This window comes from Sorex araneus, chromosome 4, assembly GCF_027595985.1.
Source record: "Sorex araneus isolate mSorAra2 chromosome 4, mSorAra2.pri, whole genome shotgun sequence".
Taxonomy (NCBI): domain Eukaryota; kingdom Metazoa; phylum Chordata; class Mammalia; order Eulipotyphla; family Soricidae; genus Sorex; species Sorex araneus.
The window spans coordinates 176,659,035-176,803,213 of record NC_073305.1 but is presented as its reverse complement, the minus strand read 5'-3'; the positions used below and the strand labels follow the sequence as shown (position 1 = coordinate 176,803,213).

The following is a 144,179-nucleotide window of genomic DNA, read 5'->3' as shown; positions in this document are numbered from 1 at the left end:
GGTTCATCCTGGAGGCAAATCGCTTAAAGAGAAGTGGGAGAAAGATCGTGAGATGAGCCAGTTCTTAAAGAGGATGTCCATGGGAGACTGTAAGAAGTGGCTCAAGGATTTTGGGGAGCACCTGGACAGAAACGGTAACTATGGGAGAAGGAGGAAGCAGTAGTTCTCTTGGGATGAGATTGACCTTCACCCTCAGGGTGTGTGTGTGTGTGTTGTGTGTGTGTGTGTGTGTTCTTTTTAGAGAATTATGTCCAGAGTTGTGCTCTACCACATTCCTTTCCCAAATTCCAACATCTCTTCCAATCTCTTATATTTTTGTCACTCACTATAGATGTCATACTGAAACAACTTAAAGCTTCATTCTATTTCCTAACATTTCTTCTTACTGTTCCTGCTTCTTAGTCACATTTTTATCTATCATGGTCTATTTCTGGGAATCTTTCTATTCCACCTCAACTGTCAACTCTTTTTTTCTTCTTTTTGGGTCACACCTGGCAATGCACAGGGTTACTCCTAGCTCTGCACTCAGGAATTAACTCCTGGCTGTGTTCAGGGGACCATATGGGATACTGGGAATTGAACCCGGGTCGGCTGCGTGCAAAGCAAAAGCCCTACTTCCTGTGGTATCCCTCCAGCCCCCTCAACTGTCAACTCTTTGTTGTTGTTTGTTTGTTTTTGTTTGTTTGTTTGTTTGTTTTGGTCACACCCAGCGATGCTCAGGGGTTACTCCTGGCTCTGCACTCAGCAATTACTCTTGGCGGTGCTCAAGGGGACTATATGGGATGCTGGGAATCGAACCCGGTTCGACTGCGTGCAAGGCAAACACCCTACCTGCTGTACTATTGCTCCAGCCCCCCTCAACTAGTCAAATCTTGAGGGAACTTCTTTACTCACCTTCATATGTGGTCTCCTCTTCTGTTCACTGAAGAGTGACAGCTAAACATAGCCCCTTGGAGGTGGGACACATTCCATCTTCCCCTTCCTCTCTTAGCACATAAAGGAGATGAACAGAGCAGGTTAGAATATGTCTTCATTGTGACCCTGCCAGTTATTGGGTGCATAAGTGTGAATAAAATGGCATGAGCCTTGACTGGGAGTCTTAGCAAGGACTTTCACTGTTGTCTTCATTTCAGCACCATCAGCTCCACCCTCAAGTCCATCTCATGAGCCTGGACTGGGAGTCTTAGCAAGGAATTCCACTGATGTCTCCATTTCAGCACCATCAAACACAACTTCAAGTCCATCTCTCCTTACTCGGCACTCTTCTAGAACCGGGATCTTCATTTCTGTCGCCTTTGTCATTGTCATCCTTTCAATTTTGTTTTACTATTTTTGGAAGAAAGATATCACTGTTTGGTGGGGTTCACGTTCAAATAGAATATGCCAAAAACTCAACCATCAATAATTGTATAGATCACAGTTTCTTTTTTTTTTCGCTTTTTTTTTTCTTTTTGGGTCACACCCAGTGATGCTCAGGGGTTACTCCTGGCTTTGCACTCAGGGATTACTCCTGGAAGTGCTTGGGGGACCATATGGGATGCCGGGGATCGAACCCGGGTCGGCCGCATGCAAGGCTGACACCCTACCCGCTGTGCTATAGCTCCGGCCCCCTTTTTTAGCTTTTTTCAATTTTTATTTATTTATTTTTTTTCTTTAAGTTTTTACTTTATTGAATCACCGTGAAAAAAATTGCAAAGCTTTTAGTGCCCATTCTCCACCACCAGTAAACCCAGCGTCCCTCCCACCCTCCCCAGTCCTGTCTCCCCCCACCCCAAACTGCCACTATGGCAGGGTATTCCCTTTCGTTCTCTCTCTCTGATTAGGTGTTGTGGTTTGCAATAAAGGTGTTGAACGGCCATTGTGTTCAGTCTCTAGTCTACATTCGGCACGCGTCACCCCTCCCCTGCATGACCTCCCACCACTTTTTACTTGGTGTTCCCTTCTCTGAGTTGCCCAGAATGAGAGACCAGCCTCCAAGCCATGAAGTCAACCTCCTAGTACTTATTTCTACTATTCTTGGGTGTTAGACTCCTAGTCTATTATTCTATATTCCACAGATGAGTGCAATCTTTCTATGTCTGTCTCTCTCTTTCTGACTCATTTCACTTAGCATGATACTTCCCATGCTGATCCACTTATATGCAAACTTCATGACCTCATTTTTTCTAACAGCTGCATAGTATTCCATTGTATAGATGTACCAAAGTTTCTTCAACCAGTCATCTGTTCTAGGACACTCGGGTTTTTTCCAGATTCTGGCTATTGTAAACAGTGCTGCAATGAACATATAAGTGCAGATGTCATTTCGACCATACTTTTTTACTCCTCTGGGATATATTCCCAGAAGTGGTATTGCTGGTTCAAATGGGAGCTCAACCTCTAGTTTTTTGAGAATCGTCCATATTGTTTTCCAAAAGGGCTGAACTAGTCGGCATTCCCACCAGCAGTGTACAAGGGTCCCTTAGAGAACTCACTATTATTGTTTGGAATTTTTCCCCAACAATCAGGCCTGCTGAGAAAGCATCATTTAATAATTTCTTTTCATTGATGAGAGTGAAGACTCTGAGTTGCGGCTGCGCGGTTTTGGGTTTCTGATATTTTAGTTCAGTTCACAGTCTAGATGCATAGCTGCAAGAAGCTGCTCTGGGTGCCAAAATGGGTTAGAAGACCTCTCGATCAAAGTCTTTAGGAGAAGAGGATCCGTTTCTCATGCCGCAGCTCCGTAGATCACAGTTTCTTAATAAAATAAACAAATGAAAAGTTTTAAATGATAATTTTGTTTTCTTAATTGATCTCTCTGTGTGCCTTGTGGGTGACGGTGATGTCAGACTTCTGCACTTTTTACTCCAGAGAGCGAATGAGAGGACAGGTGAAGCCCAGTCTTTCCCTGACCACTTCGACACTTTTCTGGTAGAAATAGACATCATATCACATGAGGAAAAGAACTTGGACACACTCTATCCTGTGGGCTGAGGTCTCACCATTAAACCAATGGGAGGGAAGGGACTCACGCCAATCCTTTGGATTGTTGAACAAATAGGCATTGGCAAAATAAAGCCTGATTCAAAGCACAGTCTCTCTCTGAAGGTCAGTTGGCCTCCCTTGTTGGTGGCTGAGGATGGGAGGAGCATGTCCTAAAGCACTTACCCCTGAGAAGAGCATCTTGGTGACTCACACAAACTGTCAGGGCAGGGGACACACTACAGAGGAGAGGGAGCAGGGTGAGAGAGGGGAGGGGCTGCATTGTAGATCGACTTACAGGCTAAATTCAGGGTTGAGTCCATACAGAAAGGGCCTTGGGTCACAGCAGGGGTGGCAGATGGTGAACAGAGCGACTGACCAGAAAAACCTTAGAGAGAGAGAAGTGGCGGTTCTGACTGAGCCCGTGCATGCACCCAGGAGACTGCCTCCTCCAACCTCTGATCCTGAGCCACTGAGCAGCCCCTCACTGAGCAGATGTGACCTAGAGATGACGCATGCTGCCCGGCTGTTGGTGCTCACAGCTGAGCTGGTTCAGGACTGATAAGAAGGGAGCAGGGACCACCATCCTTAGGGCTGTGTCCTGTTGACCTAGGGATTCAGGGAGAAAGGCAAAGAAAGCTGTTTTAACCCACAAACCTCCTCCAAGCCAGAGCATCAGGATATAAACTTGGCCATCAGAGCTCCCATCAGTTCTTTTCAGCCTTGTCGTTAAAGAGACAGTTAGGACATGAGGAAAAACAGCATCATCCTTAATAACCATCTTCTATGAATTCATCTCTCCCAATGCCTAGAATTGATCACTCTGGCAAAGGACAGAGGGAGTTTGTATAGTTCAGGGCCCCCGATGGGGTGCAGAGGATGGTAGACTGTATGACCCCAAAATGGACTCTGACAATAAAAAAGAGGACAGGAGGTCTCGTCCAAGATAGAACACTTGCCACAAAGGCAAGAGGCTGGAAAATCAAACATCACCTCCCATATACTGACCTCCTCAGCCTAAATTCATTTTTTCTTCCATTTCATCAACGCTATAGTCCACAATAATGCTACTATACATAGAGAGGAGTCTCTATGTGCTAATGAAACATTAGACATGCTATGTTCCTGCATCATTTAAACAACAAAAGGACTCTTTTATGCAGCTACTCAAACAGTTCTCACTAGTTTAATTACTTTAAGGAATAGAGCTGAGAGAGGACTTCCTGCCTCACTTCATGGAAAAGCAAGTCTGCCCACAGCATCCCTCACTGCATAGGTTCAGTCTCACTTCTCTGTAGCTCATCAATATGATTATCCCCAGTGAGGAAAATCAAACCACATTCTTGTCTTCATGCGGGAGAGATGAGAGCTCAGTCTCCCCTGGTTGCACTGGGCAACTGACTCTGATGTGAGCAACAGACGAGTTCATGGATGCTACCCTACTCCCATTTACTGGTCCCTAACCATCTCAATGAGGAAGATACGCAAAGACCTTCTACTCCACACATTCATCAACTGACAGGAACAGTATCTACTGCCAATGGATCCACTCAAGATAAGGCTATGAGAATGTGCAGGGGGCCTTACCAGGTCACAGGGATTGTCTCTGCTTCAGCTAAGGTGAAAGGGATAATGTCATTTTGTAAATCCACAGAAACAGGGTAGCGCAGAATATTCCTTTTTTTTTTTTTTTTTTGCTTTTTGGGTCACACCCAGCGATGCTCAGGGGTTACTTCTGGCTTTGCACTCAGGAATTACTCCTGACAGTGCTTGGGGGACCATATGGGATGCCAGGGATCGAACCCGGGTCAGCTGCATGCAAGGCAAACGCCCTACCCACTGTGCTATCGCTCCGGCCCCGCACAGAATATTCTTGATTGATTGCTATAATGTCCAGACAGGGAAAACCTGTGTTGTTGGTTTGAAAGACAGAAGATCAAAATGTTGGGTTGAAGAGACAACAGGGGTTAAGGCCCTGGCCTTGCATTTGGCTGATCCCACTTTGATGTCAAAGTACCACCGAGTGTGACCCCTAAGCACAGAGCCAGGAGTAAGTTCTGAGCACTGATTAGTATGGCCCAAAAAACCAAAAGAGTAACACCAAGGAGAGTGTCACTTACATTATACTCCCTTCTACTTTATATTCTTCTTTCATTCTTAAAAAAAAAATAAGCAACAAACTCTTGCCTCATTGATCTGAGCTGCTTTCAGACTTGATTACACACAGGCAATCTCTTTCCAAACTTGTATAATGATGTTTGTAGTTACAAAGCTAGAAAACAAATCAGAATAAATTACCAGGACTTGCCCCGTTTTGTGGAACTGTTACTATACCAGGATACTTAAGGCCTAAAGTAAGGTGCTCTCCTCTTCAGTGAAGGGGGAACTGTATACTTGAACTAAATAGACAATGTAAGTGAAATACTTATTTTATGCACATGCCAAAACATAAAAGTTCCAATATCACCTAGCATTTATAAATACCTTATAACAGCAACTTGCTTAAGTGAGCATGAAAAAACTTAAATGGTGGCCTGAGATTCCCACTGCTTTAGTTTGCCTCTACATTGCACCATGGGTCTCTCTATTCCTACCTGCCTTCGATCACATGTTTTTCCCATTTTATTTAAACACCATAGTTTACAATGTTGTTCATGATGCATTTGTTACTGGCATTCAATATTCCAACCCTGGGGGGGCGGAGCTATAGCACACTGGGTAGGATGTTTGTCTTTCATGCAGCTGACCCAGGTTCGATCCCCAGCATCCTTTATGGTCCCCTAAGCACCTCAGGAGTATCATATATCTATTCTCACCCCAATCCTACCACAACTGTTATCTTCAATCCACCATTGTCCCATTTTCCTAACCACCTCTCAAGCCTGACCCTGTAGAGGCCCAGAATAATTTATTTTATGCTTTTTATTACCATGGAATTATAAAAAAAATAAAATATTGCAGCAAAAGAAAATTTGTAAAAAGTGTTATATTTCACCATGGGCATATTAAGTCCTTGTCTGAAGGTTTAGTTAACTGGTGTTGCTGGTTGAGCATTCTGTGTTAAAGTTTTTGTTAACTGAGCTTAGTTGGCTTCTAAGTTACATTTCCATCCAATATGCTCTCCTCCTACTAATAAGTTAGTTTTGTATAGTTTGGATAAATTGCTCCATAAAATCCAGAATATTTAACTAGGCAGTGAGCTAACACAGCAGTGGTGATAAAATGAGGGTGTGTCTGACAAGGCTTCCGGAAGTACATGGCTTTACCTTGAAAATCTTCTGGCAATTGCTCCTGACAGAGTCTTGACACCTGAGATGGGTCTTGTTTTTTAAAACCCTCCAGAAAGTACAGAGAAGGAAAGAAATCTATGGGGTAGGAAGAAGATGAGAAAGGGAAGTAACGTGGGGAGGTGAGGAGGTTGGGTCAGGGTTTGAGTTATACTAGTGATGTGTATATGTCATCTATACTACAGACTCAACAACACTGAAAACATGAGTTCTAAGCTACAATCACCAAACATTATGATATGCTTGTGAAGGTGGCAGAGGGGGGAGGGGGGATGGAGCATGGAAACAATGCTTGAAGGAAGCTGGCACTAGTAATGGGATTGGTGTTGAAATAGCATATGCCTAAAATTCAACTATCAATAACTTTGTAAATCACAGTTCTTTAAATAAAAAAATATACAAAATTTAAAAGGGTAGGGCTGGAGTGATAGTACAGCGAGTAGGGCATTGTTTGTCTTCTCTGCGGCCGACCTGGGTTTGATCCTCGGCATCCCATATGGTCCCCCAAGGACAGCCAGGAGTAATTCCTAAGTGCATGAGCCAGGAGTAATCCCTGAGTATCGCTGGGTGTGACCCAAAAAGCCAAAAAAAAAATGTTAAAAATAAGAAAAAAAGTGTAAGGGGAAGAAAAACCTATAAAAATCGTGAAACTTCTATACCCCATTGGAAAGAGCATGATCCCGTTATTCTCACTACTCCAGAACTGCCACCAAACTTGTAGGAATAGAATCTTGGAAACATCTCAAGCTTCTAAAGCCCACCCTGTGCCAGCAATTGCTCCTACACCTTTAGAGAGCAACCCAGGGCAGCAGCCCTCCCTCACCTCTGAAACTCCCGCTGACCAAACACTGCTCTTCCAGCGGGTGATGGCTGACTGTTGGGGACTGTTCAGGACCCTGAACAAAAGAGGACCCCGAAACCTTTACCCTGGACAAACCGGAAAATTCCATTACCAGCTTTGCATGACCTGAGGCACAGGTGCCCTTGTGACAAAGGAAATAGCTAAACTCAAGAAGTAAAAGTAGCCCAGGGCAGTTAACTAAGAGACCCCAAAAAGCCCGTAAAGTAGAGTGCCTTCCTCTACACTAATAGCCTTGTGCATTCCTCCTGACAGATGCTCCTGCCAGATAAACCCTTGCCTTCATCTCCCCACTATTTCTCAACCTACTCTTGGAGAATGTTGTAAGCCCACCAAAGTACGCCCCGAACCTTTCCTTATTTGGTCTGAGAAGACACTTCCCTGATAATTGACAACTTATGTACCAACCCCCTGCTAAGAAAAGTATAAAACCAGCATGGCTGTTAATAAAGTTGCTCTTGATTGGCATGTGTTGTCTTGAGCCCCCTATTTATTATCCTCACTAGTTTTATTTCAGATCGGGACCGCTCTTAGAATCCACCCAATTAGGAGCGCTTTCCACTGTTGTCCCTCTCGGGCCGGAGAGATCGCCGGGGGAACTCGCAGCTGACATCCCTGTACCTTCAGCTGTCTTCTAATTCCTCCTGTGGGTGATCTGCGGGAGACTGCTCCAGGGCAGGGACAGCAGTTCCTGTGCCCACACCTTGTGTCATTCAAAGGAGGTGTCTACCCACTGACTGCCTTTTGTCTTCCTCCAAATTTAATCTCTCCTTTAGCTTTCTCACAAAGGCTTTTTTATCACTATCCCTTTATCCTGCAAAACATTAATGATTGGGTGGCCCATGAATGTGTTTCCTGGAGCATTTTTCATCCAAGTGAAGGGATTTGCATTTGCACTATCAAAAAATTCCATCCCATATGGTCCCCTGAGCACCGCCAGGAGTAGAACCAGGAGTAACTCCTGTGCATCACCGGGTGTGACCCAAAAAGAAAAAAAACCAGAAAAACAAAACAAAACAAAACTCCTGCTCAGTTCAAATTATGCAAGCCTAAAGCTGTCCCCTTTACATGGAATAAAACAACGGTTAGCCCCATCATTCACTCTGACAGACTTTCCCTTATACCTAACCCCGCAACCCCCACCAACTGTACATATCTTGGTCACCATTGTTTTCATCCAGTCCTATTCCATTCAGCATGCCACCCCTACTCCTCTCTTGTAACAGCACCTGGGCCATCCCATATTTCTCCTACTTAACTGATCTATAAATGCTACCCATAATTCTTAACTTGCTTATCTAATATCTGGGGCAGCAACTGCTGTTGGAGAGATGCATGATAGAGAGAGACATGAAGGAGGCAGATGCACAGCCAAAGAGTCGACCCTATTCATCTTATCCTTATACCTTACAAGAGAACTCCTTCTGTCCAGCTAGCATAGAATCTGCACTCTTTTTTCACATGATTTCTGAACTTGTCATCCCAGCTTCTCCAGTCACAATTGTGGAGTTAACTTAGCATGGTGGAAAGTATGTCTCTGTTTCTGCTCAGATTCATACATCAGGAGCTTAGGCAGTCTCTGCACTAACAATTTACAAGTCAAGATAACCAGGTTGACAAATAAATAAGCCAAAATGTTAAACTATCTTAGAAATATTTGATATCTGGGATTTTGGAAACTTAAATTTCTAGAGCTACTTAGCCAAAATAAATATTGGGTTATTTCAGATTGTACCATGGTCTGAAATTGTAAGGCAGTACATCTATTGAGTAGACATATACTCAATAGAAGCCATAGAATTGTGTCTTGGTAAAAGTTTAGGAGATTATTATGAATAGACACATATTTTTTGACTTTTAAAGGATAATAAATGGAAATCTATGAAGACTTTCTCACTTCTCCATTCCCTTAAAAGCCTCACACCTCAGGACCTCTAATGAGTTTACTTATGATTCTGCTTTAACTGCCTAAAGTGGGAGAGGGGGAGGAAAGACACTTCAAAATAAAGGCTAAAAGGTCTTCTTTTTGGTGTTCCCTGGAAAAATTCAGTCCCAGCTTGTTTCTTTAAGGTTCATTGTAGATCAGTCTGCCTAGGAAATAAAACATTTACTTATTAAAGTAACTATGGGTCCAGAGCGGTAGTACAGCGGGTAGGGTGTTTGCTTTGCATGTGGCCGACCTGAGTTCAATCCCTGGCATCCAGTATGGTCCCCCAAGCATGGCCAGGAGTAATTACTGAGTGCGAGCCAGGAGTAACCCCTGAGCATCGTTGGGTGTGACCCACAAAGCAAAAAGATTAAATAAATAAATAATAAAATAAAATAACTATGTCATGCTTATTTTCTAGCCAAATTCTTAATCAAACTTAGTTGTGATTCTAGGAAAATGAAAAAATGGGGGGTATGGTGCAGCCAGCAGGTAAACCTGTACATGTGGAGCAAGTGCATTAGCATCCTGATGGAGCCTTTAGACTTTCATATACCCCAAAATTGCTGTTGTGCCTTTTGCCAACCCCAACTACTTGGGGCCAAGTTTAACAATAATTAAATGGCCAAAAGTTAGGTATGTGGGAGATGCACCCACAAACCACCTCTGGTTCAGCTATATAAGCTATTTATTGGCCTTATTTCAGAGACCCATAAATCTCGAAAGAGTTCAAAAGGTGCAGTTAGGATCTGTAGCACAGAGGTAGGTGGGAACCCATGACTGAGAGCCCCAGGCTCACTTGGATCAGGACTCGGCCTCCTCCCTCTAGGTCCCCAGTTTCCAGAAGCTTGGCAGTCACACCCACAAACTTCCCCTGGTGTCATGTAATCTCATCAATGGCCAAGACTATAAACTAAAGCTCCTGGCAGAGAATGACACAGAATTTCCTGGAAATTATATTCTATCCATAACAAGCACTGCACAAGACCCAGGGACTATAAACTAAAGCTCCTGGAAGAGAGCACTGCAGAATGTGCTGACCCCGCACCAGGCTGTCTTCACAAGGGCACGTCGGAGGGGGGCAAGTTGTGTTTCCCTCTCAGCCAAAAACTCTAGAACCCAACCACCATCATGTGCCACTCTCGGACGAGCCTTACCCAATATGGGATGAACCTCACCATAGAGTGGACTGGCAGGAAAACCCAGATATGCATAAAAACCCATGACAGATCTCAAAGCCCGCTTGAAGGAGGACTTGGCCTCCTCCCCCCATGTCCTCAGTTTTCCAGAAGCTTGGCAGTCACACCCACAAACCTCCTCTGGCGCCATGTAATCTCATCAATGGCCAAGACCCACAGGTACCCATAGCTGCTGCATTCAGAGATGTTCGTTCCATTGAGAGCAAACGGAGCTTCAGGGACTAGTTCGTTTTTCATGAGCATCATCTTATTGAGATTCAGCTGCAGTCCGACCTTTCCACACTCAAGGCCGATTTGACTAGCATTTGTGCCACCTGGCTAATGTTTGGCGTTATGAGAACAATGTCATCAGCGAAGCAGAGGTGGTGTAGTTGCTGACCATCTATCTTCACTCCCATTTTTTTCCCATTCCAGTCGTCTCATGACATTCTTGAGAGTGGCACTGAAGAGTTTTGGTGAAATGGTATCGCCATGCCGAACCACTCTCTTTATGTCAATGATCACTTCCTTGTAGAATGGTGAGATCCTGGTAGTGAATCCGTAATACAGCTTGCGGAGGATCTTGATGTACTGAGTTTGAACGCCCTGTTTGGCCAGGGCTTCGATGACCACCTCAGTCTCAACAGAATCAAAGGCCTTCTTTAAGTCAATGAATATTAGACAGAGTGGCATCTTGAACTCTCGCGAAAAACTTCAATGAGTTTGGTCACCATGTGGATATGGTCAATCATGCTGAATCCTTTTCGGAACCCGGCTTGCCCGCATGGTTGTCCTTCGTCTAGTGTTCTGCCTATTCTATTCAGGATGACACAAGTGAACAATTTGTAGATGACAGACAGCAGGCAGATTGGGCGATAGTTGCTGATGTCGTGGATATCTCCCTTCTTGTACAACAGAACAGTCCTGCTAGATTTCCATTAGGACGGAACCTTGCATATGGACAGGTAGCATGTAAAAAGCCGAGCCAGTGTATTGATGAGTACTGGCACCAGATTCTTCAGGTGTTAGAGTCTCACCTTGTCTGGACCGGGTGCTATACACGTCTTTACCAACTAAATGGCATGTCGGATTTCGGAAGGGAGGACTTTGGGAACAACATATCCATCTTCTGGAATTTTGTATGTGGGCAGGTAGACATGGCTATCGAAGAGATTCGAGTAGAAGTCATGAATCATCCTCTCCATTGCCTTTCTGGAAGATGTGATAGATCCATCAGGATGTCGGAGGGCAGTCATCTTGGTCTTGTAGTTGGCGAAGGACAGGCAAGCATTGCGAATACTTTTCCCCACTTCTGCCGCATTGGCCAACACTGCTGCTCTTCTCTCATTGAGGTCTTCCTTTATAGCTTCTCTGCACAGCTTTGCGAGCTCGAATGTTAGCTTGTGGATGCCTGAGACTCGTGCCAAACCACATTGGCGAATGAGCTCGAGAGTTTTTGAAGACACGTGTCTGTTTGTGGCTTTCCCACTCTTGGCATTCTTCGTGCAGTCATGGAAATGCTGAACCAGTCGATCATATTCCTTGTCGATGTTGTTAAGGACAGCATCTTCCCAGATTGCTGCAATAGTGCCAAAGAGCTCCCAGTTGGTGGTCATTCTGGGAGTTCTTTTCTTAAACTTAAACTTTGCAGACCTTTCTCCCCACTCTGTGAAGTAGAATTTTGCACGAAGGAGTTGGTGGTCCTATCCCAGTTGGAATTTTGGGACAACAGCAACATCAGTCAGGCAAAACTTTCGATTGAATATGATGTGGTCAATTTCATTGTGGAACTGTCCACTGGGACACTCCCATGTCCAGCGTTTAGATTCAGCCTTCTGGAACTGTTAGTTACCATAGATGGTCTTGGTCGACAAGATGAACTCAGACAGTCTCTCACCCTGTTTGTTCCATTCTAGGCCATGGGTCCCAATGTGGAGTTCTTCGGGCGACCTTCTCAGTCCTATCTTGGCATTAAAATCACAACAATGATCTTGTAGAAGGTGTGGTCTTCTCTATAGAACTTCTCCAGTTCCATGTAGAACTTTTCAATTTCTTCTTCATCATAGTTGGATATTGGTGCGTAGATGACGAAGATAGAAACTGATGGCAGTGAGCCACATCTATTCAAGCGTAATCGTTCGATTCGGGTTGTTAGGCATTCGAATGAATCAATGCTCATGGCCAAGTTCATGTTGACAAGGACACCAATGACACCGACACCTCTGTTGTCGCATGTTCCGAGGAACAATTCTTCTCCAGTGTTGAAAATGTCATGATGTGCTCGATGTCTTCTCGTTTCGGTCAGACCAATGACGTCGTACTTGATCTTCTGCGCTTGGGTTAAAAGAGGTTAAAATATTTTGTAATTGGAGTCCATAGAAATACAGTTTTGGTATAGTTCTCAAGAGTAGCTTTAATTTTAAATCAAAGACTAATTTTTATAAGTCATATAACCACTAGAGCTGCTATATATAGGAGTTATAATTCACATTTTGTTATAAGAATTAACTTCAAAAAATATTTTAAGATGTCCCATTCCTCATTACCTACAATTTGGAAAGTTGGTTAGAACTTATCTTTCTTTTAAACAGTAGTGATTTAAGCATATTACATGTATAAAAGATGTGTACGGCTTAGATCATCTCAGAACAGAAATGATCGCATTATATTCTAAAAGACCAGTATTGTTGTCATGTTTGAACCCAGGTACCCAAGGGAAAATGGGATTAAAAACATTATCACCAACTGCTCTCTGTGAACTCACATATGAAATCAACAGAGAAAAAATACTGGAAGGAAAACACGCAAGCAGGGTAAAAAGACTTATTCAACAGAAAGATCAGTGCATTCAGATATATTCCAAATTAGCTTTAAAAAAATGAAAAGCCATTTTTTGCATAAATGTAATAAGCTAGAATCTTTCAATATCAAGTCTAAGAAATCAGAAATTTCCTAAAAATTTTCAATTCTGAAGATGACATTTCATCAAAATAGTAAGTCTATGAACTCCAAACCAAAACCAAGCTCGGATCAAATCCCCAACCTGTGAAAGCCGTCAAATGGGGGCTCCTTATCCCCTATCAAATGGCACATAGTAGTTCCTCCACTACCCAGCCACCACCACGCTCCAGGACGCTTTCCAAACTGCAAGGCCAAACCTCACACATGAGTGAAGCCCACAGAACCAGGTAAAGCAGAACTTTGCGACCTTATGCTCCAGGCTCAAGGGTCCGAGAAACTCCTACAATCTCTGGCGCCCCGCCCCAGGGATCAAACCCAGATGATCAGGGACTAAATAAAATTAAAAAGAAAAAAAAGTTCAGGCTGATTTACAGGTGTTTTGACACAGCCGCTGGCCTGGGCAGAGCATTGTGCTTGTGAGCCTTCCCGCCCCGCCCGGAGCTGCTTACCCGCTTGTCCTGTGAGCTGACTCATAGGTAGGCGATCAGGACAGGAAGGCTCAAGGTGCAGGCAGGGCTGCAGCTACCTGTGCGCTAGTGGAGCCCAGCCGGCTCCCTGGCTGCTACTATTCCCTGCCATCCGCGCTGGAGGAAAGAGTTGAGGGGGCGGGTTGGGCTGAGGGAAGACAGGGTAGAACTGGTCCTGCGGGTTCTTCACCTGAACGCATCACCATCCCAGACCCTAGATCAGGAGAGTTGGCGGCAGAAGCCCTGCTGGGCTGTGGGGGGGGCGGGGGGAGGGGGGCTGGAGTCGCGCACGCCCGCACGCGCGCGCACACACACACACACACACACACACACACACACACACACACACCGCTTTAGAGTCTGGAAACCCAGCCCCATCCCTGGGAGGACACTGCAAGGACCTTGGACAGACTTAGCATTTCGAGGTGCTCCTTTTGGGGGGTGCCGAGGAACGGAATTTCTAACTTGGGAAACTCCCAGCTTGGAGTCAGCAGCCTTGCTGCCTGACAGAAGATTTTGCGCTTTTGTCCGGTTGGCAGTTTCCCCTCAGCGTCCCCCATCACCCGGGATCCGACCGTGAGTCCCAGTTATCAGGGAAATCCCCAGGCGCAGGCGACACCCACATTCCGACTACAGAAGGTGCCCCACCCACACCGGCGGAGGCGGGGAGGGGCAGAAGCTCGCGGGGTTGGCAGCAGAACTGCCCACAAGTGCAGAACCTGAGGGGAGGGGCAGAACCTTGCCGGGCTGGGGGTTGGGGGGGGTGGAGGGGAGGAGGGGAGGGCCTATGGGGCAAGAGGCAAGAGGCCCCTGTGGGAGGGGGCCAAGGATACGGAAAATTTTGCTTTGTGGGGTGCTTTCTCTTGGCTCTGTACTTAGGGATCACTCTTTTTTTTTTTTAATTGAAGCACCGTGAGATAGGCACAAACTTTCATGATGACATTTATGATCCAGCACCCATCCCTCCACTAGTGCATTTTCCACCACCAATATTCCCAGTATCCCTCCCACCTCCCCCACCCCACCCAACCTCCTGCCTCTGTGGCAGGCACATTCCTTCTTACTCTCTATTTTGGGGGAGTTATGGTTTGCGACACAGACACTAAGTGACCATCAAGTTTGGTCTTCAGTCAACTTTCAGCAGGTATCTCCCACCCTGAGTGATCCCTCCCACCGTTATTAGGGATCACCCTAATCGGAGGAGATCTGGGATCCACTGTACCTCTTGGTTTTCTATAAATTTTATTTTATTGAAGAGTCTGATTTACAAAGTTATTGATAGTGGAGCCTTAGACTTAACGATATTCCAACATCACCAGCCAGTCAACTTCCCTCGGCCAGTGTCCCCGTGTTCCATCCCCGCCCCCAGCCCACCCCCAGCCCACCCCCAGCCCACCCCACCACTCCCACCCCCACCCGTCTGCCCTCTTCACACGGAGTGGGGGCGGTGATGTTGGTCTTTTCTGCTCCAAGTTTGTAGTTTAGAGCTCTCTTCTCAGCATTGGCTGAGTCTGGGGATTGGATAGAGACAGCCATGCCGCTCACGCTTCACCGGTTTACCCAGACCCCCATTTCCCCATTACTTTCCCTTCTCATCGTCTTCCTCCCCCCACCCCCGCCTCCTCTATTTCTTGTTTCTTGCGTTCCTGTAAACCCTAAGTACTGGCATGAGCACTGCAGCCACTGGTCCCCCAGAGCAAACAGGCTGCCAACAAATTCAGTTGCCACGGCGACAGCTCCACCATAAATGGTTCCTGCAAAGAAGTTGCTCAAGTCTGGCAGCGAGGCCGCAGCTAGGGAGGGAACTTACAGCGCAAGCTGGTCCTGCTCTTGGAACACGAAGTGTTAGCAGTGATGTCGGTCTTCTCCTCCCGCCCCCCACAATAAGCAGCCCCTGGTCTCTTCTCAACGTTTCCCGGGGGCTGGAGCCCACTAGCCGAGCCGTGCTGGAGCCCAGACCTCTCTGAGCGCGTCTGCTCCTTACGCAATGATCTTAGCGTTGGATCCCCCAGCCGGCCTCCTCCTCCTGGGACAACGCGGTGAGGACACCCAGTGGCGGAAGGGTCAGGAAGCCTGAAGGAGGACGGGGATAAGCAGAGGTGGGGGACACCGTAGGATGGGGAGGTGTGGGCCCGAGGATCGCAGGTAGATGCAGGCCCAGAGATGTGGTAAAGCAAGCTGAGATCGAGGCCCCGAGCCTGCACGCGTCCTGCCTGATAACGTCTGTCCTGAAGGCAGATGTTACAGGTATCGCGAGAATACAAGCTGCAGGGTGCCGACGTGCCCCGGGGCCAGCGTTTGACTCAGTTTCCCCTTGTCTCCGGGTGCTGACTCACGGGCCCTATGAGGCCGGGTGCAGGTAGGAAGGCCGCCACCTTCCTGTGGCCTGGTGGATGTTTACTCGCTCTCCGAACAGGCCAAGTGTCTTTCCAAAGGCGGCTAGGGGCGTCCCAGGGAATTGCGGGAGCGGGAGCGGGTTGGACGGAGGGGGACGGGGCGGAAGGGCGGAACTGGTCCTGCGGGTCCTTGGCCCGCCCGAACACCTCTGCCCCCTGGGCCCCGTGGATCAGGCGAGGCGCGAAGGGCGTCCCCGCGCCCCAGCCGCGCGTTCCTGGACGGGCACCCGCGCTGCTTGCCACCACTCGGATTGGGCGTGTCCGCTCAGGAGAAAAACTTGGGAAAGCAACGCTGGAACGGAAACTTAGATTTGCAGCTGACACTTGCACGCGTCCGTCCTGCCAGGCAACTTGAATTTTGAAACACCGCGTGCAGGTCTTGGAGCCTGCAGACTGCACCACGCCCCGGAGCAGTTTTGGTGCGGGTAAATCGTGCGGATCGCGGCCATCGCGCTTCTGCGGCGGGTGCCCAGGCCGGGGACAGAGAAGCTCCTCGCGCGACACCCCGGGAGTGGCCGGGCGTCGAGGCAGCCACCTGGCCGCCACAGGCGGCACAGCGCGGAGTAGCGAGGAGCTCGGGTGAGTGCGGGACGGGGCAGGGGAAGACCTCGCCCCTCTGAGCTGGGGCGGGGGCGCGGGTGCTGGAGAAGTGGGACGGACGGAGGGGGGGGGGTGCCTGAATCTCTTGACTTTTTTTTTTTTTTTTGCCACACCTGGTGGTGCTCAGCGTTTAACTCTTGGCTCAGCACTTAGGAATCACTCTTGGAAGGGATGGGGACCCTGAATCTCTTATCTCTTGCTTCATTGGTGTGTTGTGTGTGTGTGCGTGTGTGTGTGTTTTAATGTAAAGAAAAAAATTTTTTGTTGTTCACACCCAGCAATGCTCAGGAGTTACTCCTGGCTCTGCACTCAGGAATTACTCCTGTCGGTGCTCGGGGAACCATATGGGATGCTGGGACTCGAACCCAGGGTGCGGCAAACACCCTGCCTGCTGTACTATCCCTCCAGCCAAAGAAACGTGATTTATAAAGTCATTGTTAGCTGAGTCTTAGACATACATACAATATGACAAGAGCAATCCCACCACCAGTGTCAACTTCCTCCACTCTCCCCCAAGCTCCATTCTACCCGTCCCCCACTCCACCCTAGCCCTCCCACCCCCACCCTCTTCTCTCTTGGCAGGAAGATTCAGAGCTCTCAGTTGTGGTTGTGGTTTAGAGCTCAAGTTTCTCTTCTTGTCAACCACTGTGCTTTCTCTTCTTGTCAACCTCTGCTTTTTCTTCTTGTCAGCCACTGTGCTTTTTCATCTTGTCAACCACTGTGCTTTCTCTTCTTGTGAACCTCTGTGCTTTCTGTTCTTGTCAATAATTGTGCTTTCTTTTTTTTTTTTTTTTTTTTGGTTTTTGGGTCACGCCCTGGCGATGCACAGGGGTTACTCCTGGCTCTGCACTCAGGAATTACTCCTGGCACGGTGCTCAGGGGACCATATGGGATGCTGGGATTTGAACCCGGGTCGGCCGCGTGCAAGGCAAATGCCCTACCCACTGTGCTATCACTCCAGCCCCATAACTGTGCTTTCTCTTCTTGTCAGCCACTGTGCTTTTTCATCTTGTCAACCACTGTGCTTTCTCATCTTGTCAACCACTGTGTTTTATGTTAAAACCACCGTTACTGGTAGATCCAAAGCCCTTGACCACTTACCAATTTCTTCCTTTTCTCATTGTCCTCCCGCCCCTCTCCATTTTGTCTCTTTTCTAGACTGTTCTGTGAGTTCAAGCTTGGGTTCTGGTGGTCAAGAACCACCTCCCAAGACTGGCCAAAGGTGGCTGGCAAAGAAACAGGGCCAGCCACAGGCTGGTTGGTAATCAGTGACTCTTCATTCAAGTCTAATAGTGTTAATTATATAGAAATCGTGACGGGTGGGGGTACACATAGGTGGGGTTGAACATTATCATAATAACAAGCAGATGTAAAGCCCTTTCTTCAATGAAAGTTCTTCTAGGAGATTAACTCAGGGACAACTTCTCCTCCGGGGTTCAGCACTCTAGATTACTAGGAGATCCACTCAAGGATGGAATTCCAATTCCATCTAAGAGAATATTGCTTTCTCCTTTCCTCAGTTAATCCACTTATTTTTAGTCATTTTGTATGGACACAGAAGAAATATATTAAGCTTAAAGGGTAACTCTTCCTGGGGACATCTTGCTATGTATACCAGACCCCAGTCCTCAGGCCAGGTGAGTCTTTCATAACTTCACTGAGTCCTTATTGAGTTACTCCTTTTTTGGGTCATGACAGAGTTTGTTCCATGACCATGGTCTCAATTTATTATACTTATGGCACTTAGCCTGTCTATTTTCTATGCCAGGGTAGCTTACAGCTTACCCTGGGTTCATCCAAATCTCTCGACAGGGCTCTCCTTTTGGAGGTGTTAGAAAGTAAGGGCAACACACCTTCTCCAGATGGAGCCCTGGCGACACTGAGAAGCAACTAACACGGCTCTGGGATGTGGGACTGGGACACATCCGAGCCTGGGGGGGGCACTGGAGTGGGGCGGCGCCAGCCCAGCCTCCAAGTGGTCCCGGCCGCTGGAAGTCACGCCCTCAACCCACCCTCGGCGCCATCTTGCCACATTCAACAGAGAAGCGGACAGGCATTCTGGTGAGCAACGCGGCCCGGAAAATGCTTCTGACCCGAATTGGGCCAGCAACACCGGGGAGCCGGAAGGAGGAGGTGCAGCCAGCACACCTTCTCCAGATGGAGCCCTGGCGACACTGAGCAGTAACTAACACGGCTCCAGGATTTGGGACTGGGACACATCTGAGCCGTGCGACCGCTAACGTGGCCGCGCGACCTTTTCTAAAACCTGAAAACATACAATCTTTTAATGGAAAACTAATTATCAAATGCTTCCTTAATAGAGCTATCTTGTTTGGGGGTATAACTCCCACAACAATAGTGAGTTTTGTGTTGAAATATGGAACGTAATCAAGGTAAAGAGAAAATGAAGTGAAATTCATCAGTTATACAGTTGGGGTGGGGGGCGGGGGCGGGGGGTATACTGGGGATTTTGGTGGTGGAATATGGGCACTGGTGAAGGGATGGTATTTGAATACTGTATAATTGAGACATAAACCTGAGAACTTTGTAACTTTCCACATGGTGATAAAATAAAAAAAAATAGGAAGAGTAAAAGGAAGATCTGGGAAAAAGATAAATACCCCCATACTTGGGGTCAATATAATCTACAATGAATATCAAATGTTTGCACAGTGAGGAACAGATGTCAGGAGATAAGAAGAAAAAGGAATATGGTAGAGCAAACACACCAATAGCTATTATTCCCCCAAGAAGACTTACCAAGGGTTGCTACATTACTACACAGAGAGAGGGGGGGGGGAGAGAGAGAGAGAGAGAGGGAGAGAGAAAGTGCTACCATTTCCTCCCCTCTTCTCAATTACCTGCCCTATCTAGCAACTCATCCCAGTGTGCCAAAACCCACTCAAGCCATATCCAACAGTCTCCATTTGAGACCATCACCAATAACTTAGTCAAATCACTGTCATCACTTATTGTGTTCTTTAATTCTCTGCCCTCAGGATGAAACTCTGTCCAGATCTTCTTCTTTGAGTCAAAGAGAGGGTATGTCTGTCCATCAAAGCCAAACTCCCAAGACCCATGGGTGTGTCCATTGGCTTCCTTCTCACACTTTAACTTTATCTGCAGGGAGAGAGGATCTGCCCCCGAGGAAGAGAGGTCAGTCTCTGATCTTCACGAATCCCAAAGTCCCCACCCCATTCTGTCCATGGACTTCTTCCTGCTCTCTATGTCCTGACTAGCTGCTGGGTATCTGGGCTGAACTAAACTCAGGTTTTTAAATAAACACCAGAGCACCCTAATCTACAGTTACTTCTGTTTACTTGAGCTCTTCAAACTCACCACTTGCTGTAGTAATTTGTTTCATCTCAAGCAGTTTCTTTTTAATCTCCTCTGTCACCTCTTTCATAGCTGCTTCCTGGGTCTTCAAATCCTTCAGGATCTCCACCTTCATCCCCTGATGAACAACTGGTTTCACCTCATTCTCACAGTGATACTTGAGGAACATATTTCCATCCAGACAGCCTTGAACCTCACACCACAGTTGTCCATATCTGGGGTTAGGAGTGATGGCGATGTGATAGCTGAGAAAATGGGCATCTGTGGAGGAAAATCCCAGCGGAGAGTTCAAGTTGATCAAAGAGGAACCTGCATGGAACGGGACTGGGCCTCCTCCCCCCAGATCCCCAGTTTTCCAGTAGCTTGGCAATTACATTCACAAACTGCACCCCTTCTCCCCGGCACCATGTAATCTCATCAGTGGCCAAGACCCAGAGACTGTGAAATAAAGTTCCCAGAAGAGAGTGACATATAATGTCCTGACCCCACGCCAGGATGTCTTCTCTGGACACCTTGGAGGGGGGCGGTTGAGTTTCCCTCCCCACCCCAAATAGAACTTCTGCAGCCAAAAACCTCTAGAACCCAGTTGTAGCCATACTCAAGGCCACTTTCCACATGCTTGGACAAGCCTCACCTATGAAGGAACTTGCAGAAAATCCCAGGTATACAGGACCCGTGACCGAGATCTTCAAGCTTCCTTAGAACGGGACTGGGCCTCCTCCCATCAGCTACCCAGTTTTCCAGCAGCTTGGCAGTCAAACCCACAAACTGCCCCCTGGGCGCCATAGAATCTCATGAGTGGCCCAGATCCAGTGACTATGAAATAAAGTGCTTGGAAGAGAGACATAGGATATCCTGGAGTGTGCAGCTGCAAACGCGACCTCTTATGCTCTAGCCCACAAACGTACCAAAGGTAACACACATTTGTTTGGTCTTAATATACATGCTTGTATTGTCTTATATAAGGGCTTAAATGGCTCCAAGGATTAAATACAAGAATATTCACACATTTTCCTCTTCTGATGGTTGTAAGGTACTCAGTGGTGGGATTGGTGTTTGAATATTATTTGTAATGAACTATTGTGAACTTTATAAAAATAAAATATAAAAAAAAAAAGAAGATGAACCATCCGGGTGACAGAAAGAATCTCTGAGGGCTTGGGAGGGTTAAACAAGACAATCCCTGCCCTGCCTGCCCCTCACCAGGTAAAGGCTATGTCCCTCAAATGATTGAGAAAGACCCAAAGGACTGTACTTGCAAAACAAGAACAACAACAAAACCCACATGTTCCCTAATTGTTCCCAGTGTCCTGCATCAGCCAGTCCATAGCCAACTGCAAGAATATCACAGGGCAGCTCCTCAGTGCAGAGCACTGTCAGAAATTAAGCCTCTGCAAGGAAACAGGGACCGTGTAGGAATCTGGTCCTGAGGAGTTTGTATCAGAGTGGTGGTTGGTGGCAACAGAATCCAAAGCTGGGAGTAGAGACAACTTCCAATTAGAAGGAGTAGAGATGTGGGTTAAGGTCAGGGCCCTGGGAGGTGGTGCTCTAAGGACAAGTTTAGCAAACTTGGGGAATAGGATGATCCTCCCAACACAGAATATCAGTATCAGTATCAGGGTATCATATACTCTGATTAGTATCAGAGTATCTGTATCAGAGTATCGATAATTTTCAAGAATAACACAATGGATGACATTAATGGTTTTGAGAAGTCAGGAATAGGTATAGCATAACAGTCCAGACGAAAAAAAAAACAGAAAATGTCCACCAGTTATACCCTATAGGAAGTCTGAAGGACCCTCTTTATCCAGGTAATGTGGATGCATGGTGAGAAAGGGACTTGCTTGCCAAGCAGCTCAGTAAGAGCTGTCTCTGATGGTGACCTGGCAGCAGGAAATGGGAATTTGTGTTCACATTAATGTTGAGAAAAAAAATCTTAAAGTATTAGGTTTGGTATCAATTGTAAAAATGAGGGAAGATGCAATGACTGAAATATTCAGAAGGTTGGAATGTCTGTAATGAGGCCTAACCCTTTTGGTTCATAGAAGAAAAATAAAGTGACACAGCAGCGAGTCCTGGAAGACACCACAGTGCCAGAGATCTCTCTGGGCCCTGTACCGAGCCAATTTCACTGGGCCACCCCTGAGAGAACAGGTGTGCTCTCCCCTCCCACCCTAGATGGAATCCTGGGGCCCAAGAGCTTCCACCACAAGCAAGGCCCAGGTATGAGGGTTCCAAGACTGTCTGCAGGCTGCATAGCAGCAGAGGAGTTGGGTTGTCCCTCCCCGGCTCCTGCCCAGCCCCCGTCCCTCCCCGGCCCCAAGCCCACTCGACATCCTGGCTGTCATTTCCACAATCTGCCTCTGGGTGCCATCTTAGTGCACCAACATCCCTGGCCCAGAGACACAGCAGCAAGTTCATAAGACACCACAGCACCAGAGATCTCTCTAGGCCCCATACCAAGCCAATTTCACTGGGGCACCCCAGATGGAGCAGGTGCACTCTCTCCACCCACTCGAGATGTAATCCCAGTGACCAAGAGCTTTCACATGCAAGGCCCGGGTTTGCGTCTTCTAGGACTAAGACTCCAGGCCTCACAGCTGCAGCAGAGGAGTCAGGCTGTCCCTCCCCAGCTCCCCGCCCACTCAGCATCCTGGCTGTCACACCCACAATCTGCCTCCGGGCACCATTTTAGTGTACCAACAACTCTGATCCAGAAATGCCCAACTAAATCCCAAAATGGATTAGTGCCCTACAGAAATGTATGGAACTATACACAAACCGAACCATTTACAATCTAGAATTCCAGCAGCACACAGCCACTCTTGTGGCCACACAACTCCTCATAATATTCAAAATGAGCTGGGCTGGAGCGATAGCACAGCAGCCAGGGCGTTTGCCTTGCACGCAGCCAACCCGGGTTCTATTCCCAGCATCCTATATGGTCCCCTGAGCACCACCAGGAGTAATTCCTAAGTGCAAAGCCAGTAGTAAACCCTGTGCATTGCCGGGTGTGACCCAAAAAGCACATATATATATATGTGCTTTTTGGGTCCAAAAAGTAGAAAAAGAGTATTGGGGAAATTGTCTACCATAGAGGCAAGATAGGGACTGGGATGGGGAGGAGGTGGGGATACTGGGGACAGTGGTAGTGGAAAATATGCACTGGTGGACGGACGGGTGTTCGATCATTATATGACTGAATCTCAAACATGAAAGTTTTGTAACTGTATCTCACGGTGATTCAATTAAAAAAAAAGTCATCCAAGAACCAAAATGGTATAAGAACAGCATAAGGACAGATAACCCAGAAACTACTGTATTTATTTATTTTTTAAAATTTATTTTATTGAATCACCATGTGGAAAGTTACAAAGTTCTCAGGCTTATGTCTCAGTTATACAATGCTCAAACTTGTCCCTTCACCAGTGCCCATATTCCACCACCAATTTAAAAAAAAATCCATATACATCCCACCCCTGACCCCACAACCCCCCCCTGCATAACTGATAAATTTCACTTCCTTTTCTCTTTACCTTGATTACATTCCATATTTCAACACAAAACTCACTGTTGTTGTTGGAGAGAAACTACTGTATTTAAATCTTTGCTGTTGTTTTTTTTTAAAAAAAAAATAATGGTTGATAAGATGCCAATCACTCTCTCCCAGCTAAAAGCCTGGACCCTGTCTCCAGTTTCCAGAATTGAGACACTTCTCAGATTTCATACTAAACCAGTGTGTGAATTACATCTTGCCTAGGTTCCAAGCACCATCATGGTCCCTTGGCACTGAAGTAGTGCATTGAGGTGGGGGAGGAAAAAGAAGACAATCAACAGAAATCTGTCCCGAGTTCTACTGACAAGAAACATTTGGTTCTGGAACATGCACAGTGATCATTTCACATTACCTGAATTTGTAATAGGAATGAAAATCTTGGTAGTTACTGAATTAAAGGTTACCAAGAGGTAAATTCTAATACAGTATTCTTACTCGACTCTCTTTTCTTTTCTCAAAACAGAAGAGTTCGGAAATAGGAAAACGATTGCCAAATGTATCCATTTAGAAGTTTCCTAACCATTCCTGACAGCCTGATAGAGTTAGATCAATGTTCATTGCATAATAGACACAAGCTACATTCTGGTCGACACTCAGAAACGCCCCTATGTTTCTGGTTAAAATATTGTATACCTGAGAAACAGGTCTGTATTTCTAGCCTCTGAAGAGCTGTTTCAGTAGTTAAAGTTCTTTTCAACTTTCACAAATCTCTTAAACAAAGATCCATCTCTGCGGTGGCTGAAAGCAGACACAGGCAGTTCATGAGTGAGTAAAAGTGACTGGTTGACCCATCAAAAAATGGGGCGAAGAAATGAACAGAAACTTTACCAAGGAAGAAATACGAATGGCCAAAAGGCACATGAAAAAGTGCTCTGCATCACTAATCATCAGAGAGATGCAGATCAAAACAACTTTGAGATACCACCTCACACCACAGAGACTAGCACACATCCAAAAGAACAAAAGCAACCGCTGTTGGAGAGGATGTGGGGAGAAAGGGACCCTTCTTCACTGCTGGTGGGAATGCCGACTGGTTCAGCCCTTCTGGAAAACAATTTGGACGACTCTCAAAAAATTAGATATTGAATTCCCATTTGACCCAGCAATACCACTGCTGGGAATATATCCCAGAGAGGCAAAAAAGTACAATCGAAACAACATCTGCACATGTATGTTCATCGCAGCACTGTTTACAATAGCCAGAATCTGGAAAAAACCCGAATGCCCCAGAACGGATGACTGGTTGAGGAAACTTTGGTACATCTATACAATGGAATACTATGCAGCTGTTAGAAAAAAGGAGGTCAAGAATTTTGTAGTCAAGTGGATGGGCATGAAAAGTTTCATGCTGAGTGAAATGAGTCAGAAAGAGAGAGACAGACATAGAAAGATTGCACTCATCTATGGTATATAGAATAACAGAGTGGGAGACTAACACTCAAGAACTGTAGAAATAAGTACCAGGAGGTTGACTCCATGGCTTCGAGGCTGGCCTCACGTTCCGGGGAAAGGTCAACTCAGAGAAGCGATCACCAACTACATTGTAGTCGAAGGCCATGTGGGGGAAGGGAGTTGCGGGCTGAATGAGGGCTAGAGACTGAGCACAGCGGCCACTCAACACCTTTATTGCAAACCACAACAGCTAATTAGAGAGAGAAAACAGAAGGGAATGCCTTGCCACAGTGGCAGGGTGGGGTGGGGGGGAGATGGGATTGGGGAGGGTGGGAGGGACACTGGGTTTACGGGTGGTGGAGAATGGGCACTGGTGAAGGGATGGGTTCCAAACTTTGTATGAGGGAAGTATAAGCACAAAAGTGTATAAATCTGTAACTGTACCCTCACGGTGATTCTCTAATTAAAAATAAATAAATTAAAAAAAAAAAGTGACTGGTTGACTTCTTGGACCAAATGACACAAGGATATCAAACAGTGGAGGTGTATGTAGTAGGGAAGGTACTCTGAGGTGTGTAATCTCCAGGCGGTTAGGGAAAGTCCCAGCGGCTCTCCCTCTCGCCACCTCAGGCCGTTCACCAGCGGGGATGGCCCACGCCATGGGCCGACAGAGGAGGAAGCGAGGGCCAAGCCAGTTGATGATCAATTGCTATACTCCCCACGCGCCTGTTCCAGTCTCACTAAACCCCTCATTCTAGTCTCACACTGACCCCACTCCCATCTCCTTCTGTCTCTCCCACTCAGCTCTCCACGCTCCCTCTCGTAGTTTCTTCTCTCGTCTCTCCACCCACCTGCTCCTGCATTCTTCCCCCACATTCTTCTCCCTCTGTGCCCCTTGCTAGTTGCTCCATGCTCCATCTTGCTGCCCTGCTCTCTCTCTCTCTCTCTCTCTCTCTCTCTCTCTCTCTCTCTCTCTCTCTCTCTCTCTCTCTCTCCAACTATCCAGTCTCTCTCCAATTTCCAATTCTGCATTGGGGGTAGATACCACACCCCATCCCTCTGGTAGCAAAATCAACATTAGAAAGTCCTTCCTTTGCTCACAGGCAAAATACCACTTAAGGTGTTTTTCTTTTTTCCTCAGTCCAATAACTTAATTAACATCTCAATTCTACTTAATATTAGTTATCTTGTATGGACACGGTAAGAGATACATTGAGCTTGTAGGGTGGCTCTCCTGGGACATCTCGCCACAGACTCAGACTACAGTGCTCAGGCCAGATTATTCTTTTCTAACTCTAGCAAGGTCCTACTCCAGTTATTATTTTTTGGATCATGACAGAATTTTTCCATGACCATGCTCTTAACTTATAGCTAAGTATTATGGCACTTTGGCCTGGCCCATTTTGATGCCTAGGTAGCACATAGCTCACAGTTTGCCCTGGGTCCATCCAGCCCCTTGTTGGGACCCTGCTTTTAGGGTGCTAGAAGTAAGGGCAACTGAGGCTTAAGTTGAGAGAACAGATGTCCAGGGTGAATATCATTTGGAGCCAATTAACTCCCAAGTTACAAAAGCATATCATTAACTGTCTCTTGTGTCCATGCAAAAAAAGATATTGCTCTGAATTAACTGTGCAAGGGACTCAAGGAGAAGAGGAAAACAATATTTACAAGTCAACAGAGTCTGATCAGGAGGCAAAGGTAATTGACAGGTTGGGGAAGCAGAGCACAAAGAAAGAAGCTACAAATAAACACAGAGGAATGGGAGCACTGAGATGGGAGTAACCCAATAAGCCTAAGCTCCCTGTGGCAAGGCAGAAAGGACAAACCAATGTTATCCTACATGGTGGAATCATAGCATTCCCAGCTGTTGGATGATAATATGTTCAGAGACAAAAATCATGTGTTCAGATATAAGATTATGTCAATTGCAGTGACATGTCACTGGAAATAATTCTGCTGACACTTAAGCATACCCCTGAGAAAGTACTGGGGTCTAGTTGAAGTGACGCCTGGATTACAGATCATGAGTCATCATAATGTTTGCCATATGCCAGCTAGACCCAGACAAAGGTCACAGAAATGACCCATGTGGTATTGACCTTGAGAATGATCTTGAGACCCACAGAGAATGCAGAGGCTGTGTGAAGCATAAGACTGAGATCTAGGACCAGCTATTCTGCTCATCATATCTTCTGCTCTCATCTATGGCTTCATGTGGTTCCCTGAATCTAGTAGTCCACTCTACAGTAAAAAGGATGACAGTGAACCGTAATCATAGAACCCACATCCTATCACATTTGCATCACCCCGATGCCAACCTAGGATGGGCTAAATTTCTGTCCCATCCACACACAACTGAATCATCCCTGGAGATGGTTTCCTGGGGTTTGGTTTCTCTGGGTCACCTGATCTGGGCTCAGCAAAGTAGAACTAGGCTCTTGTCCCCTATTTGCCGGTTGTCTTGGCTGCTTTTGTCCTAAAGAGGGCGATAATATGACATTCACAAATCAAGCTTCCTGACCAATGGGAACCTTCTCACCTTCTCATCTTCCCGGGCAGGAAAGATTTGTATTTTGTTGGGGACACATCCCCAGGTGCTCAGGGCTTCTTCCTGGCTCTGCACTCAGGAATCGCTCTTGGTGGGCTCAGGGGATGAATCCAGGTCCGTGGCATGCAAGACAACTGCCCTACCTGCTCTACTAAAACTCTGACACCATTGAAGAAAAGGATTGTAGGCTCCTCCCCTCCGACCCTCCCTCTTAGCCCCTCCTGGATACTGGATATTTGTCTTTGGGCCCAAGGGGTAGGAAAGGGGGGTCCCTTCACGCTGCTCCCAGGCCACTCTTAGGGGAGTGCTTCCTGTTCCTCCTGTGCTTCCTGTTCCTCCTGTTCTAGGGTCTTTGCCCAGTGGTCCTGAGGTCTGAGCTCTGTCCTGAAGCAAAGGGAGGAGAAGCTGCCAGGAAGAGGGTGGAGGGTCACTTCTCAGCTGGGCAGGACATGGAAGGACTGGGGCTCAAAGGAAGCTGAGTAGAAAGGGGCTTAATCTGGGGCCGAGAGGGCTGAAAGGTGAGCGGGGAGGTTGGGGTACCCTCGGTGCCATCATAGAATTTTAAGGGCTGCAAGATGGGCAACCCCCTGGCAAAGCGCCCCTGGGGAGTTACCGGTGTAGGGCAAGAAAACTGCACAGAACAGGGAGGAATCGTTAAGCTGGGGGGAGGAGGAGGAGGCGCTGAGTTAGGCTCAGGGCTAGATGCTGAGGCTGACTGGACTTGTTGGAGGGCACTCCAGGCTTCCACTGTGCTCTGCCCACACCCTGGTCCCTTTCCAGTCCTGGGTCGCCTCCTTCCCCTGTTCCTCTCCTTATCTGCAGGGGAGCGGCCAGCGCTGGGGAAACAGCCGCCAAGGGGAAGGAGCAGGGGCAAGGTTGCCCAGAGACCTTGGGCACGCGAAGGTGGGGGGCGGTGGAGGGGGACCCCAGGAGCCCTCTGATCTCTCGACGTCCTCTCCCCAGCCCCCTGGGGTTCTGTCCCAAACTCACCGTCCTGCGCTGCTGCCCTGCTGCTGCTGCCGCTGCCAGAAGTTTGTTCGGGGAGAGAGAAACAAAGTGAAAGTCAAAGTCCCAAGAGCTGACGTGGAGCGCGCTGCCTCTGCCACGGCCATCTGGTGGCTCTTTGATTTCCAAAACTTACAGCCACTGAATTTAGAGCATCCGGCCGGTCGCCCCGCCCCAGACTTCTGACATCTAACTCTGAGAAAAATACAGCGACCGCATTTTTTTCCCCCTTCTGTTTTATTTTTTTCTTTTTCTGAGAGAAGGGTTGCGGGGAGAGAAACCCAGACAGGAAACAATACCTCTGGTTCCCAGCCCCCTCCAACACTTAGTCCCCTTAGTGAACCCTGGTGCCCTGTGTCATCCGGACCTGAAGCTTTTTTTTTTTTTTCTTTTTGGGTCACACCCAGCGATGCTCAGGGGTTACTCCTGGCTCTGCACTCAGGAATTACTCCTGGCAGCGCTTGGGGGACCATATGGGATGCCGGGGATTGAACCCGGGTCGGCCGCGTGCAAGGCAAACGCCCTACCCGCTGTGCTATCGCTCTGGCCCCAGGACCTGAAGCTTTAGGCAGGGGGAGGACCGCGCTCCCTCCTCCCCCTCCCTCCCCGCAGTGCTCACACAGTTCCCCACACCATGACCCCCTCTCCCCTCTGTTCTGTGCTTCCCATAGGGGACACACACCACCAGGTTCCCAAGGCCGGGCTCCTCCCCTACACATGCAAACCTCACCCCCAACTCCTGCCCCGACCCCAGCTTCACCTCCAAGGTGCCCAGATCTTCCCTGTCTATGATGCAACACCTACCACCAGTGGAACCTAACCGGGCATCTTGTAAGTTCATGACAGAAACACACACACACACACACACACGCGAACACACACGCACACGTGAACACACACACACACACACACACACAGAATGTTGCCCACAGAAGCTGCACCATGAAGGGCAGGGAGCTGTATCCCAAAGTACGACCCCTGGGGATCACAGTAAAGAAGGCACCCACCTCTGCCCACTTCTGCCCATTGATCCCACATCCAAATAGTCACTTCTCCGGGAAACAGCATTCTGTGGTGCTCCCTGATGATACCCGAGTCTGCAGACCTCTTTCTGCAAAGGGACAGTGGGGTGTCCCCATCTTTGCAGCTATTGGGTATCTGGGTGTCAGCCACTCACCTCTACCCTCAAGGGCAAGAATAGACAAGAAAAGGTGCAGGAGAGTGGGGGCCAGATTGGACTCAGATATGGTGCCCCATCTTTAGGGAACCCTGGCCAAGGGTGTCTCAGCTGTTTAGAGTAAGCCGTAAGCTGGAGTGGGTCTTGTCAATCCTGGGGTTTGGGGGTTCAGTGAACATGGCGTCATTGCGGAACCCACAACAAATGGGCCTCACTGCTCCCTGTCCTTCCTGAAGAACAGATTCCTTGTTTCAGAGGTTCAGGAAGTCCATGAGGCCAGAGGGGAGAGCTCAAGGGGGAACTTCCAGGCCACATTGCTGAAGGTCTAGGGACATAAAAGCCACAAAGACTAGAGAGACACAGAAATGCTCAGATTTGAGGAACTTGTTCAAATTGCAACTTTCTGACAAGTCCGGATCAACCACTTCTTGGAATATAACCCAAAGGCCCAAAAACACGATGGAGAAAAGACATTTGCACTTCCATGTTCCTTGCAGCACTAACTAGAATAACCAAGACTCAGAATCAACCCAACTGTATAAGAGTAGATGACTGGATAAAGAAACAATGGGAGGGGCTGGAGTGATAGTACAGCGGGTAGGGCATTTGCCTTGCACGCGGCTGACCCGGGTTCGATTACCAGCATCCCATATGGTCCCCTGAGCACCGCCAGGAGTGATTCCTAAATGCAGAGCTAGGAATAACCCCTGTGCATTGCCAGGTGTGACCCAAAAAGCAAAAAAAAAAAAAAAAGAAACAATGGGACATGTGCATCATGGATGTTATTGGGCCGTAAGAAAAGATAAAATCAGGCCCCGCCCTGGCACCAGTGTCCCTGCCTGCTGCTCCAGCTCCGCCTCTCCCCGGACAGGTGTGTGAGTACTTGCCTGGCCCTTGTCCCAAAAGGTTACTGGGGTCGGCCCCTGCATCTGAGGGGGTGTGGCCTCAGAAGGAGGCGTGGCCTCCTGTTGGAGTCACGCAGCCGTTATTTTTTTAGATCATAATCTGTATAACCTATTTCTTTGAAAAACACCCTGCCCATCTCAATCACTCTATGCCAATAGTCCATTAGCCTATCCTAATTTCACAAAACTGTCAGTGAACAATAGAAGCTGCGTAAACCCTTCATAAAGAGAGCATAGCCCTAAGTCTTCACTAGAGACCCCACATAAACCAGGAGGAGTGCCTGAGAGTAAGGAAGTATTCTAGAATAGGAACAAGGCTATCATCATCAATTTAGCTCATCCAGAATCCCCTCTGCAGCAAAAGGGAATAGGGATAGACAACTAGAAGATTCCAACTCTATACTTCCATAACAATATGAAGAAACAGCGAAAATCCCCTCCACGAAGAGAAGATGAAGAAAAGATTCCAGAAGCCTCAACAGGGGTTACCCACATATACGACCTCTCAGATAAAGAATTCAGAAAGGAAATTTTGAAGATGGTCAACGTGCTCAAAGAAAGGATAAAGTCACGCAACTTGTTGCCATATGGAGGTATGTGGAAGGCATCATATGCTGAGTCAAGTTATTCAAAGGGAGAGAGATGGACACAGAACAATCTCTTTATATCCAACACAGGATGTGTGTTGGATATAAAGAAACACGGTGGTGGAATAATGAATACCTACCCAAAGACAATGGAGACAAAGAACATGAGAGCTGGTATTCAATAGGAAACAGGTTCCTTGAGGGGGTCGTGGTGGGGGCCAATATCTGTGGTGGAGAGAAGCATTCTGCACAGAAGGGTGGTAAAATGTCCTGTATGAAACCCTATTAGCAACAGTACTGTAAATCACCTGCAGGCAGGTGCATGTTTGTCAGCATGCAGATTGTTACAAATATGCCAGCCAACCAAAAACTTGCTTTTGGTAGACTGGGAACAACGTAACGCCCCAACAGCCTCCATCTGTCTCCGAGAGCTGGCAAGCTACCGAGGCTATCCCAGCCTGGCAAGCTACCCGTGACATATTTGATATGCCCAAAACACTAACAGTAATAACAACGTGCTCTTCGTGTTCCTGGAGCTAGCAGACACCACTGGGCTACACTACCACGCGACAGGGACGAATGAAGACATTACTGGTGCCCACTCGAGCAATCAATGAACAACAGGATGACAGTGACTATAAATCACATTGCAAAAATGTTTTTTTAAGTGTCCCTTAAAGGAGCAGACTGGTGGGTGGATGGCAAATGGGTAGGGGGGAAGGGGAGAGCATTGGTGGAGGAAAGTGAACACTGGTGAAGGGATCAGTATTGAAACATTATATGCCTGAAACCTAATCCTGAATAACTTTGTAATTTCAGAGTGACAATTTTTTTAAATATTTTAATAAAAAATCCCAGTGTGATATTAAAAAAATAATAGTATGAGACTCATAGCTAAGGCCAAGTCAAACAGGGGCCAGGAGGACTGGCCAATGGTTGGAAACTTGCCACAAGTGTGTGGACTAAGGCAATAATGTTAGAAATGATAACTCTGGACAAGAACTGAGTGCTGGAAGCGGGTAAAGAGATGCACGCGATAACCTGCATCTGTATTTGTACTGCAGACCGTAATGCCTAAAGGGAAAGAGAGAGGGGGAGAGAGGAAGCAGAGACAGAGAACAGAGAGAGGACAGAGAGCAGGGAGAGGTAGATAGAGAAGAAAAGTGTCTGCCACAGTGCCCCAGAGGCAGGCGGAGGAAGGGGCGGGCGGGAAACTGGGAACATGGGTGGTGGGAAAAGTCCACTGGTGAAGGGATGGATGTTGGCGCGGTATATTCCAGGTGCTCTCCTGCCCTTTTCGGGCTCAAAGCAACCACCAGACGGACCAGACTTGTGTTTAGCAGCGCGGGCCGCAGATAAGGGCACCCGCTTCCTCCCCAGACTTACAAACCCCGCCCTTGACGCGGTTCCGGGAGGCGCTGAGAGCCCGCGCCCGGGGAAGCCCCACCAGGAAACGAAAAGGACCTGGACGGAGTCATGGGGGACCAAGTCACCTGGAATCCCAAGCGCGATGGAACAGCTGTGCTGGACAGGTAGGGAATCTGCCTCATCCTGCGGTCTAGTGGTCGTTTTATGGCTGTTTGGTTTGGTTTGCGGGCCACACCCGGAGGCGCTCAGGGCTCTGAGCCGTCTGTTCCGGGAACGGGGGTGGGGGGGGGGCCCTAGGCCGTGCGTGACTCAAAGGGACGCGGGTCGGCTGCGTGCACTGGCAGCTCCTGGGGTTAACCCTGTAGGGTCTCTGGCCTCTTAGGGGGACCGTCTTTCCTCCCACTCGCCCACGCAGGAGAGGCCAGCCCCGCGCGCTCCCAGCCCTGCGCGCTCCCAGCCCCCCCACCCCGCGGTCCGGCCCCGGGCTCCTGGTCCTGCAAGATGAATCTCCCCGACTCCCCTCTTCCCACTGCACCCCTAACCTCCACCCCAGCTCTCCAGGGCTCCCTCCCGCTTCCCGCTCTCAGGTGGCTGCCTTCCTGCTTCAGCAGACGCGACTGTGGTTGTAAAGCAAGGCAGGAAGCTTGGGGCTAGTGCTTCTCTGAACAGGGTTCCAGGGGGGTGCAGTGGGGAGCCTCCAAACGGGATCCCAGAAAAAAAAACGGGAGGGACTAGGAAAAAGAGGAAGCGCGCCCTAGAGAGGACGTAAACAGACCCCAGCCCGCTGCCCCCTTATTGAAAGGGTAAGGGGGCCTCACCCTGGATCACACTCAGGAGGCTTGGCGCAATGCACCTGCCCCAGGACCCTAGTCCCTCTACTGTACTCCAGTTTCCCACACTGTACCCCCATCTCCCCACCCCGTCTTCCCCCCTCCACCCCGTCTCCCCTCTGCCCTGCGAGGCTCAACACGAAACTGAAACAGCAGCTTCCCACATCCCAGGCTCCTCCCCTGCACCCCCAGCTCCTCCCCCTCCACCCGGCTCCTCCTCCACTTTCCCCAGACTGTCTCTGGCTGTGAACGCAGTATCCTGCGAAACCCAAACACTTCCTCCACCACAAGGTCACCGGAAAACACTGCATAAGAATCTGGTCCACGCGAAAGTAGACTATAGACTGAGCATGATGGCCATTTAGTACCTGTATTGCAAACCACAACACCCAAAAGGAGAGAGAGAGTAAAAGGAGTAAAAGGGAATGCACCAGCGGGGAGTGTGTGGGGGGGGGTGTCGACTAGGGGGGGTTGTTGGTGGGGATTGGGGGGATGGGAGGGATACTGGGAACATTGGTGGTGCAGAATGGGCACTGGTGAAGGAATGGATACTCGATCATTGTATGACTGAAACGTAAGCACCCAAATTTGCAAGTCTGTAACTGTACCTCATGGTGCAAGGTAACTACTTCACGCAGCATGTTCAATTCCTCCGCCCATCTCGGAGAGCCCGGCAAGCTACTGAGAGTATCGAGCCCGCACGGCAGAGCCTGGCAAGCTACCCGTGTGTATTGGATATGCCAAAAACAGTAACAATAAGTCTCTCAATGAGAGATGTTACTGGTGCCCGCTCGAACAAATCCATGAGCAACGGGATGACAACCCTCCTCCCAACGGGATGACAAATAAATAAATAAATAAATAAACAAACAAACAAACAAACAAAAATAAAAGAAACTAGAGGAACAATGAAGTAGATCAGGGCCCGGTTTCCCTGAACCTCTGATGCACCTGCTCCAGTGGGTCTCCATGGTTTTCAGCCTCATCTGATCATCAGAAGCACCGGGGGCGCTTTGAACGCTGGTGATGTCGGAGGGGGTGGGGGGAGGTGTCAACCCTGCAGACTCCTGAGTGGCTCCCAGAGACCCCTAGCCAGAGCCCTAAGCTACTGCTCTGCTTCTCAGGAAGAGCCCGTGTGGAGATGAACAGTCCAGGCTGTATGCGCCGGGAATTCAGCACTTTGACATTTGAACAGCTGCACAGCTGCTGAACAAGATTTTTCTTTTTTCTGGCTTTTTGGGTCGCACCCAGTGGGGCTCAGGGGTTACTCCTGGCTCTGCACTCAGGAAGCTGAGCAAGATTTTAATGAGTCGCCCCATCGCAAGGACCCTTTTTCTTTTCTGGACTCTTCACAAAGAGCCAGAGAGGTACCCCTTTGAGAGCATTAGTTGGGGGTGCAGAGATCTTGGGGTCTCCAACAAAGCCTGCTGGGGGCTGGGATGGGGGCAGATTGCTGTGACTAGGATGTCCACGGGCTTCCCCGTGGCTGAGATCCCTGTTCCCGCCCACGGCACACAGAACCCCAGTTGGGGACTCAACATTTCACTCAGATCTTGAGCCCTGGTGGGTCTGTGCAAACCCAAACTGTCCACTGTGCTCAAGCCCAGTGTCCTCCCGAGACTCCAGCCAGCAGAGGCTCGGGGGGTGCTTCCTCTGCAGCTCCCCCGTGGACAGGAGCCAGCGTCCATCTCTGAAAGCCAACCTCCCCCTCCCCCATCCCCAGACTGCACTGGTGGATGCTGCCTTTTATTTATTTTTTTTTTTAGTCTGCAATAATATTTATTTTTTTAATTTTTTTATTTTTAAATTAATAGTTTATTTTTAATTAGTGAGTCAACGTGAGGGTACAGTTACAGATTTATACATTTTTGTGCTCATGTTTCTCCCTTACAAAGTTCGAGAACCCATCCCTTCACCAGTGCCCATTCTCCACCACCAGTAAACCCAACATCCCTCCCCCCCTCCCCAGTCCCATCTCCCCCCACCCCACACTGCCACTATGGCAGGGTATTCCCTTTTGTTCTCTCTCTCTGATTAGGTGTTGTGGTTTGCAATAAAGGTGTTGAGTGGCCATTGCGTTCAGTCTCTAGTCTATATTCGGCCCGCATCATCTTTCCCCCACATGACCTCCAACCACATTTTACTTGGTGTTCCCTTCTCTGAGATGCCCAGAATGGGAGACCAGCCTCCAAGCCATGGAGACAACCTCCTGGTACTTATTTCTACTATTCTTGGGTGTTAGTCTTATAGTCTATTATTCTATATTCCACAGATGAGTGCAATCTTTCTATGTCTGTCTCTCTCTTTCTGACTCATTTCACTTAGCATGATACTTTCCATGCTGATCCACTTATATGCAAACGTCATGACCTCATTCTTTCTAACAGCTGCATAGTATTCCATTGTATAGATGTACCAAAGTTTCTTCAACCAATCATCTGTTCTAGGGCACTCAGGTTTTTTCCAGATTCTGGCTATTGTAAACAGTGCTGCAATGAACATATAAGTGCAGATGTCATTTCGACCATACTTTTTTACTCCTCTGGGATATATTCCCAGAAGTGGTATTGCTGCGTCAAATGGGAGCTCAACCTCTAGTTTTTTGAGAATCGTCCATATTGTTTTCCAAAAGGGCTGAACTAGTCGGCATTCCCACCAGCAGTGTAGAAGGGTCCCTTTCTCCCCACATCCTCTCCAACATGGATGCTGCCTTTTAACAGAGCCGTCCCACCTCCCAGCCCTCAGCTGCTCCAGATCCTCCAGGACTGAAGGAGGGTGAAGAGCAGGCAGGGCCGAGGGGGCACTTCTGTGCCAGAGATATCCTGAATCAGGAGGCTGCTGCCTTCACATACTGCTCTGGGTGCAGGACTAAAATCACTGTCACTGTCATCCCATTGCTCATCGATTTGCTCAAGCGGGCACCAGTAACATCTCCACTGTGAGACTTGTCGGTACTGTTTTTGGTATATCGAATATGCCACAGGACACCATATCCATTGCCTCCCTGCCCCCACCTCTACCCCCTCCGCCCTCCTCCCACCTTCCTCCCCAAGCCAATGAGAAGAGATGGGACGTGCTCAGATCTTCCGCAGAAAGCTTCAGCCGGGTGAGGCTGGAGAGAGCACAGCAGGTAGGGCGTTTGCCTTGCACGCGGCCAACCCAGGTTCGAATCCCAGCATCCCATATAGTCCCCTGAGCACCGCCAAGGGTAATTCCTGAGTGCAGAGCCAGGAGTAAACCCTGCACATTGCCGGGTGTGACCCAAAAAAAAGGCAAAAAAAAAAAAAAAAAGAAAGAAAGCTTCAGCCGGGAGGCTTCTCTGGGTCCCGCTGAGGCTCTAAGGCTGAACAGTGCCAAGGGACCTTCTTTAGCAGAGATGTAACAGTTTGTCTGTGGGTCAGGCTGATGGAAGCTTGCCAGGAGGATAGGAAATTTCCCCAACCCCTGGATCCCAGCCATCAAATTAACATCAGGCAAAAAGAAAAGAAACAAATTTAATTACCTATCTAGGGGGGATTCACAGAGATGCGGATTCCAAAGGCAATTAAGGAGGAGGGGAAAAATAAGGTGGGGAGGTGATGGGGGAAGACAGACTGAACTGGTAAATAAATGGAACAGGGGCAGGAGGGGGTTTCCGGGAGAGGGAGGGGTGTGCAGAGGACAGGGGCTGGGGGACAAAGGCCAGAGGCTCTGTAATTAACTGCACATTTTACCTGGAGATAAGTTTCTCTGATAGAAAGGCTTTTCTTCTAGTTAAAAAAAATCATGAAAAAAATGATCAAAAATGATCAAATCAAAAAATGATTCATGTCATCATTAGCATCTGAAAGGCTGGAAAAGTGCCATAGCCTTTGCTTTTCAAACTCTGGGTTATGGCCATTCCCGTAGGAGACTCTGCTTCTGTTCCTACCACCAGTCCCTTTCCCTTTTTAGGACGGGTTTGGGAAAGACCATCCAAATCACTTTTGGATTTAGTTGGTTTTGGAAGGGGTGAATTTCTCACAGCTGAACCTCTTTATAAATTTGCCCTTTGAACTTGGATGGAATTAACAAGTGGAAGCCTTGGCAAGCAGCTGACTAATTCGTAACTCTATCCCTCAGCTTTCTTTGTGTTGCTAATCTTTAACCTGAAAGGAAGGATGCTGCTAACAAGTATAACAAGTAAATATTTAAAAGGCCCCATTGAAGTTTAATGTGCCAGAGTGGTGCCTTGGGGACTTGAATGAAAGAAATGACTCACTTTTCATCTCCTTAAATAGGCTGTTGTTTTAGAGTAGGTTGAAAAGAAGTACTTTAAGTGCGAAGGGTTAAGTTTCTTGTTTATTTTTAGACGTCACTAGCCACTGCCTGAGTTGAAAGTCATTAATTCCTTAAGTATGTTCTTACTCAGCAAAACTGAGTGAGTGTTTAGTGGAAAACACAGATTCTGGACGTGCATTCCAAAGATGTCTTGGAACAGTGAGAGCAAACGGAAGTCTGACTCAATGGTGCATTTGAAGAGAATCTAGCGGGACTCTCACTTGGGAGCTGGGCTGGAAGTCTCGGAGAGCAGGCACACTGGGGGGGAGTGGGGGGGCTGTGCACGGGGACCCCAGGATGCAGATTCTAGTCCACACGGGTCACCAGCGCTCCTCTGCATAGTGAAGGTGTTATTGGTTGGTTGGTAGTCTCCCTTGCTTCTAACTCGTAGCTTTTTTTTTTTTTTTTGCACTTTCATTGCGCTCAGGAATTACTCTTGGAGGTGCTCAGGGGACCTTTTTTAGATGCTGGAAATCGAACCCGGGTCGGCCGCGTGCAAGGCAAACACTCTACCTGCTGTGCTATCGCTCCAGCCTCTCAACTCCTAGCTTTACTGAGTCTAAGAACCAGGCACTTTTTCATTTTGTTTGCTAGCACAGTGGGTAGGGCGTTCACCTTGCATGCAGCTGACCTGAGTTCCATTCCTCCGCCCCTCTCAGAGAGCCCGGCAAGCTACCGAGAGTGTCCTGCCCGCACGGCAGAGCCTGGCAAGCTACCCGTGGTGTATTGGATATGCCAAAAACAGTAACAAGTCTCACAGTGGAGACGTTACTGGTGCCCGCTCAAGCAAATAAATGAGCAACGGGATGACAGAGTTGCCACTGCTACAGAGGAACAATAGTGTCTCTGAAAAATAAATTTTAAGAAATTAAAAAATATTTAAAAACAATCTGTCACATAGGACCCCGACCAGGAAAGGCAGGAAGCTGTACCCAAGAGTCTGACCCTGGGGAGCAGAGTAAAGAAGGCACCACTGTGTAAAAACACAAAAAAAAGAAAAGAAAGAGGCGAGGAGGCCACGCGGGGCACCGGGCAGCACCACGGGCACAGAGCACAGGGCAGCTGCTCTCTGTCTCTCCTGCCGCTCGAGTTAGGTAGTCTCCAGCTGCCTCCCCCACCCTGGGGAGGTGGATGGCTATGACAAGGCAGGCGAAGGAAGCGAGGGAAGCCAAGCTGGTTGGTCTCAGTTGCAGTTTATTCCATTCCCAGCTCCATTCTCCTCTGATTATCCTCCTGCTTCTCCCTCCCCCATGCTACTTCATTCTCCTTCTCCTCTGGATCTGGATCTGGATGTAGCTTCTCCAGATCTCCCATTGGGTCTAGACCTGGGACTGGCCCACGCCCTGGCCCCAGCCCACTCTCACAGCCTAGTTAAATCCCCAAGCATAAGGGGTTGGGGCTTACACATAGGTGTGGTCACAATCAATAGGGGTAAAGTTCTTTCCCTCAGGGGATGCTTCTTCTAGGACAGATTCTCTTTCAGCAGGACACCCACCCAAGAGTGGAATCCCATGGGTGTGTTTCTCCTCTCCTTGTCCCACTAACATATAAGCATTTATAAATTATTATTAATCATTTTGTATGGACATAGCAAGAGATGCATTAAGCTTATAAAATTGCTCTCCCGGGGTCACCTCGATCTCAGACTACAGCGCTCAGGCCAGACTAGTCTTTCCTAGCCCTAGCAGGGCCCTAGTCTCGTCGTTGCTTTTGGATCATGATATGACATGCTCATGACCAAGCTCTTAACATATAGTTAAGCATTAGGCACTTTGGCCAGGCCCATCTCGATGCCAGGGTAGCTCATAACTCACCACTTGCCCTGGGTCCGTCCCATCCCTCGTCGGGACCCTGCTTTTGGGGGTGCTAGGAAGTAAGGCCAGCTGAGGCTTAAGTCAAGAAAGCAGATGCCCAGGAGAGAATAATATTTGGAGCCAATTAAATCCCATGTTACCAAAGCATATTAATAAATGTCTTTCTTTGTCCATACAAAAGGATATTGTTTTAAAGTAAACTATTCAAAAGACATAAGGGAGGAGAAAGACAATACTAACTTATAATACAAGTTCACTGTCCTAGCAAGGTCTGACCTTACAAATTAACAGGGTCTGATTAGAGGAAGAGCAGATAAACTGGTAGAAGTGGTTACAGATAAACAAAGGAATAAGAGTGACTCGGGAGCACTTTGATGGGCGTGACTGATATACCTAAACTCCTAGTGGCAAGGGGAGCAGGACATACCAATGTAGTCTAGAATAGTTTAAAGATTATTACCAGATAAGCCCAAACTCTGTGGCAAGGGAGAAAGGAAAAACCAATGATATCCAACAGGCTTCTGAGTAATGAATCATATTTCGTCTCTATTCCTTTCAACAAGCACACATTAGAAGAGCATTGTCCTTGGTGTTCATGGGTGTTCCTGATGTTCCATCTTTGTATTTGGCCTTTTGACTGTGCTCTCAATAATAAGTCAAATGTGTCTTGAAATAGTTTAATTTTTGTTTTAAGTTCAAGGGATTACTAAGATGATTATGTTGCACTTTTAGCATTTTGGTTCGAGGGTTGTGGGGAGTAGACTGATTCTGAAAATAATTGTTGCTATGCTCCTTGAGAGGAGAAGACTCATTGTCTTCTTTTTTTCTTGATTGAGATTCTGTGGCTTACAGTACTGCTAATGCACATACTTCAAAAAACACGCCCATCAACAAGATATCCACCTCCCTCCCTCAGGACCCCAGCATACATCCTTTCAACTGTGTCTCATTTTTCAAAAGCCCTATTCTTTTTCCAGCTGATATTGTAAAACACCAGGGGACTTGTTACTTTGGGGCACTTTTTTTCAGAATATTGCAGTAGAAATTGATGTGTACAGCTTCTGACAGGGGATAACCTGCCAGAAGATTAAAGAAATTATGTATTAGAAGTATGGGCTGGACTAACTGAAACCTTTAGTGTATGGAAAACAAAGCTAGAGTGATCATTTCTAGCAAATTCATTTGATCATTTAGGTAACTGAGGCATTTGCTTCATACTTCCATCCTGCCCTGTATAAAAATAAAAAGAAAAAGAAAGGGCGTGCAGGCGGCGAGGCAGGTGAAGGAAGGAAGAAGGCAAAACTGGTTGCTCGATCGGTTTATTTCATGTCCATCTCCATTCTCCTCTGATTCTCCTTCTGCTTCTTTCTCCCCCATCCTACTTCATTCTCTCTCTCTCTCTGCCTCTCTCCCGGTTCTCGGTCTCTCTCTCGATCTGTGGATCTGGCTGGCCCCCGTGGATCTCGCTCCCATGGATCTGGCCCCGGTGGATCTGGCCCGATGGATCTGGCTCTGGCCCCCAACCCACTCTTACCGCCTAGTTAAATCTCCACAGCATGAGGGGGTTGGGGCATACACATAGGTGTGGTCAGCAATAGGGTAAGGTTCTTTTCCCTCAGGGGATGCTTCTCCTAGGACTTAATTCTCTTTCAGCAGGAGGATCCACCCAAGGGCAGAGTCCCATGAATGTGTTTCTCTTCTCCTCAGCCAGCAAGCATATAAGAATTCATAATATTAATTATTTTGTATGGACACAATAAGAGATGCATTAAAGCTTATAGAATTGCTCTCCTGGTGCCATCTCAATCTCAGACTACAGTGCTCAGGCCAGATCAGTCTTTCCTAGTCCTGGCAGGGTCCCAGTCTCATAATTACTATTGGATCATGACAGCATTTGTCTATGATCAAGCTCTTAACTTATAGTTAAGAATTAGGCACTTTGGCCAGGCCCATCTCGATGCCAGGGTAGCACATAACTCACCGCTTGCCCTGGATCCTTCCCGTCCCACGTCGGGGACCCTACTTTGGGGTGCTAGGAACTGAGGGCAACTGAGGCTTAAGTGGAGAAAGCAGATGTCCAGGAAGGAATATCGAGGCCAATTAAGTCTTAAGTTATAAAAACATAATATTGTCTTCTTGTGTCTATACAAAAAAGACATAGCTTTAAAAGTAAATTATTCAAAAGGCATAAAGAGGAGAGAAAGGCAATGTTATAATATTCAGTGTCCTAGGAAGTTCTGACCTTACCAATTAACAGAGTTTGATTAAGGGAAGAGCAGATAAACTGGTAGAATTGGTTACAGATAAACAAAAGAATGGGAGTGACTCGGGAGCACTTTGATGGGTGTGACTGATAAACCTAAGCTCCTTGGGCAAGGGGAGCAAGGACGAACCAAAGTCAGGCCTAACATATTTAGAGCTATATTCCAACACTGCCCTGGAAATAATTTTATTTTGTTAAATCATTCTATCCCATTGCTCATCAATTTGTTTGAGTGGACACCAGTAACATCTCTCATTGTGAAACTTATTGTTACCGTCTTTGGCATATCGAATACACCACGGGTAGCATGCCAGGCTCTGCCGTGCGGGCTAGATACTCTCAGTAGCTTGCCGGGCTCTCAGAGAGGGGCAGAGGAACTGATCACGGGTCGGCTGCGTGAAAGGTGAACACCCTACCGCTGTGCTATCGCTCCAGCCCAAATCATTCTATAAATCACCAATTGGAATTTTCACTTGGTGAGAATGGTATCTAAAATAAGTGGAAGATACATATTCCAGATTGTCTCAGCGTTCAATGCAGTTTTAACAAGGGGAACTTAAGTTTTTTCAGTCATTTAGATTGTTTTTAAATGGGAGGAAAATCAGTGGCAATGTATCAAATGCTTACCCAGGAGAATCAAGAGTTTAGAAGGCAGAGGGCTCTCCCAGGGACATGTTGCACAACTTGACGTAGAGTTGGCTTCACAGAAGACATATAGTGAGCAGCTTTTTCAGTTCACTCAGGGGGGATTGAATGACTTCATCATCCAACTCAAAGGAGAAGGTAGAGTGTGGTTCCAGTTCTTTAGCAGCAACTGAAGGAGATGCACCCGCAGTTGGTTCATGCCACCAGCAGCTGTCTCACACAGACAGTCTGGGTGGCACTGCCATTGACAACAGCCGCGGTCTCCAGCCTCAGCCCCAAGGACCAGCAGAACTACAGCTCTGAGTTTGTAGGACAGCAAAGGCCTCAGGTAAAGACTACCAGAGTCTCTGCCCAAAAGACAAGGAAAGGCAGCTGCCCCTGGAAGAGGACATCTGGACCTGGAGTCCACAGGGAGGAGGTCACAACTGTGAGAGGCAGATTCTTCAGTCTGATCATAGAAAAGGAAGGGATGTGAGAAGCGGCTGACTCGCCTCTTCTCACTCTGGCCATAAAGTTTGCAGGAGACAACTCAGGCCAGGAAGGATATAGGACTTAACTGAGCTAACTGGTTAACAGTACCACTTGGTGGGAAGCAGCCCTGGCCATGAAGGATATATGACTGAGCTAATGGACTAAAGGTACTAACTAGTGTTTACATAGACACGGAGCTGGAAAGTCAGGAGTCTATGACACACCCTTGTCTTGTATCCTGTGTCTAACTGATAAGTATCTAACTGATAAGATGCTTTCTTGATGTGTGGGAATGCCTTGCATTCTTGGTGTATGGGAATTGGGAATGACTCCCTAAGTGAGAAAGTTTTCTTGATATATTGTTCCTGTATGCTTTTGTTCATTTATGAAATGTTTGAAGTTATTTCTGCCTTTGGAATTGTTTATCTTTGTGCCTACTCTTGCGGCCTGTGTGCCCAGGGTGACTATATAAACCCTCTGCTGTAAGCCCTCGGGGTCCAGCTCTGATGTCCTGCTTCAGCAGGACAGCTCGGCCCCTGCTAGTTGGAATAATAAAGTCTGGGTGTGTGTTGCGCAATCCCCCTGGACTCTTTGTCTCTCTGAATACTGAGGGGTGGTCTCAGTCCCAACAACAACCAAAGATTATTTTAAGGCTCCCCATAGCTCTGAGCTGAGAACTTGCTGAAGAGGTTAATTGCTGTGTAAACCAACTCACTGTGGGGCAGAAAAGGGAAAACTTCCACACATGACTCCAGTGACTCACTTCCACCAAGAACCATCAGTAAGTGTGAAATGTAAACAAATTGCAGTTTCCCTGCTGGGCTCACTGTGTGCTAGGAACTAAGGACAACTGAGGCTTAAATTGAGAAAACAGATGCCCAGGAGTGAATATATTCAGAGTCAATTAACTCCCAAGTTACAAAAGCATAGCATTAACTGGCTTCCTGTGTCTATAAAAAAGGACAATGCTCTGAACTAAACTATGCAAGAGGACATAAGAGAAGGAGAAAAGCAATATTTCACTCACAAATACAAAATCAGAGATTTCTGAGGAATTTGACTTCACAAGTCACAGGTACTGCTTAGGGGAAAAGGGTGATTAAGTAATTGAGGAAGAGAGCACAGACAAGAGGTTAAAGATAAACACAGATAAATGGGAGTGCCCTGGGGCACTGTGATGGGTGTAACAATTGAACCTGAACTCCCTACAGCCAGGGAGAAACAACAAACCAATGTCATCCTACAGTTCATAATGGGACTCAAGTATAAATGTACAGGGTTCAGTTCTGTAATATTTTTCCAGCAAATTTTCATACAGGGCCTTTTTATTTGTGAAAGGATACTATTCAGATATTTACTGCACACTTTTGCCACAATTTGTCTCCTTTGTGGTCTTTTCTTTTACTTTTTTTTACTCTTTTGCTCTATGTCTCTGCCACTTCAGAAATGGCAACAATTAATTGTTTTGTTGCTTAAAGAACAATTTCTATAGGGTGAAGGGTTTTTTTTTAAATAAGTTAATGTGAAACTGAAAGTGGAAATCTTTCCTTAAAATATAACCCAATGCTACCCATATAAAACCATCTAGGATCTGTGCTCTATCAGGATATTCTTGCTCATTATTAGACTTCCCACCATTCAAGACTGTTGAGCAGATATGCGGGTATGACTGCCAGGTTTGCACAGTACAATAGTCTTAACACTAACAGTTACACTTGTTGATTGGAATTTTACGGTAGTTGTTCGGGTCTGATATTGATAATTTCCCCCTCCGAATCCGCACAGAGTTCAGCCAGTAGTGCAACACACAAGCGGAGTTTGTTAAGCCAGCTAGCTGGGGTCAAGCTTCTAGGCACGCAGGCCACGCAAGATCCCGAACAAGGGAAAAGCCGCAAATTTTATAGTCAGTGCTTACATCTGCTTACAGCCTAACCCGCAGGTACGAACTTTAACAGAAACAAGTGAAAATGCAAGTTTCATGATTCAGAAGAAAACACACTTTCAAATAGTACTAGCAAGCAGTTACAGATAGGTGATCTAGACACCTTTCTTCAGAACATTCTGTTTTCAGAACATTATAGCAGCTATCCACCCAGCTTGTTTCTGCGTGGCTTCTTTAGACAGTGAATAGCGGTTATGAAACTATTTGCCAAGGCCCAGTTTTCAGCCCAAATGACCTTCCCTCACAGAAGGCCGGGGAGGCAGGGGAGAAGCGGGAGTTTTAAGAAAAACAAAAAGATCTAAGTAAAACAGGACGTGGAGCAGGAACCGGGCATGATGGAGTTGCTCCTGCCCCGCTCTGTGTCCAACATAGTTTCAGTGTTAGATACACTTTTCCCACACCACACATACGTGCATTTTCTTTTTAGGTGTTTATGGAACAACTAAAAGAAATTTTAGGTTTAAGAAGTTCATGTATGGGGCTGTAGGGATAGAACAGTGGGTAGGACATTTGCCTAACCTGGGTTCGATGCCAGCATCCCCTGAGCACTACCAGGAGTGACTCCTAAGTGCAGAGCCAGGAGTGTCCTCTGAGCATTGCCAGTTGTCATCCAAAAAGCCAAATTAAAAGAGAAAAAAAGAAAGTCATGTTCGGTTACTGTTTTTTTTCATTGAATCACCCTAAGATACAAAGTTGTTCATGATTCAGTTTCAGTCAGTGTTCCAACACCTGTCCTTTCACCAGTGTACATTTCTTATATTTAGAATCCCTCCCGCCTGTGTACATTTCTCATCCTGTTCCCAGTTTCTCTCCCACCTCCCCTCCTAGCCTGCCTCTATGACAGCCACTTATCTTCTTTTTCTCTTTCTTTCTTTTTTTTTTTTTTTTTTTGCTTTTTGGGTCACACCCTGTGATGCTCAGGGGTTACTTCTGGCTCCGCACTCAGGAATTACTCCTGGCGGTGCTCGGGGGACCATATGGGATGCTGGGAATTGAACCCGGGTCGGCCGCTTGCAAGGCAAACGCCCTACCAGCTGTGCTATTGCTCCAGCCCCTCTTTTACTCTTTTTTTTTTTTCCCCTGCCCTCTTCTCTCACTTTCCTTTTGGACATTATGGTTTGCAATACAGGTACTGAAAAGTTACCATGCTTATCCCTTTACCTACTTTCAGCACTCAGCTCTTATTCAGAGTGATCATTTCCAACTGTCATTGTCAGAGTGGTCCCTTCTTCATCCTAACTGCCCTTCCCCCACCACCACTTGTGCCAAGCTTCCAAGTGGTAGACCAGTCTTCCTGTCCCTTATTTCTACTGTCCTTGGGTATTACTCTCATATTATATATATTTTTTTGCTTTTTTTGGGTCACACCTGGCGATGCACAGGGGTTACTCCTGGCTCTGCACTCAGGAATTACTCCTGGCGGTGCTCAGGAGACCATATGGGATGCTGGGAATCGAACCCAGGTCGACCGCATGCAAGGCAAACGCCCTAACCGCTGTGCTATCACTCCAGCCCCTATGTGTTTTTTTTTTTATATCCCACAAATGAGTGCAATCTTTCTATGTCTGTCCCTCTCCCTCTGACTCATTTCATTCAGCATGATATTCTCCAGGTCCATCCATTTTCAAGAAAATTTCATGATTTTGTTTTCCCAAATGGCTTCTTAGTGTTCCATTGTGTTGATGTACCATAGTTTCTTTATCCAGTTTTCTGTTTTGAAGCATTTGGGTTATTTTCAGATTCTGGGTATTGTGTATAGTGCTCTAATGAACATAGAAGAGAAGATGGATTTTTTTGAAGTATGTTTTTATGAACTGCTTATTCTGTTCATGCTTACACTCAGTGACTCCAATATTTCTTACCTATACCCACCAAACATAAGATTTTTATTGTAATACTCGCAAAAAAATGGACAACATCACTCATATGATAAATGAACTTTATGAATTCACAGTTTCTGAATAAGATTGAGCTTGGTTTAAAATTTTAAGTTACTGAAAATAGGCATTTAAGAGAAACACAACTTAGAATTTGCTCAAGAGGGTAAAGAATACAACAAGTAGAACCTAAATGCTGCTGCCTCTCTCAGGAAGCCCCCCAGTACTTGGCTGCCTCAGTTCCCCCTCCTGTTTTAGGGTATAAGGAGAGATGAGTAGGGCTCGCTCGTTGGTCATCCATTTGTCTCCTTCATGTCTCTCTATCATGTATCTCTCCAACAGCAGTTGCTGCCCCAGGTGTTAGATAAGCAAGTTAAGGATTATGGGTACCATTTATAGATCAGTTAAGTAGGAGAAATATGGGATGGCCTAGTTCAGTAGGAGAAATATGGGATGGCCCAGGTGCTATTACAAGAGAGTAATAGGGGTGACATGCCTGAATGGAATAGGACTGGTGAAAACAATGGTGACCAAGATATGTACAGTTGGTGGGGGGTGCGGGGTTAGGTATAAGGGAATGTCTATCAGAGTAAATGACAGAGCTGTTGTTTTATTCCATGTAAAGGGGACAGGTTTAGACTTGCATAATTTCAACCGAGCAGGAGTTTTGAGGGAGAGATTGAAAGTTAAGAGTGAGGGAACAATACAAAGAATTTGAAAAAAAGCCAGTTGAACTGGTCAGTATTTCTGGGCTTTCTTAGACAGCAGAGTTGGACAGTTTCATTTAAGTTTAATGTTTGTCAAGACAAGGCCTCGCCACTCTCCACATGCTTAGATGAGTATCACCCAAGCAGGGATGAGCCTCACCCAAGAGGGGACAGGCAGAAAAACCCAGGTATGTGGGAACTCGTGACTGAGATCTCCAAGCCCACTCAGATCAGGATTGGGCCTCCTCCCCCCAGGTTCCCAGTTTTCCAGTAGCTTGGTAGTCACATCCACAAACTGCCCCTGGTTCAATGTAATCTCATCAACGGTCAAGATCCAGAGACTATAAACTATAAACTAAAGCTCCCAGAAGATAACAGTGTGGAATTTCCTGGAGCATACAGCAGCAATGTGGCTGAGCGACCTCTTACACCCTGTCTCATTTACTTATCAACAGTAGCAACCATTTGTTTGGTTTTAACATACTCGCTTGTTTTCTATTATCTACGAGCTTAAATTGCTTGAGAATGATATACAACAACCTTCACACACTTCCCTTTTATTGTGGAAAGGTGCTCGATGGTGAGTTCGGTGTTTGACTATTATATGTAATGAACTATTGTGAATGACTTATGAAAAAAAAGTATACATAAAAGATAAGGCCCTTATTAACTCAAACTCTATATACTGTCACTGTTGGTACTTAATCGAATTTATTCATCAGGAAAAATGATCTGGACATTTCTAGTGGCATGGATGGAGGCCAGCAGGTGAGAATGTCAGAGTGAAAGACCGAGTTGGCTTCTGTGGTTCTATTCCATGTAAAGGAGACACAGGAGCAAGATCAGGGTCTGGAAATCTAAGGACACCAACACAGCAACCAGCATATTGCTGCTGGCATGAGTTTTAACTCTCGCCGCCTGTTTAGTGTTGTGGAGATAGGGTGTGAACTTTGAATTTGAAGAGTCACTTGGAATAAGGAGTATTGCAGGTGAGGAGATTTCAACTTGTGAAAATCTAACAGAGGTTTTGGGAGGAATTTGCTGATACCCAGTGGCAAATCGCTTCACTTTGGTGAAATTTACTCCAGGAAGCACATTCAAGTGCAGAATCACTGATGTGCTGCAGGATAAAGATTCAAAAAAAAAAAAAAAAAAAAAAAGGACTCACAAATAAATCTCGAAAGAGAGCAGCAAGCTGTAGAGATACCTCCAGACCCTGCCCAGGTTGAGCCTCATCTGGTTCACCTGAAGGGGGGGGTCAGGTAAGCCCACCAGCCACCCCAACAGAGCCCCGGGAGCTATAAACTTCACAACCCAATCGCCACCATGCTCACAGCTGATCTCCACAGGCTCAGGATGAGCCTCATGCATGAGAATGAATCTGCTGGAAAAACTCAGGTGTGCAGTTTTGTGACCAAAATCTCCAGGATCTCAAAGAGTTGAGAATGGAAAACCTTCTGCCATCCCCCTGTTCTTCCAAGAGTCTGGCAGTCATGCTCAGAACTGCATCTGGTGTCATAAAAGCTCATTAATGGCCCTGATCAGAGACTCACAAATAAATCTCAGAAAAGAGCCACAAATTGTAGAGATGCCTCAGGACCCAAAGTCACCATCCAGTAAAAAATTAAACTCCAGCTCTATCACCATATTTAAAATGTTAGAATTCCTGGAGCACAACATCTCATACTCCGCACCACTGATATACTAAGAGTAGCAAACCATACTTGATGGGGTGTAAAGTAGAAGGCAACCAATCTGGATTAAAATATATACTGTCAGAATATGTATTAGCACAGAAGGCTCAACCTGTAACAACATGTTAGTAATCTCTTATAAAAGGGCTTAATGGCTCCAAGGTGAGAAAATCAACAATCTTCACACATTTTCTTATAAGGAAACTTTTTTGATCATTTTTAGTGAATTATTCATAAAAAGCAATCAAAATAAAGTATTTAGGATCTTCCTTTGAGCAGGTTTGGGCGACGGTGGAAAATTCAAAATAATGGTGCTGGACTGTTAACAATAGCCAGAATCTGGAAAAAACCCGAGTGCCCAAGAACAGATGACTGGTTAAAGAAACTTTGGTACATCTACACAATGGAATACTATGCAGCTGTTAGAAAAGATGAAGTCATGAAATTTGTATATAGGTGGATCAACATGGAAAGCATCATGTTAAGTGAAATAAGTCAGAAAGAGAGGCAGAGACATAGAAAGATTGCACTCATCTGTGGAATATAAAGTAACAGAATGGGAGACTCACATCCAAGAATAGTAGAGATAAGTACCAGGAGGATTACTCCACAGCTTAGAAGCTGGCCTCACATGCTAGGTGAAGAAGCAGCTCTGATAGAAAGGTTTCACCAAGCAAAGGGTGCTAGGCGGGCCCACTAGGGATGGGAGATACGGGCTGAAGATAGACTACAGACCGAACATGATGCCTACTTAATACCTTTGTAGCAGACCACAACACCCAAAAGGAGAGAGAGAGAGAGCAAAAAGGAATGCGCTGCCACAGAGGTGGGGTGGGGTGAAGGGGAAAGGGTGGGGGTGGTGGGAGGGATGCTGGGACCATTGGTGGTGGAAAATGTGGAAAATGGGCACTGGTGGAGGGATGGGTACTCGATCATTGTATGACTGAAATGCAAGCATGAAAATTTGTAAGTCTATAACTTTATCTCACGGTGATTCACTAATAAAAAAAATTTTTAAAAATCAAAGCAAAAATCCCCCCAAAAAAATAATGATCCCTAAGAGACAAACAAACAAACAAACAAACAAACAAAAACCCAAAAAAAATGGTGCTGGAAAGGTGCATTGATATCGGAATGTTGAGTGTAATAAATTATTGTGAACAACTTTTTCAAAAATAAAACAACATAAAAGAGATAAAAAGTCTTTGTGAGAAAGCTGGGCTGGAGCGATAGCACAGCGGTCGGGCGTTTGCCTTGCACGTAGCCAACCTGGGTTTGATTCCTCTGTCCCTCTCGGAGAGCCCGGTAAGCTACCGAGAGTACCTTGCCCGCATGGCAGAGACTGGCAAGCTACCCGTGGCGTATTCGATATGCCAAAAACAGTTACAACAAGTCTCAAGATGGAGACGTTACTGGTGCCCTCTTGAGCCAATCAATGAGCAACGGGATGACAGTGACAGTGACAGTGTGAGAAAGCTAAAGGAGAGATTAAATTTGGAGGAAGACAAAAGGCAGTCACTGGGAAGATGCCTCCTTTGAGTGACACAAGGTGTGGGCAAAGGAACTCCTGTCCCTGCCCTGGAGCAGTATCCCGCAGATCACCCAGAGGAGGAATTAGAAGACAGGTGAAGGTACAGGGATGTCAGCCATCACCCACTGGAAGAGCAGTGTTTGGTCAGCGGGAGTTTCAGAGGTGAGGGAGGGCTGCTGCACTGGGCTGCTCTCTAAAGGTGTAGGAGAAATTGCTGGCATGGGGTGGGCTTTAGAAGCTTGAGATGTTTCCAAGATTCTATTCCTACAGGTTTGGTGGCAGTACTGGAGTAATGAGAATAAGGGGATGGGGCCCTTTCCAGTGGGTTATAGAGTTTGGTGATTTTTGGAGGATTTTTTATCACTTATTCTTTTCGCTTAATTAAAGAACTGTGATTTAAAAAGTTATTGATAGTTGATTTTTAAGCATATTTCAATGCCAATCCCATTACTAGTGCCAGCTTACCTCTACCAGTGTCCCCATGTTTTACCCTCCCACCCCTACCTGACACCTTCAAGTGCATATTACAAAGTTTGATGATTGAAGCTTAGAACGCCAGTTTTCAGTGTAATTGAGTACATGCTTTGGTTGTATAACTATACCACATTCCCACATCAGTATAACCTAAGTCCTGGGCCCTCTTCCCCCACTACTTCCCTTTCTCATCTTCTTCCGCCCTCCTTGATTTCTTTCCTTCTCTCTTTCATGGAGGGGTTTTTAAAACAAGACCCTATCTCAGGTGGCAAGAATGTCTCAGGAGATGACTTCCTGGTAAGTCAAGTATAAACTAAGAGGGGAGGCTCGGTTGTTGGCTGTGGAACAGTGAGAAAGTCCTACCTGCCTGCTTGCCGCTGTACTTCAGGAAACCTTGGCAGACACACCCATGTTTCACCACCACTGCCATGGAAACTCACTGACTAGTTAAATATTCTGGGTTTTCGACAGCATCATCTCCAAACTCTACAATACTAACATTGCAGTAGGAACACAGCAGATGGGATGAAAATGTAATACAGAATTCGACTAAGCTCAGTGAACAAAAACTTTAACATAGAAGGCTCAACTAGCAACAATAGCTTAGTAAACCCCCTCAAACAAGGACTTAATATCCCCATGGTGAAATATCACAATTTTCACTGAAATAGTTTTTAATTATTCCATTAACCATTTATTGGTAACAAGCAACATAAAATAAATAATTTTGGGTCTTCTACAGGGCCAGGCTTGAGAGGCAGCTATAAAATGGGACAATAGTGGAAGTAAGGTCAAATTTGTGGTGGGATTAGGGTTGGAATATTGAATGTCTGTAACAAAAGTGTCATGAACAACTTTGTAAACCATGGTGTTTAAATAAAGTTAAGTAAAGGGAGGGGGTAAGGGTGAGAGTCCTCCATATATGGGATCTAAGGGAGATAGGAATAGAGGGACCCATGCTGTGATGTGGAGGCAAACTAGAGCAGTGGGAAGCCACCATTTAAGAAATTCCATCCTCAGTTAAGCAAGTTGCTGTTTTAAGATATCTATAAATGCTAGGTGGTATTGGAACTATTTATGTTAAGGCATGTGCATAGAATAAGTATTTTACTCACCTTGTCTATTTAGTCCAGGTATACAGTTCCCCCTTCACTGAAGAAGAGAGTCCCTTACTTATGGTTTTAAGTATCCTGGCATAGCAAAGTCCCGCAAGCTGGGGCATCCCTGAGAATTTCTTCTAATTTATTTGTAGTTTTGTAACTACAAAGTATTATGAAAACATTTTTTTTTTATTGAATCACCAAGTGGAGGGTTACAAAGTTCTCAGGATTATGTCAGTTATACAATATTCAAACACCCTTCCCTTCACTAGTGCCCATCTTCCATCACCAACCCCCCCAGTATATCTGCCGCCCCCTCCCACCTCCCTAGTCCCCACCCTTGTACGTGATAAGTTTCACTTCATTTACGCTTATCTCGATTACATTCCATGTTTCAACACACAACTCACTACCGTTGCTGGGGTTTCCCCCCAAAAAGAAAAAGACAGTCCTATTGCCAATGAGGCATTTGATAGTTCTCCATTACTAAGAATATAGAGATATTAAGTCCTGCTGTTTATTACATAACTTTTCTTTTTCCCCCTTGCCCCGCGCCACCGAGTTCACGCCTGTTTAGTAATCGCCACGCTGTCTGACAAAGGGAAAAAAACCGAAGAGGATGATTATTTCCCGTCATCAGCCGGCGTGGGGCTCTGGCTTAGTTGATAGTCTAGTAGAGTGTCTGCAAGCAGTTTCTGGAACCAAAGGTCTTGCGCTGGTATCGGCTCCGGCTCGAGATTCCACCAGCGTCCCGCTGGTCCATGTACCTAATTTTTCCCCTTATTTCCCATTCCCACGCCACCAGGTCTGTTTGCTTAATGAACATCACACTTATTATGAAAACATTTTTATAGAACTTTGATGAGAAAATTGTTTGCCTATGTGTAATTGAGTCTGAGAGCAGCTCAGATCAATGAGGCAAGAGTTTGTTGCTTTTTTTAAAAAAAAAGAATGAATGAAGAATATAAAGTGGAAGGGAGTAGAATATAAGTGACATCCCCTTTGGTGTTACTGTTTTGGAGGTCATACCCGGCAGTGCTCTGAACTTACTCCAGGATCTGTGCTTAGGAGTCACACAGCTGAGTGCAAGGCAAGGGCTTTAACCCCTGTTACCTCTTCAGCCTGACACTTTGGTCTTCTGTCTTTCAAACTAGTAACACAGGCTTTCCCTGTGTGGACATTATAACAATCAATCAGGAATGTTCTGTACATCCCTGTTTCTGTGGATTTACAAATTTGACATTATCCCTTGTGCCTTAGCTGAAGCAGACACAAGCCCTGTGACCTGGTAAGGCCCCCTGCACATTCTCATAGCCTTATCTTGAGTGGATCCATTGGCAGTAGATACTGTTCCTGTCAGTCGATGAATGTGTGGAGTAGAAGGTCTTTGCGTATCTTCCTCATTGAGATGGTTAGGGACCAGTGAATGGGAGTAGGGTAGCATCCATGAACTTGTCTGTTGCTCACATCAGAGTCAGTTGCCCAGTGCAACCAGGGGAGACTGAGCTCTCATCTCTCCCGCATTAAGACAAGAATGTGGTTTCATTTTCCTCACTGGGGATAATGATATTGATGAGCTAAAGAGAAGTGAGACTGAACCTATGCAGTGAGGGATTGTTTGACCAGACCTGCTTTTCCATGAAGTGAGGCAGGAAGTCCTCTCTCAGCTCTATTCCTTAAAGTCATTGAACTAGTGAGAACTGTTTGAGTAGCTGCATGAGAGAGACCTTTTGTTGTTTAAATTATGCAGGAACATAGCATGTCTAATGTTTCATTAGCACATAGAGACTCCTCTCTATGTATAGTAGCATTATTGTGGAATATAGTGTTGATGAAATGGAAGAAAAAATGAATTTATGCTGAGGAGGTCAGTACATGGGAGGTGATGTTTGATTTTCCAGCCTCTTGCCTTTGTGGCAAGTGCTCTATCTTGGACGAGACCTCCTGTCCTCTTTTTTATTGTCAGAGTCCACTTTGGGGTCATATAGTCTACTCCCCTCTGCACCCCATCGGGGGCCCTGAACTATACAGACTCCCTCTGTCCTTTGCCAGAGTGATCAATTCTAGGCATTGGGAGAGATGAATTCAGAGAAGATGGTTATTAAGGATGATGCTGTTTTCCCTCATGTCCTAACTGTCTCTTTAACAACAAGGCTGAAAAGAACTGATGGGAGCCTTGATGGCCAAGTTTACATCCTGCTGCTCTGGCTTGGAGGAGGTTTGTGGGTCAGAACAGCTTTCTTTGCCTTTCTCCCTGAATCCCTGGGACAGCAGGACACAGCCCTAAGGATGGCGGTCCCTGCTCCCTCCCCATCAGTTCTGAGCCAGCTCAGCTGTGAGCACCAATAGCGGGGCAGCATGCATCAAATTTAAGTCACATCTGCTCAGTGAGGGGCTGCTCAGTGGCTCAGGATCAGAGGCTGGAGGAGGCAGTCTCCTGGGTGCAAGGACGGGCTCAGTCAGAACCACCACTTCTCTCTCTCTAAGGTTTTTCTGGTCAGTCTCTCTGTTCACCATCTGCCATCCCTGCTGTGACCCAAGGCCCTTTCTGTGTGGACTCAACCCTGAATTTAGCCTGTAAGTTGATCTACAATGCAGCCCCTCCCCTCTCTCACCCTGCTCCCTCTCCACTGTGGTGCTTCCCCTGCCCTGACAGTTTGTGTGAGTCACCAAGATGCTCTTCTCAGGGGTAAGTGCTTTAGGACATGCTCCTCCCATCCTCAGCCACCAACAAGGGAGCCCAACTGACCTTCAGAGAGAGACTGTGCTTTGAATCAGGCTTTATTTTGCCAATGCCTATTTGTTCAACAATCCAAAGGATTGGCGTGAGTCCCTTCCCTCCCATTGGTTTAATGGTGAGACCTCAGCCCACAGGATAGAGTGTGTCCAAGTTCTTTTTCTCATGTGATATGATGTCTATTTCTACCAGAAAAGTGTCAAAGTGGTCAGGGAAAGACTGGGCTTCACCTGTCCTCTCATTCGCTCTCTGGAGTAAAAGGTGCAGAAATCTGACATCACCGACACCCACAAGGCACACAGAGAGATCAATTAAGATAACAAAATTATCATTTAAAACTTTTCATTTGTTTATTTTATTAAGAAACTGTGATCTACGGAGCTGCGGCACGAGAAACGGACCCTCTGCTCCTAAAGACTTTGATCGAGAGGTTTTCTAACCCATTTTGGCACCCAGAGCAGCTTCTTGCAGCTATGCATCTAGACTGTGAACTGAGCTAAAATATCAGAAACCCAAAACCGCTCGGCTGCAACTCAGAGTCTTCACTCTCAGCAATGAAAAGAAATTATTAAAGGGTGTTTTTTCAGCAAGCCTGATTGTTGGGGGAAAATTCCAAACAATATTAGTGAGTTCTCTATTGAAATACTGAATATATTCAAAGTATACAGAGAATAAAGGGAAGATCATTAGCTACTTAGGTGAGGGGTGAGGGGGAGGGGGTATATTGGGGTTCTTGGTGGTGGAACATGTGCACTGGTGAACGGATGGGGGTTTAATCAGTATATGACTGAGACTTAAACCTGAAAGCTTTGTAATTTTTTTCACGGTGATTCAATAAAGTAAAAACTTAAAAAATAAATAAATAAATAAAAAATTTTTAAAAAGCTAAAAAAAAAAAAGAAATTGTGATCTATACCATACCATTATTGATGGTTGAGTTTTTGGCATATTCTATTTGAACGTGAATCCCATCAAACAGTGATATCTTTCTTCCAAGAACAGTAAAAAAAAACTGAAAAGATGACAATGACAAAGACGACAGAAATGAAGATCCCGGTTCTAGAAGAGCGCCGAGTAAGGAGAGATGGACTTGAAGTTGTGTTTGATGGTGCTGAAATGGAGACATCAGTGGAATTCCTTGCTAAGATTCCCAGTCCAGGCTCATGAGATGGACTTGAGGGTGGAGCTGATGGTGCTGAAATGAAGACAACAGTGAAAGTCCTTGCTAAGACTCCCAGTCAAGGCTCATGCCATTTTATTCACACTTATGCACCCAAGAACTGGCAGGGTCACAATGAAGACATATTCTAACCTGCTCTGTTCATCTCCTTTATGTGCTAAGAGAGGAAGGGGAAGATGGAATGTGTCCCACCTCCAAGGGGCTATGTTTAGCTGTCACTCCTCAGTGGACAGAAGAGGAAACCACATATGAAGATGAGTAAAGAAGTTTCCTCAAGAGTCGACTAGTTGAGGGGGGCTGGAGCAATAGTACAGCAGGTAGGGCGTTTGCCTTGCACGCAGTCGACCCAGGTTCGATTCCCAGCATCCCATATGGTCCCCTTGAGCACCGCCAAGAGTAATTGCTGAGTGCAGAGCCAGGAGTAACCCCAGAGCATCACTGGGTGTGACCCAAACGAACAAAAACAAAAAACAAACAACAACAAAGAGTTGACATTTGAGGGGGCTGGAGGGATACCACAGGAAGTAGGGCTTTTGCTTTGCACGCAGCTGACCCGGGTTCAATTCCCAGTATCCCATATGGTCCCCTAGCACAGCCAGGAGTTAATTCCTGAGTGCAGAGCTAGGGTAACCCTGTGCATTGCCAGGTGTGACCCAAAAAGAAGAAAAAAAAAAGGAGTTGACAGTTGAGGTGGAATGGAAAGATTCCCAGAAATAGACCATGATAGATAAAAATGTGACTAAGAAGCAGGAATAGTAAGAAGAAATGTTAGGAAATAGAATGAAGCTTTAAGTTGTTTCAGTATGACATCTATAGTGAGTGACAAAATATGAGAGATAGGAAGAGATGTTAGAATTTGGGAAAGGAATGTGGTAGAGCACAACTCTGGACATAATTCTCTAAAAAGAACACACAAACACACACACACACACACACACCCTGAGGGTGAAGGTCAATCTCAACTCAAGAGAACTACTGCTTCCTCCTTCTCCCATAGTTACCGTTTCTGTCCAGGTGCTCCCCAAAATCCTTGAGCCAGCTCTTACAGTCTCCCATAGACATCATCTTTAAGAAACGGATCATCTTATGATCTTTCTCCCACTTCTCTTTAAGTGATTTGCCTCCAGGGTGAACCATTTCCCATTTTTCATTTTCTGGGTGAAAGATGAGGGATTTCTGTCCATTAAGGCCAAACTCCCAGAATCCATTAGTGTCTCCATTGGAGTTTCTCTGACATGTCAACATTACCTGCAGGTAGACAGAGCCTGCCCGTGAGGAGAAGAAGACAGACACTGGTCATTACAAATGCTTTGCTTCAGTCATCTCCTTTGAGCTACCTTTTTTGAAATTTAAAAGTATCACAAATCCCAACTGTTTGTCAATATTATGAATTTCAGAGATTTAATTTGTACTTCGATATGTATAATCTTTGTCATTCCCACCAACAATGATCCAATGTTATCCCACTGCCAAAAGGTGCTTATTCCCGACCCTTCCTCCTTTATATCTTGCATAATCAAGATGGTTTTCATTCTGATACCTTATGAGTCTTGTCAAAAGAAAAAACAGGCAGAAAAGACCTTCCTATATGGAGATAGATATTATACATAAGTATGTATTACATATATTATTTACTGGTTTGGGGGCCATACCCAGTGGTGCTCAGGGATTATTCCTGGCTTTATGTTCAGGGATCAATCCTAATAGGCCCTGGGGAAAACATGGGCTGTCAGGGATAGGGTTTGGGTTGGTCACATGCAAGGCAAGACTTACTGGCTTTATTATCTCTCTGGCCTAAGATACCATATTTTCTTTCTTTCTTTCTTTCTTTCTTTCTTTCTTTCTTTCTTTCTTTCTTTCTTTCTTTCTTTCTTTCTTTTCTTTTTTGAAGTAAATAGATTTTATTCAGAGGTTTCTGAGGGAAGGAGGAAGGGATAAGTGGGAGAGAGAAATAGTAAGAATAACGCGCTCAAGAGAGAACTCGGGCTTCTGCAAGGGTGGAGGAAGCTCTACACACATTCTAGCACTGACATGAAAGCATGAAAGTACACATCTCAAGGGGGGAGATGCGGGCGACACATGTGCTCGGGCACCACATGTGCTCGGCCACATGGGCACAAGCAGCACATGGGCTCAGGCAGCATATGCGCCTCTTTCTTTATTTTTTATAAATCTGTTTATTTATTTTATAAAGTTGTTCATGATGCTTTGTCGCATTCAATATTCTAATACCAATTCCAACTCCATTTCACCTTCCCACCATCATTATTTCCAATTTTTCCAACTACCCCTAAAGCCTCTCCTTACAGCAGGCCCTGAATAATTTACTTTATATTGTTTGTTATAAATAATTTGCCAGAAGTGATCAAAAATATTTCCTTAGAAGTAAATATCATATTCTAAACATGCATACATATATGTGTATATATGTAACATTTATATAGTGTTTAACCTTAGAGTCTGCTTTCCTCTGGACTTGAACTTCTCCAACTTACCCCTGTCCACCAAAATTTCCAGTTTTATGTCAGGATATTTATATCTGAACAAGTCCCCTACTTCTTTCAACATTTTAATCTGGTCTTCCCAGGCTTTTGCATCAGACATCTTCCCCAGGACACTCTTGACAATGTCATTTCGACAGTCATAGGAAAGAAAATGATCTGCGTCCAGCTGACCTTGAACATCACACCATGGTTGCCCAACACTGGGCTCAAGTGGTATGGTGAAGGTATAGTGGAGAGAACGAGCATCTGTGAAGGGAAAACTCAGGTTAGCAAGGCAAGTGCTCTACTATTGAGACATATCCCTGGTCACCATACTATGTATTATTGTTTCTTTTTTAAGTTTTGGAGTCATACCCAATGATTCTCAGGGGCTAATCCTGCCTCTCTGTTCAGGGGTCACTCATAAGGGTGCTCAGGGAAACAGAAGGTACTGGGGATTGAGTGCGGGTTAGCTACATACAAGGTAAGTACCTTAACCTCTCTCTTCTCTCAGCCCAGCCTCCTTCAACAATTACATTTTTAAAAGTGTTACTGCTTCCAAGTACAATTTTACTTCCTTTTGTAAATGTTCTTACAGGGTTTCCTGCAAGACTGATTTAGTGATTATGCATTCCCTTAACTCTTTTAGTCTGCAAAGCTCTTTGTCACTCTTTCCAGTATGCATGATGATCTCCTAGTTCAGTCGAACTCTTGGTTCAAGATCTTTTCTATTCAGCCCCTCACCGTATCATGACAGTCACTCTCTGACATACAGATCTCCTCTTAGGAAAACTTGTTGTAGTCTTATTTTTGTTCCTTTCAATGGTGTACATTTTTTATTTCCTTTTGGATCACACCCGGCGATGCACAGGGGTCACACCTAGCTCATGCACTCAGTTATTACTCCTGGTGGTGCTCGGGAACCACGTAGAATGCTGGGTATCGAACCAGGGTTGGTCGCATGCAAGACAAATGCCCTACCCGCTGTGCTATCACTCCAGCTCCTCACTGATGTACATTTTACCACTGATTTTAGCACTGTCTCTTGTCTTTGATGTTACCATTTTGATTATACTGTGTCTTGCTATGCTCATTTGGGATATGGGTCTTTGTCACATGCCACGGATATTAATAGGTCCTAAGTTTTTTATGTTGCCTCTGCCCACAGCCACTGGATTGCACTGAGGAGATAATCAGGTCAGTGAGATCCTTTGGAACTCAGTGTGGACATTTCTCAAAACGATGAAAATAGATGTACCATGTGATTTAGCAATTCTAGGTTAAATATCTATGAAAAGAGTATGGAAACACTAATAGAAGGAACATATAAATCCTTATATTCATATAGTAGCACTTACAAGGGCCAGATTATGGAAATAACCCAAGTGCCAATGAAAGATGTTTGGATAAAGAAGATGTGGTGTGTGCTGGAAGAAGGGCTGGAAGGATAATGACTGGACTAGAATTGACACAGGGAGAGGCAGGGAGGTGTGTGGGCACTTTGATCATGACAGGCTGTAGTAATTTTGTGCATTAATACCATATTTTGGGCACTAATATAACTATCTAATACAAACAATAATAAAAACTTTAAAAATTGAAAAAGAAGATGTGGTATATATTTATATACATGTATAGCAAAATCTTATAAAGCCAATGAAAAATGAAATATTGCATTTGCTACTACAAGATTAGACTTGGAGGGTGTCAAGATATTTAGAATGAGAAAGGCAAACTCTGGATGATGCAAGTCATATATGTGACTTAAAGAAACAGACAAGGAAAAAGACAAAACTAACCCCAAGTCAATCTTCAGATTGAGACCATAGAATTTAGTTTGCCTAACCCTAAGGTTAGGTCACACAGATGGTGCAGGGTAGCATGAACAGGGAGGGGGCATTTCAGTGCTTTTGTGGTGATTTGTTCTGTCAACTCACTTTAACAAAATGTTAAAAAAAAAAAAAACCACTGGAACATATGCAATGATATGTTACAGTAATAATCACTGTATCACTATCATCCCGTGGTTCATTGATTTATTAGATTTAGATTATTGAGTGGGCGCCAGTAACGTCTCCATTCGTCTCAGCCCTGAGATTTTAGCAGTCTCTCCTCATTCATCTTTCCCAATGACTGGAGGCTCTTTCAGGGTCAGGGGAATGAGACCTGTTATTGTTACTGTTTTTGCCATATCGAATATGCCCACGGGGAGCTTGCCAGGCTCTGCTGTGTTGCAAGTGCTAAGTAGAAACAGGGAGAAGCAGACCTGAAATTCTCATCCCGGGATACTGAGAAACCTACAGTGAGTGGATCAAAGTAATAGCAGAAAATGTTTTTCCTCACCTGGCCTTGAGGTAAGGGGTTGAGAGAAAAGGTCCCATGTGCCCTTCGTCTCTGTGACAGGAAGTAAATCTCTGAAGGGCTGGGCTGGGAGAGCAAGGACCATCCCTGATGTTCTATTCCCCTTAGTAGCCAAAATTTACTGTCCCACCTTTGCCTGCTCTTGAGCAAGCCCAGAAGCTCTCTGACGGCATGAGTCATCTACTCATGGATATGTCCCTAATGCCCACCTGGCCGGTTCCCAGCATCTGTCTTCCTGTAACCAAAGGCTATGCCAGGTGGCTATGGAGGAAAAGGGGGGGAAGAGAAAGAATTAAAGGAGGGAGGGAGGGAGGGAGACAGAGAGAGAGAGAGAGAGAGAGAGTGACTGAAATTCAAACAAAAAAATTTTATAACTCACTGGGTAAAATAATAATAAACAAATAATAAAATTAACAGTCTGAATAAAAAAAAAAGTAATGTGGAGTTCATGCCCAATGCAATCAACTTAATCAATGGCTGAATAAATAGCATACTCTTACATTATTAAAAAAAAAAAGAAAACCAAAAATGAAAAACTTAGGCTGTTTTCTTTTTCCAAAAAAAAAAAAAGTGCCCAGATTTAAATTGGATCCAGTGTGTGAGCTACATTTGCCCTAGGAACGGAGCATGATCAAAATCCCCTGCAGTAGAAGTGCTGCGTGGGTAGGGGAGGGGGTGGCAGGGAAGGTGCAGAATTAATACAACAGGCAGGGTGCTTGCTTGGCATGCAGCCAACACGGGTTTGACTCCCCCGGCATCCTATATGGTGCCCTGAGTCCTGACAGAAACACTTCGTGGGACAGAGCCAGGAGTAGGCCCTGAGCACAGTCAAATGTGGCCCAACAAGAAACAAACAAACAAATGTGCTGCATGAAGACAGGGGAGGAAACAGACAATGGTAACCCAGGCCTGCTCCCAGTAGAGACATTTGGTTCTGGGGCCCCTGCAGTGATTATTTCACATCCCGTGATTTTTTTTTGGGGGGGGTCACACGTGGCGAGGCACAGGGGTTATTCCTAGCTCTGCACTCAGGAATTACCCCTGGCGGTGTTCAGGGAACCATATGGGATGCTGGGAATCAAACCCGGGTAGGCCGCATGCAAGGCAAACGCCCTGCCTGCTGTGCTATCACTCCAGCCCCCAAAATCCCCTGATTTTGGAACAGGAATGAAAAATCTTAGTAATGAACTTGTAGTTGGGGTCACCAAGAGGGAAACCAAGTGCCATCATCTGAGCCTGTCTGCTCTTTCTCAAAATAGAATGAAAACCCTGTGTTGTATGTATGAAATGACAGAGGTGAATTTCCACCTTTCAGTGGCCGGGTATGAACACCATCCTGTCACCTCCCAAGACTTCCTGCAAACGGCACACATAAAGCCTTCAGCTGTCTAGACACCGGTCTGTGCTATGAGTCCCCAGCTCTGCTGGTGGCTGAAGGGACCCATAGGAAAGGAGTGACCGAGTGTGGCTGCGCTTGTTTCTTGAGTCTCCCAAGTCACCGGCCGCTGGGCCTAAGGGATGTGTGGTAGGACAGTCACTATGTAGAGTCACAGCAGTCCTGACTGCAGGCTGACAAATGCACCGCCCTGCCACCTGGAGCAGAGAAATCCACCCCATTCAGGAGCAAAGATCTGGGGCTGCTAGAGATGAGTCCTCAGTCATCGAACTTCAGAGCAGCCTCCACTCTTTCCCTCAGGTCACAGAGAGACTTGCCCCTCTGGCATGGCCTGAGCAGGCCCACAGGGAACAAAGAAGCTGCACAGAGGGTGGCAGGCCAACCTCAGCAATGCACCCCCCCATCCTCAGCGTCAGCTCTGGCTTCCCGGGGTGTCCTCAGGAACTCCTAAAATATGGAGGCTCAGTCTACAGTAAGCAGGGGACAGTGGCCCATAACCATTTGCTCCACCCTGAAGCCACTCAGTGTATTTAAGACCCTTCTACCCACAAACGATTTCCTGGGCCAGGGCGCCATCTCTGGACACCTTCTGGCACCCTATGGGCTCAGAGAACTCTGCTCTTCAAGTTTGGTGGTTGTTTTTTTTTTTTTTTTTGCCTGTGGCTTCCGTGCCTTTAAGGGGGAAAGCCACCTTCGGTGATTCCTCTGCCAAGCGGGGTTTAGAAGCTTCTCATCTCCCCCCTCCCTAGAGAAGTTCACAGACTCCTCCATCTACGAACTTCCCTCTTGCCCCCCTCCCGGACTGGGTATTTGTGTTTGTGTCCACGGGGAAAGTCGGAAGGAAGCCGCTTAATGAAATGTAGCTGGGCCTGAGGCAGTGACGGGGGGGGGGGGGGGGGAGGGGGAGGGGGAGAGGCTGGATTGCCCCCTGCGAAACCAGCTTTAGTGAGTGCAGGGTGCTCGCGCCCCTGGGAGCTGAGCAGAAGTCCGGACCGGCGGGAGGGAGCGCGGAAAGGACCCTCGGAACAGAACTGGGCAAAACTTGTTCTCCCGCGGGTGCGCGCTGAGACCCCCTCCCCCCACACCGGGTCCCGCACTTTTCGCGGGGCTCGGAGCTCCGGCTTCTCGGAACCCACGGGGTTGGGGACGCTCAGTGCGCCCCTTCTCCCCCTCCCCCTTTCTGGTTCTTTCTGCTCGTCTTTCTCTCGCTGCTTTGCAGCCCCCGAGGGAGAGCAACCCCCCACCAACACCCTCCTCCGCACGCCAACCCCCCCCCCCCAGCCGGTGGGGGACAGAGCAGGGGCGCGGGCGCGCGACCCTGAATTCCCGACCCCGACCCCTCCCAGGCGTCCAGCGGCTCCGCGCCTGTCCCGACTCACCGGCACGGGCCGGCGCTGCCCGCGCGTCCCCCCGCAGGAACAGAATGACGAGGAGAAGCCAGAGTGCAGTCCGGGGCCCAGCCATCGGGGTTGGCGGCGGGACACAGGCGGAGGCGACAGAGATCTTAATCTGGTCCCCAGCGTCTGGGAGAGTGTCGCCCGCGCGCCAGCTTTTGTAGTGCAGCGCCCCGCCCCCCCACTGACCTCAAGACTCCGCCCAGGACCGCCCACGACTCCGCCCTTCCCGCAGACCCAACTGGGGGGTCGTGAAGAACAAACTTGTCCTCTGCCGGCCAAAAGCCCTTGCGCGGGTGAAGCCGGCGAATTCCCGACCCTGGGAACCCCCTGCGGGCCGGCACGTGCCAGGCCCTGGGAGGCCGTTGGAGAGGAGCGGCCTGCGCCCAGCCGCGCCCGAACCCGACTCGGACCCGGGGTTCGGGACCCTACGGGGGCGCAGACGGGACGCGGTGCCGGGGAGCGAACCCCGATGCCGCAGTCCTGCAGAACCGAGAGCGACGCCCGCGGGGAGGACACGGTCCTGGACGCGGCCTGAGCCCGGCTCGGAGGGCGCCAGCTCCTGCCTTGTCCCGCCCTGGACGGAGCACCCGCTGCTCACTCCAGCCCCGGGCTCCGGATCCTGCAGGACGGGTCTGCCCCACTCCCCGCTCCCCACTGCACCTCTCCACCTCCACCCCAGCTCTCCAGGGCTCCCTCCCGCTTCCCGCTCTCAGGTGGCTGCCTTCCTGCTTCAGCAGAGGGCGAGCTAGTGTGTGGTTGTAAAGCAAGGCAGGAAGCTTGTGGCTAGTGCTTCTCTGAACAAGGTTCTAGTGGGGTGCTCTGGGGAGCCCCCAAACGGGATGCCAGAAAAAATGGAATGGACTGGGAAAAAGAGGAAGCGCGCCCCAGAGAGGATGTGAACAGACCCCAGTCCGCCTACCCCCTTAGTGAAAGGGTAAGGCAGCCTCACCCTGGATCACACCCCTGAGTCTTGGCGCACTGCACCTGCCCCAGGACCCTACTCCCTCTACTGTACTCCAGTTTCTCACACTGTACCTCCCACCCCCCACCCCAGTCTCTGACTGTGAATACAGAACCCATGTGAAAGCCAAACACTTCCTCCAACACAAGGCACCAGAAAACACCCCAGTAAGAATCTGACCCACAAAACCCCAACCACAGAGGCAGGAAGATGTAACCCTGAGTGTGACTCTGGGGAGAAGAGTAAAGAAGGCACCACTTCCACCTTTGTTTCACCTCTCAGGGAAACTTCCTCATTTATGGAGGGTCTGCGAAGCTTCTTTGCATATGAGTGATGGAATGTCTCCATCTATGCAGGCCACTGGGTGTCTATCTGTGTTCAGCCACACCCCTCTACTCTGTAGGGCAAAAAGACATGCAGGGGAGTTTGGGGGGATCAGATTTGACTCAGCTACGGTGCCTCATTTTGTAGGGGATCATGTCCAAGGATGTCTAGGCTGTGTTTAGAGTGATCAGAAACGAGTCCTGTCAATCCTGGAGTTTGGGGGTTCGGTGGACATGTGAGGATTGTGCATCCTACAGGAATGCGCCTCAGTGTGGGAGCAGGAAGAAGCCAGGGAAGTAGCTGAGTGAGTGACACAGCCCTGGTTTTGCATGAGATCAATAAGATCAACATAAACAAAGGGGGCCACTAGGAATACCCCATGTGGCCATGGGTGAGAGTTAGGGGGACCATGACATTGTGGGTGCTGGGTCTGGACCACCTCCTTGGTGACCCTCCACCTTCCCATAAGAGCTATCCTGTCTGTCATGAGCACAGGGCTTGCAGACAGAAGCACTGTGTGATGGTTAAGCCCAGCTCAGGGTGGGCAGCTCTGACGCCCTGTGTGGTCACTTGCACTCCCATAGCCAGATACTCCCTCCAGGACCTGACCAGCAGTGTTGCCTCTGGGACCAGGGTTGGGGTGTGGGGGGGTGACTTCCATTCCAGAGATGCTCTGGAGACCCTGAGGTGCTGGTTCCTAACCCCTTGAGGGCTCTAGCCCCTTGAGCTACCTCCCCAGCCCAGAGAGGACCTTTGCCCTAGGGGGGTGTTAAGAGACCCCTCCCCTGGGAAGCTGCTGCTCATCCTATCAGTTTCTAAGAGTGGCATTTCTGGAAACTTGGAAAAGATTCCAAGCGTGTGCTTGCTGTGGTTTTTCAGTCATCTAGTCATCCAGCCTTGTGTTTTGTCCTTGTTTTAATTATTAAAATCAATCATCTTGTTTTCCTGACTATTGTGTGCTGACAGTCATTGTCAGAATTCTTTGGCATGATGCCATGGTAGCACCAACCTTCCTGCTCATTTGGACTCTTTGCCCCTAGCAGGGCACCTGCCCAGCATTTCCCTTTCATCCTCTTCACCCCCATTACTCCAGGAGTCCATTCTGGAAACACCAGTTCCCACTGCCCCTCTATGTAAATTCACACACTGACCCAGCATCTTGGGCAAATGCTGTCACAGGCTTATTGAAGACTCGGGATCCCTTTTTGACCATGTCTTTCTCAAGGGCCAATCAGCAAGAGTTCTTTAATTTTTCTGGGGAACATGGGTGATTGCACACTTTTGGGGGGGGGGATTATTTTCATCCTCCTGCCATCACCGCTTACTTTACCATAGAAAGTCACCATACTATTTGGTGACTCTCAAATACTGCCTCAGAAATTCTCCAAGTTCTATTTTATGTGGAGTGTCCAATACCTTCTCCCAAACTTCTAAGGAACTAGCCAATTAGCACCTGTAGGATAACATAGCCTCAGGTAGTTTAGGTTTATTGGGTTGTTCCCATCACAGTGCTCCCTTTCCTCTGTGCTTATTTGTAACTTCTTTCTTTGTGCTCTGTTGACTTGTAAATATTGTTGGTTTTTTTTCTCCTTGAGTCCTTTGCATTGTTTATCCAGAGCCATGTCCTTTTTTATGGGCACAGGAAGACAGTAGCAAATGCTATGCTTTTGTAACCTGGGAATCATTTGACTCTACATATTTTCCTCCTGGGCAGCTGTTCTCTCAACTTAAGACCTAAGTCTCAGCTGCCCTTACTTCCTAGCATCCTCAAAGGCAGGTTCTGAAGAGGGATGGATGCACCCAGGGCAAGCAGTGAGTTATGTGCTACCCTGGCATAGAGATGGGCCTGGCCAAAGTGCCTAATGCTTGGTCATGGACAAATGCTATCATGGTCCAAAAGTAATAACTATATTCGGACCCTGCTAGGGTATCACTTGTATCACCTGTCCTCCCTTGATCTTCGATTTGCTTGAGCAGGCGCCAGTAATGTCTCCATTTGTCCCTGTCATGTGCTACTGTAGCCCAATGATATCTACTTGCTCCAGGAACAGGAAGAGCCTCAAATCGTTCATTCAGGGTTTTCACGAAGAAGTCTGACCATCTAGTTGGTGGGTGGCCATGCGGTCTCTTGACATCCCATGGAATCCAGTCTGTGACAGCTCTAGTCCAGGAGTCGTCTCTGCATTGCATTACATGTCCGGCCCATCTGATTTTTGATGCCTTGGCAAACGAGACAGCGTCCCTGATTCTTGACCTTCCACGGAGGACAGAACTCTGGATTCCCTTTCTCGCTTGAGTGAGATGTGATACTCCTAGCATAGCTCTTTCAATTCCTTTTTGGAAGACCTGAATTGCATTCTCATCCTGTTTTTGTAGGGCCCAGGTAGCTGAGGAATACAGGAAGAATGGTGGAATCGAAAAGATATGCCCGGAGCTGGAGATTCTTCATTCTCTTAACCACTTCTTTGATGCTCTTGAAGGCTTTCCATGCTGCTCTCTTCCTCCTGCACAGTTCTGGCGCCAAGTCATTCCTCATGTTGAGTTCTAGACTCAGGTACACATAGCTGCTGCATTCAGAGATTTTCATTCCATTGAGAACAAATGGAGCGTCAGTGACTAGTTCATTTTTCATGAGCATCATCTTGTTTAGATTCAGCTGCAGTCCGATCTTTCCACACTCAGGGTTGAAGTCAGCCAGCATTTGTGCCTCTCCCCTAATGTTTGGTGTTATGAGAATGACGTCATCAGTGAAGCAGAGGTGGTGTAACTGCTGACCGTCTATCTTCACTCCCATTTCTTCCCATTCCAGTCTTCGCATGATGTTCTTGAGGGTAGCACTGAAGAGTTTCCTTGAAATGGCATCAACCTGCAGAATCCCTCTCTTTACATTAATGATCACTTCCTTGTAGAATAGTGAAATCCTGGTGGTTTCGTAATACAGCTCTCAGAGGATCTTGATGTATTGAGTTTGAACACCCTGTTTGGCTAGGGCTTTGATGACTGCTTCAGTCTCAACAGAATTGAAGGCCTTCTTTAAATTGATGAACGTTAGACAGAGCGGCATCTTAAACTCTTACAAAACTTCAATGAGTTTAGTCACTGTGTGGATATGGTCGATTGTGCTGAATCCTTTTTGAAACTCGGCTTGCTCACATGGTTGTCCTTCATGTAATGTTCTACCTATTGTACCTGCTAGGATTAGGAATGATTAATCTGGCCCTGAGAGCTGTTATCTGAGTTTGTGGCAAGATATTCCCAGGAGAGCTGCCCTATAAGCCTCAATGTATCTCTTATTGTGTCCATACAAAAATAACTAGTATTAAGATGTTGATGGAGTTTTTGGACTGAGGAAAGGAGAAAAGCACTTTAACAGGTACTTTGCATGCCGGTGGTCAGGAAGGGCTCTAGGTGGTGTTTTCTTTGAACCTGGTGGGCACTCATTAAGGGCTTTCTTATGTTGATTTTGCTACCAGACTGCTTGTAGCCCAGAGGGCAAGGAGGAGAGAGACAAGTGGGGAGGAGGAGGGAGAGAGATTAGTCAAGAGGAGAATCCAGAGAGCTGGGATGGAGGAATGAGGGGCTAGGAGAGACAGGAGGAGCCTGGAGTGAGGGGAAGTGTGAGACTAGAATGGGGAGCTCAAAGAGACTGGAACAGGCCCATGGAGAGAATGGAATAAACAGCAACTGATCAATCAACCAGCTTGGCCCTCTTTCGTCTTTCATCTTATGTCTTTCCTCTTTTTTGTTTCCTTTTTCCTCTGCCCCATGGCCTGGGCCACTCCAGCTGGCAAGCAGCCCGGGACCTCCTGAACCCGGGCGCGACCTCCCGGAGAGTTGCTGCCTGGTCGCACCCCTGCCAGATGTTTATTACAAGCACCATTTTCAGAACTGAGCAAAATCCTGAGACACTTCATGAACTCATTCTTCTTCTCTTTGGTTCCATATTCAAGCTTTCTTCAACCATGACTCAGCATTCTCAAACACCAGCCCAGAGCACTCTCCACCTCCCTCCTGGCTTCAGCTCTGACAGTTATCTCATAGCCAGGCCTCTCCTTCATACCTACCTCGCAGTTTGGGTAGGTGTGAGTTCAAAATATGGCCAAGAGCCACCTCCCCACCCTGGCAGATCAATGCGAAGGGGCCAATGAAGGAGGGAGCAGGGCTGCTAGGTGGTAGGTACTCAGTCACCGCTTATGCTTACTCCAGTCTCACCACATCCTTATTCCAGTCTCCCAGCTTTGGTTATAGAGAAATCTCAGAGGGTTTGTGGCAGCAATTACACATAGCTGTGTTTGGACAAGGCGCAGATGCCAAGTCCTCTCTTCAGGGGAAGCTCTTCTAGGCAGAACCTCATCCTGGTGCGAGATCCACTCATGGGCAGAATTCCACAGAAGGGCATAGTTCTCCTTTCCTTAGTTCCAATCCATTGAAATCATCTGAAATTTACTTCTAAATATTTCTAGTCATTTTGTATGGACGAACTAAGAGATAGATTAAGCTTAAAGGGTGTCTTTCCCTGGGGACATCTCGATCTATAGCAAGATTATAGTAATCTGTAATCTCTCAGATTATAGTGCTCAGTCCAGATTAGCTTTTCCTAATCTCAGAGGGATCCTTATCCAGGATCATGAGAAATAATATAGGAGTTTCTCTATAAGTAAGACTTGGAGACTGGAATAAGGTGCAATGAGACTGGAATATAGGGTGACTGATTACCAACCAGCCTAAAAGAAGATCTTTACTACTTTTTGGGTCATGACAGAGTTTGTCCAGGACCTTGCTCTTAACTTGTTATACATTTTATGACCCTTGGCCTATCTCTTTTCAATGCCAAGGTAGTTTATAGCTTTGCCCTGGGTCAGTCCAAGGCCTTTATCGGAACCTTCCTTTCGCGGTGCTAGGAATTAAGGGTACTGAGGCTTATGTTAAGTAAATATGACAGAAGCCCAGAAGTAAATATTATTAGAGTCAATTAACTCCCAAGTTACAAAGCCATCGCATTAACTGTCTTCCTGTGTCTATACAAAAGGGACATTGCTCTAAGGTAAACTATGCAAAGGACATAAAGGAAAGGGAAAAGCAATATTTCACTTGCATGTACAAAATCCAGAGTCCTCAAAAGAATCTGACTTTACAAGTCACAGCAGGGTCTGATCTGGGGATATAGTGATTAACATGGGATATAGTGATTAACATAGGATATAGTGATTAACATAGAAGCAGAGCACAAAACAGAAGTTCAAGATAAACACAGAGAAGTGGGAGTGCCTCGGGAGCACTGTGATATGTTGTACTCAAGAAACCTAAGCTCCCTGCAACAAGGAAGAAAGGACAAAATCCAATATTAAAAAAAAAAAAACCTGGGGCTAGAGTGATAGCACAGCAGGTAGGGTGTTTGCCTTGCGTTCAGCTGACCCGGGTTTGAATCCCAGCATCCCATGTGGTCCCCTGAGCACCACCAGGGGTGGTTCCTGAGTGCACAGCCAGGAGTAATCCCTGTGCATCACCAGGTGCAACCCAAAAAGAAAAAAAAAAACACAAAAATGTTTAGAACTACAATCAAACACTTTGGTACAGCAGATGCTAAAGAGGATTTGAAGGTCACAGGGGACATAGCCAGATGTGACATCTTTATGTAGCAGACTTCCTGGTCCTCCTTTACAAGAGTGGCTCCAGCCTTTCCTGGGGCCAAGGCAAGAAGCTTCTGTCTCTGCCGCCCAGCCTTCAAGGACTGTCTGACTGTCACTGGATGGAGGATGGGTGCCACTGGGTTCTTCCTCCCAACTCACTCAATGACAAGTCTTGCTCTTTATTAACCTCCTCATCATTGCTAAGCCCAGACCTGCATGTGACAATACGAAACCGCAGTGTGAAGGGGTGAGTCCTCTTTCCTGTGGCTGTGCCCACCAGGAGGTCAGGTCCATCTCCAGGAGTGTCCAGGAGAGCTGGGCTCCCAGCAGCCCCTGCTGGCATCTTGGCAGTGGTTTGTTTGTTTGTTTTTGCTTTTTGGGTCCCACCTGGCTATGCTCAGGGGTTACTCCTGGGTCTGCACTCAGGAATTACTCCTAGCGGTGCTCAGAGGACCATATGGGCTGCTGGGAATCGAACCCGAGTAGGCTGCGAGCAAGGCAAACGCCCTACCCGCCCTACCCGTTGTGCTGTAGCGCCAGCCCCATTTTTTAATTTTTTTGTTTGCTTGTTTGCTTTTTTTTTTTCTTTTCTCCACGTGGTTTGGACAAAAGATGGATTACAGCCCAAGGGAGACTGGGTCATCACTAAATGGCGGTTTTCAAAAGTTAGAGAGCAGCCCTGCTGCGGGGTGTGGAGCTGGCAGGAGCCAGAAACTAGTCAGAGCTACAAATTTTGTAACTCAAAATGACTCAGGAGGGAACTCTTCGAGAGTAAGATGGACATCAAAATTACATGCATGAGAAACCATCAATAACAATATTGGAGATTACACAGCCTCAGTTAAAAAAATATTTAATCAGGAGGCGGGAGAGATAGTCCAGCTGCTGGTGGAATCTGTGCCTTGCTCAAGACTAACCCGGGTTCCATCCTGGGCCTCTCACATGGGCCTTCAAGCACAGCCAGGAGTAATTCCTGAGCAAAGAGCACAGCTGGATCTGACCCAGAAATAATTTTTTTAAAAAATTAATCAAATAAATAAGGTCACCGCGGGGGGCATGCTTACTTGCTTGCTTATTTTTTCTTTTTCTGTTTTCCCCATTCCGCAGCCCTGTCGCCCCTGGGGCTCCACAGTGCCAGCCCTGCCCATCAGGTCCAGACCTCCAGCCTGAACATGCGGTCCCTCGGGGCAGCAAGGCCGGTGGGCAGGCCCCTGACCTGGGGCGGCTGCTGAGAGCTGTGAAAGGGACCCCTTAGTGCCCTCCCCCGGGGCACCGGGCCCAAGGAGTGGGCATCAAGGACCTTACCTTCTGGAAGGGGGGCTGCCTCGCCACTGCGGATGGACGGGAGCCCTGGGTGGTGCTGGCAGGAGCCCCCTGCCGCCATCTCCAGAGGACGCAGCTGATTTGGCCCCGCGCTGCATAGGGTGGGGGCTCCCGGCCAGGGCTCCGCGGGCTGAGCTCGCAATGAGCAGCAGCGGGGCATGGGTTCCACCTGGGGGAGAGCAGGGTGCACCAGGGGTGGGGGTGTGGGGCCGCCCGAGGGCGCGGACTGTAGCCCTGGCCGGGCTTAGCAAGCTGCCCTGTGGTGCAGGAGGAGGGTCTGGGGCCCCCAGAGCAGCGCAGGGAGAAGGAGGCCGCCCCGACGTGCGGGGTCGGGGAGCGGGGTCGCGGGGGTCGCGCTGCGCTGCAGGAGCCAGGGAGAGGAGCGCGCCCAGGCTGCTGCAGAGGTCCGGGTTCCGAGACAGGACCTGGAAGCCTCAGGCAGGTCTGGAGAGTTCCAGGACAGGCAAGAATGGCTCTGGTGTGCACCCCACTGGGGTCCCGAGAGGCTCAGTGACCTGGTGGACCCTGTTGGGCTCCTGGGGCCTCAAGGGCTGGAGGGGGGCGTCTAGTGGTGCAGAAAGCAAATTGTCTGTCCCAGGTGCAGGAGGAAGGAGTGATCTGGGGACTGTTCAGGACACCTACCTAGAAAAGGGTCTCAGGAGGGAGACCCCCCCTCCAAGGGCCACAGGATCAGGAGGCACCAGTGGTGGAAGTGAAAGTGGTCACCCAGGGCCACAGGATCTGGAGGCTCCAGTGGCGGAGGTGAAAGTGGTCACCCACAGGCCATGCTGCCCAACAGCCCCAGCAAGGGAAAGAAAGAAATAAACCTAAGTAAGGAAGAAAAGAAAGAGTTCTGAGCGAGGTCATCGGATTCTGCCCTGGAAGCAATATGAAGCACATGTGCATGCTTTGGAGGGAGGGCAGGCAGATTTCTCATGCTGATGATGTAACTGGCTATGGGAACTCTGAAGGAAAACTAAAGCAACAGGTGCAAAAGTCTGCACGCACAGAAGACATCCTTGTTAGGCTACTAGTGGACAAGAGCAAGAGATGCCAGAATGTCCTACTCAGATCCAGGACCTCGAGCAAGTCCAGCAGTCTAGCGTAGCCCAGCTGAGATCAGCCATGGGTACCCAGCTATTAGCTCCTCCTTGTTCCTCAAAATGAAAGGTGAACTGGGACAGACTAAAGACAAGCTAGAAGAAGCCCCAAAGGAACTGAGTGCCTGAGGGTATGCCTGATAGGCAAACAGTCCTCTCCCTGGTCAAGACATCCCTGACAATCCACAGTAAGAAAACTAAGTGAGGGATGGCTGGCTTAGTACTCCTTTCTACACCGAGTCAAGAAAACCATATTCCTTAACTGTCCAGCTTGTAATGGCTAATGTAAAACTTAGCAGGTGTGTTTCAACTTTTTCCATTTCCTTCTTCCTTCGCTTCAAACTATTCCAGAATAGTGGCCACTTACAACCATTCCCCATCCCACCCCCCACCCATCACCTTCACACGTTTGAGAAATGTTTCTTCTTGGAAGGAAACAGAGGGAGGAACAAAAGTCTTAAGGCTGTAGACATTGTGTCTTGACAGTTTAGAGGAGTTCACATTCTGAATTGAACATGCGAAATTTTAGTAAAAGGTAAAACTGATATATGAATAGTTCTTAATGTTGAGAATAGGAGTGACATAGAGATTCTGCTTATCAGACTGTGGACTTGGAGGTCATTGTTGAACTCTGTCTCAAAACTCAAGAGAAGTGAATTTTGCCACTACAGATTTGTTTGCTTAAAGTAATAGTCATGAGAGATTGAAGCAATAGACATCGCAACAAGTAGGTCATTTACTTAATCATTTACTTTGGGGCTCTATGTTACTTGACTGAACCTAAATCAATGTGTTTTTATTATTCTTAGAAAATATCTTTTATTATTTTTAAGGAAGATATGTATCTTTAAGGAAGATATATATAAAATATATATAAATATATTTTATATATGTCTTGTATTTTGCACCACATGTTTAATCTGCATGACATACACACAAAATGTCAATGTGAGGATAAAGCAGCAGAGCCTGTAGGACAGCAGAGGACTCAGGTAAAGACTTCCAGAGTCTGCCCAATGGACAAAGAAAGGCAGCTGCCCCCAGCAGAGGACATCTGGATCTGGAGTCCACAGGGAGGAGGTCACAACCAAAGATGATTTTAAGGCTTCCAATAGCCCTGAGGAAAGAACTTGCTGAAGAGGCTAATTGCTGTGTAAACCAACTCATTGTGAGGCAGAAAAGGGAGAACTCCCACACATGACTCCAATGACTCAATTCAACCAAGACCCACAAGAGAAGAAATCAGTGAATAGAAAATATAAACAATCGGCAGTTTCGCTCTTAAATTCATTATGTAATCACAAAATAACTAAGTGAGCAGCAATGCAGTGATGGTAATCTCTGCCCTCTCTCTTTGATTTGTTAGTCATGAGCCACTTCCTACACCCCGGCCTGCAGCCACTCCAAAGCATGTAGGAAGGAAGAGACAGGTTCACAAGGCTGGCTGGTGATCAGTTGCCATTTATTCCATTCTCCCCATGCTCCTGTTCCAGTCTCACTAACTCACTAAGCTCCCCATTCCTGCCTCACACTGCCCCTCATTCCCATCTCCTCCTGTCCCCCATGCTAATCTCTCCAAGCTCCTCTTAAAGCCCTGGTCTCACCTCCACCCTCCAAGCACTGGGGGTAGCAACTACACCTAGGTCCAGTAGCACCATCAACATAAAAAGCCCTCCCTTCAGAGGGAAGTGTTTCTAAGACAAAGATCTCCTGCAGCCAGGAGATCTGCTCAAGGGCAAAATACCACCTAGGGGTGTGTTTCTCCTTTCCTTAGACCAACAACCATTTAAACATTCATCTTTATCCTACTTTTTAACAATATTAGTCATTTTGTATGGACACAGTAAGAGCTGCATTAAGCTTGTAGGGTGGCTCTCCTGGGGATATCTATCTATTCAGACTACAGTTCTCAGGCCAGATTAGTCTTTCCTAACCCTAGCAAGTTCCTAATCCAGTTGTTGTTACTCTTTATATCATGACAGAATTTGTCCATGACCGTGCTTATAAGTTATTATGGCACTTGGCCTGACCCATTTTGATACCAGGGTAGCTCACAGCTTGCCCTGGGTCCATCCAGTCCCTCACAGGGACTCTGCTTTGGGAGGTGCTAGGAACTAAGGACAACTGAGGCTTAAGTCCAAAAACAGATGCCCAGGAGTGAAAATATTCAGAGTCAATTAACTCCCAAGTTAGAGAAGCATAGCATTAACTGGCTTCCTGTGTCTATACTATACAAAAAGGACAGTGCTCTGAACTAAACTATGCAAGAGGACATAAGAGAAGGAGAAAAGCAATATTTCACTCACAAATACAAAATCAGAGATTTCTGAGGAATTTGACTTCACAAGTCACAGGTACTGCTTGGGGGGAAAAGTGTGATTAAGTATTTGAGGAAGAGAGCACAGACAAGAGGTTAAAGATAAACACAGATAAATGGGAGTGCCTGAGGCACTGTGATGGGTGTAACAAATGAACCTGAACTCCCTACAACCTGGGAGAAACAACAAACCAATGTCATCCTACAGTTCATAATGGGACTCAAGTATAAATGCACAGGGTTCAGTTCTGTAATATTTTCCAGCAAATTTTCATACAGGGCCTTTTCATTTGTGAAAGGATACTATTCAAATATTTACTGCACACTTTTGCCACAATTTGTCTCCTTTGTGGGCATTTTCTTTTTCTTCTTTTTTACTCTTTTGCTCTATGTCTCTGCCACTTCAGAAATGGCAACAATTAATTGTTTTGTTGTTTAAAGAACAATTTCTACAGGGTGAAGTTTCTTTTTCTTTTTTTTAATGAGGTAATATGAAGCTGAAAGTGGAACTCTTTCTTTAAAATATAACCCAATGCTACCCATATAAAACGATCTAGGATCTGTGCTCTATCAGGATATTCTTGCTTGTTATTAGGGTCTCACCATTCAGAACTGTTGAGCAGATATGCAGGTATGACTGCTAGGTTTGCCCAGTAGAGTAGTTTTATCACTAACAGTTACCGTTGTTGATTGGAATCTTATAGTACTTTTGACGTCGGTGGGCCCCACGGGTGACTTTCGTGAAGCGGGGAGGAGAAAGACAGTCACTTTCTCTCCAACCGCCTCAAACACCCGGGACCCAGGGTTACTGGGTTCTTGTCTCGCTCGCGGAAAAGAATTTCAGGAGTAGACAAGCAGTGAAGTAACAGACTTTATTTAGAAGGTCTTAGGGAAGGAGGAAGGGATAAGTGGAAAAGGAAAACCAGTAGGAGTAACGCGCTCAAGAAAAATACGGGCTCCTCCAAAGATGGAGAGAGCTCTACACACATCCTAGCACTGGACACGAAAGCATGAAAGTACACATCTCAAGGGGGGAGATGCGGGAGACACATGTGCTCAGCCACATGGCACAAGCAGCACATGGGCTCAGGCAGCATATGCGCGCCCTTCCTTTGTTCAAGGTGTCTTTTATAGGGTTTCTTCAACCTGCCCCCACCCACATGGGGTTTCTTTCCAGGTAAAAGTTCGTTGCTAAGGTTACCAGGGAAGTTGGGAGTGGTGATGGCCTTCTTTGGGGAACCTCCTGGGGAGGGGTCTATTATTCTCAGAGTCTGTTGAAGGTCTTATCGGGTGTGGTGCAGTTCCTGTATCCACAGGGTGGGTCAGTCTCAGGATTCTCCTCCCCGGAGACTTTGATGATCTAAGTTTCATTGCCAGGGGCCTTTCCCTATCTACCTGCCTACATCACTTTCAGTGTTAGATACATTTTCCCACCACCACACATATGTGCATTTTCTTTTTAGGTGTTTATGGAACACCTAAAATAAATATTAGGTTTAAGAAATTCATGCGTGGGGCTATAGCGATAAAACAGTGGGTAGGGCGTTTGCCCGACCTGGATTCGATTCAGAATCCCCTGAGCACTGCCAGGAGGGACTCCTGAGTGCAGAGCCAGGAGTATCCTTTGAGCATTGCCAGTTGTCATCCATAAAGCCAAATTAAAAGAGAAAAAAAGAAAGTCATATTCAGTTACTTTTTTAAAATTGAGTCACCCTGAGATACACAGTTGCAAAGTTGTTCATGATTCAGTTTCAGTCATACAATGTTCCAACACCTGTCCTTTCACCAATGTACATTTCTCATCCTGTTCCTAGTTTCCCTCCCGCCTTCTCTCCCAGCCTGCCTCTATGACAGACACTTATCTTCTTTTTCTCTTTCTTGTCCTCTCTCTCTCTTTCCTTTTGGACATTATGGTTTACAATTCAGGTACTGAAAGGTCATCATGTTTATCCCTTTACCTACTTTCAGCACTCAGTTCTTGTCCAGAGTGATCATTTCCAACTAACATGGTCATAGTGGTCCCTTCTTTATCCTAACTGCCTTCCCCCATCACACCTGTGGCAAGCTTCCAAATGCTGGACCAGTTTTCTGTCCCCTGTTCCTATTGTCCTTGGGTATTAGTCTCATATTATTATTATTATTTTTTTTGCTTTTTGAGTCACACCCGGCGATGCACAGGGGTCACTCTTGGCTCATGCACTCAGGAATTACTCCTGGTGGTGCTCAGGGAACCATATGGATGCTGGGATTAGAACCCGGGTTGGCCGCGTGCAAGGCAAACGCCCTACCCACTGTGCTATCACTCCAGCCCCTCATATTATTTTTTTTATATCCCACAAATGAGTGCAACCTTTCTATGTCTGTCCCTTGCACTCTGACTCATTTCACTCAGCATGATATTCTCTATGTCATGATATTCTCTATTGATTTACAAGAAAATTTCATGATTTTGTTTTCCCAAATGACTTCATAATATCCCCTTGCATAGACGTCCCAGTGTTTCTTTATCCAGTTTTCTGTTTTAGAGCACTCGGGTTATTTTCAGATTCTGGCTATTGTGTATAGTGCTGTAATGAACATAGAAGAGCAGATGGATTTTTTTTGGTGGGGGGTCACAGCCAGCGAGGCACAGGGGTTACTCCTGGCTCTGCACTCAGGAATTACTCCTGACGGTACTCAGGGAATCATATGGGATGCTGGGATTCGAACCTGGGTCGGCTGCGTGCAAGGCAAACACCCTACCCACTGTACTATCACTCCAGCCCCGCAGATGGATTTTTTGAAGTATGTTTTTATGAACTACGTATCCTGTTCATGCTTACACTCAGTGACTCCAATATTTCTTACCGATACCCACCACAACTATACCCACATAACTAAAGATTTTTGTTGTAACTTTTGCAAAAAAAAGAAAAGGAGGAAATACCATTCATTTCTGAATAAGATTGTGCTTGATTTAAAACTTTAAATTACTGAAACTAGGCATTAAAGAGAAACACAACTGTTAGAATTTACTCAAGAGGGTAAAGAATTCAACCAGTAGAACCTAAATGCTGCTGCCTCTCGAAGGAAGCCCCCCAGTGCTCGGCTGCCTCAGTTCTCCCTCCTCACTCACCTCCGACAGTGCCCCCTAGGGTCTCTGTTAGTACAGAACAGAAGATGTGCAAATTTGCCCAATCCTGTGATACTGTAGGGTGAGAGTGAGTAATTGAACCAGAGTAAGAGGATTAGTAGCGCTTTTGCAATCAACCTCTATTGTTCACATGCGCGCGTGTGCGCACACACACAACCACACACACACACACACACATTCTTATTTCTTTCCTGCCAGAATTTCAGGACTATAACTAGAATTTCTCCCTTCCTTCTTCACTGACTTAAGCTTCTGACATCTCTTCCTCTCCAGTATCCTAGGACCAAGTCAATCTCTCCTTCCTGCTTTCCTCACCTTCAACCTGCCAAGCTTCCTGTTTTGGCACATTATTCTGTCAAGAATTCTGATTTTCACTGGGCTAGAACTTGATATCCTTGAAAGTTTACCCCAAGGACTAGAGCAATAATATAGTATGTAGGGCATTTGCCTTGCATGAAGTCGACCTGGGTTCAGTCCCCTGTATCCTGTATGGTTCTTTGAGCATCACCCAGAGTAATTACTGAGTGCAGAGCTAGAGGTGACTTCTGAGCATTGCAAGGCGTTGTTTAAAAACCAAAACCAAAAACAAACAAAAAGGTGACCACAAATATCACTCTCCATTGTACATTTCTGACACTTAAAATTTATTAGTCAAGGCTCTCCAGAGAGATTGAAACAAGGGAGACAGGCAGAAGAAAGACTGGGAGAAAAATTTTTAATTAAATGGAAACTAGAGGGGCCAGAGAGATAGTACAGTGGGTAGGGCATTAGTCTTACATGCAGCGAACCCAGGTTCAATCACTGGCATCCTCATATAGTCCCCCGAGCACCACCATGGTATTACAGAGCAAAGAGTATCCCCTGAGTATGCTGGGTGTGATCCAAAAAGCAAAAAATAAATAAATGAATATATAAATAAATAAATAATAAAAAATGGCAACTAGAAACTGCATGGTTTGGCTGGAGGATTCCTTAATGCCTTGGGAGAAAATGCTGGCAAGTACAACTAACTTAGAAGAGAGAGTTGAAGTAGTATTACTACTGAGATTAGATCAATGTGTGCGTAATTGTGTGTGTGTGCATATGTGAGTGTGTGTGTGAGAGAGAGAGAGAGAAAGAGAGAGAGTGAGAGAGGGAGAGAGTGAGTGATCCATTCACATTGAGTTTGGGGGATAATAATAGGCACAGGTGGTTTTGGCCACCTTCCTTTCCCTTCTCACCTCCTGACATCTCTTCTTAACTGCACAGACCTTTGAACCATCACCATTATTTCTTTATGAATTTATTCCTATCCATAAGATTACAGTTTTTTGTTATTACTTGTCCCTCTATCTATATATATACATATATATATATTTTTGCTTTTTGGGTCACACCTGGAAATGCACGGGGTTTATTCCTGGCTCTGCACTCAGGAATCACCCCTGGCGGTGCTCAGGGGACCACATGGGATGCTGGGAATCAAATCCGGGTCGGCCGTGTGCAAGAGGAATGCCCTACACGCTCTGCTATCACTCCAGCCCCATAAAATTTGCATAGACTTCTATCTCAAATGACATACAAACATTAATTTCAAAAGGATTTAAAACCATGATATAAAACCTATATCTATTAAGGAAATTGAAGGAAAAATAGGCAAATCTCTCTACATTATTTACCTCAAAGGAATCTTCAATGAGAACAATCCACTGGCAGAGAACAAAGCAGAAATAAATGGGACTCTAAAACTATAAGCCTTCTGCACTTTGATACAAATTAAGTCCTACGTAAAAGACACCCTACTTATTGGAGAGAAAATATTCACACATCTTACATCTAACAAAGGGCTGATATCCAAGATATATAAAACAGAGTCACAAAGTTCAAACAACAATTATGATGTTTAGAATTATGTGCATGGGAAACCATCACTAACAGTACTATTTATTATTTATTTTTAATTAATTAATTATTTTTTTATTGAATCACTATGTGGAAAATTACAATGCTTTCAGGCTTAAGTCTCAGTTATACAATGCTGAAACAACCATCCCTTCACCAGTGCCCATATTCCACCACCAAAAAAAAAAAAAACCCCAGTATACCTCCAATTTCTCACCCCACCCCCGACCCCCACCTGGGTAACTGATAAATTTCCCTTTACTTTCCCTTTACTTTGGTTACATTCAACATTTCAATAAAAACATCACTATTATTGTTAGGAGTTCCCCAGTAGAGTCAGACCTGCTGTGAAGAGACATGAGGTCACGTGGCCGCAATAGCAGCCACATGGTTTGGGATTTCTGTATTTTAGCAACTAAGTCCAGGGAAATTTCTTCCAGAAATTGGATCATTGCAAGCTTGTATCTCTCATCAGTGGTCCTCATAATATGGTGGTCGCCATGCCCTCCCTCCCTCCCCCCTCCCCGCAAGGAAAAGGCGATAGAGAAAAACCTTTCCCCTCCTGGGCAGGCATGGGGCTGCGGCTTAGTTTTCAGGCTGGAGACATTCTGCAAGGAGCTGCCGGTACCAAAAGCAGTTTAGCTGGCCTCTGGAATCATGCTCGTGCAGCTGCGGTGAGGCCGCACATATGAGGCCCCCAGGATCACATCTGAGCAGAGTGGGGCTGGTGCACCTGAGAGCACCTTTACCCATCACTAACAGTATTATAAATCCACAGAACCTTAAGCAATAAAAAAGGTGGGTTTTTTTTTTTCGCTTTTTGGGTCATACCTGGTGATGCACAGGGGTTACTCCTGACTCATGCACTCAGGAATTACGCCTGGAGGTACTTGGGGAACCATATGGGATGCTGAGAATCAAACCCTGGTCGGGCGTGTGCAAGGCAAATACCCTGCCCACTGTGCTATCGCTCCAGCCCAATAAAAAAGGTTTGAAAAATACAAACAACCTAGTAAATGGGGAAAGGAGCTTGTTGGATATCATTGGTTTGTCCTTTCTCCCTTGCCACAGAGTTTGGGCTTATCTGGTAATAATCTCTAAACTATTCTAGACTACATTGGTATGTCCTGCTCCCCTTGCCACTAGGAGCTTAGTTATATCAGTCACACCCATCAAAGTGCTCCCAAGTCACTTCCATTCCTTTGTTTATCTGTAACCACTTCTACCAGTTTATCTGCTCTTCCTCTAATCAAACTCTGTTAATTTGTAAGGTCAGACCTTGCTAGTACAGTGTACTTGTATTGTAAGTTAATACTGCCTTTCTCCACTCCTTATGTCTTTTGAATAGTTTACTTTAAAACAATATCCTTTTTGTATGGACAAAGAAAGACGATTGTTAATATGCTTTGGTAACATGGGATTTAATTGGCTTCAAATATTATTCACTCCCGGGCATCTGCTTTCTCAACTTAAGCCTCAGCTGCCCTTACTTCCTAGCACCCCCAAAAGCAGGGTCCTGATGAGGGACGGGATGGACCCAGGGCAAGCGGTGAGTTATGTGCTACCCTGGCATCGAGATGGGCCTGACCAAAGCGCCTAATGCTTAACTATATGTTAAGAGATTTGTCATGGACATGTCATGTCATGATCCAAAAGCAATGACGAGACTAAGACCCTGCTAGGGATAGGAAAGACTAATCTGGCCTGAGCACTGTAGTCTGAGATCGAGGTGACCCCAGGAGAACAATTCTATAAGCTTAATGCATTTCTTTCTATGTCCATACAAAATGATTAATAATATTAATACTTACATGTTAGTTGGTCAAGGAGAGGAGAAACACACCCATGGGATTCCGCTCTTGGGCGGGTGTCCTGCTGAAAGAGTATCTGTCCTAGAAGGAGCATCCCCTGAGGGATATAACTTTACCCCCTATTGATTGCAACCATACCTATGTGTAAGCCACAACCCCTCATTCTTGGGGATTTAACTAGGCTGTGAGAGTGGGCTGGGGTCGAGTCCCAGAGCTAGTTCTAGGGCCAGTCCTGGGGTCTATTCCCGGCCAGTCCCAGTGCGAGTCCCAGAGCGAGATCTGGAGAAGCTAGACCAACATCCAGATCCAGAGGAGAAGGAGAATGAAGTAGCATGGGGGGCGGGGAAGAAGCAGAGAGAGAGACGGAAGTGTGTAGAGAGGAGATTGGAATAAACTGCGATTGAGACCAACCGGCTTGGCTCTGTTTCTTCCTTCCCCTGCTTCATCATCGCTATCAACCTCCCTGGGGTGGGGAAGCGGCTAGAGACTACCGAACGCGGGTGGCGGGAGAATCAGTGCCGCTGCCCTGTGCCCTGTGCCCAGCGCGGTGTGGTGCCCGCTTTCTTTTTCTTTTTTGTGTTTTTACACAGGAGCTAAATAGATATTTTCTAAAAAAACACATATGGTTGGCCAACAGGCATACAAAAGAGTGTTCATCATCACTAGTTACAAGGAGAACACATCAAAACAATGTTGAGATGACACCTCACAATAGAGAGAATAGCCTATATTTAAAAAAATGATAATTACTGGCAGAATGTGTTGGAAAAGAATCATTTCTAACTGAAGGAGGGAACAACTATCTGTTTGACCCTCTATGGGAAATCGATTGAAGACCTCAAAATATTAAGAACAAAACTTTCAATCTGACCCAGCAATTCCATTCCTGGTCATTTATCTCCAAAAGACTAAAACATTGATTCAAAAGGATATATGCGGGGCTGGAGCGGTAGCACAGCGGGTAGGGCATCTGCCTTGCACGCAACCGACCTGGGTTTGATTCCCAGCATCCCATAGGGTCCCCTGAGCACCGCCGGGGGTAGTTCTTGAGTGCAGAGCCAGGAGTGACCCCTGTGCATCGCCGGGTGTGACCCAAAAATAAAAAAAAAGGATATATGCACTCCTATGCTCATCACAACACTATTTACATTTGGAAGTAGGACTGCCCAATAACAAATGAGTAGATAATGAAATTGTAAATACACACATGGAGTGCTACTTGGCTATCAGGAAAGATGAAATCTTGCAGTTTGTTTCGACTTGAATAACATTGGAGCAATGGTATGCTAAGTGAGGTGAGTCAGAAAAAAATAGGGGCAAATACAAGATAATTTTGCTCCAAGATTTATACTCCACAGATGTGCAGGAGATTAGACAATTCCCAATGGCGACAAACTCTGAGATGCTATCAACAGAATTGGGAACCGAAGGTGCAAAGGGTGGTGGGAAGGGGCCGGAGTGATAGCACAGTAGGTAGGGCATTTGCATTCAGCTGACCTGGGTTCAATCCCCGGCATCCCATATGCTCCCCTAAGCACCGCCAGGAATAATTCCTAAGTGCAGAGCCAGGAGTAACGCCTAAGCATTGCCGGATGTGACCCAAAAAGCAAAAAAAAAAAAAAAAAAAAAAAAAGTGTGGAACATGGAGACAGGCAAAGACCCTATCTTGCAAAGCGGTCCTGAAGCGAGGCCCCTCGGAAGGAAGAATATAGGCAAAGTTGGCAAGAACAGGGTGTCAGCACCAGGTGTCTAGCTTCAAGCACCACTCGACCTTCTAGTCACATACACCTAAAACACAGAAGCTGTCACGTATGCTTAGCATGTCATCCTAACCACAGCATCTTGCCTTGATTGGGATTGGACTGGGCATAGCAAGCAGAGAAGGAAAGGTAACAGGCCAATGATGCTAAACTTTACATGGTTGGACCTTCCTGTCAGCCGAGACCTTCTATAAAATATGTGTGTATTTGGCAATTAAGTGAACAGCCATCAGCTGCTCCTGGAGGTGTTCCTCCACTGACCCATCATCCTTCACCCCAAGTCTGCGGGGACCTGGTGCCAACAGGCACCTTGGAGAAAAACTGTTCCCCAACAGGAAAGGTCTGGAGGATAATGTGCAGGGAAGTGACAACCTAAGTGGGGGGAAGGGTTGTAATTGCACTGCAAGTAAAAAAAATTATTTTATCAGTATTACTGTAGACTAATTTGGAAGTTGGACTGTATTCAGTAATAATCAGTATTACTGTAGACTAATTTGGAAGTAGGACTGCCCAGTAACAGATGAGTGGATAATGAAATTGTAAATACACACATGGAGTGCTACTTGGCTATCAGGAAAGATAAAATCTTGCAGTTTGTTTCAACTTAGATAACATTGAAGCAATGGTATGCTAAGTGAGGTGAGTCAGAGGAAATACTGGTAGCATAGGAAATACTGGTCCTGCCTCCAGAAAGGAAAAGAAATCTGTGGGATCATGCCTGTGAGTTCAAGTTCCTCCAGAAGGGAGGCTCCCCTCACTCTCCGAACCAGGTGCCAGGCCCGTCCCTGGAAGTCAGGGCCCTGGGGAATCTGGTAAGGGAGATCCCAGCACCGTTGTGCCCAGTACTCCACTGCCCTTGCCTGACCCCTGCTCAGATTCCACAGGACCTGCTCTGTTGCTCTACCCCAGCAGGCTCCCAGCCCAGGGTGAGCTGGACTCAGGGACCTATGCAGACTAAAGCCATTTCCCAACACCTTTATGTTTGTTGTGGCTGTCTCCAGGAGGTGATGGCCCTGCCCTGTAATCCTGCTCTTTAGAAAGAGGTGAAGAGCTCCCATCAGCTCCCAGCTACCCCCAATTTTTCCAAAAGGGTTCTTTGATTAGCGAAAGGACTGAGCTCATTGGAATAGAAACAACCACCCACACCCACACACCCCCCCACATACACACAGCACACACACTCACACCCACCCACACCCACCTACACCCACCCACACCCACACACACGCACACACACAGAGTTTTCATTTTAAGTTTTTAAATCAAAACTGGGTTAGAGTCGAGACAGCCAACAGCTTCTCCAGCCCCTTTCAGGAAAGCTTGCATGTGTTCCCCTGAGGAAAAGTCCGAATCATTGAAGAGATGCGTGTAAAAGAGACAGTGAGATGGGGTTCCAAGAGTGCAAGTGGGTGAGGAATGAAAAAACAGCACCTATGGCCCAGTGAGGCTCACAAAGAGCCTTTCAAAAAGAGTAGGTGGGGAGGGAAACGCTCCTCAGGGCTGGGAAGGGCCTGCATCATTTTCGGCACCCAGCCCGACCCAGGCTTGTCCCTGGCATGCCCCGTGGCCGGTACTGCAGGCACCTGGCTCCTGCTTTCGTGGCTGATAGTCTCTGCGGTGGGTGGTGAGTCCTGGGCTAGAATCGGGTGGAGAGGAGGGCTGGAAGGAGCCCGGGGCGGGTGGAGGGCGCTGGGGCATCTGATCTGTCTGAACCTGGCAGCCTGTGACTGCCACCGCCCCCTGGAGTCCTCTGTGGGAGCAAAGGGTGGGACAACAGGACCAAGGCCAGGCAAGGAGAAGCCGCGGAAGGGAGAGACTGGAAATGCTGCAGGAGCCCCCGGGCTCAAGACCAGTGGCACTGGGCCAGAGACCCTCAGACACACCTACACCAGAGTGCTCCCACCCACTCGCAGACTTGTTGGGGGCCGGGTAGGGACGGGGCGGCAGCAGAGTGAGATCTATGGCAAATCTCCAGTGTGTATATAGTTCCCGCTCTCTACCCCTCTTCACCTGGGCCACTTCCCAAGTGGCAGCTGCAAGGTGCTGGTGCTTCCTTCTTTAGCTCGTCTTCTGGCCCTTGCGGACACCATAAAGGCCCCTGGCCCCATTATTGTTTATTTATATCTTTTCCTTTCTATTTTACTGTGAGATAGACCTGTCCCCAGGTTGCTTCCCATCACTCCCACTCCATCCCCCAGGCACTCTCCTCCTCCTCCTCCTCCTCCTCCTCCTCCTCCTCCTCCTCCTCCTCCTCCTCCTCTCCTCCTCCTCCTCTCCTCCTCCTCCTCCTCCTTCTTCTCCGCCTCCTCCTTCTCCTTCTTTCTTCTTCTTTTGTTTCTTCTTCTGTTTTTTCTTCTTGGGTCACACCTGGCAATGCTCAGGGGTTACTCCTGGCTCTGCACTCAGGAATTACTCCTGGTAATGCTCAGGGGACCATATGGGATGCTGGGAATTGAACCTGGGTCGGCCACATGCAAGGCAAATGCCTTACCCGCTGTGCTATCAGTCCAGCCCTCCTCCTTCTTTTCCTTCTCCTCCTCCTCCTCCTCCTTCTCCTCCTCCTCCTGCTTCTTATCTCTCTCTCTCCTTTTGTGGCCCTGTTATTGTTATTTGTTGTTTTAAACACTTGATACTATGGCCTGATCCCCTCCCCCAACCCCAATATTTTCCATTTATGCTATGACACTAAAAAAAAAAATTCTTCACAAGGAAGTATTTCATCTTCCCTGATGACTCAACAACCAAAACCTAATGATGTGGGACCTGGGTGAGAGCTAAGTAAGGAGGACTGGCAGCGTCAGGTTGGGCAGCTGCTTGGGTGGTTGCTTGCCTGTCTGGGCAGCTTCTATGTTCCCTGTGGGCTGTTTTCATGGACTGTTGGGTTGGTCTGATCTAAGGACTGGGGTGCGGCTGACAAGCTCTGCACAAGTCCCGCTCTGTGGCCTGGAGAAAAAGAAAAGGGTATAGTATAGGATGGACTGTCACTGTCACTGTCACTGTCATCCCATTGCTCATCGATTTGTTTGAGCGGGCACCAGCAATGTCTCTCATTGAGAGACTCATTGTTACTGTTTTTGGCATATCCAATATGCACGGGTAGCTTGCCAGGCTCTGCCGTGCGGGCTCTATACTCTTGATAGCTTGCTGGGCTCTCCGAGAGGGGCGGAGGAATCGAACTAGGGTCTGCCGCGTGAAAGGCAAACACACAACCGCTGTGCTATCACTCCAGTATAGTATAGGGTAAGGCACTTGTCTTGTACACAACAGACTCAGATTCAGTCCTCACCACCATATATAGTTCCCAAAGCCCCACCAGGACTGATCCCTGAGCACAAAGCCAGGGAAAGTCCTGAGCACAGCTTGGTGTGGCCCAAACTCCCACCCCACCCCTCCCAAAGATTTCAGATTTGTATGTGATCCACTGTTCTGGTTGTCTCTATGTGAAATATTTCAGTAAAGCATTATTTGTATTGATTACCAGTCTGTTTTTCTTCTTGGATCACTTGTCACATGTCATCCCGTTGATCTTTGATTTGCTCGTGCGGGCACCAGTAATGTCTCCATTCATCCCTGTTGTGTGCTAGTGTAGCCCAATGGCATCTGCTTGCTCCAGGAACACGGAGCAGATCTTCTAGGATGGGAATGTTTATTGCCTAACATGGCCTGTATGTGAAGTCTGACTGGAATTCTAATCTGTTACTCATCAAGAGGGCTGGAGTGATAGTACATCGGGCAGGGAGTTTGCCTTGCACGTGGGGACGACTTCTCCGTCCCTCTCAGAGACCCCAGCAAGCTATCAAGAGTATCCTGCTCACATGGCAGAGCCTGGCAAGCTACCCATAGCATTTTCGATATGCCAAAAACAGTAACAACAAGTCTCACAATGGAGACGTTATCAGTGCCCGCTCGAGTAAATCAATGAGCTGGACGACACTGCTACAGTGCCACTCATCCAGAACTTGCCACTTTCATTCTAAATTACACGATGCCTTTCAGGCTTAACCTTGTAGTAGCAAATGCGAGATTTCTTTGTTCTTATAGGTTACTAATGCTTACATATATATCAAAATCAGTGACAAAAATATGGTATTGATGAACAAAATTATAACAGCCTGTCATGATCAAGTGTCCACAACACCCCACTGGTGTCTCTATGTCAATTCTAGTATTGTTATCCCCTCCAATCCCTCTTCCAATACATAACACATTTTCTTTATCCAAACATCTTTCATTGGCACTTGGATTATTTCCATATCCTGACCCTTGTAATTGCTACTATATGAATATAAGAATGTATGTGTTCCTTCTATTAGTGTTTCCATACTCTTTGCATAGATATTTAAGTCTAGAATTGCTGAATCACAGGGTACATCTGTTTTCATCGTTTTGGGAACCATCCACACTGAGTTCCAAAGGATCAGCACTGACCTGATTATCACCTCAGTGCTATCCAGTGGACGTGGGCAGAGGCAACATCAGAAACTTAGAACCTGTTAATTTTAATGGCATGTGGCAAAGACCCATATCCCAAATGAGCATATCAAGACACAGTATAATCAAAATGATAAAATCAAAGACAAGAGAGAATGCTAAAATCAATGATAAAATATACATCATTGAAAGAAATAGAAATAAGACTACAATGAGTTTTCATAAGAGAAGATCTAAAGGTCAGAGAGTGACTGTCATGATATAGTGAAGAGCTGAATAGAAAAGACCTCGAACCAAGAGCTCTACTGAACTAGGAGATCATCATGCATACTGGAAAGAGTGACAAAGAGTTTTGCAGACTGAAAGAGTTAAGGGAATGCATAATCACTAAATCAGTCTTGCAGGAAACCCTGTAGGAACATTTACAAAAGGAAACAAAATTGTACTTGGAAGCAGTAACACTTAAAAAAATGTAATTGTTGGTACTGAGAGATGAAAGAGGTTAAGGTACTTACCTTGTGTGCAGCCAACATGGACTCAATTCCCAGTACCTTCTGGTTCCCTGAGAACCCCTGGGGTTGATCCCTGAACAGAGAAGTATGATTAGCCCCTGAGAATCATTGGGTATGACTCCAAAACTAAAAAAGAAACAATAATACATAGTATGGTGACCAGGGAAATGTCTCAATAGTAGAGCACTTGCCTTGCTAATCTGGGTTTTCCCTTCACAGATACTCGTTCTCTCCACTATACCTTCACCATACCACTTGAGCCCAGTGTTGGGCAACCGTGGTGTGATGTTCAAGATCAGCTGGATGCAGATACTTTTCTTTCCTACGACTGTGAAATGACAATGTCAAAAAAATGAGTGTCCTGGGGAAGATGGTGTCTTACACAGAGCTCTGGAAAGAACAGATTGCAATGTTGAGTGATGCAGGGGACTTGCTCAAGCAACAACTTCTTGACGTGAAAAAGGAAAATTTGATGAACATGGGTAAGTTGGAGAATTTCAAGTCTAGAAGAAAGAAGATTCTAAGGATAAACCCTATATATATATATATATATATATATATATATGTATGTATGTATGTATACACACACATAGTGTTTATACACACATATATACATGTTTGAAATATGTATATATACATACATGTTTAAAATATGATATCTGTTGGACAAGAGAGATAGTACAGCCAGTAAAACTTGCCTTGCATGTGGCCAACCAAAACCCTATCCCTGACACCCCATATTTTCTCCCAGGCCTACCAGGAGTGATCCCTGAATGCACAGCCTAGAACAATCCCTGAGCACCACTGGTTATGACACCCAAAACAACAAATATCTATCTGTATTTATCTATATTTATCTATCTAGGGCTGGAACGATAGCACAGCAGGTAGGGCTTTGCCTTGCACGCGGCAACCCAGGTTCAATTCCCAGTATCCCATATGGTCCCCTGAGCACCACCAGGAGTAATTCCTGAGGGCATGAGCTAGGAGTAACCCTCGTGCATAGTGGTGTGACCCAAAAAGCAAAAAAAAAAAAAAAAAAAAAAGAAAATTATATCTATCTACACACACATATATATACAAACACGTGTATAAAATGTATATATATTTATGTGCATTTATGTATATGTATTATGTATATTATATATACACATATACCTATAGTATCTGTACTCATTTAGAGAGAAAACCATCTTGGTTACGCAAGGCATAAAGGAGGAAGGGTCAGGAATAAGCACCTTTTGGCAGTGGGATAACATTGGATCATTGTTGGTGGGAATGACAAAGATTATACATATCAAGGTACAAATTAAGCCTCTTAAATCTATAATATTGACATATAATGAGGATTTGTGATACTTTTAAATTTCAAAAAAGGTAGCTCAAAGGAGATGACTGAAGCGAAGCATTTATAAAACCAGTGTCTGTCTTCTTCTCCTCAGGGGCAGGCTCTGTCTGCCTGCAGGTAATGTTGACATGTCAGAGAAAACCCGATGGAGACATCTATGGATTCTGGGAGTTTGGCCTTAATGGACACATATTCCTCCTCTGCCCAGAAATTGAAAAATGGGAAATGGTACATCCCAAAACCAAATTTCTGAAAGGAAAGTGGGAGAAAGATGGTGAGATGATCCGGTTCTTAAAGATGATGTCCATGGGAGACTGTAAGAAGTGGCTCAAGGCGTTTGGGGAGCACCTGGACAGAAACGGTAACTATGGGAGAAGGAAGAAGCAGTAGTTCTCTTGAGATGAGATTGACCTTTGCCCTCAGGGTGCGTGTGTGTGTGTGTGTGTGTGTGTGTTCTTTTTAGAGAATTATGGCCATAGTTGTGCTCTACCACATTCCTTTCCCAAATTCTAACATCTCTTCCTCATCTCTCATATTTTTGTCTCTCCCTATAGATACCATACTGACCACAACTTGAGGCTTCATTCTATTTCCTGACATTTCTTCTTACTGTTCCTACTTCTTAGTCACACTTTTATCTATCCTGGTCTATTTCTGGGAATCTCTCCATTCCACCTCAACTGTCAACTCCTGAGAGAACTTCTTTCCTCACCTTCATGTGTCTTTTTTTCCGTCTGTTCAATGAAGAGCAACAGCTGGACATAGCCCCCTGGAGGTGGAACACATTCCATCTTCCCCTTCCTTTCTTAGCATCTCAAGGAGATGCACAGAGCAGGTTAGATTGTCTTCATTGTGGCAGTGACAGTTATCGGGTGTAGTAAGTGTGAATAAAATGGCATAATCCTAAATTATTAGCAAGGAAGTTCACTGTTGTAGTCATTTCAGAATGACCAAACACAAGTTCATCTCTCCTCACTCGGCACTCTTATCGAATCAAGATTCTCATTTTTGCCATCATCTTTACCGATGTCTTCTTTTCAATTTTGTTATGCTGCTGTTGGAAGAAAGAAGACACTGGTGGTGGGATTGGTGTTTAAATGTAATATGTCTAAAACTCAACTATCAATAAATTTATAAATCACAGTTCTCTAATAAAATAAACAAATGAAAAAAAAATTTTTTTTTTTTTGCTTTTTGGGTCACACATGGCGATGCACAGGGATTACTCCTGGCTCTTCACTCAGGAATTACCCCTGGCGGTGCTCAGGGGACCATATGGGATGCTGGGATTAGAACCCGGGTCGGCCACGTGCAAGGCAAACACCCAACCCGCTGTGCTATCGCTCCAGCCCCCAAATGAAAAGTTTTAAATGATCATTTATTTATTTATTTATTTACTTTTAAATTTTTATTGAATCACCATATGGAAAGTTACAAAGTTCTCAGGTTTATGTCTCAGTTGTACAGTATTCAAACACCCATCCATTCACCAGTGCCCATATTCCACCACCAAAAAATCCCTGTATACCCCCCGTCCCCCATCCCCAACTGTATAACTGATGAATTTCACTTCATTTTCTCTTTACCTTGATTACGTTCCATATTTCAACACAAAACTCACTATTGTTGTTGGAGTTTCCCCCCAAGAAAGACAGCCCTACTACCAAGGAAGCATTTGATAATTAGTTTTCCATTAAAAGATTGCGGCCGCGCGGTTCAGAGTTGTCCCAGTCCCGCATCCCAGAGCCGCGTTAGTTGCTGCTCAGTGTCGCCAGGGCTCCATCTGGAGAGGGTGAGGTTAAATGATCATTTAAACAACCAAAGGTGTATTACATGTGGTTACTCAGTTCTCACTAATTAATTACTTTAATTACCCTACTGGCCCAGTGGACCAGGCTCTTTAAATTCTTTGTGACCGTCAGCATCAAACAGGACCTTTATATACTCATTGTTACATTCCCTGATCCTCACAGTGATAGGAAGTCACTTACATCAGTTACATGCAGTTACTCAATCAGTTCTCACTAATTGAATTACTTGAATTACCCTCACTGGGAGTGTGAAACCAGGCTCTTGTAAATTCTTTGTGTGCTCAGGCATCAAACAGAGATGTACAAGAGCCGAGAGGACTTCCTACCTCACTTCGTGTAAAAGTAGGTCTGGTCAAACCATCCTCACTCCATGGGTTTCATCTCACTTCTCTTTATCTCATCAAAAGATCTCATGATCATCCCCAGTGAGGAAAATCAAACCACATTCTTGTCTTCATGTAGTAGAGATGAGGGCTCAGTCACTCCTGGTTGCACGGGGCAACTGACTCTGATGTGAGGAACAGACGAGTTCATGAATGCTACCCTACTCCCATCCATTGGTCCCTAATCATTTCAATGAGAAAAATAGACAAAGACCTTCTACTCCACACATTCATCAACTGACAGGAACAGTATCTACTGCCAATGGATCCACTCAAGATAAGGCTATGAGAATGTGCAGGGGGCCTTACCAGATCACAGGGCTTGTCTCTGCTTCAGCTAAGGCACAAGGGATAATGTCAAATTTGTAAATCCACAGAAACAGGGATGCACAGAACATTCCTGATTGATTGTTATAATGTCCACACAGGGAAAGCCTGTGTTACTAGTTTGAAAGACAGAAGACCAAAGTGTTGGGCTGAAGAGGTAACAGGGGTTAAAGCCCTTGCCTTGCACTCAGCTGGCTCCACTTTAATCTCAAAACACCACCAAGTGTGACTCCTAAGCACAGATCCTGGAGTAAGTTCAGAGCACTGCCGGGTATGGCCCCCAAAACAAAAGAATAACACTAAAGGTGATGTCACTTATATTATACTCCCCTCTGCTTTTTTTTTCGCTTTTTTGGGGGTCACACCTGGCGATGCACAGGGGTTACTCCTGGCTTTGCACTCAGGAATTTCTCTTGGCGGTGCTCAGGGGACCATATGGGATGCTGGGAATCGAACCTGGGTCGGCCATGTGCAAGGCAAATGCCCTACCCGCTGTGCTATCACTCCAGCCCCTCCCCTCTGCTTTTTATTCTTCTTTCATTCTTAAAAAAACAAGGCAACAAACTCTTGCTTCATTGATCTGAGCTGCTCTCAGACTGGACTGCACATAGGCAAACAATCCTCTCATCAAACTTCAATAACAGTGCTTTCAGAATACTTTGTAGTTACGAAACTAGAAACCAAATTAGAACAAATTCTCAGGGCTTGCCCCATCTTGTGGGACTGTTGCTATGCCAGGATACTTAAGGCCTGAAGTAAGGGCTCTCCTCTTCAGTGAAGGGGGAACTGTGTACCTGGACTAAATAGACAATGTAAGTAAATACTTATCTTGTGCACACGCGAAAACATAAAAGGTTCCAATATCACCTAGCATTTATAGACACCTTATAACAGCAACTTGCTTAATTGAGCATGGAAATACTAAAATGGTGGCCTGAGCTTTCCACTGCTTTAGTTTGCTTCCACATTGCACCACGGGTCCCTCTATTCCTATTAGCCTTTAATCCCATGTATGGGAGGACACACACCCTTCCCCCTCTCATTTTATTTAAACACCAAGGTTTACAAAGTTGTTCATGATGCAATTGTTACAGGCATTCAATGTTCCAACCCCAATCCCAACACAAATTTGACCTTCCCTCCACCATTGTTCCATTTTCTCAACTACCTCTGGAGCCTGGCCCTGTAGCAGGCCCAACATAATTTATTTTATTTTGTTTGTTACCACTAAATGGCTAATGGAATTATTAAAAACTATTTCAGTGAAAATTTGTGAAAATTGTTATATTTCACATGGGGATATTGAGTCCTTGCTTGAGGGGGTTTACTAAGCTGTTGTTGCTAGTTGAGCCCTCAATGTTAAAGTTTTTGTTAACTGAGTTTAGTTGGTTCTATATTACGTTTCCATCCAATCTACTATGCTCCTACTGCGATGTTAGTATTGTAGAGTTTGGAGATGTTGCTTTAGAAAATCCAGAATATTTAACTAGTCAGTGAGCTTCCATAGCAGTGGTGGCGAAATATGGGTGTGTCTGCCAAGGCTTCCTGAAGTATAGCGGCAATCGGGAAGGTGAGACTCCCTCACTGTTTCCACAGTTACCAACCGAGCCTTTTGTTATACCAGTGGTGCAGAGTATGAGATGTTGCACTCCAGGAATTCTAAAATTTTAAATATAGTAATAGAGCTGGAATTTAATTTTTTTAACTGGATGGTGACTTTGGGATCCGGAGACATCTCTGCAGTTTGTTGCTCTCTTCTGAGATTTATTTGTGAGTCTGGATCACGTCTGTTAATGAGCTTATATAGCACCAGAGGCAGTTCTGGGCTCCTGGAAGAAGAGGCAGATGCAGGGAGGTTTTCCATCCTTAACTCCTTGAGATCCTGGAGATTTTGGTCACAAAACCTGCACACTTGAGTTTTTCCCGTAGATTCATTCTTATGTATGAGGCTTATTCTGAGCCTGAGGAGATTGGCTGTGAACTTGGCAGCAATTGGGTTCTGGAAGCTTATGGCTCCTGGGGCTTTGTTGAGGTGGGTGGTGGGCTCATCTGCTCCCCTCTGGGCTGACCCAGGCAAGGCTCAGCCTGGCACAGTGCCTGGGGTATCTCTGCAGCTTGTTGCTCTGTTCTGAGATTTATTTGTGAGTCCTTTTATTTATTTATTTTTAAATAATTTATTTTTTAATAATTTATTTCTTTATCCTGCAAACCTAACTTGGGCCCTTCTTGCAGTAGGATTCTGGTCTGTGTTATTCTTTAGTAACACGCCAGCAAAGTAATAGAATTCAAGGAATTGTTAGAAAGGATTGTTAGAAAGTCCAACCTATATAGCTGGTAGGTCAGAAGAGTTGAAAACCTGGACTTGTACCAGGCATTTGAAATATCTGTCTGCCTTGGGTGTCCTTTGATATTTATCTCAGTTCTAATAACTCCTCAAGATAGCTCTTGAAGGCTCTCTGGCTCCTGATCGAGTTGCTGAATGGCCATGATCCCAGAGACTGAGAAACATCTTGGAACCCAGCAGCTTTTGGCAGAAATGCATCTGGACTCCGAATTAGGTTTTCGGTCCCAGGCCACCCCAAGTGGGAAAAGGTGTGGATCCACCGCCTTTTCCCCCTGGTGGCTCAGGGGCCGCCATCTTCCAGAGGCCAGTGGGCAGACAGGTTTGGGCCCTCAGTGAGGAGGCACGTGGGGCCTCACAGGACTGGGGTGGGGCCGGCCCTTTCCTCCCCCGCCCAAACGAGACACTGAGTGTCTGCCCTCGAAGGGCCTCTCTGGCTCCTGATTGAGTTGCTGAACTGCCATGATCCCAGAGACTCAGAAACAAATCTCGAATCCCAGCGGCTTTTGGCAGAAATTCCTGCAGATTTAATTATTAAAATTCCAGAATACCATCATATGCTTTTCATAATCAGCAATAGAAAACCAAGTGTCTAATGTTGCCTTTTCCACAGATCTAAGTTGGCAGATCTAAGTCAAATAACAATGGTGGGGCCGGTGTTAAAATATTGAAGTATTGAAATATCAAAGTAGAGAGTGAGTAATGTGGACATCATCTGCCACACAGATAGGGGGAAGGTGTGGGCTGGGGGTGGCGTATACTGGGGTTTTTGGTGGTGGGAAATGTGCACTGGTGAAGGGACCGGTGTTTCATCATTGTATGACCGAGTCTTAAACCTGAAAGCTTTGTAACTGTTCTCACAGTGATTCAATAAATAAATTAAAAATACATAAATAGATGAAAAATAAAGAAAAAAAGATAACTCTTGAAGAGATAAACTCTTCAAGCTGCGAACTCTGGAGTGTTCTAGAAGTGGAGGCGGGCAGTCTCTCCCAGCCCTTCATACTTCAGGACACCCAGTGGTCACACCCACATCCCACAACTGCTGGCATGTAAACTCACTGCCCAGTTCAAGATTCTGGAATTTCTGGAGATCCAAACTCTAAAGTACTGATACCCCAGCAGGAACACACCAGATAAGATGGAAAAGTAACATAGGAGCCACTAAGCTCCAAAAGCAAAACATCAGCACGGAAGGCTCAGCCCGCAGCAGCAGCAGCTTAGCAAACCCTCAGACAAAGACTGAATGTCCCCCTGGTGAGATATAAAATTTTTACAAATTTTCTTCTACTGAAGTTTTTTTTTTTCTTTTTTGGGATCACACCTGGCGATGCACAGGGGTTACTTCTGGCTCATGCACTTAGGAATTACCCCTGGTAGTGCTCGGAGGACCATATGGGATGCTGGGAATCGAACCCGGGTGCAAGGCAAATGCCCTACCCTCTGTTCTATTGCTCCAGCCCTGAAGTTTTTGTTTTTGTTTTTTTTTACAATTCCCTTAGCAATATAAAATAAATTTATTCTGTGCCTGTTAATGGGGCAGGCTTGGGAGGTGCTGGGGAGAATGGGGACAGTAGTAGAGGGGAGTCACACAGGTGGAGGGATTGGTGTTGGAACATTGAATGCCTGTAACAAGTGCATCATGAACAACTTTGCAAACCACAGTGTTTAAATAAAGGGGGAAAAGAAAATAAATCAAAACAGACAAAGTCAGTGACAGGCAATCCTCACCCATTGTCCCCTCCCATCTCTCCTCCCAGTCTCTCTCCACCTCACTGCCATTCCCTCTTCCATCATTGAGTCACCTTTGCAGGCCTGTTTTTGATCTACTTGAGGATCATTTTTAAAATCTGCAAAGGGGCTTAACCAACAAACCAGTGCTAGAAATAATATCAAGTATAAAAGTACTCCTACACTAACCTTAAAGCTGCTGAGTCCGTCCCAGCTCTACGGCTCCTGGAGCACATGACACCTCCAACTTTCACAGTATTGACAGTCCAGCAGGAGCACAGAAAACTTAGATGGGAAAGTTGCATAGAAGCCCAGTGAGCTCAATGAGCGAAAACAATTACACGGAAGCTTCAACTAGCACCGAGCAGCTCAGTAAGCCTCAAGGTGACAATATTTATTAACATCAGGGGCTGGGGCTATAGTACAGTGGGTAGGGCCTTTGCCTTATACGAGGGTGACAGGGGTTAGATCCCCAGCATCTCATATGGTCCCCGAGCACCATCAGGAGTGATTCCTGAGTGCAGAGCCAGGAGGAACCCCTGTGCATCGCTAGGTGTGACACCCCCATCATTGTACCTCTACTTTGTAATAAGCAATACAAAGTAAATTATACTGTATATTTTGCAGCAAGTGATACAAAGTAAATTATTGTGCGCTTGCTAAGTGGGAAGTCTTGGGGATGGGTGTGAAATGGGGGGGGCATTGGAGGAGGGACGGTCACACTGATAGTGGGATTGGTGCTGGAACACTGAATGCCTGAGACAACGGTATTATGAACAGCTTTGTAAATCACAATGTTTAAACAAAGTTTTAGATATAAAAAGTAAAAATAAATAAACACTCCTTAGGGAATAATAAGATAGTACAGAAACTAAGCACTTTCCTTCACACAAAGAATCCAGGTTTAATTCCCAGCACCAAAGCACTGTCCCTGAGCACCAGTGAGTAATCCCTGAGCGCAGAACCAGGATTCCAGAGGTGCTGTGTGTGGCTCACCACCACCTCCACAAAACAAAACAAAACACCACCATAATAACTCAACCCAAAGGAAGAGAGAAACATAGAAAGGAACAAATTCGCTGGGCAAGATACCTGAATTAACAACCTAAAATTCCACCTGAATCCAGTGACAAAATATTCAGGGTGGCCTAGTTTTTTAGGAAAAATAACGAACACCAGTGATAAAAACCAAGACCATTGCTCAAGGATGTGAATAAACAAGTTATGCTCAGCACAACCAGGAAGGAAAGGATTGCCGTTGTTTCTTGAGAGAAAAGAGTGATCTGGGGCTTACGTGAGTGGCCAACGTGCCCTAAGGTCGCAGAACTCACTGGGCTAGGCTCCGATGCTGCTGGCATTTCTTAATACCAACAGTGCTGTGTTCGGATATAGTTTTGGGAAAGAGGAGACAGTCCGTTGGTTCAGGGCAACAAACGCTCAAAGACTTGTGCACCTGTGCACGTGCACGCATGCGTGCGGTGCGACCAAGACGAAGTCCCCACATGGGCGTTGGACTCAGTCATCTGATAAAGTTTATTGTGTTAGGACAGTGCTTATATGTGAGCAGAAAGAGGTGCATTATGTGTGGATCATGAGGTGGGAAGAGGAAGGTGAAATCTGTGGTTTACATGGACTAGACAGGACGGAGTGTCAGGCGGCGTCACGGGTTTTTTTGAGCTAAATGCAGAGATGCAGCAATAAGCGTCACACACACTACAGGGGTCACTCTCCTTCATCTCAAACCACAACCACAGGCAGTGGCAAGGCCATTGAGCCATGCTAATCGCTGGAGAATGCCGGCTGCCCTGACAACAGCGTACCCTCCTCCAGGCAGAGACTGGGCTTCCCCCAGCAAAAGCTCAGCAGCAAAGATGGCCAGGGAGCTGTGACAGGAAAACCCCAACACTGGGATGCAGGGGAACTTACTCACGGTGCCTCTACAGCGTTCTGAAGATGGACACACGCGCATATTAATTGCTGACCGTCAGGGCCTGGGAGAGAGCACAGGGGAAGGGCTCCATCCACAGCGCCGCAGGCCTCCTGAGCATCCACATGTGTGGGCCCCGAGCCCAAGAGTGTGCGGGTCCCAAGCAGGACTAGCATTGAACAGTGCGGGCAGTGGACAACCGTCCACCCAGGAATGGCCCGGGCCTCCTGAGCACCACCTGAGACGCTCAAAAGAAATGAAAAAAAGACAATTGGTAGGAGGAAGGGAAAAATAAAAAGACTAACTTAAAATGGAGAAGTTTTTGGAGCAGTTTTCGTGGTTGATTCATAACAACCAATACAAAATAAATATTTTTGGTTCTGCTATGGGGCAGGGATTGGGGTTTGGGATGAAAACATGCAAAATATGGTGGTGGGAAGGTGTCATGGTGGTGACATGAAGGTGTCATGGTAGTTTGAGCCAGTGTGTGATTTTTTTTAAGTTTTTATTTTATTAAATCACCGTGAAGGGGCTGGAGCGATAGCACAGCGGGTAGGGCATTTGCCTTGCATGCGGCTGACCCGGGTTCGATTCCCAGCATCCCATATGGTCCCCTGAGCACCGCCAGGGGTAATTCCTGAGTGCAGAGCCAGGAGTGATCCCTGTGCATCGCCAAGTGTGACCAAAAAAATTAAAATAAAAAAAATTACTGTAAAAAAAATACAAAGCTTTCAGGTTTAAGTCTCAGTCATATAATGATTGAACCCCCATCCCTTCACCAGTGCACATGTCCCACCACCAGACACCCCAAAATATCACCCTCCCACCCAGTCCCCACCTAAGTGGCTGATGATCTTCACTTCATTCTCTCTATACTTTGAATACATTCAATATTTTAATAGAGAACTCACTATTATTGTTTGGAATTTCCCCTAACAATCAGGCCTGCTGAAAAGGCATCATTTAATAATTTCTTTTCATTGCTGAGAATGAAGACACTATAAATTCACACGGCCACGACAGCGGCCTTGCAGTTTTGGATTTCTGATAGTTTAGCTCAATTCACAGTCCCAATGCATTTCTGTAAGAAGCTGCTCTGGGTGCCAAAATGGGTTAGAAGACCTCTGGAATCAAAGTCTTTGAAGCATAGGGTCCGTTTCGCGCTCAGCAGCTCTGGATCTTATCTGGGCCGAGGGCGTGCTGGTAATGCCCGCTTCCCATGATTGCCTATGAGCCACAAAACTGCAAAAACCGTACCTCTAGGTTAGGAGTCTTAGAAGGTGGCTCTCGCCACGTGGATATTGCTGCCGCCGCCATTTTCCATGCAAAAAAACAGGATGGAGAGGAAAAACCCATCCCCAGGCAGTGCGGAGTTGCAGCCCAGCTCACAGTCCCAATGCATTGCTGTAAGAAGCCGCTCTCGGTGCCAAAAAGGATTAGAAGACCTCTGGAATCAAAGTCTTTAGGAGCAGAGGGTCCCCCAGTGTGTGATTTTTGAGGACAGGAAACATGCTTATTTCTCTTGATAGTGCTTGTTAGTTCAGGCCAGATTCATGTCATGTCATGTCATGTCATGTTAGTCTAGTCAGACCAAATATACATCTTCTCAAAGCAGGGAGAGAAGTTCAAGGGAATATTTATTTATTTATTTATTTTTAAAAAATTATTTATTTTTAATTAGTGAATCAACGTGAGGGTACAGTTACAGTTTTATACATTTTTGTGCTCGTGTTTTCCCCATACAAAGTTCAAGAACCCATCCCTTCACCAGTGCCCACTCCCTACCACCAGTAAACCCAGCATCTCTCCCACCCTCCCCAGTCCCGTCTCCCCCCACCCCACACTGCCACTATGGCAGGGTATTCCCTTTTTTTTTTTTTTTTTTTTTTTTTTTTTTTTTTTTTTGCTTTTTGGGTCACACCCGGCGATGCACAGGGGTTACTCCTGGCTCTGCACTCAGGAATTACCCCCGGCCGTGCTCAGGGGACCATATGGGATGCTGGGATTTGAACCTGGGTCGGCCGCGTGCAAGGCAAACGCCCTACCCGCTGTGCTATCTCTCCAGCCCCGGGTATTCCCTTTTGATCTCTCTCTCTGATTAGGTGTTGTGGTTTGCAATAAAGGTGTTGAGTGGCCATTGTGTTCAATCTCTAGTCTATATTCGGCATGCATCACCCTTCCCCCGCATGACCTCCGACCACATTTTACTTGGTGCTCCCTTCTCTGAGTTGCCCAGAATGAGAGACCAGCCTCCAAGCCATGGGGACAACCTCCTGGTACTTATTTCTACTAATTCAAGGGAATATTTAAATAATAAGCCATTCCATACTGAAAACTTCAATCAGCTGTTCATATTGCATTTGTCTCAGGCCAGTTTACATGACCCTGTTTTTGTCCCTTCCTCTGTTCCAGTCACTTTTTCTCAGTCTCTCATTTTGATTATATGTGCTCTTTTTTTCTTCACAAAATTCTGGTGCTTTATAGTTTTGCTAATATTTTTCATCTATCCTCAAGATTCAGGTTTTCCCTAATTAGTTCTAATTCTGTGAGTATAATTCACTGTTTACAGGTTGTATAGATAAAGGTCTTTGTCAATATAAAGTGGAAGCCATTAAGGTGAAAAGGACCATGGCATTAAATACACAGAATGAAAGGAAATGTGGAAATAAGATTCTGAGATTGGACAACGGTGGTACACAAAGTAGAAATGACGTTTTACAGGTCCAGAGAGATAGTCATAGAGGTTCGGGGGCTTTTCTTGCAAATGGCCAGCCCAGGTTCAGTCCTCGGCACCCCGTATGGGTCCCTGAACCCTGTCAGGAGTGATCCCTGAGCCTTGGTATCAGTCAGCCTTGAGTATAGCCAGGTATGGTCAAAAACAAACAAAAAACCCTTTTCTCATTCGTTTTTAATATTTACATTTTATAATTTAATGCATCTTAGAGTTGGCAACATGCCAATTTAATTGAGAATGTTTTTATTCTGTATAATGCATACTGATGTGATTTTGAGAGTGTATTTTGAGATAGTATTTGAGATAGGATGAATTATAATGATTAAGAAGCTTGTGATATTTAGGAGTAAATCATGTTATAAAAATAAATAGAGGAAAAGTTAAAAAGTTTCGTTTAGACTTAGGAGAACTCTTGTGGGGTGCTAGAGAGAGTGTCCAAAAGTTAAGGCTCTTTCCTTGTATGTGAATAACCCCAGTTTGATCCCTTGCATTGCATATGCAGGTCCCTGAGCCAAGAATAGACCCTGAGTACCGCTGTGTCCCCCAAACAAAAAACCAAACACACTAAGACGCACTCTGTGCTGAGGGATCATTCTTGGCAGTGCTTGGTGGACCGGGTGCAGGGCTGGGGACCAAGCTGGGGAACAAAACTGGGGTGAGCTGTGTGTGCAAGGCACGTGCCTTATGCCTTATACCTTGCTTTGTTCAAGATGGCTTTTATAGGGTTTCTCTAACCTGCCCCCAAAGTTCCTTGCTAAGGAGGTTACCAGGGAGGTTGGAAGTGGTGATGGGCTTCTTTGGGCTGAATCACTAAAGTTAATCAGATTAAGGGAGAAGTCTGAGGGAATTTGAGGAATTTCCTTCATGGGGAGGGGTCCAATCTCCTCAGGTCCACTGTTCAAGGTCTCATCCGGTCTTGTCTCCTTCTCAGAGACTTCGCTAATCTAAGTTTCATCACCAAGGGCCTTTCCCTATCTACCTGCCTACATCACTATAACGGTACTGAATTTTTACTTAGATTTTTGCATCCTTTATATAAACTGCACAGAACTAGTAAATGGATCAAACAATTAAGGGATTGTCCAATTTAAGACAGCATCTTCAGAAATCTTTTTTAAAAATAACACATCTATTCCTTTAACTGTGTCAATATTCTTATTAAATTCTGACAATCTGTCAAATTCACAAACAATAAATTTCAGTTTTAAAGCTGAAATTTATTTTAAATACTTTTTACTAGTGCAGTGAGAGTGTTCAACGGGCTGGAGTCGTTGCAAGCAGGAGGCCAGGCTAGATCTACCCCAGGACTGCATAGGAGCATCCCTGAGCACCACCAGGAGTGACCCCTGAGCACAACCTACAAGAGTATTCCCTGGACAATACCAGCTATGGCCCCCAAATCAAACCAAAGCAAACATTTCAAACAGTGTTTGGAAAAACCAAACCAAAACAAAAATACAGCCCCCCAAAAGAAGGCTAATCTGGCTAATCCCCATTCTCTTCTGGTATTCCATTTTAATCTTCTCTCCCCCCCCCAAGTAAAAACAGTGTATTTCAGTTTCTTATCTGCTTTTTCTCATTGTTCAGATGGGCATCTTAATTTTCTTTTAATATAAAATATATCTTTTAATAATATATATATATATTTCTTTTTGGTCACTCCCAGCGATGCACAGGAATTACTCCTGGCGGTGCTCAGGGGACCATATGGGATGCTGGGAACTGAACCCGGATTGGCCGCGCACAAGGCAAACACCCTACCCGCTGTGCTATTGCTCCAGCCCCTTAATTTTTAATATTTTTAAATGATCTTTTTAGCGATAGTTAAGACAGCTTATATGAAGATAAAGCAAATGCCCTGCGTACGCTGTTTTTCGAAGTGAGGTCATTTTTCTAGCCCTATTTTTAGCAGTCCATGCAAAGCAAACACCACAACTGGTAAACAGCTCCAGAAAACCGGGAGCTTAAATTTAAAGTAGTTCAAGAAAAGACGTCATTACACACCGTCTCTGCGAAGCCCTTTGTTCCCACTGAAAACCATGCTGCAGTCCGGGAATCGAGGGGCGTCCTGGCTGTCAGTGGTGGCGTGGGACCGAGGGACCCAGCTGTCTGCAGCGCAGTGGGTGCTGCTCTGGCGGCCGCGGCGGGGCTCGCACGAAGGCAGCAGACCCGGCGCACACAGCAAGGGCGCTGGCCACTGATTGCTCGCCCGCTCGCTGCCGACCACCCCGCCACCACTGCTCCCTGCTTACTTGGCAGCCCAGCGTGTTGTCCTTGTGCCTCGGACCAGCTCAGCTCTGTTTCAGCGACGTGAAAGGAAATCAGGGCAGAATGATAATGACAAAGTCCCCGCGCACGGGCCAGCATCACATGTGTCTCCCGATGCCTCTGCAGGACGAGGAAAGTTCCTCCAGTAAACATGTATTTCACTCGTTTTCATCTGAGACTGAGGAGAAAGACAGGGGGAGAGCTTGAAGAATTCAATTTATTTCTTTGCATTTCAAATAGATCATGTTTGACGACCTTCTGAAGCACAACAATCTATGACTCTTAGAGCATCAGCTTCCATCTGCCTAGATTAGTTTTTGACAAATTAGCTGCCAACAAACCTTAAATTCCTAGAAAACCACAATCACTTAAAATAGGACAGGAGCTAAAGTAGCACACCCCTGTCTAATTTCATGTAGTACCTTGGAAGGGACTGGAGCAGTAGCACAGCGGGTAGGGCGTTTGCCTTGCAAGGGCTGACCCCAGTTAGATTCCTCAGTCCCTCTTGGAGATCCCAGCAAGCTAACTCCCGTTAGATTCCTCTGTCCCTCTTGGAGATCCAGGCAAGCTATGGAGAGTATCCCGGCCACAGGGCAGAGCCTGGCAAGCTACCCGTGGTGTATTCCATATGCCAAAAGCAGTAACAACAAGTCTCACAATGGAGCCATTACTGGTGCCTGCTTGAGCAAATTGATGAACAACAGGACGACAGTGCTGCAGTGCTACCTTGAAAGGGCAAGGAAGACTCAAGTTACAGATTGATTAGAAAAAGATTCAAAAAGGAAAGATAGCCAGCTAGTTAGCTCTGCCCAAAAATGAAAGATTTAATTAGATACTGGCTTTAAAACCTTTCTTATTATATTACATAATGACAACTTCATTTATTTCCTTTTTCATAAAATTATTTGAAGCTACAAAGACATTTGTGATTTTGTTTTTAGGTATTAAGGGCTGAATTTAGCATCCCACTCTACACTCTCCTACAAGCCTGAAAAGAAAAGCCCCTCCCCAATTTAAGAGAGTTGATTTGGGGGCGTCAACTTAAATAGAAACAGATATACAAAGAATCAGAAAATGTCCTCATGTAAGAAAGGATGAATACCACACAACTAGGTTAGTATTTTTTCAAGCCTTTAAAACCAATGGGGCCCTTTTTGTATGCTTCTGCTGAAACATGTAAATTGTTGCACTTAATACAGCTTTTGTTTTAAAATACAGCTATTTTAAAAAGCAGCTTGTAGGAAGAGGCTGAGGCTAGGGTCGAAGCAATGGAACAGGGTTGAATATCCTTACACTGTCACTGTCACTGTATCACTGTCATCCCGTGGCTCATCGATATGCTCAAGCGGGCACAAATAACGTCTCCATTGTGAGACTTGTTGTTACTGTTTTAGGCATACTGAATACGAGTACACCACGGGTAGCTTGCCAGGCTCTGCCATGCGGGCGCAATACTCTCCGTAGCTTGGTAGCTTGCCAGGATCTCTGAGAGGGACAGAGGAATCGAACACTGGTCGGCTGCATGCAAGGCAAATGCCCTACATGCTGTGCTATTGCTCCAGCCCATTCTTATACACACCCTCAAATAAACGATGATCTCACCTTTGATAGAGGAGCAAGAACTGTTAAGTGGAGCATGGAAAGCCCCTTTAACAAATGGTGCTGGCAAAACTGTAAAAAACAGCTATAGAGGGTAAAAGAGGGGGGCTCAGACCTCTACCTAACACCATGCCCAAAAGTCAGATCAAAATGGATTAAAGACCTCAACATTTGGGGCTGGAGCGATAGTACAGCGGGTAGGGCGTTTGCCTTGCACGCGGCCAACCGGGGTTCCAATCCCAGCAACCCATATGGTCCCCTGAGCACCGCCAGGAGTAATTCCTGAGTGCAGAGCCAGGATAACCCCTGTGCATCGCTGGGTGTGACCCAAAAAGCAAACTAAATAAATAAATAAATATTAAAACAAAAAAAGACCTCAACATTAGACCAGACTCCATAAGGTACATTGAAGAAAAGGTCGGCAAAACCCTCCACAATATGAAAGCTCAAGGCATCCTCAAAGATAAAACGCCACTGACCAAGCAAGTGCAACAGACACAAACGGGACTCAGGAGCAGGGTGCTGCTCTGCCAGGCGGCCGCTCTGGGCTCTGAGGGCGGCGGGTTCCCCAAAAGCTCTCCCGGCGCCTAGGCCAGCTTGGAGGCAGCCTGCAGGCTCCCACAGCCCCAGCAGGGTGCTACCGCAATGACCCGCCAGGATTTCAAGCGCTGGATGTGGGCTGGTTCAGGGCATTTCCCCAGCAATGTGCAAAAATCCTTTGGGCACTCGATCATTGTGTGACTGAAACGCCAGCACGGACTTATACGTCTGAAACTTTTATTTCAGGGGGATTATTTAATAAAAATAAAATCCTTTGGCCGATTGTCTTCGCCTCCTCCTCCCCCACGGCGGAGTCCAGGGTGCTCCTCCCTCGGCTGCTGTCTGGCAGGCGCAAAGGCTTGGGGTGGGGTGGGGGGGGGGCGGGGAAACGCTCACAGTGACCCGGGTCCCCAGCTCGGCAGGGTCGCTTACGCGCAGGTAGCGCAGCCAACCCCGATGGCCCGGCTGGGATCTGAGCTCCTGCTCTGGCTCCTGGTCCCCCTGCTCCAGCGGGCAGCGCCGGTCCCTGACGGTGAGTCGGGGCAGGAGCGGGGCTGCTGGACACCTGGGAGGGGGCGGGGGTGTCGGGAATTCCGGGCCGGGCGCCCGCGCCCCTGCTTCGTTCCCGACCGGCTGGGGTGGGGGGGATATTGGGGGTGCGGAGGCTGGGTGTTGGGTGGGGGTTCTCTCCATGGGGGCTGCAAAGAAACTAGAGAAACACGTGGAGAAGGGACCGGGAAGGGGGAGGGGTAGGAGGGGCGCGCTGGGCGCCCCCAACCCCGTGGGTTCCGGGACCCGGAGCGCCTATCTTGGGGGTAATGTGCCGACGCGGTGCGGGGGTGCGGGTGGGGCCTCAGCGCGCACCTGCGGGTCCGACTTCTGTACAGCTCCCATTGCCCTGGCGAAGGGTGGTCGCGCCCCGGTACAAAGGCCCTGGGGAGCCGAGCAGAAGGCGGGGCCAGCAGGAGGGAGCGCCAGAAGGACCCCCTGGACAGACCTGGCAGAAGCTGTTCTCCCGGGTGCGGGCAGAGGCGGCACCCACACCCCCCACCCCCCAGCGCGTCATGAACTTCCCCCCCTCCTCCTCCCGGGCTAGGAGCTCCGGGCTGTAATAGGCACCTAAGGCAGGAAGTCTTAGGCAGGAAATGAGGAGAATCACTTTAACTTCAGTTGACTAAAAAATAAGGGAAACATGAGCACGAAAAATGTATAAATCTGTAACTGTACCCTCACGGTGATTCACTAATTAAAAAAATTCTTTTCATGAACAGCTTACAATTTTCTTTTATATATATATTTTATAGTTTTTAACTAATTTATTTTTTATTTTATTTTTTAATTTATTTATTTTTAATTAGTGAATCAAAGTGAGGGTACAGTTACAGATTTATACATTTTTGTGCTCATGTTTCCCCCATACAAAGTTCGAGAACCCATCCCTTCACCAGTGCCCATTCTCCACCACCAGTAAACCCAGCATCCCTCCCACCCTCCCCAGTCCTGTCTCCCCCCACCCCAAACTGCCACTAGAGCAGGGTATTCCCTTTCATTCTCTCTCTCTGATTAGGTGTTGTGGTTTGCAATAAAGGTGTTGAGTGGCCACTGTGTTCAGTCTCTAGTCTATATTCAGCTCGCATCACCCTTCCCCCGCATGGTCTCCAAAGGCATTATACTTGGTGATCCCTTCTCTGAGTTGCCCTCTCCCCAGAATGTGAGGCCAGTCTCCAAACCATGGAGTCAAACTCCTGGTACTTATTTCTACTATTCTTCTATTCTTGGGTGTTAGTCTCCCACTCTGTTATTCTATATTCCACAGATGAGTGCAATCTTTCTATGTCTGTCTCTCCCTTTCTGACTCATTTCACTTAGCATGATACTTTCCATGCCGATCCATTTATATGCAAAATTCATGACCTCCTTTTTTCTAACAGCTGCATAGTATTCCATTGTATAGATGTACCAAAGTTTCTTCAACCAGTCATCTGTGCTAGGGCACTCAGGTTTTTTCCAGATTCTGGCTATTGTGAACAGTGCTGCGATGAACATATAAGTGCAGATGTCATTTCGACTATACTTTTTTGATTCTCTGGGATATATTCCCAGCAGTGGTATTGCTGGGTCAAATGGGAGCTCAATATCTAATTTTTTGAGAATCGTCCATATTGTTTTCCAAAAGGGCTGAACCAGTCGGCATTCCCACCAGCAGTGTAGAAGGGTCCCTTTCTCCCCACATCCTCTCCAACAGCGGTTGCTTTTGTTCTTTTGGATGTGTGCTAATCTCTGTGGTGTGAGGTGGTATCTCATGGTTGTTTTGATCTGCATCTCTCTGATGATTAGTGATGCAGAGCACTTTTTCATGTGCCTTTTGGCCATTCGTATCTCTTTCTTGGAAAAGTTTCTGTTCATTTCTTCGCCCCATTTTTTGATGGGGTTGGATGTTTTCTTCTTGTAGAGTTCAACCAGTGCTTTATATACCATTGATATCAACCCCTTATCTGATGGGTATTGTGTAAATATCCTTTCCCTTTCTGTACATAGTCTTTGTATTTTGGTCACTGTATCTTTTGCGGTGCAGAAGCTTTTTAGTTTAATGTAGTCCCATTTGTTGATCTCTGTTTCTACTATATTGTTTAGTTCCGTGTCATCTTTGAAGATACCTTTATCTTCAATATCGTGGAGGGTTTTGCCGACCTTGTCTTCAATGTACCTTATGGTTTGTGGTCTGATGTTGAGGTCTTTAATCCATTTTGATCTGACTTTTGTGCATGGTGTCTGGTCGAGATCTAAGCCCATTCTTTTACATGTGGTTGTCCAGTTGTGCCAGCACCATTTGTTAAAGAGGCTTTCCTTGCTCCACTTCACATCTCTTGCTCCCTTATCAAAGATTAGATGATCGTACATTTGAGGTTGTGTGTAGGGATATTCCACCTTGTTCCATTGGTCTTCAGCTCTGCCTTTGTTCCAGTACCATGCTGTTTTAATTGTTACCGCTTTGTACTAGAGTTTAAGGTTGGGGAGGGTGATGCCTCCCATCATCTTTTTTTTTTTTTTTTTTTTTTTGCTTTTTGGGTCATACCTGGCGATGCACAGGGGTTACTCCTGGCTCTGTACTCAGGAATCACCCCTGGCGGTGCTCAGGGGACCATATGGGATGCTGGGAATCGAACCCGGGTCGGCTGCATGCAAGGCAAACGCCCTACCCGCTGTGCTATTGCTCCAGTCCCCTCCCATCATCTTTTTCCCAAGAATTGTTTTAGCTATCCGTGGGCGTTTATTATTCCATATAAATTTCAGGATTTCTTGATCCATTTCTTTGAAGAATGCCATGGGTATCCTTATAGGGATCGCGTTAAATCTGTATAATGTTTTTGGGAGTATTGCCATTTTGACAATGTTTATTCTCCCTATCCATGAGCAGGGGATATGTTTCCATTTCCTCATGTCCTCTTTTATTTCATGGAGTAGGGTTTTATAATTTTCTTTGTAGAGGTCCTTTACTTCTTTAGTTAAGTTGATTCCAAGGTATTTGATTTTCTGGGGCACGATCTGAACGGGAATGCTTTTTTCATGTCCCTTTCCTCTGTCTCATTGTTTGCATATAGGAAGGCCATGGATTTTTGTGTATTGATTGTATAGCCTGCGACTTTACTGTACAGGTCTGTTGTTTCTAAGAGTTTCTTACTAGAGCTTTTATGCTTCTCTAGTTATAGTATCATATCGTCTGCGAATAGTGAGAGCTTGATTTCTTCCTTTCCAATATGAATCCCCTTAATATCTTTTTCTTGCCTGACGGCTATTGCTAATACTTCCAGTACTATATTAAAGAGAAGTGGTGAGAGTGGGCATCCTTGTCTTGTCCCCAATCTTAGAGGAAAGGTCTTTAGTTTTTCTACATTGATGATAATGCTTGCCATAGGTTCGTGGTAGATGGCTTTGACTATCTTGAGAAAAGTTCCTCCAAAACCCATTTTGGTGAGAGTTTTTATCATGAATGGGTGTTGGATCTTGTCAAATGCTTTCTCTGCATCTATTGATATGATCATATGGATTTTATCTTTACTTTTGTTGATATGATGGATTATGTTGATTGATTTCCGAATGTTAAAACATCCTTGCATCCCCGGGATGAATCCCACTTGGTCATGGTGTATGATCTTTTTGATGAGTTGTTGGATTCTATTTGCAAGTATTTTGTTGAGGATCTTTGCATCGGTGTTCATCAAGGATATTGGTCTATAGTTTTCTTTGTTAGTGGTGTCTTTGTTTGCTTTTGGTATTAGGGAGATATGTGCCTCGTAGAAAGTGTTCGGAAGGGTTCCTGTCTTTTCAATTTCCTGGAAAAGCTTGAGGAGAACTGGCAACAAGTCTTCTTTAAATGTTTGGAAGAATTCGCCAGTGAATCTGTCTGGACCTGGGCTTTTGTTTTGGGGGAGACTTTTGATTATGGTTTCGATATCCTTGATATTTATGGGCCTATTCAGGTATTTCACGTCTTCTTGGTTCAGTCTTGGGAGATTGTAGGAGTCAAGAAATTCGTCCATTTCTTTTAGGTTCTCTTGTTTCGTGGCATACAGACTTTCAAAGTAGTCTCTGATGATCCTTTGAATCTCCTTGGTTTCTGTTGTGATGTCCCCCTTTTCATTTCTGATTCGGTTTATTAGGGGTTTCTCTCTTTCTTTCTTTGTGAGTCTTGCTAGCGGTTTATCAATCTTATTTATTTTCTCAAAGAACCAGCTCTTTGTTTCATTGATCTTTCGGATTGTTTTTCGGGTTTCCATATCATTAATTTCTGCTCTAAGTTTTATTATTTCTTTCCTTCGATCTGGTTTGGGTTCCTTTTGCTGGTCCTCTTCTAAGATCTTGAGCTGAGAAGTCAAGCAATCTGTATAGACCCTTTCTTCTTTTCTGAGGAAGGCTTGCAGAGCTATAGATTTTCTCCTAACACAGCTTTAGCTGCGTCCCATAGGTTCTGGTAGCTTGTGTCTTCATTCTCATTGGTTTTGAGGTATCTCTTGATTTCTTCCTTAATTTCCTTCATGACCCATTCGTTGTTCAATAGTGAGTTGTTTAATTTCCAAGTGTTTGATTTGGTTCTTCGCGTCTGTGCGTGATTAACTCGATCTTCAGTGCATCATGGTCTGAAAAGATAGTTGATACAATTTCTATCTTCCCGATACTATTAAGGTATAATTTGTGGCCCAGAACGTGGTCTATTTTGGAAAACGTTCTGTGTGCGCTGGAAAAGAATGTGTATTTTTTCTTTTTGTGGTGTATAGCCCTGCATAGGTCTATCAGCCCTGTCTCCTCCATTTCTTCCTTCAGAGCCATCGTTTCCTTGCTGAGTGTTGTTCTTATCGATCTATCCAGAGGTGATACGGCAGTGTTGAAGTCTCCAACTACTATCGTGGTGCTAGTTATGTCCTCCTTAAATTCTGTTAGGAGTTCTTTTAAGTATTTAGCTGGTCGTTCATTAGGTGCGTATACGTTTAAGAGTGTGATTTCTTCAATAGACTTATACAGTAAAGTTGCAGGCTACAAAATCAATACCCAAAAATCCATGGCCTTCATATATGCAAACAATGAGGCAGAGGAAAGGGACATGAAAAAAGCAATCCCATTCACAATCGTGCCCCAGAAAATCAAGTACCTCGGAATCAGCTTAACCAAGGAAGTAAAAGACCTTTATAAAGAAAACTACATAACGCTACTCCATGAAATCAAAGAGGACATGAGGAAATGGAAACATATACCCTGCTCGTGGATAGGGAGAACCAATGTTGTCAAAATGGCTATACTCCCTAAAGCATTATACAGATTCAATGCGATCCCTATAAATATACCCATGACACTCTTCAAAGAAATGGATCAAGCAATCCTAAAATTCATATGGAATAACAAACGTCCAAGGATAGCTAAAACAATTCTTGGGAAAAAGATGATGGGAGGCATCACCATCCCCAACCTCAAACTTTACTACAAAGCAGTAACAATTAAAACAGCATGGTACTGGAACAAAGGCAGAGCCGTAGACCAATGGAACAGGGTGGAATATCCCTACACACAACCCCAAATGTATGACCATCTAATCTTTGATAAGGGAGCAAGAGATGTGAAGTGGAGCAAGGAAAGCCTCTTTAACAAATGGTGCTGGCACAACTGGACAACCACATGCAAAAAAATGGGTTTAGACCTTGACCTGACACCATGCACAAAAGTCAGATCAAAATGGATTAAAGACCTCAACATTAGACCACAAACCATAAGGTACATTGAAGACAAGGTCGGCGAAACCCTCCACGATATTGAAGATAAAGGTATCTTCAAAGGTGGCACGGAACTAAGCAATCTAGTAAAAACAGAGATCAACAAATGGGACTACATTAAACTAAAAAGCTTCTGCACCGCAAGAGATACATTGACCAGAATCCAAAGACTATCCACAGAATGGGAAAGGATATTTACACAATACCCATCAGATAAGGGGTTGATATCAATGGTATATAAAGCACTGGTTGAACTCTACAAGAAGAAAACATCCAACCCCATCAAAAAATGGGGCGAAGAAATGAACAGAAACTTTACCAAGGAAGAAATACGAATGGCCAAAAGGCACATGAAAAAGTGCTCTGCATCACTAATCATCAGAGAGATGCAGATCAAAACAACCATGAGATACCACCTCACACCACAGAGACTAGCACACATCCAAAAGAACAAAAGCAACCGCTGTTGGAGAGGATGTGGGGAGAAAGGGACCCTTCTTCACTGCTGGTGGGAATGCCGACTGGTTCAGCCCTTCTGGAAAACAATTTGGACGATTCTCAAAAAATTAGATATTGAATTCCCATTTGACCCAGCAATACCACTGCTGGGAATATATCCCAGAGAGGCAAAAAAGTACAATCGAAACAACATCTGCACATGTATGTTTATCGCAGCACTGTTTACAATAGCCAGAATCTGGAAAAAACCCGAATGCCCCAGAACGGATGACTGGTTGAGGAAACTTTGGTACATCTATACAATGGAATACTATGCAGCTGTTAGAAAAAAGGAGGTCAAGAATTTTGTAGTTAAGTGGATGGGCATGAAAAGTTTCATGCTGAGTGAAATGAGTCAGGAAGAGAGAGACAGACATAGAAAGATTGCACTCATCTATGGTATATAGAATAACAGAGTGGGAGACTATCACCCAAGAACTGTAGAAATAAGTACCAGGAGGTTGACTCCATGGCTTCGAGGCTGGCCTCACGTTCCGGGGAAAGGTCAACTCAGAGAAGCTATCACCAACTACATTGTAGTCGAAGGCCATGTGGGGGAAGGGAGTTGCGGGCTGAATGAGGGCTAGAGACTGAGCACAGCGGCCACTGAACACCTTTATTGCAAACCACAACAGCTAATTAGAGAGAGAGAACAGAAGGGAATGCCTTGCCACAGTGGCAGGGTGGGGTGGGGGGGAGATGGGATTGGGGAGGGTGGGAGGGACGCTGGGTTTACGGGTGGTGGAGAATGGGCACTGGTGAAGGGATGGGTTCCCGAACTCTGTATGAGGGAAGTATAAGCACAAAAGTGTATAAATCTGTAACTGTACCCTCACGGTGATTCTCTAATTAAAAATAAATAAAATTAAAAAAAAAAAAGAGTGTGATTTCTTCCTGTTGTACATACCCCTTGATGAATAGAAAATGCCCTTCGCTGTCCCTTCTTATCTTTTTCAGCCTGAAATCTATGCTATCGGATACTAGTATGGCCACCCCCGCTTTTTTTTTTTTTCGAGTGAGCTGTTTGCTTGCAGGATTGTTTTCCATCCTTTGATTCTGAGCCTGTGTTTGTTCTGACTATTCAGATGTGTTTCTTGTAGGCAGCAGAAAGTTGGGTTTAGTTTCCGAATCCATTTTGCCACTTTGTGCCTCTTGATTGGTGCATTTAGACCGTTAACATTAAGAGAGATTATTATTATGGGATTTTGTGTCATTTTTCTGCAGGGTTTGTTGTTCTTGTAGGTTTTTTCCTTGTCTTATAGTAGCCCTCTGAGTCCTTCTTTTAAATTTGGTCTTGAGTCTATGAAGTTCCTGAGCTGTTGCTTGTCTGTGAAATAGTGTATGGTTCCTTCAAGTTTAACTGAGAGTTTAGCCGGGTAGAGTATTCTTGGTGAGGCATTCATTTCATTAAGTTTTTTCACTATATCCCACCATTGTCTTCAGGCTTGAAGGGTTTCTTCTGATAGGTCTGCTGTGAATCTAAGGGGTGCTCCTTTGTATATGATCTCCTTCTTTGATCTTGCTGCTTGCAGTATTGTGTCTCTATCCACGGCATCCATCATTCTGACTATGATATGCCTTGGGGATTTTCTATTTGGGTCCCTTTTAGCTGGCACCCTTCAGACTCCTTGTATCTGGATGTCCGCATTCTCTAGCTCCGGGAATTTTTTAGCAATGATGTCTTTAATGGTGTTTTTTTCATTGGGATTGGTTCCGTTTGGTTCCGGCACTCCCATGATTCTTATGTTGTTTCTCCTGTGGTCATCCCCTAGAACTCTAATTCACTCTAGAGCCATTTTGAGGTCTTTTGCCATTATTTGTTGTTGCCTATATGCTTTGTGCAGCTCATCTTCAAGCTCACTGATTCTGTCTTCGGCTGTAGTCATTCTACTATTGAGGGCTCCTACAGAGTTTTTTATTTCATCTACTGATTCTTTTAGTTGTGTGACTTCTGTTCGTAGCTTTGAGATTTCTGCTTTCATTTCTTCCTGGATTATCTTGGTGGAGCGTTCCAATGCTGCATCCATACCCTCCCTTAATTTATTGGAAGTTCGTTCCATAGTTTCTTTGAGTTCATGAACCATCCTCACAATTTCCTCTCTGAATTCTTTATTCGAGAGGAGGTTGTATTTCTGGGAAGCCGCTGCTGAGGTTAATGAGATATTTTCTTGGATCTCTCCTGGTGGTGGGGATTTTCGCTGTTTCTTCATGTTGTTACGGGCTTTACTATCCGGTGGTCTCCTTAGCTTGGGAAGGGTCTCAACTGAGGATGTGGAGCTATGCTCTTTTTACAAAGAACTTTTGTGTGCAAGTTGATGTGTTCACTGACAGTTTTTGTCAAATTAGGTTAGGCTAGGTTAGTTGACTATTAACATATAGTGACTTAGATGACGAGGGAATTCTTCAGAGTAGTGGGTTCTATCAGTCGATACATGAGAGATAAATTGGATACCTTAGTTGACTTTCCTATAAGTGACCTGGATATATCAGAATTCCTAATTAATCCAAACGCGGGTCCTTGCCGCTATAATCTAATCGCCGTTTCCAACCACTATGGAGGGATGGGAGGAGGACATTATACTGCTTTTGCAAAAAATAAAGATGATGGGAAATGGTACTACTTTGATGACAGTAGTGTCTCGACAGCATCTGAAGATCAGATTGTGTCCAAAGCTGCGTACGTGCTCTTCTACCAGAGGCAAGACACTTTCAGTGGAACTGGCTTTTTCCCTCTTGACCGAGAAACTAAAGGTGCTTCAGCTGCCACGGGCATCCCGTTAGAAAGTGACGAAGATAGCAATGATAATGAAAATGACATAGAAAACGAAAACTGTATGCACACTAACTAACGAGAGTCCCAGAAGCCATAAAGGAGAGACTTTCCTGCTGGTGGTGTCTATGGAGATAATGGAGTCACCCACCACATTAAACATGAGTCTGAGATGGGAAGTTTCAGATAACCGAATGTAAATCCTTTATCAGATTTTAACTTGTGCAGTACTTGAAGTGAAACACAATGAAAACTTTAACAGAAATTGTCTCTTAATACATTTACAATCTTGTATTTACAAGCTAAATATATATAGGAAATCACAAATAAATCCCTTTTAAGTTTGTTGCTGTTTTGATGAATTATGTTTTCTTTAATTTTTTGGATGTGAGTTAACTGATGACAAATGTTAAATTTGTGGATGTTGGTCATTTATTTTGCTCTAATATACTGCAAGAAAATTATGGCTGAACTTAGTTTTTGGATAATCTAGATCATGTGCATTAGGCTGCTACATATACTATTATGATATTTAGCTGCGGTATCAATGTGGCATAAATACTGCAGTAGTATCCTTGGAAAACCAAATTTTCAAGTCTATCCCTGGCAATCAATGTAGACCTATTTTTTAAAAATGAATCATGTTACATGGAAGTCTTGAAAAAGTTATTTCCTTTCATAGTATTAAAACTAGAATATTATGTTCATCTAACTGCTATTGTAGAAAACAGGTTCTAGATTTCACCCTTCATCTAAAGTCATTTTTCAGTTATATGTAAGGGTTGTTTTTTTTATGTTGATGTTCTTTTTGTTGCATTTAGAATCTGTTACTCCGCCATTTAAATTTTCTTTTACTTACATTAAAATTCATTTATTTTAATTTGGTGTTGGTCCAAATTCAAAATTTTTGCTGTCTGTTTTTCTCTACCCCATTTTTTTGTAATTTGGCAACTTCTAACCTATGAATTATTGTAACATAAGGAAAGATTTAATTGTACTCTGTATCAGTAGTAATGATTACATCATGCTTTGAGGTTTTTTTCATATACTGGCCTTTGAATAATTAATGGACAATTGGCTTTAAAGGTAGGTCTGTTAACTCTCTTTGTGTGTTCCTGATGGAATTCACCATAGCCTTACAGCTTTTCTCAGAAGGTGACTTGTTAGAAGAGAAGTGGCATCTGCGTGTTCCAGAATCTGAACCTGGACAGTATATAAAGCATAAAAACCTGGAATTTGATTTTAGTTCACCACGTTCAAGGATCCAGGATGCCAAAAATATGTGTGAACATTTGAAACATTTTTCATTTGCTGCTTTTTTCCCTTTGATCTAGTTAAAAGAATGTATTGTCAATTGGCATACAGTACTGCCTCTAATACAAAATATAAATACTGGGACACATTTCACATATTGACTACCTGAGAAATTGTTTTGTGTCCCACTGTTATTAAAGCAAAAAGTATAATGTTCTTCACTTGAACTAATCAAATACAATAGATTATAAATTGTGTATTGTAAACAAAAGTTCACTCTGTGAGTGCACATTTTGGTAAATATTTATTTATCTTAGCATTTAAAAGTTTAAAAAATATGCATTTGACCAGGATAAATGAGGTATGTTGATCATGGCTTTGCTTGATACCTTGATATTAAAGCTGGTTTTTCATCCTGGTAGTTTAAAAGCTGCTTTGAGTTTTTTTTTCCTTTCTTTCTTTTCTCTCTCTTTTTTTTTCTCTTTTTTTTTAAATGTAAACTAACCTCCTGCATGACAGAGGTTAAAATTTTGTCTGCACTTGAGTTCACTTGAGTTTACATTTGAAATGTGCATGTTTATTTATACAGATTTCAATAAAGCTATTCAAGGCCTTAAAAAAGCCCAGGCGCTGCCAGCGAGTGATGCAATTACCAAAAGAATTTTCCTTGGACTTCATATAGAAATGCAAAACCGCGCGGCTGCGATAGCAGCCGCGCGACCTAATATCTCTTGATGTCAGCAACGTGTAAATGTTCCTTTTTGGCAGGGCTTAACGTGGGGGGAAACTCCAAACAATAGTACTAAGTTTTTTGTTAAAGGGTAAAAGATTGTAGCGATAGAATTTTAGGCAGAATTTTCCCTGGACTTTATATAGAAACCCAAAACCGCGCGGCCGCGGCAGCCTAATGTCATCTAATCATCAGCAATATGAAATGGTTCCTTTGTAATGGGTTGGACTTTGGGGGGACCATAATAGGGTTAAAGTTTGTAGCGACGTGTAATTTCTGGCTGTACTTTCCCTGGACTTTATACAGAAATTCAAAGCCGCGAGGCTGCTGCCATGGCCGCGCAACCTATTGTCATTTAATCATCACCAATATGAAATGGTTCCCTTTTAACGGGTCGGACTTTGGTGGGAAATCCTAACAAGAATAGTAAGTCTTTTGCTGAAATATTGAAGGCCACCAAAGTGGTAGCCATCTCTATAGACTGAACTAAGCCATATCCCCATGCCGGCTGAGAAGAAATATCCTTCTTTCTCGGGAAGAAACGCGGCATGGCGTTAACCATAGTATGATGTCCATTAAGCTGACACGGACCTGGTGGCGTGGGAATGGGATACAAGGGAATAAATTATTATGTACTTGGAACAGCGGGACGCTGGTGGAATCTTGAGCCTGGGCCAATACCAGCATATTACTTTTGGTTCCAGAAACTGCTTGCAGACATTCTACCAGACTATCAACTAAGCCAGAGCCCCACGCCGGCTGATGACGAGAAATAACCATCTCTTTTGGTTTGTTTTCCCTTTGTCAGGCAGCGTGGTGATTACTAAACAGGCGTGATCTCAGTGGCGCGGGACGAAGGGGGAAAAAAATAGAAAAGTTATGTAACAAACAGCGGGACTTAATATCTCTACATTCTCAGCAATGGAGAGCCATCAAATGCTTCCTTGACAGTGGGACTGTCTTCTCTTTTTTGGGGGGAAACCCTAGCAACAATAGTGAATTATGTATTGAAACATGGACTGTAACCAAGATAAAGCGTAAACGAAGTGAAACTTATCACTTACAAGGGCGGGGACTGGGGGGGCGGGAGGGGGCGGGAGGTTTAATGGGGTGGTTGGTGATGGAATATGGGCACGGGAAAAGGGAAGGGTGTTTGAGTACTGTATAACTGACATAATCCTGAGAACTTTGTAACCCTCCACATGGTGATTCAATAAAATTTAAATTAAAAAAAAAAATAAAGAACTGCAGCCACTCTGAAAATAGGCCACGCCCACTTTGAGGCCACGCCCCCTATGGTGAGGACACGCCCCTAACCAGCAGAGTGAGGGGCTGCCAAAAGGTGCCAGGCAGGGGTGGAGGCGGTGGGGCAAGCCCCAAACTGCAGGCAGGGAGCGGGGAGGGGCCCATTGGGTTATATTTTAAAGAAAGATTTCCACTTTCAGCTTCACATTACCTTATTAACAAAAAAAAAGAAACTTCCCTGTAGAAATTGTTCTTTAAACAACAAAACAATTAATTGTTGCCATTTCTGAAGTGGCAGAGACATAGAGCAAAAGAGTAAAAAAGAAGAAAAAGAAAATGCCCACAAAGGAGACAAATTGTGGCAAAAGTATGCAGTAAATATTTGAATAGTATCCTTTCACAAATGAAAAGGCCCTGTATGAAAATTTGCTGGAAAATATTACAGAACTGAACCCTGTGCATTTATACTTGAGTCCCATTATGAACTGTAGGATGACATTGGTTTGTTGTTTCTCCCAGGCTGTAGGGAGTTTAGGTTCATTTGTTACACCCATCACAGTGCCTCAGGCACTCCCATTTATCTGTGTTTATCTTTAACCTCTTGTCTATGCTCTCTTCCTCAAATACTTAATCACGCTTTTCCCCCCAAGCAGTACCTGTGACTTGTGAAGTCAAATTCCTCAGAAATCTCTGATTTTGTATTTGTGAGTGAAATATTGCTTTTCTCCTTCTCTTATGTCCTCTTGCATAGTTTAGTTCAGAGCACTGTCCTTTTTGTATAGACACAGGAAGCCAGTTAATGCTATGCTTCTCTAACTTGGGAGTTAATTGACTCTGAATATTTTCACTCCTGGGCATCTGTTTTTGGACTTAAGCCTCAGTTGTCCTTAGTTCCTAGCACCTCCCAAAGCAGAGTCCCTGTGAGGGACTGGATGGACCCAGGGCAAGCTGTGAGCTACCCTGGTATCAAAATGGGTCAGGCCAAGTGCCATAATAACTTATAAGTATGGTCATGGACAAATACTGTCATGATATAAAGAGTAACAACAACTGGATTAGGAACTTGCTAGGGTTAGGAAAGACTAATCTGGCCTGAGAACTGTAGTCTGAATAGATAGATATCCCCAGGAGAGCCACCCTACAAGCTTAATGCAGCTCTTACTCTGTCCATACAAAATGACTAATATTGTTAAAAAGTAGGATAAAGATGAATGTTTAAATGGTTGTTGGTCTAAGGAAAGGAGAAACACACCCCTAGGTGGTATTTTGCCCTTGAGCAGATCTCCTGGCTGCAGGAGATCTTTGTCTTAGAAACACTTCCCTCTGAAGGGAGGGCTTTTTATGTTGATGGTGCTACTGGACCTAGGTGTAGTTGCTACCCCCAGTGCTTGGAGGGTGGAGGTGAGACCAGGGCTTTAAGAGGAGCTTGGAGAAATTAGCATGGGGGACAGGAGGAGATGGGAATGAGGGGCAGTGTGAGGCAGGAATGGGGAGCTTAGTGAGTTAGTGAGACTGGAACAGGAGCATGGGGAGAATGGAATAAATGGCAACTGATCACCAGCCAGCCTTGTGAACCTGTCTCTTCCTTCCTACATGCTTTGGAGTGGCTGCAGGCCGGGGTGTAGGAAGTGGCTCATGACTAACAAATCAAAGAGAGAGGGCAGAGATTACCATCACTGCATTGCTGCTCACTTAGTTATTTTGTGATTACATAATGAATTTAAGAGCGAAACTGCCGATTGTTTATATTTTCTATTCACTGATTTCTTCTCTTGTGGGTCTTGGTTGAATTGAGTCATTGGAGTCATGTGTGGGAGTTCTCCCTTTTCTGCCTCACAATATGTTGTCTTATACAGCAATTGACCTCTTCAGCAAGTTCTTTCCTCAGGGCTATTGGAAGCCTTAAAATCATCTTTGGTTGTGACCTCCTCCCTGTGGACTCCAGATCCAGATGTCCTCTGCTGGGGGCAGCTGCCTTTCTTTGTCCATTGGGCAGACTCTGGAAGTCTTTACCTGAGTCCTCTGCTGTCCTACAGGCTCTGCTGCTTTATCCTCACATTGACATTTTGTGTGTATGTCATGCAGATTAAACATGTGGTGCAACTTAAAATTCAAGACACATATAAAATATATTTGTATATATTTTATATATATCTTCCTTAAAGATACATATCTTCCTTAAAAATAATAAAAGATGTTTTCTAAGAATAATAAAACCACATTGATTTAGGTTCGTCAAGTAACATAGAGCCCCAAAGTAAATGATTAAGTAAATGACCTACTTGTTGCGATGTCTATTGCTTCAATCTCTCATGACTATTACTTTAAGCAAACAAATCTGTAGTGGCAAAATTCACTTCTCTTGAGTTTTGAGACAGTGTTCAACAATGACCTCAAAGTCCACAGTCTGATAAGCAGAATCTCTATGTCACTCCTATTCTCAACATTAAGAACTATTCATATATCAGTTTTACCTTTTACTAAAATTTCGCATGTTCAATTCAGAATGTGAACTCCTCTAAACTGTCAAGACACAATGACTACAGCCTTAAGACTTTTGTTCCTCCCTCTGTTTCCTTCCAACAGAAGAAACATTTCTCAAACGTCTGCAGGTGCTGGGGCTGGGGGTGGGGTGGGGATGGTTGGAAGTGGCCCTTTTCTGGAATAGTTTGAAGTGAAGGAAGAAGGAAATGGAAAAAGTTGAAACACACCTGCTAAGTTTTACATTAGCCATTACAAGCTGGACAGTTAAGGAATATGGTTTTCTTGACTTGGTGTAGAAAGGAGTACTAGGCCAGCCATCTCTCACTTAGTTTTCTTACTGTGGATTGTCAGGGAAGTCTTGACCAGGGAGAGGACTGTTTGCCTACCAGGCATACCCTCAGGCACTCAGTTCCTTTGGGGCTTCTTCTAGCTTGTCTTTAGTCTGTCCCAGTCCACCTTTCATTTTGAGGAACAAGGAGGAGCTGATAGCTGGGTACCCTCGGCTGATCTCAGCTGGGCTACGCTAGACTGCTGGACTTGCTCCAGGTCCTGGATCCGAGTAGGACATTCTGGCATCTCTTGCTCCTTGGTCGCTAGTAGCCTAACAAGGATGTTTTCCCTGTGTGCAGACTCTTGCAGCTGTTGCTTCAGTCCCCATAGCCAGTTACATCATCAGCGTGAGAAATCTGCCTGCCCGCCCTCCAAAGCATGCACAAGTGCTTCATATTGCTTCCAGGGCAGAACCTGATGGCCTCACTCAGAACTCTTTATTTTCTTCCTTACTTAGGTCTGTTTCTTTCTTTCCCTTGCTGGGGCTGTTGGGCAGCGTGGCCTGTGGGTGACCACTTTCACCTCTGCCACTGGAGCCTCCAGATCCTGTGGCCCTGGGGGCGGGGTCCCCTCCCTCCTGAGACCCTGTTCTAGGTAGGTGTCCTGAACAGTCCCCAGATCACTCCTTCCTCCTGCACCTGGGACCCACAATTTGCTTTCTGCACCCCTAGACGCCCCCCCTCCAGCCCTTGACGCCCCAGGAGCCCAACAGGGTCCACCAGGTCACTGAGCCTCTCAGGACGCCAGTGGGGTGCACTCCAGAGCCATTCCTGCCTGTCCTGGAACTCTCCAGACCTGCCTGAGGCTTCCAGGTCCTGTCTCTGAACCCAGACCCTTGCAGCAGCCTGCGCGCGCACCTCTCCCCTTGCTCCTGCAGCGCAGCGCGACCCCGGGACCCAGCTGCCCGACCCCGCACGTCAGGGCGGCCTCCTTCTCCCTGCACTGCTCTCAGGGCCCCAGACCCTCCTCCTGCACCACAGGGCAGCTCGCTCTGCCTGGCCAGGGCTACAGTCCGCGCCCTCGGGCGGCCCCACACCCCCAACCCCAGCGCACCCCGCTGTCCCCTAGGCGGAACCCATGCCCCGCTGCCGCTCATGGAGAGCTCAGACCGCAGAGCCTGGGCCCGGAGCCCCCACCCGCTGCAGCGCGGGGCCAAGTCAGCTGAGTCCTCAGGAGATCTCGGCAGGGGGCTCCTGCCAGCACCACCCAGGGCTCCCGTCCGTCTGCAGTGGCGGGGCAGTCCCCCCTTTCAGAAGGTAAGGTCCTTGATGCCCACTCCTTGGGCCCGGTTCTCCGGGGGAGGGCACTAAGGGGTCCCTTTCACAGCTCTCAGCACCCGCCCCAGGTCAGGGGCCTCATCTCCAGGCATGGAGTTCTGGACCTGACGGGCAGGGCTGGCACTATGGAGCCCCAGGGGCGACAGGGCTGCGGAATGGGGAAAACAGAAAAAGAAAAAGCAAGCAAGCAAGTAAGCATGCCCCGCGCAGTGACCTTATTTATTTGATTAATTTTTTAAAAAATCATTTCTGGGCCACATCCAGCTGTGCTCAAGGTTCTGTACTCAGGAATTACTCCTGGCTGTTCTTGAAAGCCATGTGAGAGGCCCGGGATGGAACTCGGGCTAGTCTTGAATAAGGCACAGGTTCCACCAGCAGCTGGACTATCTCTCCTGCCTCCTGATCAAATTTTTTTTTTAACTGAGGTTGTGTAATCTCCAATACCGTTACTGATGGTTTCTCATGCATGTAATTTTGATGTTCATCTCACTCTCAAAGAGATCCCTCCTGAGTCATTTTGAGAGATCTGTCTGACTGCCTGCCTCCCTGTGAAGCACAGGAAGTGCAAAAAGACATCCCTAAGGGGAAGCAGATTTGTAGCTATGACTAGTTTCTGGCTCCTGCCAGCCCCACACCCCACAGCAGGGCTGCTCTCTAGCTTTTGAACCTGGTCTCCTTTAGGCTGTAATCCATCTTTTGACCAAACCACTGCTGAGAAAAGCAAAAAAAAAAAAAAAAAAAAAAAAAAACCAAGCAAACCAACAAACAAAAAAAAGGGGGCTGGAGCTACAGCACAGTGGGTAGGGCAGGTAGGGCGTTTCCCTTGCAAGCAGCCTACTCGGGTTCGATTCCCAGCATCCCATATGGTCCTCTGAGCACCGCTAGGAGTAATTCCTGAGTGCAGACCCAGGAGTAACCCCTGAGCATAGCCAGGTGGAACCCAAAAAGCAAAAACAAACAAACAAACAAACAAACCACTGCCGAGATGCCAGCAGGGGCTGCTGGGAGCCCAGCTCTCCTGGACACTCCTGGAGATGGACCTGACCTCCTGGCGGGCACAGCCACAGGAAAGAGGACTCACCCCTTCACACTGCGGTTTCATATTGTCACATGCAGGTCTGGGCTTAGCAATGATGAGGAAGTTAATAAAGAGCAAGACTTGTCATTGAGTGAGTTGGGAGGAAGAACCCAGTGGCACCCATCCTCCATCCAGTGACAGTCAGACAGTCCTTGAAGGCTGGGCTGCAGAGACAGAAGCTTCTTACCTTGGCCCCAGGAAAGGCTGGAGCCACTCTTGTAAAGGAGGACCAGGAAGTCTGCTACATAAAGATGTCACATCTGGCTATGTCCCCTGTGACCTTCAAATCCTCATTAGCATCTGCTGTACCAAAGTGTTTGATTGTAGTTCTAAACATTTTAGTGGGTTTTTTTTCTTTTTGGATTGCACCTGGTGATGCACAGGGATTACTCCTGGCTGTGCACTCAGAAACCACCCCTGGTGGTGCTCAGGGGACCATATGGGATGCTGGGATTCAAACCCGGGTCAGCTGAACGCAAGGCAAACACCCTACCTGCTGTGCTATCACTCCAGCTCCAGTTTTTTTTTTTTTTAATATTGGATTTTCTCCTTTCTTCCTTGTTGCAGGGAGCTTAGATTTCTTGAGTAGCACACATCACAGTGCTCCCGAGGCACTTCCACTTCTCTGTCTTTGTCTTGAACTTCTCTTTTGTGCTCTGCTTCTATGTTAATCACTATATCCTATGTTAATCACTATATCCCATGTTAATCACTATATCCCCAGATCAGACCCTGCTGTGACTTGTAAAGTCAGATTCTTTTGAGGACTCTGGATTTTGTACATGCAAGTGAAATATTCCTTTTCCCTTTCCTTTATGTCCTTTGCATAGTTTACCTTAGAGCAATGTCCCTTTTGTATAGACACAGGAAGACAGTTAATGCGATGGCTTTGTAACTTGGGAGTTAATTGACTCCTAATAATATTTACTTCTGGGCTTCTGTCATATTTACTTAACATAAGCCTCAGTACCCTTAATTCCTAGCACCCCGAAAGGAAGGTTCGGATAAAGGCCTTGGACTGACCCAGGGCAAAGCTGTAAACTACCTTGGCATTGAAAAGGGATAGGCCAAGGGTCATAAAATGTATAACAAGTTAAGAGCAAGGTCCTGGACAAACTCTGTCATGACCCAAAAAGTAGTAAAGATCTTCTTTTAGCCTGGTTGGTAATCAGTCACCCTATATTCCAGTCTCATTGCACCTTATTCCAGTCTCCCAGTCTTACTTATAGAGAAACTCCTATATCATTTCTCATGATCCTGGATAAGGATCCCTCTGAGGTTAGGAAAAGCTAATCTGGACTGAACACTGTAATCTGAGAGATTATAGATTACTATAATCTCGCTATAGATCGAGATGTCCCCAGGGAAAGACACCCTTTAAGCTTAATCTATCTCTTAGTTCGTCCATACAAAATGACTAGAAATATTTAGAAGTAAATTTCAGATGACTTTTTCAATGGATTTGGACTAAGGAAAGGAGAACTATGCCCTTCTATGGAATTCTGCCCATGAGTGGATCTCGCACCAGGATGAGGTTCTGCCTAGAAGAGCTTCCCCTGAAGAGAGGATTTGGCATCTGCACCTTGTGCAACCACAGCTATGTGTAATTGTTGCCACAAACCCTCCGAGATTTCTCTATAACCAAAGCTGGGAGACTGGAATAAGGATGTGGTGAGACTGGAGTAAGCATAAGCGGTGACTGAGTACCTACCACCTAGCAGCCCTGCTCCCTCCTTCATTGGCCCCTTGGCATTGGTCTGCCAGGGTGGGGAGGTGGCTCTTGGCCATATTTTGAACTCACACCTACCCAAACTGCGAGGTAGGTATGAAGGAGAGGCCGGGCTATGAGATAACTGTCAGAGTTGAAGCCAGGAGGGAGGTGGAGAGTGCTCTGGGCTGGTGTTTGAGAATGCTGAGTCACGGTTGAGGAAAGCTTGAATATGGAACCAAAGAGAAGAAGAATGAGTTCATGAAGTGTCTCAGGATTTTGCTCAGTTCTGAAAATGGTGCTTGTAATAAACATCTGGCAGGGGTGCGACCGGGCAGCGACTCTCCTGGGAGGTCTCGCCCGGGTTCAGGAGGTTGGTCCCCGGCTGCTCGCCCAGCTGGAGTGGCCCAGGCCATGGGTCAGAGGAAAAAGGAAACAAAAAAGAGGAAAGACGTAAGATGAAAGACGAAATAGGGCCAAGCTGGTTGATTGATCAGTTGCTGTTTATTCCATTCTCTCCATGCACCTGTTCCAGTCTCTTTGAGCTCCCCATTCTAGTCTCACACTGCCCCTCACTCCCAGCTCCTCCTGTCTCTCCTAGCCCCTCATTCCTCCATCCCAGCTCTCTGGATTCTCCTCTTGACAAATCTCTCTCCCCCCTCCCCTCACTGTCTCTCTCCACCTTGCCCTCTGGGCTACACTCAGTCTGGTAGCAAAATCAACATAAGAAAGCCCTTACTGAGTGCCCACCAGGTTCAAAGAAAACACCACCTAGAGCCCTTCCTGGCCACCCGCAGGCAAAATACCTGTTAAAGTGCTTTTCTCCTTTCCTCAGTCCAAAAACTCCATCAACATCTTTTTTTTTTTTTTGCTTTTTGGGTCACACCTGGCAATGCACAGGGGTTACTCCTGGCTCTGCACTCAGGAATTACTCCTGGTGGTGCTCAGGGGACCATATGGGATGCTGGGAATCAAACCCGGGTTGGCTGGGTGCAAGGCAAACGCCCTACCCGCTGTGCTATCGCTCCAGCCCCCTCCATCAACATCTTAATACTAGTTATTTTTGTATGGATACAATAAGAGATACATTGAGGCTTGTAGGGCAGCTCTCCTGGGAATATCTTGCCACAAACTCAGATAACAGCGGTCAGGGCCAGATTAATCAATCATTCCTAACCCTAGCAGGTAGAATAGGTAGAACATTAGATGAAGGACAACCATGTGAGCAAGCCGGGTTTCAAAAAGGGTTCAGCACAATCAGCCATATCCACACAGTGACTAAGCTCATTCGCAAGAGTTTAAGATGCCGCTCTATCTAACGTTCATCAATTTAAAGAAGGCCTTGGATTTTGTTGAGACTGAAGCAGTCATCAAAGCCCTAGCCAAACAGGGTGTTAAACTCAATACATCAAGATCCCCCGAGAGCTGTATTACGAAACCACCAGGATTTCACCATTCTACAAGGAAGTGATCATTGATGTAAAGAGAGGGATTCTGCAGGGTGATGCCATTTCATCGAAACTCTTCAGTGCTACCCTCAAGAACATCATGCGAAGACTGGAATGGAAAGAAATGGGAGTGAAGATAGAAGGTCGGCAATTACACCACCTCTGCTTCACTGATGACATCATTCTCATAACACCAAACATTAGCCAAGCAGCACAAATGCTGGCTGACTTCAACCCTGAGTGTGGAAAGATTGGACTGCAGCTGAATCTAAACAAGACGATTCTCATGAAAAACGAACTAGTCACTGACGCTTCATTTGTTCTCAATGGAATGAAAATCTCTGAATGCAGCAGCTATGTGTACCTGGGTCGAGAACTCAACATGAGGAATGACTTGGCGCCAGAACTGCGCAGGAGGAAGAGAGCAGCGTGGAAAGCCTTCAAGAGCACCGAAGAAGTGGTTAAGAGAATGAAGAATCTCCAGCTCCGGGCACATCTTTTCGATTCCACCATTCTTCCTGTATTCCTCAGCTACCTGGGCCCTACAAAAACAGGATGAGAATGCAATTCAGGTATCCCAAAAAGGAATTGAAAGAGCTATGCTAGGAGTATCACATCTCACTCAAGTGAGAAAAGGAATCCAGAGTTCCGTCCTCCGTCAATGGTCAAGAATCAGGGACGCTGTCTCGTTTGCCAAGGCATCAAAAATCAGATGGGCCGGACCTGTAATGCAATGCAGAGACAACTCCTGGACTAGAGCTGTTACCGACTGGATTCCATGGGATGTCAAGAGACCGCATGGCCCATCTCTATGCCAGGGTAGCACATAGCTTGCCCTGGGTGCATCCCATCCCTCTTCAGGACCTGCTTTTGAGGATGCTAGGAAGTAAGGGCAGCTGAGGCTTAGGTCTTAGGTTGAGAGAACAGCTGCCCAGGAGAAAAATATGTAGAGTCAAATGATTCCCAGGTTACAAAAGCATAGCATTTGCTAAGTCTTCCTGTGTCCATACAAAAAGGACATGGCTCTGAATAAACTATGCAAAGGACTCAAGGAGAAAAAAGAACAATATTTACAAGTCAACTGAGCACAAAGAAAGAAGTTACAAATAAGCACAGAGGAAAGGGAGCACTGTGATGGGAACAACCCAATAAACCTAAACTACCTGAGGCTATGTTATCCTACAGGTGCTAATTGACTAGTTCCTTAGAAGTTTGGGAGAAGGTATTGGACACTCCACATAAAATAGAACTTGGAGAATTTCTGAGGCAGTATTTGAGAGTCACCAAATAGTATGGTGACTTTCTATGGTAAAGTAAGCGGTGATAGCAGGAGGATGAAAATAAACCTCCCCCAAAAAAGTGTGCAATCACCCATTTCCACAGAAAAATTAAAGAACTCTTGCTGATTGGCCCTTGAGAAAAACATGGTCAAAAAGGGATCCCGAGGAGTCTTCAATAAGCCTGTGACAGCATTTGCCCAAGATGCTGGGTCAGTGTGTGAATTTACATAGAGGGGCAGTGGGAACTGGTGTTTCCAGAATGGACTCCTGGAATAATGGGGGTGAAGAGGATGAAAGGGAAATGCTGGGCAGGTGCCCTGCTAGGGGCAAAGAGTCCAAATGAGCAGGAAGGTTGGTGCTACCATGGCATCATGCCAAAGAATTCTGACAATGACTGTCAGCACACTGATTGTCAGGAAAACAAGATGATTGATTTTAATAATTAAAACAAGGACAAAACACAAGGCTGGATGACTAGATGACTGAAAAACCACAGCAAGCACACGCTTGGAATCTTTTCCAAGTTTCCAGAAATGCCACTCTTAGAATCTGATAGGATGAGCAGCAGCTTCCCAGGGAAGGGGTCTCTTAACACCCCCCTAGGGCAAAGGTCCTCTCTGGGCTGGGGAGGTAGCTCAAGGGGCTAGAGCCCTCAAGGGGTTAGGAACCAGCACCTCAGGGTCTCCAGAGCATCTCTGGAATGGAAGTCACCCCCCCACACCCCAACCCTGGTCCCAGAGGCAACACTGCTGGTCAGGTCCTGGAGGGGAGGATCTGGCTATGGGAGTGCAAGTGACCACACAGAGCATCAGAGCTGCCCACCCTGAGCTGGGCTTAACCATCACACAGTGCTTCTGTCTGCAAGCCCTGTGCTCATGACAGACAGGATAGCTCCTATGGGAAGGTGGAGGGTCACCAAGGAGGTGGTCCAGACCCAGCACCCACAATGTCATGGTCCCCCTAACTCTCACCCATGGCCACATGGGGTATTCCTAGTGGCCCCCTTTGTTTATGTTGATCTTATTGATCTCATGCAAAACCAGGGCTGTGTCACTCACTCAGCTACTTCCCTGGCTTCTTCCTGCTCCCACACTGAGGCGCATTCCTGTAGGATGCACAATCCTCACATGTCCACCGAACCCCCAAACTCCAGGATTGACAGGACTCGTTTCTGATCACTCTAAACACAGCCTAGACATCCTTGGACATGATCCCCTACAAAATGAGGCACCGTAGCTGAGTCAAATCTGATCCCCCCAAACTCCCCTGCATGTCTTTTTGCCCTACAGAGTAGAGGGGTGTGGCTGAACACAGATAGACACCCAGTGGCCTGCATAGATGGAGACATTCCATCACTCATATGCAAAGAAGTTTCTCAGACCCTCGCATAAATGAGGAAGTTTCCCTGAGCAGTGAAACAAAGGTGGAAGTGGTGCCTTCTTTACTCTTCTCCCCAGAGTCACACTCAGGGTTACATCTTCCTGCCTCTGTGGTTGGGGTTTTGTGGGCCAGATTCTTACTGGGGTGTTTTCTGGTGTTGGAGGAAGTGTTTGGCTTTCACAGGGGTTCTGTGTTCACAGTCAGAGACTGGGGGGGGGGGGGGCGGCGGGGGGTACATTGTGAGAAACTGGAGTACAGTAGAGGGACTAGGGTCCTGGGTCAGGTGCTTTGTGCCAAGACTCAGGGGTGTGATCCAGGGTGAGGCTGCCTTACCCTTTCACTAAGGGGGTAGGCAGACTGGGGTCTGTTCACATCCTCTCTGGGGCGCGCTTCCTCTTTTTCCCAGTCAATTCCATTTTTTCTGGGATCCCATTTGGGGGCTCCCCAGAGCACCCCACTAGAACCTTGTTCAGAGAAGCACTAGCCACAAGCTTCCTGCCTTGCTTTACAACCACACACTCGCTGGCCATCTGCTGAAGCAGGAAGGCAGCCACCTGAGAGCGGGAAGCGGGTGGGAGCCCTGGAGAGCTGGGGTGGAGGTGGAGGGGTGCAGTGGGGAGAGGGGAGTGGGGCAGATCCATCCTGCAGGACCCGGAGCCCGGGGCTGGAGTGAGCAGCGGGTGCTTGGTCCAGGGCGGAGCAGGGCAGGAACTGGCGCCCTCCGAGCCGGGCTCAGGCCGCGTCCAGGACCTTGTCCTCCCCGCGGGCGTCGCTCTCGGTTCTGCAGGGCTGTGGCATCGGGGTGCGCTCCCCGGCACCGCGTCCCGTCTGCGCCCCACAGGGTCCCGAACCCCGGCTCCGAGTCGGGTTCGGGCGCGGCTGGGCGCGGGCCGCTCCTCTCCGCCGGCCTCCCAGGGCCTGGCACGTGCCGGCCCCCAGGGGGTTCCCAGGGTCCCGAATTCGCCAGCTGACAGGGAAGAGCGGAGGCGTGGTTGGTCCAAGGATCCCGGATGATGTCACGGGCCGGGACGGGGCACTACAAAAGCTGGCGCGCAGGGCACTCTCTCCCAGATGCTCTGAACCAAAGTTCTCCTTAGCCTCCGACTGTGATCCGCCGCCAACCCCGATGGCTCGGCCCCGGGCTGCGCTCAGGCTTCTCCCCGTCCTTCTCCTCCTGCCAGGGGACGCGCCGCGGGCAGCGCCGAACCGTGCCGGTGAGTCGGGACAGGCGCGGGCCGCTGGACGCCTGGGAGGGGTCGGGAATTCAGGGTCGCGCGCCCGCGCCCCTGCTCTGTCCCCCACCGGCTGGGGGGGGGGGGAGTTGGCGTGCGGAGGAGGGTGTTGGGTGGGGGGTTGCTCTTCTTTGGGGGCTGCAAAGCCGCGAGAGAAAGACGTGCAGAAAGAACCAGAAAGGGGGAGGGCGAGAAGGGGCGCGCTGAGCGCCCCCAACCCCGTGGGTTCCGGGAAGCCGGAACTCCGCGAGCCCCACGAAAAGTGCGGGACCCGGTGTGGGGGGAGGGGGTCTCAGCGCGCACCCGCGGGAGAACAAGTTCTGCCCAGTTCTGTTCCGAGGGTCCTTTCCGCGCTCCCTCCCGCCGGCCCCGCCTTCTGCTCAGCTCCCAGGGGCGCGACCACCCTGCACCCACTAAAGCTCATTTCGCAGGGGGCAATCCAGCCTCTCCCCCCTCCTCCCCCCCCCCCCCCCGTCAAATGTAGCTGCCTCAGGCCCAGCTACATTTCATTAAGCGGCTTCCTTCCGTCCTTCCCCGTGGACACAAACACAAATACCCAGTCCGGGAGGGGGGCAAGAGGGAAGTTCGGAGATGGAGGAGTCTGTGAACTTCTCGAGGGAGGGGGGAGATGAGAAGCTTCTAAACCCCGCTTGGCAGATGAGTCAACCAAGCAGCCGCTTTTCCCCGTAAAGGCAGGGAAACCACAGGCAAAGAAAAAAAAAAAAACACCAAACTAGAAGAGCAGAGTTCTCTGAGCCCATAGGGTGCCAGAAGGTGTCCAGAGATGGCGCCCCCGCCCAGGAAATCGTTTGTGGGTAGAAGGGTCTTAAATAAGCCGAGTGGCTTCAGGGTGGAGCAAATGGTTATGGGCCACTGCCCCTGCTTACTGCAGACTGAGTTTCCACATTTTAGGAGTTTCTGAGGGCACCCCGGGAAGCCAGAGCTGACACTGAGGATGGGGGTGGTCCATTGCTGGGGTGGGCCTGCCACCCTCTGTGCAGCTTCCTTGTTCCTTGTGGGCCTGCTCAGGCCATGCCAGCTGGGCATGTGTCTCTGTGACCTGAGGGAAAGGGTGGAGGCTGCTCTGATGCTCCATGGCCTAAGCCTCATCTCTAGCAGCCCCAGACCTTTGCTCCTGAATGGGGTGGATTTCTCTGCTCCAGGTGGCATGGCGGTGCATTTGTCAGCCTGCAGTCAGGACTGCTGTGACTCTACATAGTGACTTTCCTACCACACATCCCTCTAGGCCCAGAGGCCCGTGTGTCGTGTGACTCAAGAAACAAGCGCAGCCACACTCGGTCACTCCTTTCCTATGGATCCCTTCAGCCACCAGCAGAGCTCGGGACTCTTAACACAGACCCATGTCTAGACAGCTGAAGGCTTTATGTGTGCCGTTTGCAGGAAGTCTTGGGAGGTGACGGGATGGTGTTCACACCCAGCCACTGTAACGTGGAAACTCACCTCTGTCATTTCATACATATAACACACAGGGTTTTCATTCTATTTTGAGAAAGAGCAGACAGGCTCAGATGATGGCACTTGGTTTCCCTCTTGGTGACCCCAACTACAAGTTCACTACTAAGATTTTTCATTCCTGTTCCAAAATCAGGGGATGTTGGGGGCTGGAGTGATAGCACAGCGGGTAGGGCATTTGCCTTGCACGCGGCTGACCCTGGTTCGATTCCCAGCATCCCATATGGTCCCCTGAGCACCGCCAGGGGTAATTCCTGAGTGCAGAGCCAGGAATAACCCCTGTGCATCGCTGGGTGTGACCGCCCCCCTGCAAAAAAAAAAAATCAGGGGATGTGAAATAATCACTGCAGGGGCCCCAGAACCAAATGTCTACTGGGAGCAGGGCCTGGGTTACCATTATCTGTTTCCTCCCCTGTCTTCCTTCATGCAGCACATTTTTTTTGTTTGTTTCTTGTTGCGCCACACTTGACTGTGCTCAGGGCGTACTTCTGGCTCTGCGCCCACGAATTGCTTCTGTCAGGCCTCAGAACACCATATATGACGCCAGAGGAATCAAACCCAGGTTGGCTGCATGCCAAGCAAGCACCCTGCCTGTTGTATTAATTCTGCACCTTCCCCGCCACCCCCTCCCCTACCCATGCAGCACTTTTACAGCAGGGGATTTTGATCATGCTCGGTTCCTAGGGCAAATGTAGCTCACACACTGGATCCAATATTTAAATCTGGGCACTTTTTTTTTTTTTGACAAAGAAAACAGCCTAAGTTTTTCATTTTTGGTTTTCTTTTTTTATATATAATGTAGGAGTATGCTATTTATTCAGCCATTGATTAAGCTGATTGCATTGGGCATGAACTCCACATTACTTTTTTTTTATTCAGAATGTTAATTTTATTTTATTATTTGTTTATTATTATTTTTCTCGTGAGTTATATAATTTTTCTATTTGTGTTTCTGTCATACAATGATTGATCACCCCACCCTCCAGCAACTCATATCTCCCACCACCAAGGTCCCCAGTATCCCCCATCCCACCCCTCCCCCAGCCTCTATGGTAGACAGTTTCCCCCATACTCTTCTTTGTATCGTTTGTTATGGATAGCATAAGATGTTGCAGCCTCGCTCTCCTGGAACTGTAAAATTTTAGATAATTTTAGACTCTGGAGAAATCTCTGCAGTGAACAAAGCAAGCTGCTCGATTGAAGATTCTTTTGTGTGTCTCTGGATCAGGGTCATTCAGCAGGTTAAGTAGCAGCCTGGTGACTTCCAGGGTCCCGTGAAGACGGGGAGATGTGAAGGACCAGCCCATGCCCTATCCCTTGAGGCCTGGAGTTTGCCGGCACTGAATCGACATACTTGCAATTTTCGTTGAGTTCTGGAGGTTAGCGGCGCTGGGGTTCTTAGGGGGCAGGTGGAGGGACAATGCCTGCCCCCGTCTGAAGCACCCCAGTGAAGTCGGCCTGGCTTAAAGTCTGGAGGCATCTCTGCAGCAAGCTGCTCAGTTCAGAGATTTTTTTTGGGGGGTCACACCTGGCGATGCACAGGTGTTACTCCTGGCTCTGCACTCAGGAATTACTCCTGGCGGTGCTCAGGAGACCATATGGGATGTTGGGATTTGAACCCGGGTCGGCCGCGTGCAAGGCAAACGCCCTACCCGCTATGCTATCACTCCAGCTCCTCAGTTCAGAGATTCTTTTGTGTGTCTCTGGATCATGGAAATCTGGGCACTTTCTACTGCCCACTGTAGACAGTGAAAGTCACCTGACTCCTGGGGAGGCTGAGGAATCACTGAATTTCTCAGTGGAAAGGTTCCCTCCTGATCCTGGCCTCTCCTGGCAGTGCAGTTCCAGAGCTGAGAAGTGGGTCAGTTCTGGAAACTAGAGATAGGGCTTGGGAAACATCAGGCAGCCTACTTTTTTTTTTTTTATCACCATGTGGAAACTTACAAAGTTCTCAGGTTTATGTCTCAGTTATACCGTATTCAAACACCATCCCTTCACCAGTGCCCATATTCCACCACCAAAATCCCCGGTATACCCCCTGCCCCCCACCCCAACTGTATAACTGATGAATTTCACTTCATTTTCTCTTCACCTTGATTACGTTCCATATTTCAACACAAAACTCACTATTGTTGTGGGAGTTATACCTCCCAAACAAGATAACCCTATTAAGGAAGCATTTGATAATTAGTTTTCCATTAAAAGATTGTATGTTTTCAGGTTTTAGAAAAGGTCGCGTGGCCACGTTAGCGGCCGCGCGGCTTGGATGTGTCCTAGTCCCGAATCCTGGAGCCGTGTTAGTTGCTGCTCAGCGTCGCCAGGGCTCCATCTGGAGAAGGTGTGCTGGCTGCACCTCCTCCTTCCGGCTCCCCGGTGTTGTTGGCCCCAATTAAGGTCTGGAGCATTTTCCGGGCCAAGTTGCTCACCAGAATGCCTGGCCGCTTCTCTGTTGAATGTGGCAAGATGGCGCCGAGGGTGGGTCGAGGGCATGACTTCCGGCGGCCGGGACCACTTGGAGTTTGGGCTGGTGGGCAGCCTACTTTTTATTATTATTATTATTATTATTATTTGCTTTTTGGGTCACACCCAGCGATGCACAGGGGTTACTCCTGGTTCTACTCTCAGGAATTACTCCTGGCAGTGCTCAGGGGACCATATGGGATGCTGGGTTTCGAACCCGGGTCAGCCGCGTGCAAGGCAAATGCCCTATCTGCTGTGCTATCACTCCAGCCCCTTATTATTATTATTATTATTAAATCAATGATACAGTTGTAAATTTGTTCATGATCAGGATTCAGTGATACAATGTTGCAGCACCTATTCCTTAATCATTTCCCACCACCAATGTCCCCAGTTTCTCTCCCACCACTCCTACCTCCACCACTTCCCTAGCCTGCCTCTAGGGCTGGCATTTTCCCTCTCTCTCACTCAGTCTCTCTCTCTCTCTCTCTCTCTCTCTCTCTCTCTCTCTCTCTCTCTCTCTCTCTCTCCCTCCCTCCCTCCTTCAGTTCTTTCTCCTACCCCCTTTTCCTCCATAGCCACCTGGCATAGCCTTTGGTTACAGGAAGACAGATGCTGGGAACCGGCCAGGTGGGCATTAGGGACATATCCATGAGTAGATGACTCATGCCGTCAGAGAGCTTCTGGTCTTGCTCAAGAGCAGGCAAAGGTGGGACAGTAGATTTTGGCTACTAAGGGGAATAGAACATCAGGGATGGTCCTTGCTCTCCCAGCCCAGCCCTTCAGAGATTTACCTCCTGTCACAGAGATAAAGGGAACATGAGACCTTTTCTCTCAACCCCTTACCTCAAGGCCAAGTGAGGAAAAACACTGTTCTGCTATTACTTTGATCCACTCACTATAGGTTTCTCAGTATCCCAAGATGAGAATTTCAGGTCTGCTTCTCCCTGTTTCTACTTAGCACTTGGCAACACAGCAGAGCATGGCAAGCTCCCTGTGGCATATTCGATATGCCAAAAACAGTAACAATAACAGGTCTCATTCCCCTGACCCTGAAAGAGCCTCCAGTCATTGGGAAAGACGAGTAAGGAGAGGCTGCTAAAATCTCAGGGCTGGGACGAATGGAGATATTACTGGTGTCCGCTCAATAATCTTGTATCACTTGTCTTCCCGTTGATCTTAGATTTGCTCGAGCGGGCACCAGTAATGTCTCCATCTGTCCCTGTCGAGTGCTAGTGTAACCCAATGATATCTGCTCGCTACAGGAACAGGAAGAGCCTCAAACCGTTAATTCAGGGTTTTAACAAAGAAGTCTGACCATCTCATTGGTGGGCGGCCACACTGTCTTTTGACATCCCGTGGAATCCAGTCAGTAACAGCTCCAGTCCAGCGGTTGTCTCTGAATCACATTACATGTCCCACCCATCTGATTTTTGATGTCTTGGCAAACAAGACAGAGTCCCTGATTTTTGATCGTTGATGGAGGTCGGAACTCCAGATTCCTTGATTAGACGTGATACTCCTAGCATAGCTCTTTTGATTCCTCTTTGGAATACCCGAATAGGGCTCTCATCCTGTTGGCGAAGGCCCAGGTCTCTGAGGTGTACATTAGTGCAGGAAGAACGGTACAATCGAAAAGATGTGCCCAGAATCATAGGTCCTTTGTCCTCTTAACCACTTCTTCGGTGCTCTTGAAGGCATTACAGGCTGTTCTCTTCCTCCTGTGCAGTTCTGGCGCCAAGTCGTACCTCATGTTGTGTTCTCGACCCAGGTACACATAGCTGCTGCATTCGGAGATGTTCATTCCATTGAGAACAAATGGAGTGTCAGTGACTAGTTCATTTTTCATGAGCATCGTCTTGTTTAGATTCAGCTTCGGTCCGATCTTTCCACACTCAGGGTTGAAGTCAGCCAGCATTTTTGCCGCTCGGCTAATGTTTGGTGTTATGAGAACGATGTCATCAGCGAAGCAGAGGTGGTGTAGTTGCCGTCCGTCTATCTTCACTCCCATTCCTTCCCATTCCAGTTGTCGTATGATGTTCTCGAGAATGACACTGAAGAGTTTCAGTGAAATGGTATCACCCTGCCGAACCCCGCTCTTTACATCAGTGATCACTTCCTTGTAGAATGGTGAGATCCTGGTGGTGAATCCGTAATACAGCTCTTGGAGGATCTTGATGTATTGAGTTTGAACGCCCTGTTTGGCTAGGGCTTCGATGACCACTTCAGTCTCAACAGAATCAAAGACCTTCTTTAAATTGATGAATGTGGGGCTGGAGCGATAGCACAGCGGGTAGGGCGTTTGCCTTGCACGCGGCCGACCCGGGTTCGAATCCCAGCATCCCATATGGTCCCCTGAGCACCGCCAGGGGTAATTCCTGAGTGCATGAGCCAGGAATAACCCCTGTGCATCGCCGGGTGTGACCCAAAAAGCAAAAAAAAAAAAAAAATTGATGAATGTTAGACAGAGCAGCATCTTGAACTCTCATGAAACTTCAAAGAGTTTGGTCACTGTGTGGATATGGTCAATCGTACTAAATCTTTTTCGGAACCTGGCTTGCTTGCATGGTTGTCCTTCATCTAGTGTTCTGCCTATTCGGTTCAGGATGACATGAGTGAACCACTTGTAGATGACAGACAGCAGGCTGATTGGGCAATAGTTGCTGATGTCATGGATGTCTCCCTTCTTGTACAACAGAACGGTTCTGCTGGTTTTCCACTGAGACGGAACCTTGCATTCAGACAGGTAGCATGTTAAGTGTCAAGCCAGTGTATTGATGAGTACTGGCAGCAGATTCTTCAGGTGTTCAGGTCTGACCTTGTCTGGATTGGGTGCTGTATGTGTCTTTACCGACAAAATGGCATGTCAGATTTCAGAAGGGAGGACATTGGGAATGACTTATCCATCCTGTGGAATTTGGTATGTGGGCAGGTGGACGTCAAAGAGATTCGAGTAGAAGTCGTGAATAATCCTTTCCATTGCCTTTCTGGAAGATGTGATGGATCCATCAGGACTTTGGAGGGCAGTAATCTTGGTCTTGTAGTTGGCAAAGAACAGGCGAGCATTGCAAATACTTTTCCCAGCTTCTGCCACATCGGCCAACACTGCTGCTCTTCTCTCTTTGAGATCTTCCTTTATTGCTTCTCTGCACGGATTTGCAATATGTATTCGATATGCCAAAAACAGTAACAACAATGAACCTCATTTACCGGACACCGAAAGAGCCCCCAATACGGCAGCATTAAGAAAGATGAGCAACCCCTTATCTGATGGGTATTGTGTAAATATCCTTTCCCATTCTGTGGATAGTCTTTGTATTCTGGTCACTGTATCTCTTGCGGTGCAGAAGCTTTTTAGTTTAATGTAGTCCCATTTGTTGATCTCTGTTTTTACTAGATTGCTTAGTTCCATGTCACCTTTGAAGATACCTTTATCTTCAATATCGTGGAGGGTTTCGCCGACCTTGTCTTCAATATACCTTATGGTTTGTGGTCTAATGTTGAGGTCTTTAATCCATTTTGATCTGACTTTTGTGCATGGTGTCAGGTCAAGGTCTAAACCCATTTTTTTGCATGTGGTTGTCCAGTTGTGCCAGCACCATTTGTTAAAGAGGCTTTCCTTGCTCCACTTCACATCTCTTGCTCCCTTATCAAAGATTAGATGGTCATACATTTGGGGTTGTGTGTAGGGATATTCCACCCTGTTCCATTGGTCTACGGCTCTGCCTTTGTTCCAGTACCATGCTGTTTTAATTGTTACTGCTTTGTAGTAAAGTTTGAGGTTGGGGATGGTGATGCCTCCCATCATCTTTTTCCCAAGAATTGTTTTAGCTATCCTTGGACGTTTGTTATTCCATATGAATTTTAGGATTGCTTGATCCATTTCTTTGAAGAATGTCATGGATATACTTATAGGGATCGCATTGAATCTGTATAATGCTTTAGGGAGTATAGCCATTTTGACAACATTGATTCTCCCTATCCACGAGCAGGGTATATGTTTCCATTTCCTCATGTCCTCTTTGATTTCATGGAGTAGCGTTATGTAGTTTTCTTTGTAAAGGTCTTTTACTTCCTTGGTTAAGCTGATTCCGAGGTACCTGATTTTCTGGGGCACGATTGTGAATGGGATTGCTTTTTTCATGTCCCTTTCCTCTGCCTCATTGTTTGCATATATGAAGGCCATGGATTTTTGGGTATTGATTTTGTAGCCTGCAACTTTACTGTATAAGTCTATTGTTTCTAAGAGTTTCTTAGTAGAGGTTTTAGGCTTCTCTAGATATAGTATCATATCGTCTGCAAATAGTGAGAGTTTGATTTCTTCCCTTCCTATCTGGATGCCCTTAATCTCTTTTTCTTGTCTAATAGCTATCGCAAGTACTTCCAGTACTATATTGAAGAGGAGTGCACACCACATCTTTTTTATCCAAACATCTTTCATTAACATTTGGGTTATTTCCATATCCTGGCCCTTGTAAGTGCTACTATATGAATATAAGAATGTATATGTTCCTCCTATTAGTGTTTCCATACTCTTTGCTTAGATATTTAAGCCTAGAATTGCTGAATCACATGGTACATCTATTTTTATCGTTTTGATAAATGTCACACTGAGTTCCAAAGGATCTCACTGACCTGATTATCTCTTCAGTGCAATCCAGTGGACCTGGGCAGAGACAACATCAAAAACTTAGGACCTGTTAATATCAGTGGCATTTGGCAAAGACCCATATCCCAAATGAGCATAGCAAGACACAGTATAATGAAAATGGTAACATCAAAGACAAGAGACAGTGCTAAAATCAATGGTAAAATGTACATCATTGAAGAGCTGGAGCGATAGCACAGCTGGTAGGGCATTTGTCTTGCATGTGGCCGACCATGGTTCGATTCCCAGCATTCTACATGGTCTCCGAGCACCACCAGGAATGACCCCGGTGCATTGCCGGGTGTGACCCAAAAAGGAAAAAAATGTACACCATTGAAAGTAATAGAAATAAGACTACAACAAGTTTTCCTAAGAGGAGATCTGTAGGTCAGATAGTGACCGTCATGATATAGTGAAGAGCTGAATGCAAAAGAACTCAGACCAAGAGCTCTACTGAACTAGGAGATCATCATGCTTACTGGAAAGAGTGACAGCTTATCAGACTAACACGAGTTAAAGGAATACATAATCACTTAATCAGTCTTTCAAGAAACCCTGTAGGAACATTACAAGAAGAAATAAAATTGTACTTGGAAGCAGCAATAGTTTTTTTAAAAAGTGTTGGGGGGACTGGAGCGATAGCACAGCGGGTAGGGCGTTTGCCTTGTATGCGGCCGACCCAGGTTAGATTCCCAGCATCCCATGGTCCCCTGAGCACTGCCAGGAGTAGTTCCTGAGTGCAAAGCCAGGAGTAACCCCTGTACATCACCAGGTGTGACCCAAAAAGGAAAAGAAAAAAATGTTGGGGAGAGGTGGTGCTGAGAGATGAGAGAGGTTAAGTTACTTACCTTGTATGCAGCCAACCCGCACTCAATCCCCAGTACCTTATGGTTCTCAATCCCCAGTACCTTCTAGTTCCCTGAGCACCCCTGGGACTGATCCTTGAACAGAGAGGCAGGATTAGCTCCTGAGAATCATCGGGTATGACTCCAAAACTAAAAAAAGAAACAATAATACATAGTATGGGGACCAGGTATATGTCTCAATAGTAGAGCACTTGCCTTGCTAATCTGAGTTTTCTCTACAGATATTTGTTCTCTCCGCTATACCTTCACCATACCACTTGAGCCCAGCATTGGGCAACCATGGTGTGATGTTCAAGGTCAGCTGGATGCAGATACTTTTCTTTCCTACAACTGTGGAAATGACAATGTCAAGTATATAAGTGTCCTGGTTGTGATGGTGTCTGACACAGAGACCTGGAAACAACAGATTGCAACGTTGAGAGATGCAGGGCACTCGTTCAGGCAACAACTTCTTGACATGAAAAAGGAAAATTTGATTGACTGGGGTAAGTTGGAGAAGTCCAGTCCAGAGGAAAGCAGACTCTAAGGTTAAACACTATATAAATATTATATATATGCATGTTTAGAGTATCATATTTCTAAGGAAATATTTTTTGATCACTTGTAGCAAATTATTTATGACAAGCAACATAAAATAAATTATTCAGGGCCTGCTGTAAGGAGAGACTTAAAGGATAGTTGAAAAAATTGGAAATAATGATGGTTGGAAGGTGAAATGGTGTTGGAATTGGTGGTGGAATATTGAATGCAACAAAGCTTCATGAACAATTTTATAAAATAAATAAATAGAGTATTTAAAAACAAATAAATAAAATATGGTATCTGTTAGGCCAGAGAGATAATACAGCCAATAAGACTTGCCTTGCATGTGACCAACCCAAACCCTATCTGTGACACCCATATTTTCCTCAGGGCCTATTAGGATTGATCCCTGAACCAGGAATAATCCCTGAGCACCACTGGGTATGGCCCCAAACCAACAAATAAATATATGTAATATATATGTAATACATACGTATAATATCTATCCTCATATAGGAAGGCTTTTTCTGCATTTTTTTTTACAAGACTGTAAAGGTATTAGAGTGAAAACCATTTTGTTTACCCAAGGCATAAAGGAGGAAGGGTCAGGAATAAACACCCTTTGACAGTGGGATAACATTGAATCATTGTTGGTGAAAATGACAAAGATTATACATATCAAGGTACAGATTAAACCTCTGAAATCCATAATATTGACAAACAATGAGAATTTGTGATACTTCTAAATTTCAAAAAAGGTAGCTCAAAGGATATGACTGAACCAAAGCATTTGTAAAATCAGTGTCTGTCTTCTTCTCCTCAGGGGCAGGCTCTGTCTGCCTGCAGGTAATGTTGACATGTCAGAGAAACTCCAGTGGAGACACTAATGGATTCTGGGAGTTTGGCTTTAATGGACAGAAATCCCTCATCTTTCACCCAGAAAATGAAAAATGGAAAGTGGTTCGTCCTGGAGGCAAATCGCTTAAAGAGAAGTGGGAGAAAGATCGTGAGATGATCCCGTTCTTAAAGAGGATGTCCATGGGAGACTGTAAGAAGTGGCTTGAGGATTTCTGGTATTGCCAGGACAGAAACGGTAACTATGGAAGTAGGAGGAAGCAGTAGTTCTCTTGAGATGAGATTGACCTTCACTCTCAGGGTGTGGTGTGTGTGTGTATGTGTGTGTGTGTGTGTGTTCTTTTTAGAAAATATGGCCACAGTTGTGCTCTACCACATTCCTTTCCCAAATTCTAACATCTCTCCTCATCTCTCATATTTTTGTCACTCAATATAGATGTTTATACTGAAACAACTTGAAGCTTCATTTTATTTCCTGACATTTCTTCTTACTGTTCCTACTTCTTACTCACACTTTTGTCTATCCTTGTCTATTTCTGGGAATCTTTCCATTCCACCTCAACACTCAAGTCCAGAGAGAACGTCTTTTTTTTTTTTCAATTTTTTATTTTTAATTAGTGAGTCACCGTGAGGGTACAGTTATAGACTTATACATTTTTGTGCTCATGTTTCCCCACATACAAAGTTCGATAACCCATCCCTTCACCAGTGCCCATTCTCCACCACCAGTAAACCCAACATCCCTCCCCCCCTCCCCAGTCCCGTCTCCCCCCACCCCACACTGCCACTATGGCAGGGTATTCCCTTTTGTTCTCTCTCTCTGATTAGGTGTTGTGGTTTGCAATAAAGGTGTTCAGTGGCCATTGTGTTCAGTCTCTAGTCTACATTCGGCACGCATCACCCTTCCCCAGCATGGCCTCCGACAACATTTTACTTGGTGTTCCCTTCTCTGAGTTGCCCAGAATGAGAGACCAGCCTCCAAGCCAAGGAGTCAGCCTCCTGGTACTTATTTCTACTATTCTTGGGTGTTAGTCTCCTAGTCTATTATTCTGTATTCCACAGATGAGTGCAATCTTTCTGTGTCTGTCTCTCTTTTTCTGACTCATTTCACTTAGCATGATACTTTCCATGCTGATCCACTTATATGCAAACTTCATGACCTCATTTTTTCTAACAGCTGCATAGTATTCCATTGTATAGATGTACCACATTTCTTCATCCAGTCATCTGTTCTAGGGCACTCAGGTTTTTTCCAGATTCTAGCTATTGTAAACAGTGCTGCGATGAACATGTAAGTGCAGATGTCATTTCGACTATACTTTTTTGCTTCTCTGGGATATATTCCTAGCAGTGGTATTGCTGGGTCAAATGGGAGGTCAACCTCTAGTTTGAGAATCGTTCATATTGTTTTCCAAAAGGGCTGAACTAGTCGGCATTCCCACCAGCAGTGTAGGAGGGTCCCTTTCTCCCCACATCCTCAGAGAGAACGTCTTTACTCATCTTCATGTGTCGTCTCCTCTTCTGTCCACTGAAGAGTGACAGCTGAACATAGACCCTTGGAGGTGGGACACATTCCATCTTCCCTTCCTCCCTTAGCATATCAAAGAGATGCACAGAGCAGATTAGACTATTTATTCATTGTGGCAGAGATAATTATTGGGTGCAATAAATGTGAATAAAGTGGCATGAGCAAGGACTTTCTCTGCTCTCTTCATTTCAGGGCCATCAACTCCATCCTCAAATCCATCTCATGAGCCCGGACTGGGAGACTTAGCAAGGAATTCCACTGATGTCTCCATTTCAGAACCACCAACCACAACTTCAAGTCCATCTGTCCCCACTTCAGCCATCATTGTCATTGTCATTGTCCTTGTCCTTGTCATTGTCATACTTATCATCTTTATTTTATTTTACTGTTGTTGGAAAAAATGTATCACTCTTTTATGGGATTTTTGTCCAAATATAATATGATTATATTTTTGTCCAAATATAATAATATGCGGGCAGAGAGTCTCTTGCCCGCACACCTGGCTCTCTTCCCCGGGGCCCCTCAGAGGAGATGGGCTCCAGCTTTTCTCCCCACCCTGAGCAGAGCTCCTGGCGGCCGAAGACCACCGGAACCTAGCTACAGCCATGCTCATGCTGGAGGCTTCTCTCTACACGTTCGGACAGGCCTCATGCATGAAGGTACCGGCAGAGGAACCCAGGTGTGTGTAATCCCATCAACGGCCAACATCCAGAGAGACTTAAAAGCAAGCTCTCAGAAGCACGAGGCCACAATATCTTTAGCCTACTTCTCCCTCTGGGAGAAACTGGCAATCTTCTGAGAGTTTCCTGCTCACATGGGACAGCCTTGCAAACTTCCCATGGTGTATTCATATGCAAAATCCAGTAACAAGCTGGATCTCATTCCCCTGACCCTGAAGAGCCCCCAGTGCAACATCATTAGGAGGGTCAAGTGGAGACAGACTT

At 46.1% G+C, this 144,179-nt stretch overlaps 3 protein-coding genes and 1 long non-coding RNA gene across 4 annotated transcripts; 2 read left to right on the top strand and 2 right to left on the bottom strand.

Annotated features, from left to right (window-relative positions):
* Window positions 1–15,633: 15,633 nt before the first annotated feature.
* On the bottom strand, window positions 15,634–20,220 carry LOC129404381 (UL16-binding protein 6-like). Its single transcript, XM_055136746.1, has 3 exons — window positions 19,976–20,220; window positions 19,498–19,773; window positions 15,634–15,713 (listed from the first exon to the last, which is right to left on the bottom strand). Exons 1-3 carry the CDS (start codon window positions 20,139–20,141, stop codon window positions 15,634–15,636), a joined length of 522 nt encoding a protein of 173 aa, XP_054992721.1. The 5' UTR covers window positions 20,142–20,220.
* A 12,296-nt stretch (window positions 20,221–32,516) lies between these two features.
* Window positions 32,517–90,994, top strand: LOC129404444 (UL16-binding protein 1-like). The gene is made up of 4 exons (XM_055137149.1): window positions 32,517–32,677; window positions 89,117–89,379; window positions 90,340–90,606; window positions 90,800–90,994. Exons 2-4 carry the CDS (start codon window positions 89,250–89,252, stop codon window positions 90,820–90,822), a joined length of 420 nt encoding a protein of 139 aa, XP_054993124.1. The 5' UTR covers window positions 32,517–32,677; window positions 89,117–89,249; the 3' UTR covers window positions 90,823–90,994.
* Window positions 83,861–91,088, bottom strand: LOC129404445 (uncharacterized). The gene is made up of 3 exons (XR_008629874.1): window positions 90,958–91,088; window positions 88,901–88,970; window positions 83,861–83,982 (listed from the first exon to the last, which is right to left on the bottom strand). It is a non-coding gene; the product is annotated as an uncharacterized LOC129404445 (long non-coding RNA).
* A 15,274-nt stretch (window positions 91,089–106,362) lies between these two features.
* LOC129404380 (UL16-binding protein 3-like) lies at window positions 106,363–143,935 on the top strand. Its single transcript, XM_055136745.1, has 4 exons — window positions 106,363–106,438; window positions 140,552–140,815; window positions 141,676–141,945; window positions 143,428–143,935. The coding sequence occupies exons 1-4, from the start codon at window positions 106,363–106,365 to the stop codon at window positions 143,676–143,678; spliced, it is 861 nt and encodes a 286-aa protein (XP_054992720.1). The 3' UTR covers window positions 143,679–143,935.
* Window positions 143,936–144,179: the final 244 nt, after the last annotated feature.

Coding starts and splice junctions, on each gene's coding strand:
- LOC129404444 (XM_055137149.1), top strand. CDS start 89,250: ATGAGTGTCCTGGGGAAGATGGTGTCTTACACAGAGCTCTGGAAAGAA. Junction 89,380..90,339: donor GGAAAATTTGATGAACATGG/GTAAGTTGGAGA, acceptor TCTTCTCCTCAG/GGGCAGGCTCTGTCTGCCTG. Junction 90,607..90,799: donor GGAGCACCTGGACAGAAACG/GTAACTATGGGA, acceptor CTCTCCCTATAG/ATACCATACTGACCACAACT.
- LOC129404381 (XM_055136746.1), bottom strand. CDS start 20,141: ATGTTCCTCAAGTATCACTGTGAGAATGAGGTGAAACCAGTTGTTCAT. Junction 19,774..19,975: donor ACAAATTACTACAGCAAGTG/GTGAGTTTGAAG, acceptor CCTCGGGGGCAG/ATCCTCTCTCCCTGCAGATA. Junction 15,714..19,497: donor TGAGTTGCTAGATAGGGCAG/GTAATTGAGAAG, acceptor GTCCTCCTTCAG/GCTTCCTGACCCTTCCGCCA.
- LOC129404380 (XM_055136745.1), top strand. CDS start 106,363: ATGGCCCGGCTGGGATCTGAGCTCCTGCTCTGGCTCCTGGTCCCCCTG. Junction 106,439..140,551: donor GGCAGCGCCGGTCCCTGACG/GTGAGTCGGGGC, acceptor TTTTCTCTACAG/ATATTTGTTCTCTCCGCTAT. Junction 140,816..141,675: donor GGAAAATTTGATTGACTGGG/GTAAGTTGGAGA, acceptor TCTTCTCCTCAG/GGGCAGGCTCTGTCTGCCTG.